The sequence below is a fragment of the Cupressus sempervirens genome, chromosome 1, assembly GCF_028749045.1.
Source record: "Cupressus sempervirens isolate cs-2001-9-10 chromosome 1, ASM2874904v1, whole genome shotgun sequence".
Taxonomy (NCBI): domain Eukaryota; kingdom Viridiplantae; phylum Streptophyta; class Pinopsida; order Cupressales; family Cupressaceae; genus Cupressus; species Cupressus sempervirens.
This window is the reverse complement of record NC_143118.1, coordinates 465,003,395-465,147,573: the sequence shown is the minus strand read 5'-3', so window position 1 is coordinate 465,147,573 and position 144,179 is coordinate 465,003,395. Positions and strand designations below refer to the sequence as shown.

The following is a 144,179-nucleotide window of genomic DNA, read 5'->3' as shown; positions in this document are numbered from 1 at the left end:
GCATGGAAAAATGATGTCACCTAATCATAGAGTGATGTTAGCCACCAGAGAACTACATCAGCAATGATGGTGGGGGCCATGTGGTGCACCACCGGTGGTAGTGGCAGGTGGGCATTGCTCAATGGTGGAGGCGGCGACCTAGCTGGGTGGCAGTGGCTAGGAGTGGGTTGCACTGCAGCTATGTGATCGATGTTGACTGAGTGTGAGTAGTGCTTTGGTGGCAGTGAGGTGGCAGCAGGGTGGCCAGTGGGTGGAATGGCCCAAAATTAAGTTTTTTTATTTTTTATTTTTTTCAAAAAATGTGTCTATATGACCTTCTAGGGGGCCAAAAAAAATTTCTAGAAGCTACAGTGACCAAAAATCAAAAAAAAGTTATGATTTTTTTTGGCCCAAAGTGAGCCAAAAAAACATCCTCCTCTTGATTGAAGGAAAAAACCTAAAAAAAACTAGGGTTTCTAACTCTGAATCACGGCTTCAAAAGTATTCAAACCAGGAAGCAGAAAGGATGCTCTGATACCATGTAGAAGTTGTGAAAACCAACTTCATAGATTGCCAAGAACACTTGCATATAAATAACCCGTGCTAAAGAGAAACCAGAAAAGGAAAAAGCAGAGCTTGGAAGATCTCAACAATGTGAGAGCGAAAAACTTTATTCCAAGATGAAAACAAAAAGTACAAAAGTTCAACCTTAAAGGTGAACAAAACCCTAAAGGGAAATAAATCTAGGTTATGAAATATAATTAGTATAAGATATTAATTATATGCACCTAAGAGATAGCTTAACTAGAGTAATAAATAACTTAATTAATTAAATCAACATGATCTAATTAATAAGTATAAAAAATAATTACTCTAACAATATTTAGAGAAACACATTTTCAATTTTCTCTACAACATATCTTTTTTCTAATAAAAAACCAATAGATCACTTACTTGGTCAAAAGTTTTCTTTATTTGGTCATCAATTACATCAATGATAGAGAAACACAAAGCAGTGATGGAATCATCTCTACTGATCTACTTATTCAAAATTTGTCTCAAGGTAGCTTCATTGTTATTTAATACTTTCCACACATCCACCAACCTTGAAAATTTTAAATGAAATAAGGGCCAATTAATTCCATCGACTAAAAATAGAATTGAATCCCTTACTTATTCTATTGTCATTTTGGATTCTCAACTCTACATGTAGTTCCCACAATTTTGTCTTTTCTCCTTCATCCATCTCCTCTGCAATAGTACCTCCTTGATGTTGAGGTGTATCAGGAATTTCCACTATAGGTCCAATGGGTGGTGGAGGAGGTGGGGAAGAAGCAATCAAAAGTTGGCTTGGTTCTTCTCCTATTTTTCTTTTGTTGTGTTGGTTTTGGAAGTTTGAGATGATCTTCTCCATCTCATTTATCTTTCTGCCCCTTACATCATATGCCTCAAGCACCTTTTCAAATTTTATATTAAGTTCAAGAAAAAAATTATTGTCCTTGGCAGCTACCTTCACCCCAAAATTGAACATTTATTTGTTCATTTGGGCCACATGTTCAGTGTCCACTTCTTCTACCCTGTAAACTATCAAGCTCCTAGTATTATCAACATCTGAGACCTCTTGAATTCTGCCCTTATCTCTCTTTTGTATTGACCACATCACGAAGTCCTTGTGGTCATTCCTAAAATTTCACCCCTTTATGGGATTTTTAAATCTCTTCCCTGGTTCTAAACATTTTTTCTTTGTCTTTCCTCACTGCATCAAAAATCATTACGTTAGCAATGTCCCATTCTAGCACTATCATTACTCCCAAGTCCTTCAACAATCATCTTCCTCCTAAAAAAGTTATCTAATTGAATTCTTGCATCTGATTGACCTTTACTTCCTCTTCTATGTTAGATTCTTGTCTATTAGGTAGCTCTATTTTTCACCTTTTTACACTTTGCCTCAAATAAATCAATGTTGCTTCTCCACAAAAATTGTATGAAAGTCCTAGATTTAACAAAACTATCATCATCCAAAATTTTCCTTGTTGTCTTCTCTACAATAGGGTCAATTTCCTTCCCCTTGAAGTCATTTATAGTAAGGGCTAGGAGTGACATTGGAGGCTCTTCAAGTGCTCCCTCCTCTACCTCTTATGCAATGATCAATATGTCACCTTGACCTCCTATTTGCTTCAATTGATCTCTTAGAGATTTTTCATTGTCAATGTGGATGGGAGTCTATGAAGGGGAGTACTCCTCAGCTTTAGATGAAGATCCTTTTTCAATTTTTTCTTTTTTAGCTATTGGTGCTAAGGGTGGGCTCTCTAAAAATTGCCTCTTATAAAAAGGAATAGGTTGTATATCTATATTCCTAGCCACAACATATATTTATTTTCTTTACAAAGTGTATTGTCCTAGGCTTATTATTACCCTATTTTATATCCTTTCCTCAATCTCTATTGCTTGGTTTTGGTATTCTTGTATCAATATCCCCTTCTTTGCATTAAGGGTTTGCATGAATCCAACAAAATTTGCCATAAGTTTATTTATCTTATCTCCCTAGTGTTTAATGTTAGCAAGGGGATCATATTTCTTATCTAAATCATTTATAAACTCTAAGAGCCTACTATCTACTTTCCACTTCTCCTTATTCACTTCCTATTCTTGTAAAGAAGATTCATTTCTTATAATATCTTCAGGAAAGTAAACAATATGTTCATAAGATTTAGCTTTGGTTCTATCTTTAAACATGTCAAAGAAGCCTTCAAGGTCAATAAAATGAGAATGAGACTAAGCTATTTGGTATTTATCATGAAAGTTACCTAGATGTCTCCATCCTCCCTTGGTGAACATAAAATTGTGGATGACCGTGAAATTTGGAAAAATTGTCCCGCTTGATATGCCCACCAACTCTCTTTCTTCAAGCCCTCCTACTTGCCATAAAAAATCAAGAATTCCTACCTTTAGAGGCACCTAATATGGGAGGACATGAGGTTTCCCCTATTATGCTCTAAAGATAATAGATACAGAGTAAGGGATAATATCCCCCTATTATGACTTACTTTCAAACCCTTGGTATGATCCTTGGGCCTGATCAATTATAATAAGGGATGGGATATTCTAGGGTTATCTCCAGTAAACAAGATCCTCATCTTCGAGGTGAAATATCTATCAAAATGTACAAAACTAGAATCTATGACATCTCGAGTCATATTAGTACTTCATAGCTAAACTGGTAGCTTCTCCCCATCCTTCTCTAGCTCTAGTTTTGTGTCTTTTGAAAAGACAGAAAGTCTCTTGTACAAACATATGTAGATTAATAAATAATACTAGCAAAAGGGCTTGTTTACCTTACCCATGTTGATGCCAATTAGTCCATTGTGTACCACCTTAGCCAAGTAAGATGCATAATAAAAAATAGAGCTCATCCAGTTTTCCAAAATATGAGCAATCATAAAGACAAGATATCCAAGGATGTGATCATGTTCATCCATACTAAAATTTTTACACTGATATATAAAGGTTTTGTGCCTTGGTATTGAAATATTTCTTTAGCAAAGGCTAGAGGGTATGAGATATGACTAGCAAAAGATGCCCTACCCTTACAAAATGCTCCTGCAGTGGCCCTCCCCAAAGGTATACCTTCGAGCATCATATTGTGCTTGTAGATCATCAAATTTAATCTTCTCATGCAAAGCATGGTTAGGGTTTAGCATGAAAATTTCCCTAATCACTTCTGTTGTCACCCTAAATAGGTTATTATTGGCCTAGTTCTTTACAGCTGTGAGTACAGGATTGTACCTCTTTGCTAACATTGTTAATAAATCATCATCAAAAAAGACACCAAGGACAACTAATTTTCCAACATCGAACTCCTATTCATTACTTAATGGGGTATCATGTTTTTTCTAAAAAAACCACTTTATGAACGATTCCAGTCCACCCATTTTTATCCCAGCATCTCTCAATCGATTTGCCTTGTCATAAAAACCTTCACCAATCAATAATCTAGGTTCTTAGGAACTAGCTCTTTTGCTTCAACTACTTCATTGGCGGTGAGAGGAAATTGCTCAAGGAAATCATCATGCACATTTCTATGTTGGTAATCTACCTTTCCGTAAAAATCTCTTCGCAAAGAAATTTTTATCAATTCAATAAAATTGAGACCGGAAATCTTTAGACAACAGAAGTTTTAGGCACTTACCCATAAGTTTCTCTTACTTCAACAAAATAATTTATTTGCAATAATTCATTGTATGGAAAGATCAAACTCTAAGCTCTAGTTTAATGTGCTTCAAATCTCTTTTGCTTTGTAATTGGTTATGTAATGAATCACATATTTTATACAGATTTCCTTCACCAATTTGCTATGATACATCATTAGTGCTCCAACAGTCAAATTGTGTATGTTACGCCATAAATTTGAAAACTAATCATTGATCTAGACATGATCTAACAATCTTGATTTTAACTTAACAATTGCATCACATTTTACCTAGTGGGACATGTGTCAAAACCTCTTATTCTCACTTTGGCTTAAACTTGAGCACTTTCATTATGCAAGAGTACGACCTCCATCGATCCTTTCACATCCTACGATCATGAAAGATCCTTGCTATCACCATATTTCTTTTAAGAACTAGGTCCATTGATAAACATGTCACCACCTCACATTCTTTCTTTGACTAAAAGCCTTGCATCTTCATTATGCAAGAAAATGGCGTCCATTGATCTTCACAGATGGTTAAGATTTCTACCCATGGTTGTATGCATAATATGTCCCACATGGACACGTGGTGAGTTCTCTCATTCTTTCTTTGGGTAAACTTCAAACATTTTGGTTTTCAAGATTGTGACAACCATCAATCATTTGAAGATTTGATTGTTGGGAGAAATCAATAACTTTGTTATGCTTAGTACAAGTGGTGAATCAAAACATGCCACCTAGAAACTTATGTTGACAACATCCTTTTGCAACTCATAACATAGGCTGGTCTAGCAAATTCCATGTGTTAACAAATTACATTCTCATTTTGGTTAAAAATTCTTCATGTTGGTTTTACGAGAATATGTCTATCGTTGATCTTGATATGAATCTATGGCTAGAAAGATGTTCATTCGCAAACTGCTTTTAAACATAATGTGGACCCATAGGGACACTTATCACTTTCTCACATTATTACACCTTTTAAACTACTCACATCTTGAATCTAGGAGGATGAGACATCTATTGATTTTCTATCTGATCAACGATTGGGAAAAGCATGTTTCATTCCTTGCTTTGAGGACCCATAGGGACATGTGGCAGTCTATCATTTTTTCACATTCCTTAAACATCGAACACTTTCACTTTGTAAGAATGTGACAACCCTCAATCATTACTTGAATCAACGATCAAGGAAGAAGATTTAATCTATCTTATGAACCAATATGGGCGTGACAACTAGCATATGTCAACAAAGCATGTTGCAGTAAGAAATTATGGCCCCACCATGACACATGTTTATATGTCGCATTCTTGCATTTCTTAAACATTGAGCACTTTGAATCTATAAGGATGTACCATATTTTGATCTAGAAGAAGATCAATGGTTGTTATAAAACAACTGACTTTTTCATTTCCTCGGGTCCCACAGGATAGGTGTTGTTCTATCACTTTCTCGCTTTAGTTAAAGGCTTTGCATCTAAAATCTATGAGAATGTAATGTCCATTGATCTTCAAGGATACCAACGACTATAATAAAAAATCACAAGAAAGGTTTTGAACAAGGAAAAAGCAAGACATGGGCTAACCACAACATGACCCTGGGTTAAAATTGAGTTACGAGCTATGGAAAAATGATAATTTGTGAAAGATCTTTGAAAATGATCGCAAAAAAAACCTTAGAATAAGAAATTTTAATAGGTATTAGGGATTTTCCAAATCTCTTGCCTCAATTTTGAAAGGCATGGCCACTAAAAAATTTCACACACCTAGGGTAAAACAGGACAATAGGGCACACCAGTTAGGTTTTTTTTAGGGCAAAGTTGATCAAGAGGAATACAAACCCTAGTTTCACATATAGGATACCTCGATTTTCATAATGAATTTAAAGGATTTCTATTAGGTGAAAATCCAGGTCAACAGACTCTTTGGTATGAAAATTATGTTCCACAATCTTAAACCATCACTTTCAACATCTTTGTACAAACCTACCAGTATATTTTCTCTTTTGTAATTGATTACAAATTTACTTGCATTTATTTGCAATAACCTATCAATTTTGGTAAGATTTGTACCTAGTTTTGTGAGTATTCTTCATTTCTTTTTTAGTACTTTAACTTTGTCCCATCTCATTGTGATTTTATCATGTAACTCCTTAGGAATTATTATTTTGAGTTGACATGGAAATTGTGAGAATTTATGTACTAAAAAAACTATTATGGCTTCTATAATCTTACTTTCTTCTTTAGTCCATTTTATGTGCTTGTACTTTGAAATGCACTTGATAGTCCCAAATTGTCTTATTACTTAATCTAAATCTTTGGTATTCCTTTCTCTTCTTGATCTTAATATTTGCATTGATGTTTTAGGTGAACATTCTTATTCCTTTATGTTCTTGTCCTTGATCCTTCTGTAGTTTGATTCCTTGTTCTTATTGATGCTTGAGTCGTTCTTGACCTTGTTTGTATTTTTCATTTATGTTTAGAAACTCTTTTCTATGTTTACATTTTTCTCTTTATCTTTTCATATGTTGATGGTGTATTAGTTGAATTTTTTCTTCTACTTCCATCTCCTTTGGAATTTTTTTCTTGACATGTTAATCTCTTATAGATTTCTTCATAAGTGTCATATCATTGAGTTTATTCATCTCTTGGCTCTACTAGAAAATTTTCTATAGGTGGTATCAATTCTTCTTCTGTGACTTCATAACAAAATGGTCATAACCAAGATGTTCTTAGCTTTACTACTTTCATTGTGCATGAATGTTTCCTAGATAGAAAGCATAAATCTTCCTTATACTTCAGTACATGAGGTGGAATATGATTCCTTCTGCTCATCTTCTCTTGAAATTCTTTAAAGTAAAACCACATCAAAGCATTTAATTCCTACCTAACCTTTCAATAAACCTATTAATCTAATGTATAATGGGTTCTCCAACTATCCAATTTATTGTACCAACTCTAGGAAACTAATTTTGTACATAAAATAATATACACACTAGTAATGCCCCATACCTTAGTCCTTGGTTCCTTGTTTTTCTCAAGTTCATCATTAGTTGGTCTCTCAACATTTCTATCAAATCAAACTTACTTCCTTCCATGATGGTTTCATATGCCACTTGTACAAATCCTCCTAGTAACTTGTCCAATTTATCTTCTTGATAAAACTTATACCCAATAATGATAGATACTAACTTTATTCCTCTATCTATAACATTGCCCATTGCAAAGCTATTATGATCTTCTCTGTATCTAATCAATCTATCAATTTTCAATTTGGGTCTAGATCCTTTACACATTTGTAGCCATTTTTCAATACTCCTCTAATGGTGCTACTAATATCCTTCATTATCTCTATTTTTTTGTAGCCTTCTATCCATAATTATTCTCCATTTACCCTGCTAAACATGATTTTGTGGTTCATTTCCCTTGAACAATTCCTCATACTATATACATGTCTCTTCATTATTAATTCAATTTTTTTTCTCTGGATAAATCCACTCACGCCCTTGTTCAACATAGATCTAGATATATATTTTGGCTTAAATGAACACAAGTTTTATTAAGTTTCCTCTTTGTTTAATCTATTCATTAACATGTTCCCTTTTCCATGATCTTCATTGATTGATTATAGATGCTAGCTCAAGATCTTGTTATAACTAGGGTTTACAACTTATAAACTAATAAATATGTGCTTCATGTAGTAATTCCTTCTCTTGACTTGATCTTTCTCAAATGTGATTACTTTATGATAGATGCCATTTATATAGAAAGAAAGTATCCAACAACTATTGTAAAAACTCCTTTAATGCAAGCTGATAGTAACTAAAATTAGACTAATTTTACAGTAATAAAGATTCATACCTATTTATAATTCTTAATTATCTAATCATGCTAGTATATGATTCAATTCTTACGTATTCTTTATATAATCTTGATAACATTATATGTCCTTAAGCATGTACTTACTTGCTTGGTTGATGGATAAAGTGTTGATGCAATCCAAAAAAGGTTCTTTAGTCATAGTTTTGTCTTCTTCATTTCTGACCAATGGTTTCATTTTTCCTTCTCTTACTTGTTCTTTGTCCATAATATTTTTCCCTTTTCCTTTCTAATCATTATTAGTGGAATAATGATACCTGCAACTATAGTTGGAGTATCTATACTTTGAACATATGTAATGTGGTAGTCCAAGTGATCTCCAAGATTGAATAATCTCTTACCTACATCTAGTAGTCAAGTATCCTAGTTTTCCACATTTGTAGCATTTCACAAGATCATTGCCTTCAATTTTATGATAGTAAATTATTTTATCTCTACAAACATCAACTTTGTGACCTTGTGACCATAGTGATTACACTTATATAAATATCCATTGAAACTCTTCTCAAAAGTCCCATTATTAGCTCTAGACCTGCACTCATGAGCTTTGTGACTGAATGTGTTGTAATTATAGTAGTGACCATTGAATGATATTATTCTTGCATTTGTCTCTGGTATGAATTTACAAAAAAAATATGTGTGACAATACATTCCACAATAGTGACAAATTGGACAGCATTGTATCTTATCCATTTCATCATCTTCAAACATTGGTTGTTTAGAATTTAATGAGTCACCTTTTACTTTTATGTTTTTGTTGATATATTCCAAATCGATGGTGTCCAATTGTTCCTTCTACTTTTTCAAGAGTTTATCAGATTCGAGCATACTCCTTTCAAACTTTCTAAGTCTCACATTTACTTCCTTCTCAATTTTCAAATTATTACTTAGGTCTTTAGTTTCCATCTTCAATCTCTAATTATCCATTTATAGATGTTGCCTTCTCTCACTGATTCTATCTAGTAGATCATTTCATGCCTAAATTTTATTCCATTCTCTTGCCATGACTAGATCTTTTCCACTAATTATCTCTACAACTTCTTGATTGACTCAATTATTTTTTTGTCATCTTTGATAGTTATCATTTTTTCTAGTATCTTAGTCATTCTAATGACTTGACCTTCATGTTCCTTCTTTGTTTGGTTCATCTTTTCCCATAATTCTTTTTTATTTTCTTGTGATTCACTATTCTTTTCTAGTAGTTCTTTTATTATAGCATCAAACTCCTTAGAGTTGATACTTCCTTCTGATAACCTATTCAAATAATCAAGACTCATTTGTAGCTTCTCATTTAGAGCCTATTTATTTGTTGGAATAGGAATAGGAAAATCGGAATAAGAAAAGCATTCTTTGTTTGGTACCCCAAATCGAAATAGGGAATAGGCATACATATTCCAATTTCGCCCCTAAAATGAGCATATGTCCATTCCAAAAAATAGTTTTTATTGGAATAGGCCATTCCTATTCCCAATTTGATTTTGATTTTAATTTTTTAATTAAAAAATATATATTATTATTATTATATTAATTTATTTATTTTTTAATTTTTTTTTAAATTTAACTTTTTTTTATTATATCTATTTGTTTCTAAAAATGAAATAAATTATATTTCTCATTAATTTCAATGAATAAAATGAAAATGAAAATAAATTAACCTCTTTACCATTATTGAAAACCAAAAATCAATAAATTAAAACAAAAAAAATTAACAGAAATATTTTTGAAAATACAAAACTTAACCTTATTCCTATTCCATTTTTGTACAACCAAACAATGGATTAACATATTCCCAATCGAATTCCAAGTGAACCAAACTGGATTAGAATTGCCCTTTTCTATTCCCATTCCCCATCTCCATTCTCATTCCATTTTTCTATTATAATTTTCAATTCCTATACCAGTGACCAAACTAGCCCTTAGTTCGTTCCTTTTTGTAAAAGATCCTCTTATCTTATCCCTTAATTATTTTTTTTTAAATTTACTGTGCTCCAATGTTTCTTCTAATTCCTTTTGGTATTTGTAGGTTACCATTGTCCCAAACTTACTCGAGTTATTGGACTTTCTTCTAAGCACCAAGAGCTTTGATACCAGTGCTTGGTAAGTTATATGCGATTTACTAAGAGGGGGGAAGGGAGAGGGTGAATCAGTACTAGAAAAAAAATTGATCTTAAACACTTTTCATAAATCAAAATGATAAATTGTTAAGCACGTTCATTGATAATTTCAATAGAGGCCAATATTATTACCGATAGACTTTGTATTGATGTTATTTACTACTATGTAAAGTAAATTAAAACATGCAACATACTTATAAAAACATAACACAATATCTTGGTCTCGCAAAAAAAACCCTTGCTTAAAGGGAAAAAATGTGGTGCAAATGATACCCACAACTCGTCATTGTTGTAATAAGGTGTCCTATTAAAAGCTTACAATAGTGTCATTTTCTAAATGACTACACCATGTTAAATTGTATAATACCCTATTAGGAGTATCAACAATCCTGTCAAAGGTTACTTTGTTAAGATATTTTATCCCATTAATACAATGTTCATCTATTAAAAGGATTTGCAATAAGATAAAAATAAGAAATTCTAACTCCTATCAAAGATTACCTTGTTAAAATATTTTGTTAGATAACAAAGGGGGGCTTCTCTAAAGGACTTACAAACATCACTAATCGGTGCTACCATATAGGTTTTCAAAGACTTGTTAGGTCCACCTGGTGAGAAGATTTTATCTACTACAATGGTAAGAAAGTGACAATCTAATGATCTGTTATGTTTAACACCACCTTGTTTTTTAGATATTTATTTTTCTTAGTTTCTACCTTCTTATCTCTTTCTAGCTAATTAATTCTCCTTCTCTTTTACTTTTCACATCCTCTTCTTAATCTTCCTTCCACTACGCTATTTGGTTCACCTTGTTCTTCTTTCTTCTTTTTCTCCTTCAATAGTTTGCACTTTCTTAGCATCTATCAACAATAATCAATAACAAAAAATGGTTCCAATCATCTACTTCAATAACTAACTTCTACCTTTCAAATTCTTCCATATTTAGTTGCTTAATTACAATCATAGATCCCATATTCATTCCATATAGTCATTTGATCAATACTAGTTCAACTCAAAATTTGTGCTCATTCTATAAGTATAAAATCTTCTCCATACAATCATCTTTTGATTATTCTAGTCGTTGATCTCATAAAAAAATTCCTTCTTATCTGTTATGTTTCTTAAGCACTGTCAATTTTCATCATCTATCAGCCTTAGATTAATATTTTCTTTTGTTCTTCACTTGGCGAATATTGGAACTTGGCTCAAGTAATACATTATTCGGTTAAAACTAGAATTACTCGGTTAACATTGAACTCTAACTCTAATTTTCCAAGTTCTCTTTGACAATTGTAATCATTTGATTAATATTGTGATCCTTCTTTCACAGACACTTTTGTTATGAACTTAATCACAACATAACATGATTGAAAAACAATAAAATCAACATTATACTATCATAGTCCAATTTTTTCAAGTACCCATTGAATACTAATACTTATCAACTCTTGCATCATCATGCTTTCTTCAAATCCTCTTCATCAATCAAATGATATGGTACTCTACTAAATTATCATAATTTCTAACCAGCTAAGGCTTGACATCAATGACAACATAACAATTGATATGATCCTACATGAGCATAAGATTTTATATTACAAATAAGATAATCAAGTGTATGCATTGCATTAGTATAATTTCAAAAAATAAATGACTATGTGACTAAAAGAGATAAAATTCTAGCAATGTTTTGTAATTTATAAGTATACATTACTAAAGAAATGACTAATTTATTGGTCACTAATAATTAGTCACCCAAACAAATGACTGGATGAATTATCAATTTTTTAAAATTATATAAATACATACTTTTATTTTTTTATAACTTTTATTATTCACCAATGGATTCTTTGTCCTATGAATACATCATTATTAATTAACTTCCTTGAATGTCTCTCAACTAATATTGAACTAGAAATGAACTCAAAATCACCCCAATATGTACTTAAACTCCTAAAAATATATGTATAAACTCTTGAAGAAAATAAAAACCCAACATGCACTCAAAAGAAATCTCTAATTTTATATATGCATATCAAAAAAAAAAATTATCAATTAAGTAATTTATAATCTTAACATATAACTATTATTAATAACATTAAAGTTATATAACAACTTATATCTTTATAAAATATAATATTTTGTTATTATCATTACATTTAATATACTTTAGTATTTAGTAAATAGTGACAATCACTATTTTTAAATATTTTGTTTTGATCGGTAATATTTTCTTTTGACTAGAACTATAAACCACTAAGGTCATAAATTTGGGAGTTCCTCATCCCTAAATCTGACACCCAAGCCCTATGAACAAAAAGACCAGTTAGGACTCTGAGCTCAAGGTGAACAACCAACACACTCCCAATGTGGGTCCAATACCAGGTTCACAAGCATTCCTAGCCCCAAAACGATCTTGAGAGTTGAACACCTTTATCTCCTTCTGCATCCACTTGAACGCTATTTGACATGAATGTCATTCAAAATGAACAATATAATCCCCATCTCCTAGTATGTGCACCAATCGATCAACTATAATATTGTCCTTATCTCCACAAGCATTACAATTGAGGTGGGCCCAACCAACATTAAACTTAGGTTTTGTAGGATTTAAAATATCAATATATAATGTTTAAATTATTAAACATAATTGATAATAGTAGGTAGAAGGTTATTGTGTTATTCATTCATTACTCAATTAATTTTTTTTATAATATTAAAATTTTGTATTATTATTAAGATATGATTATATTGTTATGATTAATTATGTTCAAAATATTAAAAAACATAATTTAATATTTTTACTAAAGTAAAAGAAAATTAAAATGTTAAATCAAGGTTTAAATGAAGGAATAAATAAACATGAGATAATTAAGGTCTTGAGAAAATTATATCAAGATAAAAAAATACAAAAATAAAGATAAATAAAATAAATATGAGCATTATATAAAGAAAGTATCTAATGTTAAATTGATTAAATATAATTGATGAATGTTATGATATGTTTTTATTAGAAAAATATTTAAAATTAAAAAATTAAATAAAAATGACAATATATTTGTATTAAGAAAAGTCTAAAATCTAAAATTAATGAAATTTACTTGATAAAAAATAAATACATTAGAATTTAAATTACAACACATAATCATTGCCTTTGTAGACAAATAAATGAGAAGGTATGTATAAGGCTCAAATTCATTCCCTCTATTCATCAAACCAAATGAGAGAATGATTCATTCATAAAATAAAACTTGCTAGCAATAAAATATTGCTATTGTAATGTATGGGCATTTTGCAACCATTTGAAAAAATAAAATTAGAGGGATAAAATCCCATCTTAAAGGCATAATATCGATCTAGTGACCTCAGATGCCAAATTCATGGAGGATTTTTCCTTGCCTCTCCAAGGTATAAACAACATCCATGGCTATGATGGTCTTCTTGCAAGTATGTTTTGTGTATGTGATGATATATCTAATAGCATTCTCGAGAAATATCTTCAAGACACATCTAGTCTCTTTGTAGATGAGGTCGTTGATATGCTCCATGCCTCCTTTCCTTGCATAGGTGGCAAATGTCAAGCTTCATGATTCCCTAGGTTTCATCTCACAACACCTTCCTATGCCTCTTTGTGCCTCCCTTACCCAAACCCTTCCATCCCTTTCCTCGATTAGACCTTTTTACCACTCTCTCTAATCTACTCAAGGAAATAACTTTCATAAAGATTATCATTTGTAAGGCATTGAAGTTTGTAGAAAATTTAATGATATTAGTCATAAATAAAAAGGAAAGGGCTTTGAATTTTTATTCTTCTCATTATATTTTTTTTACACTTGCTAAAGCCCTCAAAGTGTGCTGGGGTATAATTTCAACAATCAAGGCTTTATACAAACATGTTGACTTAGTATATTTGGAGAGATATGGATGATAAATGGTTGAAGTGGTCTCTCAGAAGTAGGTTGATGGAAGACTTCAGTGAAATGAAGGATAGATAGGTGTTTCATTTCCTTAATCATTTTTTCTTATCAAATCTTGAAAATACCTTTAAGTTTTGTTTGGGATAGCAGAGCATTGATAAAATGAAGCAAATGTTAAAACCCAACACATTTAGTTTCACTATGAAGAGTACTCGAGTCGACTAGCCTTTTAAGATTTGTATTATGCATATAAAGATAATGGTTTAGTACAAAACTTCTAGAAATTGGCAAAAAGATATTGTCCAACAAAACTTCCCAAAAAATATTAAGAAATTTGTACATTTTTTGAATTGTTTTTTTGTGCAAAGTAGCTCTCTTATCATTCAATTTTATTGTGAAACTTGCATTGATAAAGGTGATATAGTACATCTGTTAAAGATGGTCTTTAGAAAAGAGTAACACACTTCTTACACATATATATGAATGCACTCCAAGAAAAATGAATCCGAAAGAAACAACTCAAGCTCCCCCTTATTATTGGAATATTGGTGCTAGCAAAAGTTAGACCATAACCCCATTATACTATAGTACACATACAAAGCCCTTATAAAAATTATACATAGCACCTATTCATAGAGAATTGCAATTTTTGTTAGAAGAATCAAAATATGTAGTTATAAATGTCATAAATATAACAATCTTACAAAATATAGGACCACCCAATCCTCAAATTTGGATAGGTAAGCAATACCTATATTCTTAAAAGGACAACATGATTATAGTCTTTACCACAACAGTTGAAGGATCTTATGTAATAACTATGATATAATACTAATCAATTTTTATTCTAAGTCCCTTTAACAGAGAATACTTGTATTGTACCATCATAGGTGGGTTTGATGTAGCAAGGATATAATCAAAAGCTCGAATGCAATTGTTGTTGCATGTTTTACCATAATGCAGACACAATTTATTTGCAAATGAGTTCAAATGAATTGATTAGGAATTTTATAGGTATTGAGTGCACTTATTTAAGTATACGAGATGACTGTTAAATTGGTTTTGGTGATTAAATTGGTTTTGGCAATTTGGAAGGCTTCTGATTTGGATGTTCAGAGGGAAAAGAGAAACAATTACCTTGATCTTTTCCTTCTTTCACTTCTTCTGTTGTTAGAAAATTTTATGCTCATTTTGTCCATTCCTGGTTTCTTCTCAATCTTAGGCCATTATAATTCCTAATACTCCTCCTCACTAGCATTCTCAAACTCAGAAACTGGAAAAAACATTCCACCCCACTGTTAAAAAATACAACCCCAACTGAGGCATTGTACAAGAAATGATCATGACACCCATCAAGCTGATAATAGTCACGTTGGAATACTTGGATTTAATTAATAATAAAATGTGTGTTACCATTGATCCCACATTTCCCCCTACTCCTAGCATTACAAAAACTATGTCCAGTGACTTGTAATTATTTACACAAGCCACAAAACATTTATATTAGTTGTAGCAATAACACCACTAGATGTAGATATTTTAATCATCTTGATGATCCTTTCTTTGACAACATCACTAAGATCATCAATCTCTCTAGGGTCCAATCTTCTTGGAGGCATCTTCCAAGATCTTCGCAAACTCTCTATAATAATCAACCAGATCAAACATTCGTTCTGATACCACCTAAAGCAGCGCAAGGTAGGAGAATCCCCAAAGGAGATATCCTAGCCCCCAACAAATAACCACACAATGGAAACACAACATAAGTTACAAGATCTAATACCAATTACAACTCTTTATTTATAAAATAACAGTTTATGTGCAATGTGTCAAGCTGTAAGATCTTCCTGGTTACGATCAAATACAATAACAATTACAATAACAGTTTTGTAAGATCCCTTAAGATCCAACCCAAACACTAGCTAGTCCAGATCCACATTCTAGTAGAAACCTCCAAGGAATATTTAAATTTGTGCTTGCAAGCCCACCAAGCAATCTCCTTATTTCCTAAGCCTCAGCTACTAGTCCTTCTCAAAGTTTGCTCTTCTACCACATCCTCTTGTCCAAGTTGGATGAATAATGATTAAAGACTCCACAAGACCCCTTATGTATACCCAACTAAGCCACAAGTCAACCTAGCCCATTACAAATTAAAATAAACCCTTACATTAAATACATGTTGAGCCACAAGTAGGCCTCCAACATATATTAAATATCAAAAAAATAAATAAATAAATAAGGTTGGCTCGTACTACAGACAAATCGGGCATCACAAAGACCAAAATGAGTGTCAAAAAACCACATTGAGGGTCAACAGCTCCACCAAACATAATTGAGTTCCTTTTTTGACCAAGCATCAGTATGTGCCAAGTCCTCTAGAAGCAATTGAGCTGCTTCATTAACTGAGCTACTCAGTCAATACTGCAACCAAGCATAATCAAGCCCTGTAATATGAACCAAGCTCCAAGTTGAGCCATAGAATACACTAAGTGCCCCAAGCATCACTGAATGCCTTCATTAACTGAGTCACTCGGTTAACACAACGACCATGAACAACTCAATAACGATCGAGTACCACCTCTTCACTAACCAAGTCCTCCAACTCCAAAGCCAAAATATCCAACATGAAAGGTTTCTAGCCAACCAAGGATGCTCCCACATAATATAATGCATAGTGGAATTAGATATACTAAAATGAGTAGTGTGCAATTGGACATCCTAATTAAAGGTGCACAATTTATGTCACTACAATAGTAATCACATATTTTCAAACACCTTGAAATTAATAACCAAATTAAGTAGGAGCTTTGACATTAATAAAAATATTTAATATCTCCCTCTAACTCTTTGTATCTATATGCCCCCCCCACCCCTTCAACATCTATAGACATGTCTCTCTCTTTCTATACATCAATCTTATTCCCTCTCCCACTTTCTTAGACCTTGACATAAATATATTAGCTCTTCTTATTTCTTCTTCCCTTATTACAAAAAATGAGCTTGCTGGTATTGAATTCTAATTCAATGATTTCTTCAAATCCATGAAGTGGATGCATGGTTGATTTCTAGCTATCACTTCTTCATCAAGACCTTTTTCTTCATTTGGTAAATGACTCATGTATTGCATAAATATATACAATAATACCTAAGTTTCCCTAATTATTTTCTACAACTCTTGTACCTGTTGGACACTAAATTATAGTACTAATTTTAACGTTCACATAACTACAAAACAAACCAACCTATAGAACAATTATTTGTATATAATTTTGGGCTTTTGCACTTCAATCATTTTAGTATTAAAAAAATGTAACCAACCAATCTTATTAATATTCTTCTTGGGAAAGAAAATGTGTCAGTAGACAACTAATATAAATGAAAGATTTTAATAACGTCTAAAAGATCAAAGCATATTACATGACCCCCTAGAAAAAAAAAACACCCCAAATAGGGCGCTCAAACATTAGGCAATTTGTAACAACTTATTTAAATCTTCTCTTTGACAATAAATTTTGATCACTAAGTTGTTTATCTAGTCTAAGTTTCTTTAAAAATAGTACTAAATTGCTTGCTTTTAAAACCTCTTCACAACTGAAGCAAATGTCATATGCTAGTAAAAAAATGGCAAGCAAACATCGAAAAGCAAAAAATGAAAAATTTATCAAACATTTGAATAAGCACTTACCCTACTTCAAGAACAATTTTGAGTTTCATCATCATGGCAGATTGCAGGCAACCAAAACATTGAACTAGACCCAAAATAGGAAGCAGGGTTCAGGCTCCTATGGCAACGAAGAAGTTTCCACTTCAAATCACTTTGAGCCACTTGCAGATGAAGGAAAAAGTGACCTCAAAGCTTATCAAAAATTGGGAGGGGCATGTTTCAGGTAGAGCTAGATCTCTTACCAAAATACATTTGGTCGCAAGTCTGGATAAGCAAATATTTGTTTTTAACTCCACCAAGTATGCAAAATTTTGCCTAAATCCACCACTCCTAGGGCAAGACAGTTTTTCCAATCCCCTGGGTATAGACTTCAAACCGCAACCCCTATTTTCTCCACCTCAGTTCTCCCACTCCATTTACATTCCACCCCACTGTAGAGCTAGTGACCCTTTTCATTTGATTTCCTTGCCTTTGCACTCGCTCAACCCTACCATAGAAGGAGAGGAGGACATGGTCCTTATAATCAGTAGCCATGACAATGAGGAGCAATGGAAAGAATGTCAAGAAGTGGGACTTTTCGCCTACTAGAATGGCCCCATTGTTGACTTGTACAAACTGGTTGATTGGTTTGAGGACATCTGTGGCTCCCAGGTTTGTATTTCTAAGCACTCTGATAGAATTTTGTTTTTCCATTGCTATGATAAATTGATAAAAAAGGAATTTCTTAGGTTTTTAGAGTGCAAATTTAAAGGGCATGTTGTTCATTTTTTTAATTGGGTTCCAAATTGTGAGGAAGGTAATTTACAATTTAATATTTTGACATGGTTTATTGTTAATTCTTTGCCCCCAAAGCTTAATCATATAGGCATTTTAAAAAGGATTAGTAGGAAATTAGGTAACCTTATTGGGTTAGATATAGCATTTGAGACTTGAAATGATATTAGATTTCTAATTAACTGCCAAATGAATAGTAGCCATACCAAATTTCTTAAACTCATTACAAATAGATCTACATATGATTTGAAATTCCTTAAGTATGAGGGCAGAATAGTAGATATTATTAGAATGGATGATGAGAAAAGGCATTCATTGAACATGGATTCAAAAAGCTTCGACCTAAGCAAATCACTACCTCTTATCATAAGTAGGAGATAGAGGAACCATGATTGGCAGAGGAGTGAAGAATGCAGTAAGGATCAGAATATGGTTATGAAAAAAGAAAAAATGGAAAAGGTAACATAGGAAGGAGAATCCTCAAGGAAGCCCCAATCCTCATGCAATTAGGGACTCACAGTCAGGTTCAATTAATCAAGCAACCAGCGGCAAAGTTGTTGCTCATCAAGGAGAAGATCTTAGACTGGAGAATCCTGACAAGGAAGAAAAAGTTTCTAACCCAAACAACAAACCTCAACTACAGAGCATTATTATAGACAACAGGAAACAATAAAAAAAGGATAAAAAGCACATGAAAAAGAAGAAAAGGGATAGAGAAGGGCAATCATCAAAGGAGCAAATGGAAACCTTGGAAAAGGGAGAGGTAATTCCATCTGTCATATCTACAGTTCAAAAGACTTTTAAAGATAGCTCGTCTAATAAAGAATTAAAGGACTCATGCATGTATAAAGAGGACAATCTAGATCAGATCTCAGCAAAGGAGCAAGAAGAGAAACCTAATATTTTTTAGATGGAAATCTCAAAGAAAAGGAGAACTTCATGTTGTTCAATTCCTCATCAGAAAGGGTGGAGGAAATCAATATGGAAAAAGATACGGAAGTACAAGTATTCAGCCAGCCTAAGGCAACAGAATGCTTTATGGAATCTCTGGCAACAAAGAGCAAAATCTGGCAGACTCCTTCTACCACAATTAGCTCCCCATTCACTCCTAACAGTAATATATAGCATAGGGAAAGGAATATCACACTCGAAGAAAGGCTACTAGTTAGCTTATTGCATGAATTCTTAAACAAGGAAGACAATTTGGATCAAGGAATGGACAATGGGAGCTTACCAGATTCTGTAAAAATAAGCCTTGAACAACTATCTAATGAATTAATCCAAGTCTTCTGCTATGAAAATATAGATAAAGGTACACATATTCAAAAAGAAGATCTAATCAAGAAATTCCTCAAGCTAGGAAAGAAAAACTACACTTGTGAAGATCTTAGGAATGATATATTAAGGATTGAACAGGAAGACAATTCAGCTAGGCTTCCTTCGATGATGGATCCAAGCTCAGATAAGAGGCTAAATTTCATTAATAAGAAGAAATATGGATCAAAACTAGACCAACAAAATCTCAAGAGTCTTTTAGGAAAGGGCGAGAACGAAATTAACAAGAATCTGACAGAGAAGACAGTTTTGGTACAGATTGAGGAAGCTAGTCCTATCCAACTTGGATTACATATGAACCAAGAAGGTCTAAAATCTCCTATTTGCAGCAGATTCAAAGGTAAGCGAGGAAGAAGATCTCTCAAAGAACTCAGAGAAGCTAATGGGCAGAGCAGAGAGCACCAAAAGATTGACCAATTATTTAGCATTGGGAAGGGGAAGTGCCTTCTTGAGCAGGTATGAAGATCACAACTTGGAATGCCAGGGGACTTAATGCCTTTGGCAGAAAGAGGCTATTAAAACATAACCTCAAAACCTTTGATTCTGATGTTGTATTAATACAAGAAACTAAATTAAATAACGTAGAAATGGCTAAAATGAACAAAGCATTAGGGGTTTAGTTTTCTATTTTTCAATAATCTATGGGGGCCTCAGGGGGCTTAGGCTTACTATGGGAATCTAGAAAGGTTAGTATTAACATCTTAATTAGCAGTAGTAATTGGATTAGTGGCAATGTACAGAGTTTAAAATTTGATCTTAATTTCATTATTATTAACATATATGGACCAGTTAGCAACAGTGGGAAAAATTCAGTATGGGAGGACATAGGATCTTTTATGAATAATTTTAAGGACCGCTTGATTGTATTAGGAGGTGACTTTAACATAATTCTAAATTCTAATGAGAAAGTAGGAGGTAATCAAGTGTTGTCTCAAGCCTCCAAAGACTTTAAGAAATGGTGCATCTCGCATAACCTAATTGACACTCCTATTAGTAATGGGATATACACTTTGAATAACAGGAGAAAAGACTTTGCTTTTATTGCAAAAAAGCTTGATAGATTCCTAATAAAGGGAGATTTGGATATTGGGAATCAAAATTTTATGTTTTCTATCCTGTCGATTGCTAGGTTTGACTAGTTCTCAATTAGATTTGAATTCAGTGAGCCTCATAAGTTTGCTAGGAACCTATTCAAATGTGAGAAAATGTGGTTCTTAGATCCAAACTTTCTTAATAATATCAAAGAATGGTGGGTCCTGGATACTTGTGAGGGTTCAAAAATGTTTGTTTTTACCACTAAACTAAAAATACTTAAAGATCGTATCTTACGATGGAACAAGGATCATTTCAATAATATCTTTAAGGAAAAAATTGATATGGAAAAACAATTAAAAGACTTAAATGTTGTAGTAATCAGTAATGGTATGAATAACGAAAATTATAGACTTGAAAAGGAGTTGCTAGCTAGACAAGAAGACATTCTTTCAAAAGAGGAGATATTTTGGAAACAAAAATCTTAGGAACAATGGCTAGCTAAAGGGGACAGGAACACTAAATATTTTCATAATTCTACATTATATAATAGATCGAAGAACAAAATCACAATTGTTAAGAATCAGCAGGGAATCTTAACTAATAAACCTAGTGAAATAGCAGACACCTTTGTCAATCATTTTCAAAATATTTTAAACAATCACGAAGGATCAAATAAATTAGCACAAGACAATCTATTGAAAGTTATCCCTAAAATTATCTCTAATGAAGATAACAAAAGTTTAAACAAACCCATAACTCTGGAGGAAGTTAAAAAGGTTGTATTCGAAATGGACCTAGATAAGTCCCTAGGGCCTGATGGTTTTCAAACTTTTTTCTTCCAAAAATGTTGGGATATTATAGGGATTGATTTATGGAAAACCATTGAAGTGTCCAAGAACAAGGGCTCCCTTCTAGTTGAAATAAATCATTCCTTTATCACTCTTATCCCTAAAAAGTCAAACCCAGAAATGCCGAGAGATTATAGACCAATCGCATTATGCAATATTGTCTACAAGGTCTTTTCTGAAGTTTTAGCAAATAGACTAAAGACATAGTTCCAAAAATTATTTCTGAGGAGTAGATTGGTTTTATGCCAAGTAGGTCTATCCTAGATGGTATTATTACTATCTAAGAGACCATTCATTTTGCTTCTTCCAATAAAGAAGCATGCATGATTCATGAAACTGGACATACAAAAAGCATATGATTGGAGATTCCTGTGTAAGATTTTGGAAGCCTTTGGGTTTTCCCACCAATGGATTAATCTTATCTTCACATTTATCTCTACACCTAAGATATCCATTCTTATAAATGGATTTCCAAAAGGTTTTTTCGAAGTTTCCAAGGGTATTCTCCAAGGAGACCCCTTATCTCCTTCACTCTATGTTATCATGGCAGAAGCTTCTGGGAGAGCAGTGTCAGAAGCATACCATAAGAGAAGGATCTCAGGTGTCATTGTTACTAATAATCTACCTAACATCACACATCAGCAATTCATTGATGACACCATACTACCTGGAAAAAATTCAATCCAGGAGGCTCGTAAAATATTGTAAAATTGTATATAGTAGCATCTGGACAGAAAGTTAATGAATCAAAATCTGAAATCTTTTTTATCAACATAGATCTAGATCTGGAACAACAAATATGCAAGCTGATGGGTTATAAGAAAGGTGCTTTCCCTTGTAAATACCTTGAGATTGCCCTAAAAAAGGGTTCTAAATCAAGTAAAGTTTGGTATAATACAATGGATAAATTGGATAAAAAACTTAGTTGTTGGAAGGACAAATGGCTCATGAAGGCCGATAAATGCACTAAGATTCGTTCAGTTCTTTCTACCATTCCTACCTTCCCTCTTTCTTGTCTGCCGCTCTCTAATCAGTTCCTCCATAAGCTCAAATAAAAAATGAGGAACTTTTTATGGAGGGATAGTGAAGAGGACAAAAATCTCTCGCTCATTAAATGGAAGAGCATCTGTAAACCAAAGGAACTAGGAGGCTTAGGGATAAAAAATCTATAGTGCCAGAATGTTGCTCTCGGAGCTAAACTTATTTGGCATCTTTATTAGGATAGAGATCATAAATGGGCCAAGATTATTTATAAAAAATACCTTAAAGGGGAGGATCCCCTGTCTATATTTAGAGTTATTAATCCCCTTAAGGGGTTTGAGACTTGGAACTTCATGATTAAATGTTGTGAGCTGATATGTAAACATCTAACTTGGGATATTGGCAAGGGTGAGGAAACCCTTTTTTGAGAGGACTCTTGGGATGGAAAGTCCCCTTTAATACAAAGCAATATTTTAACAAACCTCATAAAAAAATCTTATCAACCTTTGGGGTAACAAAGTCTGGGATCACAAAATGCAAGTTCTTGTAGATGGATTCCCCAAATGGGCATGGAAACCTTTGGATGGTCTAGGCCCAGATGCTAAATTGTCACGTCTCACCCTAGAACATTTCCTTTTCTTGCTTATGTGGCCATGTTGACTTGGTCAAATGGGTTAAAGTTTATCAAATAAAAAATAATTGAAATGATTTAGTTGTTCTATAGATGTGCATGTGATATTCCTTTTTGATGATGATGTCATTGATATATGTTTACATGCCATGTGTATATCAGTGATTTAGTTAATGATTACTCTATATTGATGATGTAATTAAGTTGTGATGCATTGATTTTGACTGATACTGACTCTTTGTTATGGTTTCGAGTGTTTGAGTGGTTGAAAGGACCGTTATGATGAAAGTGTGGTTGAGGTAGAGAAGGCTAGCCTCATGAAAGGGGATGTGTTAGATGACCGTGCGACCACACACACGTCACTTAGGATTCATATGTTTGTTTATTTTTACGCTGCATTACTAATGTTAACCTTGAAATATTGGAATGAATTCAAAATGTGATATTTTTTAATGTGCAAATAGAAAGGAAAAATATTAACTTGCTGACGGAAGAGTTTTGTTTTATGATTAATTTGTATATATATTAGAAAAGCCCTAATTGTGGATAATGAATATAAGACCTTATAAGAGCATTCCTTATTATTATTTCTTAACAATTCTAATTATATATGTTATTGGAGCAAATTGTTTAAAAGGATGTCCTTTTAAAAAGATATTTTGGCAAAATTAAATAGGATATATATTATCCTTGCTGGCGTCATGAAAACACACAAGATATTTCCATTATTAGAGCCGAGTGTGGAAGTTAGGTTAGTTACATGTAATGCCCCGCCAAAGGAACCAAAAAATTAACCTAAAGTTTCACTAAGTCTGGTAGCATTTTTTTTTTTTTTTAACATGAAAGTAAAAACCATTTACAACTTATACATAATAACGGAAGCAATAGCAACGATTCCAGTAAAAGTAAACATAACATACATAATAGGTTACATTCTTCATGGATCCCTTAACGTTGAATCACATCTATTTAACTATTAATGATTCCATCTAATACTACATACATATTAAATAATAATGAAAAGTCCAATGTTCATACATTACATTTCAGATTGCCCAATCATCCACTGTACATGCCACAGGGTATGAAAAGCTTAAAAGAATATACATCCGTGTAAATAAACTACATCATCATACTAACTCTAATCTATGATGCAATAACATAAATGAAACCACACATCATACATGATACATCATCATAAAAGATATAAACATCATAATAGATAAGCATTTTTCACAAAAAAAATTAACTAAGTGCATGGTTCCTCCCAACCGTTAATAGCATCATTAGACCATCATGGATCCTAGCCATCCCTCCGTGCATAACATTCCAAAACACCGAAGAGATCATTGGTATTAACATAGTAGGAATGTCACACCTAAACATACTACATCATATGCAGAAAGTAATCTAACATGTAAAGTAAATCATAAGATAACATCATATGCAAATCACCAATGAAAGGATACATATCCATGAATAGAAAATAGATGCCAATGAGAGAATGCATTAGCCACGGTGTCTATGAATGAATCTCAATGATAAGAGTGGAAAAACACTAACACCCGACCTCATGGAACCTAAATGGTCCACTCCCACTATGCTGAGGAAATAATCTCAAGTCCCAAACAGGTTAACAATCACAAAGCACAAATACTCTCTAAGTCCAGGAATCCTAAAAGTATACTAACTCAAAGGTTTCAATCACAAACCGACATCTAGTCCCAAAGGCACACAATGACATGTAGGAAACTTACTCTATAAGTGGGCAAGTGTCATCGCATATATCATGTAGAAGTTACCCTGGTAGTTAGCTTAGGACTCTAGGGTCCCTACTAATCCTTATGCGGCCACTAGTATCCTCTCATATTGACAAGGTATACTATGGAATGCAAGATTGCAACCAAGCATTCTCTCTACTCCCATCCTAGTCTGTACTAGCACTCAAGGCATGGGCAAGAACAAAACAATTATCTTATTAGGTTCATTTAATCCCCATTTAGTGTAAATGTTTTCACTTATTAAAACAACTTACAATGAGTTACCTTGGCAACCACTTAGGGCCCTGACCCCCATTGCAAGCCACTTTCTAACACTGCAAGTAGATAACCTACCCTAAGCTCATGGAATCATAAATCAACAAAATCACCACAATCCTATACAAGCAACTGGAAGAATACCAAAAGATAATCCATAATAAGAACATCAAATATCCATAATAAAAGCACCAAATCTCCATGAGCAACTGAAAAGAATCCATAGATAATCATGACCACAATAGTTCTCTATTGGCAACTGAAGGTATCACTGATAATCAAAAGTATCCATCGGTTTTCAATAACCAAAATATATCTCAAAATCATACTGATCAAAGACTCCAAAATGGTTGAGTCAAAACATGTCATAACATGACATCATCAAGAAATAAATCAACATTTCAGTCCTATCATGGTGACTGGAAAGTAATCCAAGGATAATTGATCGATGACTCAAAAATGGTTAAGTCAAGTGTCTCAAATACATATAACTTAGCTTCACTCAAGAAGACTGATGAGCAATAACAATCAGTAAATACAAACATCTCATAGAGCATACCATCACATAACCATGGTTGGGTTTATAAAGATCGAATCAAATAACATCAACATGCCATCACAATCATAACCTCTGAGCCTCTGGTAACAACCTAAGACTGGTCAACAATCTAGTCAACCCAAACCCAAAACAAGAAGCATAGAGAAGACACAATGCAACACATGTTTTTGGTTTACTAAAATTACATTAGTTGAATTAAGTGTGGAAGTTTTCAGATTATGTTTGCAAGTATACTTCAAGTGTATAGGATTAATCATTTGACCTACAAGTCAACCCGTTTATTCCGTCGATAACGTTATCCTTCCATTAAAATTACATTTTAAGAATAACTTAAAGGTAAATATTTACTCATTAAATCATTTGACACTTAATAAAATCATTTGCTAAGATCAATGTTACTAATTGAATAACTCTTCCTTATCATTAATTCAACTTTTCAACATAAACAAAGGATCATTATTCATTTAAATATAAGAAAGCCAGTTACTAGTCTTCAAATAAGAAGATTATAACTTTATTAAAATGATCAATTTAATCAATCAATTAATATAGGTACCCAATCTATCACTTTTATCATTCTAATAATACTTAATTAAAATTTAATTTAAATATTACTAAAACTTAAGTCTCTTGATTAAATCATTACTAACAACCATTAAAATATCTAAAGTCTTTATTCAAGTCATTAGAGCAAAACTTATCAACTTCAATGTATATATTTCACAACTTTGCTAGAGGAATCGATATTAGCATATCAATTAAACTTTATTACATAACTTAATTATTAATTAAATCTAATTAACTCTAATTACATAACCATACCAACAACCCAAAGAATATCAGTTGATTAATAACTAACTATAATTTAAAAGTCAACTATAATCCAATTCTTCAATATTAATAATTCAATAATGACTTGTTATTATTTAATAGCAAGTTATATTGGAAATATTATTAATAATCTATAATGACCACATTTGTCACTCTTTCAATGAATACTAATATTTCCTTAACAAATTCATATTATTGATAATCATTTCTATTAAGACTCTATCACACAACTTAATTATTAATATCATAGTTATAATAACAACTCAATGAATATAAATTAAAAATCAACTATACTCCAAATCCAAAAATTAATATCTTTTAAAAAACTTCAATCATTAAATAATCTCCACTAGATTAACTCTAATCAGATTAATTGATAACTATTTAAACCATTTATACTATTATTTATTAATAGTTTGTTAGACCCAACAAACATTAATAAATAATAAACTCATCAAAACTATAGATAATCGATCTTAAAGAAACCTTACAAAACTTCATTGGTTAATATTTAACTAAATCTTAGCACAATTAAGGTGTATCAATAATCTATTTAATAATACAAAACGTATCATTAATAACATAATAACTCAAATCGTAGCAATGTTATAACAAAGACTCCTTGTCAGTTAAATCTTAATCCAATATCATTAAAGTCTCTTAATTTAAATCAACATAATATAAATTATCATCTCTTAATTATTTAATACATATATTAAATAATATTTAATATACATTAAATAATTAATATTAAAACTCAACCATTAGACTCAATTTTCTAATTGTTCTAATAATATTTTGTTTATATAAACATTATTTGCAAACGTTTCCCATTAAATTTAAATAGTAAATTTTGACATGAGAATTTACCAATTAATTTCATAAACATCTTTTCTTCATAATCCAAATCAATTAATTAAATCTATATAGTTAGACTATAATATTACAAAATAATTCATTATTATAAAGGATGATCCTTTAATTCAAATCATTTATCAAATTATGAAAATTATTAATTACTATTAACATATATGCATACTTACATATATACTCATAAATACATATATATATACGTACATACATAAATATATATATAATTATTAATATTAATGATAAATATTTTAAAATGTTTTAAAAAATTCAAAATGGAGAAATTCGATTTCATCACCACCGAATCGCATACAACATAACACACACATATATAAACACTGTCATCGGCACGTGGTACCCTTTGGTCGCAGGGCTTGTGGCGATAGTAGTAATGCGTACCCTCTGTCGTTGCAGTACTTGCGACATCAACGAGTACAGGGGTGTGGGTTTCGTCCCCCCCAAACTTATGCAATAGGAAATAAATTTTTTTATTATAACGTTTTAAAAACATTTGTCATCACTGCGATTCGATTTTTTTTCAAAAGTATATTTTCGCAGCGATTTTAACATGTGAATTATTATATATATATATATATATATGTAAAGATTTATTAAGTATAACATGTATATATATATATATGTGTGTGTGTGTGTGTGTGTGTGTGTGTGTGTGTGTGTGTGTGTGTGTGTGTGTGTGTGTGTGTGTGTGTGTGTGTGTATATGTATGTATATGTATATACATATATATACATATGTATATATCTGTATACATACATATATATGCATATATATATGTATACATATATGTACATATACATATACATGTACATGTATATGTATATGTATATGTATATATATATATATATATATATATATATATATATATATATATATATATATATATATATATATATATATATATATATATATATATATATATATATGTACATGTACATGTACATATATATACATGTACATGTATATATGTGTGTGTCTGCAGATCTGAATAAACATGTCTTTATCTACACAATTTTAAAGGCTTTCAATTTTAAGAAATTTCATAAAATATTTGCTCTTCAAATTTACTAAATAAATTTTCTAATGGATTTGGCTATCAATTTAAAAATCCTTTTTAAATCTATTTCTCAATTCGATTCTAATTCGTACCCAAATCGAATTTAGAACTAATTTCTTTTCTAAATTGAAGCTAACGCTTTTTATTATTTTCTTTGCATTCAAATAAAAATTAACATATATATCTAGATTCTAATTTCAAGATTGAAGATTCAATTACAGAGAATATTCAGACACATATAACAGACACGATGAAGACAGGAAGAGAAAGAGTGCAAATAGATTATGCGAAAATCACGAGTGCATCTGGACACTGATGCTAATTTGCCATCCCTCAAAAGTCCATAGAGAATCCCTTCCTTCTCCAACATTCACAATTCCTCCAAAATCCGAACCAACCGCCCCGCGTGACTAAGAGTGCTTGTAGAAGCATATGAGCATGTTGAAGCATAAGAGCTTCTCGAATGCATCTTCGCTTGTCCAAACATGCTAGGAGAGCCTCTATTTAAAGGCCTCTAAAATGCATCTAGAATGTGTCTGGAAGAACTAGGAAATAAGCATGACAACCAAGCACATAACTTCCATGATAAGAAGATAGACATGATGAGGTCTCTAGAAGGTTGTAGACACTATGTGCTCAAATAATATGCTAACTCCTAAGTGTAGACAACATGTGCATACTCAGAGTGCAAACTTCTGTGTTGTCTACATGACAACTCTTGAGAATTTGCAAACTCCTAAATATTAAAATAATGCACATTAATTAATTTAATATTCACCTTTACTCTTTTTAATTTAATTTATTAATTTTAAATCTCATGCACTAACTTTAATAACTCCACTTGTTTTATCTTAATATATTTATATTTTAATCACATGTACACATCATGCAATCTAGAATCTTTTAATAATTTTAATATCTTTTCCACTTTTAAATTCATTTTTGAAACTTAATTGCTAAAATATTTATTAACTTAAATAAATATTATCACATTCCAACTTTAAAATTATAACTTTTATCTTCAAATTTAATTATTTTATTTAATTAATTTCCTAATTAATTAAATTAAATTAATATTAAAATACCATATTAATTTTCCATTAAATTAATCCATTAATTAAATATTTTAATTAGGCTTAATTAATAGAAAATATACTAAAGACTAATAAAGTAAAATACGAAAAACCCATTACAGCAAAACACATACAAAATCAAACTAAAAGGGTTAATATCATGAATTACGTCATCTGACACATTTAGAGGGTACTCAACTCAGATACTTGTCCTAATTTCCAATTAGGACAAATGGCTTAACGGGTTGGGATTTGGACTCGAGAATTTATCTCCTCTCTCTTAACATTGAGATAATGTGATAGGATACACTCATCCTGGCAATTCAGGAAAGTTGATACCCGGTACCAGCAACCTGCATAAAACCCATGCATGTACATATACAATATATATATATATGCTAAGCTAAACAAACAATGGCAGGAAGTGGTGCATTGTGTAGATCCCAACTAGCAGGTGACTACGACTCCCTTCCTTAACCACATTAGAAACGCCATACAAAAGAAAACATCCACATCATACACATGCAAGTATGGGGTAAGTATCCATAAGAAAACACATGTGATAATAAACCATCTAACTAATCAATAACTGAAATCACTTGAATAATCATCATGCATACATGAAATGTAAAGTACCAAGTAATCTCATCACATATCAATTGAATCCATAACACAATATCTGATAGTCTTAAAATGATGCTGCTAACCATCAACATAAAGCTAGCCCTAAAAGAGTTTGACAATGATAATAGAAATGCCACCTAGGGGCAGGCACTACATTACATGCTTCGTTGGGCAAGAGTTGTTTTAAAATAGGGTTTTGGGGGAAACAGGGAACACACAACCGAGAAGATTAAAACAGTTACAACAAGAAGAAGGAAAAACGTCAATAGCAATTTGGAAGATTTCAGGGGTGACACTCAAGGAAGAAGGGTTGTTGGAGCAGACCCAACAATAGGAGTCTTCAAATCGCGGGTTCCTTCTAGTTATACATTTCCTTTGTCTACGTTTCACATTGTGTGTGTATATCTTGGAAATGAATTTCTTAGTGAGTGAAATTTACATAAATTGTATGCTCTATTTTCTAAGCCCTGTTGGAACCAATGGATATTGAAATGAAATATAATGACTTGACTAAAAATATTAGAAAATTTGCAACTTTTCCTAGGTTTGGGTATGGGTAAATGGTATTAAAAATGCCATGTGTTATCTTGGAACGATATTGTTGTACTCGATGTTACCTTTAAACATTAATGCTATCACTGTTATTGGTGTTGCCTCTAAACATTTTAGTTGTCCCCATTATTGATGTTGTTTTAAACGAACTACTGAGACTGTTATTTCTTATAAGGACATGGTTGTTACTTGTAAAAAAATGTTATTGCTTTAAACATTACAAACCCACAGCATACATGTCTTTCCACAACAAATGTTATTAAATGAATGTTATTGCTTTAAACGAATGTTATTGCTTTTTAACGGATGTTATGGTTGTTTGTACTATTACAGTTGTTATTTTTAATGTATTGATGTGACTATTATTACCATTCTTTAAAACATTGCTTCCTCAACAAACCAAAGAAAAGGGTTTTGCCATTACCTATGAAGACCCCACCTCTTACCCTTAATTGTAGGATATATAAAGCATATTCTGGATTATAGGCATTAAAAGGGTCTCTGTTCTAAGTTAAAATGACATTGATAAGGGTTTATGTTAAAATTCCAAGGAAGATTCAATGATGCTATTAGAGTAATTTGAACCCTAAATGATTAACGATGATCTTCTTGTCTAAAACTGAAGCAAAACCATTAGGTATAGTTGGGTTGTCTGTATGAAAATAGAAACATTTTAGGGATTTAAGCACAAATGGTACAGAACCCCTGCCTTATATCAATACAAAATCCTTTTTACTTCATCTTTATTCATTTAAGACATCGAACTTGGTTTGATGACCATATCAATATTAGACCATGGAACAATTAGATGCTGAATTTAAGTACATTTCCTAATCTTTAAAATGCATTGCTCTTTCTTGTGAAAATGTTTTACTTTAAACATATATTGTACATTGATTAGAAGATTATTCAACAACTGTTAGCTTTAGGCTGTGTACTCCTTATTTTCTTGGAGAAAGCCTTTTTACTTTACTATAACAGTAAATGAAACTTTTTAAGTTAACTCCAATCTTTTGAATGACTAGTTATTAGAGGAGGTCCAGTGTATATAGAAAAGACTACATGATGTAGTACCATTCTTCATTTTAGTATTTAAATGAATCTTTAAAAATTGTTGGAGGTTGTTATTATTAACATGTTTTCAGCAATGTTGTGGATTGATAATAGTTGTATAAGCTGTCCATCAACACTGTTGGGTTAGTTCGAGTGGGTATACGTTCATGTAAAAGGAAATCTTAGTCATGAAATATCTTTAAATCAACCTCTTGTTGAGAATCAACAACTCCTCCATGTTTTGGGTGTAATGTAGCAATTATTAGGATAATTGATGGATATCTTCACGTTTAGTTTCTCTATCTACCAATTTTGTAGAATGGTTACATGCTATTTTTGTTTCTTCTACAGGTAATTATGGATTTTAAAAGTGCTTGGCCAAGCCATTTTTGTTTCCAAATATTGCATATGTGTTCATGGTTATGCTTATTTTGTTTTATTGCATATGTGTAGATGTGTAGTTTATTTTTATTTCCCAGCTACATTCTATGTTTAGATTGCTAGGCACATGGTTGCAATGTAAAAATGTTACACGGTCGCACCAGATACATTCAATCCATCTTGTTCCAAGAAGTTGGGCTTCTCGTGCCAGGGTCAAGGAATTCTTCGTGTTAGGAAGGATCTCGAGGGAGTACTTTACTCCATGGTTGGTGAGGTTAAAGTGCCTGGGCCACACTTCTGTCTTAGGAAGCAAGTGGGAGACATCCTATAGCTTTGGAGATTGGATTCGAGGAAAAACACTATGGAAATGTCATCTCAGTTTGGTTGTTTTGCTCACTGCTTGGGATGTACTTAATCATGTCTTTGTTACTCAAGTTATAAATAACTGAAAAGCTAATGTTCCAATTGTAAATACATGTAAATGTTGTATGTAGGATCAACAAAATATAGTTTATATATAACTGATGTAATGTTGTAAGTTGGATCAACAATCTGTAATGATGTATGTCATGGATGTATGATCATTATATTAACGATGTATTCGCAAATTTTTTTTAATGAATAATTTAACCTTTCCACTTTGATGTTATTGGTTCTTTTTCACATTTTTTGATTGATGATGATGTGGCACAATTAGTCTAGAACTGGTTCTTACATATGGTATCAAAGCATGGTTTAATTCTAGGCCCTTGGGTTGTTATGCTAATTGCACCTATGTTTGACAGGTCTTTTGAATTATTACCATGGCCACGAGATCTAAACAGAAAGTTGGGTCCAACAGTAGTGCACGACCTAAGGAACCTAATGAGAGGTTGGATCAAATAATGGCATTGTTAACTCAACATGGGGCTTTGTTACAACAACAAAGTCAGTGATGGATAACCTAGAGCAAGGGGCTTGAGGTAGACAAGCAGAAGAAGAGGCACGAAAGTGTGATGAAGATCAATGCTCTGAAGCCCTAAGTAAGTAGGAAGAGGAGTTAAGGAAGAAACGTGAGGATGAGCAGTTGGTTGAAGCTCTTAGGAGGTCTGAGATAGAGCAAAAAGCGGAAGTTGACCGTTGAAGTGCTCTCCTCAATTCTGGCAGAATTTAGATAGTTGTTGATTTGAGCAAAGATCTCAAGAAGGTGATTCCACCCACATTCCATGGAAGAGCTTCTGGGGAAGATGCAGAGGCATGGATTACTAGCATGGAGAAGTACTTCCTAATGCAAAATTATTGTGGAAAATCTAGAGTAGTTTGGGTCACCTATCAGCTTATGGGTGAAGCAGCCACCTTGTGGGAAAATGTCATGGCTAAAAAGAAAGTCCAACATGGAGAGGTAACTTGGGAAGAATACTTGCAGCTGTTTCATAAATGATGGTTACCTCAGCTTTATTATGACAGGAAAGCAACATATTTTTATAAATTAGTGCAAGGGAACATGAATGTTACTCAATATCATAAGAGATTTTTCCATTTGGTAAAGTATGTTCCATAATATCAACATGATGAACTCTTTAGAACTTGAAAGTTTGTAATGGGCTTACGACTTGAAATCTATAGCAAGGTCGAGATGCAGGAGCCTAAGACCATGGACTTTGCATTATGTAAAGCCCTTAAGTAGGAGTAGAGGTTGAAGGATGCTTCACCATATAAATCCTCCAACCAGAACTATAAAAGGAAGTTTTAGGATAACAGGTCATATCAGGATAACAAAGGATATCAAGATGATAGAGAAAAAGGAAATGGAAAGAAGCAACAAATCATAAATATGAAAGACAAAGGACATGAGAATTTTGATAGGAATAAGGAAATTTGGAACAGTAATCAAAATCCCAGGAATGGTGGTGGTGGGAATGGAAACAATCGAAGAGATCACAACAAGAATGAAAATAGAAGAGCACCTAGGGCAGGTTGTTTTGTATGTGGAGGAAACCATTATGCTATTAAGTGTCCACAACAAGTTGATAAGAAGGACTTCCCTCCACAACACTGTATCCATGCTACAGTTGATCACTAATAAGTAGATTATTAGACCACTCCCATTTAGATGATTGGTACACTTTTCAGTTACCCCGTTTCTATCCTAATAGATATTGGTGCTACTGAATGTTTTGTAGATCCTAAGATATTAACCAAGATACCTATTAGGGCTAGTTTTATGGCTGAACCTTGGATTGTAGAGTATGGTAACAGGGTTGAATGTAGGGTAGAACAATGCTTATCTTGCAGTGAGTTGGAACTTCCTAGCTTTCGAACTGAGGTCAACTTGTATGTAGCGCCCTTGGGCTCATATGATGTCATCTTAGGTATTAATTGGTTAAGTGAGCATAAGGCATTGGTGGATTGTCAGGATAAGATGATTAGATGTCTTGATGACATAGGGTATTCAGTGACACTAAATGGTGTCAAACGACCTTTGGAGTTTAGGTAAATTTCAGCAATGCAGTTGAAGAAAGCCAAAAGGAAGGGGTGTATATTATACGTTTCTCATATTAAGAATCTGGATGACACTCCACCTCAAATAGAGGATGACCCTATTTTATAAGAATTCAAAGATGTGTTTCCAGATGATTTACTCGAACTACCCCCTAAAAGGGAGTTTGATTTCTCTATAGATATGGTACCAGGAGCAGAACCTCAATCAAAGGTTCGCTACCATATGACTTCTACAAAAATGTATGAGTTGAATGTTTAGTTATAGGAAATTTTGGATAAAGGGTTCATACGTCCTAATGTATCACCGTGGGGAGCTCCTGTAATTTTTGTCAAGAAAAAGGATGGTACCTTAAGGTTGTGCATTGATTATGGCATGTTGAATAAGGTGACCTTAAAGAATCAATACCCTCTACCCAGGATTGACGAAATTTTTGATCAAATGAAGGGGGCAACCATATTCTCCAAGATTGATTTACGATATGGGTATCACCAACTTTGAATTTAGGAGGAAGACATATCTAAGACAATATTATCACAAGATATGGCCATTACGAGTTTGCAGTCTTACCTTTTGGACTAACAAATGCACTAGCTACTTTCATGAACCTGATGACTAGTGTTTTCAAAGATTATCTTGACAAATTCATGGAGATGTTCATAGATGATATACTAATATACTCCAAGAATTTGGAAGAGCACGAAGAACATTTACGCATAGTGTTGCAGAGACTAAGAGACAAGAAACTTTATGGGAAACTCTCTAAGTGTTCCTTTTATCAAAAGGAGATCCATTATTTGGGACACATTTTGTTGGCCAAAGGCATCGTCGTGGACCCTGCAAAGATCAAAGCCATCCTTAAATGGCCAACTTTGCAGAATGTAAGTGAAGTTTGGAGTTTTATGGGTCTTGTCGGCTATTATAGGAAATTTGTTGAAGGATTTTCCTGCATAGCAGCATCGATTACATCTCTCCAGTGCAAGGGAAAAAGGTTTGTATGGATAGAAGCATGTCAGAAAGCTTTTCAGTTACTTAAGGAAAAACTCACTACAACTCCTATTTTGATTATTCTAGATCCAAATGGGCATTTTTTTGTCACCACAGATGCCTCTGGAGATGGACTTGGGGGTGTTCTGATGTAGGATACTAAAGTTGTTGCTTACGAATCCAGGAAACTTAAATCTCATGAAGTAAACTATGCTCCTCATTATTTAGAGTTGGCTGGATAGTACATGCCTTGCAGATGTGGCAGCATTACTTATTGGGGAAGCCATTTGAGCTTAGGACTAATCATATGGCGTTGAGGTATATTTTCACTCAACCAAATTTGAATGCCCGATAGAGATAGTGGCTCGAATTCCTTCGTGAATATGATTTGAACATCGAGTATATTAAGGGTAAAGAAAATAGAGTAGTAGATGCACTTAGCCATAGAAGACATATTGTTGTTATCTCTACATCTCGAACTTGCATGAGAGAGTATATTCTTCAATACCTTCTTGGAGATACCCATTATGAATGGGTAAAGTCAATTTTGGATATAGATGCTTCTGACACACAATTTGGTGACTATTCTTTGGATGAGGATGGTCTACTAGAATTTAAAAATAGGATTTATGTTCCCAATCATGAAGGATTGTGGAAAATTGTATTTGAGGAGATGCATAACACTCCATTTTCATGGCATCTAGGGGTAAATAAGATTATGGTTGATTTGAGACCTCTATACTTTTGGCCAGGACTCAAGCAGGATGTGACAAAATATGTAGCCCAATGTTTAGAATGCCAACGTGTCAAGGATAAGATGCCCACCCAGTAGGTCTTTTGTATCCCCCTGAGATTCTACAGTATAAATGGTAGGTTATCAGCATGGATTTTGTGCAAGATTTACCCATGACTTGACATAGGCATGATGTCATCTTAGTTGTAGTTGACAAGTTGAGTAAGGTTGCTCATTTTATTCCGAGTAGTCTGAAGGATGGATCTTCAGTGTTGGCAAAGAAGTTTGTTTAGGAGATTTTTCGACTGCATGGTATTCTAGAGACCATTATTTCTGACAGGGACACTCGAATGACTTCAAGGTTTTGGACAACCTTGAATGCTACTTTGGGTACACGTTTAAACTTTAGTACATCATACCACCTTAAGACTAATGGTCAAATAGGGTGGGTGAATTAGGTACTGGAAGATTTGTTACTCATGTATTGCATGGATCAATAGTACAAATGGGAGGAGTACCTTCCATTGGTGGAGTTTTCCTATAATAACTCCTATCATTCATCTCTGGGTATGGCCCCATTTGAGGCTCTCTATGGACGGAGATGTCAGACTCCTATCAGTTGGGATAGGGTTGAGAATAGGATTATTGTAGGTCCTGAGATGCTAAGAGAAATAGAAGAACAAATGACCCTAATCTGTAGTCGGTTGAAAAAGGCAGCAGAGTGACAAAAGAGTGATGCGGACAAGAAATGCACTTTCTACCAATTCCAAACTGGGGATAAAGTATTTTTGAGGGTTAGGCTGCAAAAGAGTTCAATCTCGTTCGGCAAGAGTTCAAAGCTTGCTCCAAGATTTGTTGGCCCGTTCGAGGTTTTAGAAGTCATTAACCCAATTGCATATCGGCTTGCTCTGCCACCTGCTTTAGCCCGCATTCATAATGTCTTTCACATGTCTTTGCTTAAACTCTATCATCCTACTATATCTCACATTCTTGATTGGCATCCATTACAAGTACAAGATCCAGGGGTGATGATAGTTCAGCCCACCTAAATCATTGAGCAGCCTACCCTTAGGGTACAAGATAGGGATATACTCCAGTGTAAGGTCCAATGGGACCAGTTCAGGGTGGCTAGTGCCACTTAGGAAGATGCTGAGGATTTACAAAAATCTTTTCCCCATCTTTTTGTATAGTTGTTTTATTTTAGATTAGATAACAGTTTTGGTTTGTGTGTATAAAATTTTGTTGTGAAAGACATCGGGACGATGTCTTTTCCTAGGGGGGAAGGATGTCATGTCTCACCCTAGAACCTTTCCTTTTCTTGCTTATGTGGCCATGTTGACTTGGTCAAATGGGTTAAAGTTTGTCAAAAAAAAAAAATTTGAAGTGATTTAGTTTTTCTATGGATGTGCATGCGATATTTCTTTTCGATGATGATGTCATTGATATATGTTTACATGTCATGTGTATATTGGTGATTTAGTTAATGATTACTATGTATTGGTGATGTAATTAAGTTGTGATGCATTGATTTTGACTGATACTGATTCTTTGTTATGGTTTCAAGTGTCTGAGTGGTTGTAGGGACCATTATGACAGAAGTGTGGTTGAGGTAAAGAAGGCTAACCTCATGGAAGGGGATGTGTCAGATGATCGTGCGACCACACACATGTCACTTAGGATTCATATGTTTGTTTATTTTTACGCTGCATTACTAATGTTAACCTTGAAATATTGGAATGAATTCAGAATGTGATATTTTGTAATGTGTAAATAGATAGGAAAAATATTAACTTGTTGACGGAAGAGTTTTATTTTATGATTAATTATAATTTTATATATATATATATTAGAAAAGCCCTAATTGTGGATAATGAATATAGGACCTTATAAGAGCATTCCTTATTATTATTTCTTAACAATTCTAATTATATATGTTATTGGAGCAAATTGTTTAAAATGATGTCCTTTTAAAAAGACATTTTGGCAAAATTAAATAGGATATATATTGTCCTTGCTAGCGTCATGAAAACACACGAGATATTTCCATTGTTAGAGTCGAGTGTGGAAGTTAGGTCAGTTACACGCTTCGTTGGAGAAGAGTTGTTTTAAAATAGGGTTTTGGGGGAAACAAGGAACACATAGCTGAGCAGATTAAAATAGTTACAACAAGAAGGAAAAATGTCAATAGCAGTTTGGGATCATAGTACGATTTCAGGGGCAACACTCAAGGAAGAAGGGTTGTTGGAGCAGACGTAGCAATAGGATTCTTTAGATGTTAGGTTCCTTCTGGTTATACGTTTCCTCTGTCTACATTTTGCATTGTGTGTGAATATCCTGAAAATGAATTGCTTAGTGAGTGAAATTTACATAAATTGTATGCTCTATTTTCTAAGCCGTGTTGGAACTAGTGGATATTGAAATGAAACATAATGACTGGACTAAAAATATTAGAAAATTTGCAACTTTGCTTAGGTTTGGGTATGGGTAAATGGTATTAAAAATGCCATGTGTTATCTTGGAACAATATTGTTGTACTTGATGTTACCTTTAAACATTAACGTTGTCACTGTTATTGGTGTTGCCTCTAAACATTTTAGTTGTCCCCATTATTGATGTTGCTTTAAACGAAGTGCTGAGACTGTTATTGCTTATAAGGACATGGTTGTTACCTGCAAACAAATGTTATTGCTTTAAACGTTACAAACCCATAGCATAAATATCTTTCCACAACAAATGTTATTAAATGAATGTTATTGCTTTAAACGAATGTTACTGCTTTTTAACGAATGTTATGGTTGTTTGTACAATTATAGTTGTTATTTTTAATGTATTGATGTGACTATTATTACCATTCTTTAAAATATTACTTCCTCAACAAACCAAAGAAAAGGGTTTTGCCATTATCTGTGAAGACCCCACCTCTTACCCTTAATTGTAGGATATATAAAACGTATTCTAGATTACAAGCATTAAAAGGGTCTCTGTTCTAACTTAAAATGACATTGATAAGGGTTTAGGTTAAAATTCCAAGGAAGATTCAGTGATGCTATTAGAGTAATTTGAACCCTAAATGATTAACGATGATCTTCTTGTCTAAAACTGAAGCAAGACCATTAGGTATAGTTGGGTTGTATGTATGAAAATAGAAACATTTTAGGGATTTAAGCACAAATGGTACAGAACCCCTGCCTTATATCAATACAAAATCCTTTTTACTTCATCTTTATTCGTTTAAGACATCGAACTTGGTTTGATGACCATATGAATATTAGAGTATGAAACAATTAGATGCTAAATTTAAGTACATTTCCTAATCTTTAAAATGCATTGCTCTTTCTTGTGAAAATGTTTTACTTTAAACATATATTGTACATTGATTAGAAGATCATTCAACAACTGTTAGCCATAGGTTGTGTACTCCTTATTTTCTTGGGGAAAGCCAAGTTAACTCCAATCTTCTGAATGACTAGTTATTAGAGCAGGTCCAGTGTATATAGCAAAGACTACATGCTGTAGTACCATTCTTCATTTTAGTATTTAAATGAATCTTTAAAAATTGTTAGAGGCTGTTATTATTAACATGTTTTCAGCAATGTTGTGGATTGATAACAGTTGTATAAGCTGTCCATCAACACTGTTGGGTTAGTTCGAGTGGGTATACGTTCATGTAAAAGGAAATCTTAGTAATGAAATATCTTTAAATCAACCTCTTGTTGAGAATCAGCAACTCCTCCATGTTTTGGGTGTAATGTAGCGATTATTGGGATCGATAGATGGATATCTTCATGTTTAGTTTCTCTATCTGCCAGTTCTGTAGAATGGTTACATGCTATTTTTGTTTCTTCTACAGGTAATTATGGATTTTAAAAGTGTTTGGCCAAGCCATTTTTATTTCAAAATATTGCATATGTGTTCATGGTTATGCTTATTTGGTTTTACTACATATGTGTAGATGTGTAGTTTATTTTTATTTCTTAGCTGCATTCTGTATTTAGACTACTAGGCACATGGTTGCAATGTAGAAATGTTACATTGTCACACCATGTACATCCGATCCATCTTGTTCTGGGAAGCTAGGCTTCTTGTGCCAGGGTCGGGGAATTCTTCGTGTTAGGAAGAATCTTGGGGGAGTACTTCACTTTGTGGTTGGCAAGGTTAAAGCGCCTAGGCCACACTTCCATCTTAGGAAGAAGGTGGGAGATGTCCTATAGCTTTGGAGACTGGATTCGAGGAAGAACACTATGGAAATGTCATCTTAGTTTGGTTGTTTTACTCACCGTTTGAGATGTACTTAATCATGTCATTATTACTCAAGTTATAAATAGTTGAAAAGTTGATGTTCCAATTGTAAATACATGTGAATGTTGTATGTACCATCAACAAAATATAATTTATATGTAACTGATGTAATGCTGTAAGTTGGATCAACAATTTGTAATGATGTATGTCATGGATGTATGATCATCATCTTAATGATGTATTCGCAAATTTTGTTAATGAATAATTTGACCTTTCCACTATGATGTTATTGGTTCTTTTTCGCATTTTCTGGTCGATGATGATGTGGCACAGTTAGTCTAGAACTGGTTCTTACATAAATCAATTCAAGATTTTGAAAATCTTCTTAAAGATAGGAAACCTAAACATTCAGATAGGAGTGATGCTTTAATTTGGATAGCATCAAATAATGGCATCTACAATGTGAAAGATGGTTACAAGGTTATTCTTGATTTAGAGGATCTGGAGAGGGTTGCTATTCCTCTTAAGCTTTGTTGGGATACGGCTTGTCTCCCTAAAATTGATTTCTTTCTATGGTTAGCCATCCAAAATAGGATTTTGACTATAGATAGGCTTTACATTTTAGGCATTCAAGGTCCTTCAAGATGTGTACTTTGTAAATAGGACTCTAAGGATGCGGATCACATTCTTTATAACTGTTCTTATTCTCAAAATTGTTGGGAATGGCTTAGGTACATGTTGTGTTGGTCCACTCTACTCCCCAAGTCTCTGTTGGACCTTCTTAGAAGTTGGTCCATGGCTTTGGTTAAGGGTGTGTACAACAAGCTCTGGAATATCTCTCCTTCTATCGTAATGTGGGAACTCTGGAAGGAAAGAAATCGACGTATTTTCTAAAATATTGAATTCAAATCCATAGAATTAATTACCAAAATAGAAGTTAGTATTGTAGAGACCACTAACACTTATATTAGGAACATTTAGCTGGAGGAAGGTTCCTATACGCATTGGGATGGGTTAATGAAGAAGCATTGGTTTAAATTGTTGAATCCTCCTCTGCTTTATAAGAAAAAGAGTAAAAAGGCTAGGATGAATTGCAAATGGGAACCCCTATCTTATGGTTGGTCCAAACTTAATTTTGATGGAGCAGCTTGGGGCAATCTTGGTATAGTTGGTATTGGATGCATCATCAACAATGAAGTTGGTTGTTGGTTAGAAAAAAAAGCTATGTCCATAAAACCTACTTCTAATAATTTGGTTGAATTAGAAGCTCTCCTCCATGGTCTACAATTATGTCTCAGGTTAAATCTTCCCAAAGTCATCATTGAAGGAGACTCTCAAATCATGTTAAAACGCCATCAAGAAATGTTCTACCTTGAACTAGGTTCTTAATTTGCAATTGGAAGAAGTGCTTGTCCTTTTGGATAAGTTTGAGGATTATAGGATTTTTCATATATATAGGGAAGGTAATCTAATCGTGGACCAACTAGCAAATTCAGGGGCAGATGGAGCAAACTCACTATTATTTAATGAAGGATTTACTTAGGCACCTAATTGTAGGTTGTCTTTAACTTTAATTCTTATTTTTTACTTTTGATTTACTTGTCACATTTAGTCTTTATATTTTATCTTTAGTTTAATCCCTTTTCATCTTTCAATATTAGTCTATCTATAGGTCAGCCGTGGCTTCCTATATTCGTATGATTTTTTTGTATTCTAGGCTTTTAATTGCTTGGGTTTTGTTTCTTTTATTCAAGGTCTCCCCCTTGATCTGTCATCATTGGAACGACGACCTTAGATTTATGGCCCTCTAATGTGTCATTCTTTATCATTTTGATCCTTGCCCCCGTGATTCAGTCATGACATCAAGGACTACTCTTGGCTTCGCTTCTATGTTAACATATTTAGCATTATTGTTTTTTGTCTCTAATTGTTTCTGAATCCTTCTTTGCTTGTGTCTCTTTCTCTATTCCTTGCATTCTAGCTTTCTCATTATGGATTCCAACATCTACTTGTTCCATACCTCTAAAAGCCGAATCATGGCGTTCTACAGCTCTGTCAAGCCCAAAAGGTGGAATCACATTTTATACCTTGTTGACGATATGATTCGCATTGCCATCAGTGGAGCCCTAGGGGAAGGAGTTTTTGACTATCAGTATACCTGGCGAACCAATAGTGACATTATTGGCTCATTCATCAATTGTCTAGTTAGGGCTAAAGTGGAACCAGACAACATTATCAAGATGTGTCATGATCTTTTCGTTCCAACTTGGCGCAAGGGCTTGGAACAAGCGGTGCATAGCATTGATGACAAATTCTAAATCTCGCTTCCTGAAAAGTACATGAAACTTCCAGTGGGCCATCTAGACCTGGAGACTGCGTATAGGCGTCCCTCTTTGATAATTCAGGAAGGGTTGACATTTTTTCATGAGTGGCCCAAAATGGAAGCTAGCCTCAACTTCCTTCTCCGCTAGTGTGGGATCATTGTTGACGAGAGTAGGGATTGGATCCTCAATTTCCTTCGTATCTTCAAAGCCTACATACAAAAGGGGGTGACCTTCAACAACATTGACGACCTTGATTTTCGTACTCTGAATGTGGAAAGAACTAGTAGAGCCAAGGTGGATGTCCAGTTCCCTCCCAACTACTTTGTGGAATCTCCTAATGATATCCCGAAGGTGATAATGGTTTTCTAGAAGAATAGACGAGGACCGGCTTAAGTTTGGGAATTTTAGCTCAGTTTAGGGATAGTTTTTTGAGTAATATAGCTATCAAGACTATGGTATGTAATTATCCTGGCTTTAGTGTTTATACAGCTTTTGTGTAGTAGATATATGTATGGGAACCGTTTCAACTGTGGAAACCCTAAGACTTAATATGTAGTAAATGTTTTAATACATTAATCTCTCTGTTCATGGTTTATCTATGCTCCGGTTTGGTTAATCCTTGTTTGATTATTAGGTTTTCATAATTTCTATTGGTTAATTAATGGTACTATAATCTAGGAAGGTTTTTTAAAAATCTCCCAAAGGACTATAACAAGATTTAGTCCTCGGGTGCTTTTAAGTCTTTTGTATAATTCTCTGTTCGCTATCCCTTTTTCTGGAAAGTTTCTTTGATATGGATGTTTCTAGATTTTATATGATTTGGAATGATTAAGTCGTCTAGCTATTTTGGGTTAAGCGCAATTGGACCTAAATTGAACATGAGATCTTTAATTTTGGATCTTTTGGGTTGATCACGGCTTCTCTGATGCTTAATGCCATTGGGCATTTTCTATTTTTAGTTCTTAGATTCAGTTTCCTTTATTTTCTTTCATGAATTGCTTCTAGGCTTCATAATATTTCATATTGAAGGTGTTGGGCTTCTCGAATATGTTGGAATAGATATGTAGAGTCCCGGTTTGCAACCAGGAATGGTTAGGTTTCAATGACGTTTGTTTTGTTCTGCATAGCTTCTTTGGATGTATTTCGTTCCTGGATTAAAATTGCGTGGGCATGGTTTTGTATTATGGCACTGAGATTTCAGGACCTCTGTAGGCTGCAATTTTTATTATCTTTAGTAGTTGTAGGATTTGTTTGCTTTATCTTTGCCCTTGGTTTGGCCTTCATTGATATTTTCTCATTGAATTTACTATTTTTAATTAGGAATATATAATGTTGTTGTTTAATTATGTAATGATCCTTTCGCTACATAATGGAATTTTAATGGTATTTTATTTATCATTAGATCATATTTATTTGCATTTCCCTCAAACCTACATAGGTTTGCAATATTTTTTTCATTTTTAATATCTGTATTTGCTAATATTAACCTATAAAACTATCAAGATTAGAATCATAATTATTTCAAACTAATTGGTTATATGTCATATGTTTTCTTTTTTGTATTCTAACCACTTTGAGTGTATAGTTTGTTGATGGTACTCTTCAGCTCAGGAAATTGGTAGTCAATTGACGGTTTTCTAATTCTTGGCCTAGCTCCTTATGGCAGAGACTTTAAAGCTTACTGAGACGATGTAATAATCAGGGGTATGCCCATTTTAAAAATGTAATAATATAAGACATTTGTCCCGAGCGAGACTAGAGGTTTTTCTCTCCGTTCTTTCCTACCAATGCCTGTTTGAACATAGAAAAGCTATTGTAATTTATCTTTTACTTAATAAAATTCATTCAAGGCCTTGGCCATTTACTGATAAAAAATAATTTAAAAATGTCATATGCTAGTCACTTTATGTCTCTACTACTCCCATATTCCAAAATAAACAGATTCTCTCTCCCTATTTTTATTGAGATATCATCTTTCTTCTCGTTTCACACCTAAAACATACAAATTTATCCTAAATTACATTTTGAACATTTTAACAAATTACATTAAAAGTATCTTATTGTATTTGTCGTTAGGCTATACTATTGCAATGTAGTTATTAAACTTTTCTATCTCAACCAATTAGATGCAAGTATTTTTCATTTTAATTTTAACTTTTAATTTTTGTAATATTTATTTATGAGATTTTTAATTTTTAAAAATTTGAAATTTATTTTATTTGAATTTCATTGACTTATAAATTTGGGTTTACTTGAATTTCATTGCCTTATATTTTATAATATAAAAATATTTTGTTATGTAAAACTATTATATCAATAATATGTTAAATGTAGCTAAATTTTTTAAATGTAGCACAACTTTACTAATACATGTTACTATGTAGCACTTGTTATATTGAAATACTTGTCTCAAATTCTTCAAATAAAACTTTTTTTCCAAATTTATTAGAATTATATACGGATGAGAAATTACACCTTTTGACTTTTTTTCAAATTTTGGAAAACACAATGAATTTTTCATTGTGAATTATTTCAATGATAAATACAACACAAAATCTTTAAAAAAATAACAGATTTGAAGATTTTTTTTTTAAAATTTTTTAATTTTAAATTTTCACTATCGAAATAGCCCGCAAATCTTCTCTCTCCTCTATGAACTATTCTGTGATTCCACTCCACCCCACCCTTTCTTTCGGACGATAACGCCAAAAGAACAAGATAGCCAAAACACTCTAACCATACATTGCTTCTCATTGGTCCCAGGTGAAATTTCTAGCTCTTTTGTTGCTGCAAATTATCATTTTTTACTATATTGACATATACTCTAATACAAAGCATTATTGGCTTTCTCTAATTATTTTTGAAACTGGCAATAGTTCAAACAACATTGAAGTCATTAGTCAATTAAAGTGCTCAAATAGAAACCAGTATGTCACTTATAATTGTCAGTTATGTTTCCTCATTTTTTATCAAATCTGGATCTGACACTCAAGAATAAGCCCATCTTTTCCAAAGTTGTCTTTCACATCTCTTCTATTGTGTGTCAAATGCAACAAAGTACAATGCTCGAACAAACACACATTTCCTTTGACTTCTTATATATTTACATTCCAAGAAATGTCATAGCATTTGGAGTTCAAACTAATTTCCTCTTCCTTTTCTTACAAGCCTCCAAAGGAAACTCAAGTTAGGACAACATCTCCAATTAAAGAACTATATATTACTTTCATGGATTCTAGGTGACATTTTCAATTTTTTTGCTGCTGCAAATAGTCATTCTTTTTCTTATGTCCTATGAAGAATTATAGTTTACTTGATATTGATACACACTCTAATATGCATGCATTATTGGCTTCCTCTCATTATTTTTCCAATTGGTTGCAATTTGGACAACATGGAAGTTGTTAGTTGAATAAAGTGCTCAAACAACAACAAGCGTGCCACTTATCACATGAATTTTCAGTCTTGTCCCATCTCATATTCTCTTAGTTATGGATGTGGCAAATAAGAAAAAGCCTAGCTAATTTGGAGTTGTTTGTGACAGCCCCTTTGCTCATGAATTTGAGGGCTACTTCTCTAACTCTCCTTTCACAATGGAGCTTATCAAATTTTCTGAATGTCTTGTATGTTTCTTAATTTCATGGTAAATGAATATGTTTATCCTTAACATTTTAGATTGTATCCCATGATATATTCTCATTCTTCATTGTGTAAAATTTTTCACACAAATAAATAAAACATTTATTCTCTTCAAATTATTATTTTTAAATTCAAGGAAAATTACAGACTTTATGGCATACTCTTTGGCTAATTCACATTTTCCCACTTCATCTTCATTCAAAGAACACTACACCAATCACTAGTAGCAGGAAATCTAACATCATGCATCTCTTGATAATATATATAATTTTCTAGTTCTTTTTTAGTGTGTTCAATCTATTTTTATAAAGAACTTAGGTTGAATTTAGATTTGTGATTTCTTTTTTGCTTATGTTGAGTTTTATCAATGTTTAAAATCATGTTTGTTAGTTTGTAATTAAAACAAGCTTAAGTTCCATCTAATTTTTTCAAACATTTGTATGATGAGCTACCAACCTTAAGTTTGAGATTTGAACGTGTGAAAACCTAGCAGTATATATCCATATAAGTCTAAGCTTAGCACCAGTGTTACTACTTATTGACTTAATATGTCTTGCCCCCTTCTTGTAGCTCATATTTGTAAAACCAGACTTTTAGTTTTCTTTATTTAAAAAGGTGCTAGCTCAATGGTAGAGCATCTACATTAAAAGTAGGGGGTGATGGTTCAAATCCATCATGCCTTAATATAAATTGATTAATAAAATTGTAGTTTATATTTAATAATATTATTTTATACAATCATCTCTCTAATCCTCTTAAGAAAGACAAAAAGTGAGATTGTCGATATATTAGTGAGATTAAAGATATTTTATTTTTGTAAAGACAAACTTATAATTGTTTAATACTATTCTTGCTTATTATCTCATAAAGACAATAATTTAAGATAATATACAACTTTATTTTTGTCTCGAATTAAGACAATTCACTTTAAAATCATCACAAATATTGCCTTAAAAGCCCCCTTCGTGTTGTAGTGAAGGTTGGCTAGCCGTTAGATTTTCTAGCTACTTTTCTCTTCCACATTTAATGTACAGCTGTCATTTAATAGACCACCATAGAATATGGGCTCCCCATTTTCATTTCTACCTCATTTTGGACTCATATCGAGAGACTTTTTATAAGTGATTTAATAGTTGCTATTTTTTCCCATGTCATCACTGGCATATAATTCAATGTTGATGTAAAACTGATTCGTGCCATTATGCTTGTGCTCAAAGTTTGCATTCATTATTATTTTTTTTTTTAAAAAAATTAATTAGAGTTGATTATATAATTTATTTAAATAATAGTGAGAATAATTTAGTTGAATATTTAATTTTATTTTTAAATAATAATTTAATATTAAAATTTTAATAATTGATTATTATAAATTTATGTATCAATAGTAAAATTAATTATGTGAAGATATACAGAATAATTATCTAGAAGAACTTAATTTAAAGATTTTTTAGAAGAACTTAATTTAAAGATTTGTTTAGTATACACATACAAAATTATAGATTATAGAAATGTTTATGTGTGTATAGAAAAAATATAGAAATTCTCTATTCATCTATTGAATTGATTATTTAGAGTATATATTGATTTAGAAAGATATTAGAAAAAATTATATCTATTTAGATTTTACTTTTAATCTTTGGAAGAAAAGGAAAACTTGATTGATTATTATAATGCTAACTCTAATTCTAATTAAATATTAATTATTACTTGTCTAATATATTGGATATTAAAATTTATGTTTAAATGTGTGTAGAAAAAATATAGAAATTTTCTATTTATCTATTAAATTGATTATTTAGAGTATACATTGATTTAGAAAGATATTAGAAAAACTATATCTATTTAGATTTTATTTTTAAGCTTTACAAGAAAAGGGAAAATTGATTGATTATTATAACCCTAACTCCAATTCTAATTAAATATTAACTATTACTTATCTAATATATTAGATATTAAAAATTATTTTTATTTATTGTGGAAATGCAATAATTAACCTTAAATCTTTAGTGTTAATCAAAACATAGCCTCTATTCTTTTTGTTTTTCTCATTTGATGTTCTAATTCCTCTTAGAAAATCTATATAGGATTTAAAAACTCTCATCATCCTTCCTATGGTCAATCACTTCATTCATTTTTCTTTTTAGTTCATTACATACACTTTTGATATAGTAATGACAAACTAAATAGATTTACTACACACAATCTCACATATTGAATATTTATTGTAGTAGTGTGTATTTTTTAATTTTTTAAAAATTTTTTCATTGTATAATTATATATAGTTTTATTCGAAACAAGGGATTCATGATGACATTTGAAACATAAAATGTAAATAAAAATATAGAAAAACATATGTATAAATTATAGAAGCTACTTAATTATGATCTATCCAAGAGCCCGATGGTATAATTAAATGATGAGTTCCCAATCAAAATGAAGTTTAAGTAAAGAAAAAAATCCTCAACGAAAATAAATTATAAAATATAAAAAATACTAGATATAATATTTTTAGATAGATACAATTATATATATATATATATATATATATATATATATAATTAACACACACATCATATATCAACTATAATGTAATCATAAAATAGTTCTTATACTAAAATTTGAAAATTTAAAACTTAAAAATTGTCATCAAAGCTTGAAAACTTTATGTAGATTTGAACGATACTAGAGCATTACATTAATTCATTGAAATGGATATACAAGATATAGAACTATATTATTCTAAGCAGTACGATTGTCATTGCTATAGCTGGTTGTGTCACTATGGTGTGCTGGCCTAAGCTCAGAGCTTGGAATTCGTGGAGTTTGAGGTTCCATCTGGCCTTCCAACATCTGCACCACTTGCCTCATGCTTGGCCTCGCTTCCTCGTCCTCCTGAATAGATAGCAATGCTACAACGCATGCTCTTCTTACTTCTTCCATGTTTGCCTCTTCCGCAACACCCTCCTCCACAATATTAATCATGTTCCCTTGGTAAATTTGAGTTCTAGCCCATGGCGGAAAGTAAAACTTACTTGAATCTTCTACATTGATGTCCAGATTTCGTCGCCCAGATATGATTTCCAAAAGAGTCATACCGAAACTGTAGACGTCAACCTTTGAAGTGATGGGAAGACCGGAGATCCACTCTGGAGCCAGGTATCCTCTCGTTCCCCTTGTAGTCGTCAGCACGCGGCTGACATCTCTACCCATCAGCTTCGCCAACCCAAAGTCAGCCAATTTTGGTGACATATCACCATCCAACAGTACATTTTCCGGTTTCACATCACAGTGAACAATGCAATCTCTGCATTCCTCATGGAGGTAAAGTAACCCTCTTGCGGTGCCTAGTGCGATCTGAAATCGGGTTTTCCATTTGAGTATTTCTCGTTTATTTTCTAATTTACCGGTGAACAAGAAAGAATTGAGCGAGCCGTTGGGCATGTAATCATAAATCAGCAACCTTTTCGATCCTTGTGCACAAAACCCTCGCAGCCTGACCAAATTAACATGTTGAATGTTTCCAAGGGAACTGATTTCTGCTCGGAATTGCTTCTCATCTTGTATTGAACCCTTCATTTTTTTAACGGCCACGACTGTACCGTCTGGTAGAGATCCTTTGAACACTGACCCAAATCCTCCACTCCCCAACTCAGACCTGAAATTCCTTGTTGCAGTTTTCAACTCCTTGTAAGTAAACATTCTCAGAAAAGGGTCCGATGAATCTGCACGCCTGTCCATTGACTGTAGCTGGTGCCTCCGGTAAATGAAACTTGAAGATATACCTATGACAACGCTGAGTGCACCGACGATCCCAAGCACTGGGCCCACAATACTTCTGGTCTTGCGTTTCTTTGGAAGTGGAAAGGCACCTACCCGAACGAAGACATTTGAATTACTATTTGATGGAGTAGAGCTGCGCATGCTTAGCAAATCTCCGGACCAGATTGTGCAGGGCCACGAAGGGGGATTGAAAGAAAACGCGGTGCACGAGCAGTTGCGGAGGCAAGCTTTCTCGCAATCTTTCTTTGTTGACATTGCAGGGTATGAGAAAGCGTGACTATCAGGCAATGTTACGCCAAGATGGATGAATCGGTCACTGCTGCAGTTTAACGGGCTCTTCCGAACACACCCACTGGACGCCCAATCTTGCGAAACCCAGGCGTGTTTGTCTGTGGGTTTGAAGCCTTCCGCGCAGCTGCAGGACTGGAGATTTCTGGAGTCGCAGGTTGAGTAGGCACCGCAGGCACCATAAACGTCGCATCCTTCGCCGGGTACAGACCAGACAATGCTCCAACCGTCCCTTATGAATAAATACTCTCGCCCTTGTCCAAACTTGGTCAGGACGAAACGTGCCAGGACTTCGAAATTAGGAACCAACATGTAAGTGAAATACAAACCAGAGCCGTCGCTTTGAACGCTGATATTGACCATACGCTTGTCTGCAGTTTCTGGAATTCCGCTGAAAATTGTGCCGTCCCAAATTCCGCTTGTCCAATACTGTTCGGAATTGTTCCACCTGAGCACAAATTGTTTGGCCCCTGACGGATCCCTCTGTAGGGAAAAGTGTCCAGGAGCAGGATCCGTTGAGCTCTTCCATGAGACTATCTTTTGATGTCCACCGAACCTCATCCCGGGCAACATGGTATCTGCAGGATTGTCGAAACTCTGCCAAACAATATTAAATTCATTGCCTGCACCCGTCAGCAGTACGAAATTACCAGAATCCAACAACACAGCCCGGGATGCCTTGTTTGTTGTGTTGACGGACCAAATAAATGCGCCACCTTGTGCATCGAACAGTACCAATCTACCATCTTTTGACAGCTTCAAAACGCCTGGCTGTTTCCTTGCAGGTCTCTCCCTGTTGGCCACCCAAACGTAAGTCTTCTCTGGAATTTGGGCGTACCAGATGCCAATATACCAGTTGCTTCCATTGGGGCTGAAGAATCCCAATTCAAATGTACCATTCTTTGAAATAATTGTCTGGTTTCCAGTCAGAGAGGCACCCAACGAAATATTATCTCCCGCACCACTAGTACTCTTGAGCTGAATAAGCAGGGCAACTGCAAAACGCAAGCATAAGCATATATTTCCCATCGATGAAGCCCCTCCACCATTAGGATCTTTCAAAGAGTTTCCAGGATGGACATTCACCGGAAAGGGAAGAGGCTGATTAGTATATCTAATGGTTCCCTAACAGTATTTAAGCCCCAAAAAAATTATTGCGTGTCAAAGGGTTCCCAGAGACGGTAAATTATGTTGCCGGTGATATTTTCTTCTTGTGTTGCGTGTCAAGGGGTTCGCAGACTCGGTGCGCAGTTGACCCTTGCGTAGGAAAAAAGGTTAATGTCGACTTCATTGTATCCATACTCCTATTCTATCCTAAGACATTATTACAATAGTTAATATCGGCTTGACAACAACGTATACCTTATTTGGTGAATTGATCAGATATTTTGAATTAGATAATATTATATTTTTTTGTTAGTATCTTAATGTGAAATGATTTCTTTATAGTGTCTAAATCCAAAACTAAAACATGATATATAAGGGAAGTTCAAAAAAATAAAATAAAACTGTGTTCCTCTTTATAAGAAACATGTTTCTTATAATTTTAATTTGCTTCACTTAGCAATGAGAAATTTTAAGTTTTTTCACTTTTTTAAAGTCATTTTTGTCTAAGTAACATATATTAGTGAAAGGTGCAAATTTTAATAAGATTATCATAAGGGTTCATTATTTCTTAAAGTTGGTAGTTCTAGAATTCTTTAATTTAATTCTTTTACATATTGTGTTTTAATAATACATTAAAAATTATATGTTTATCAAGTATGAATACATTAGGTTGGACTTTTGGGTGATTTAAATAAATTGAATTTGTTTTAATTTTTAATATTAAAAAAGTCTTAATAGTCTTTATATAAATTTTTTTTGTTGCTAATACATTTTTTATTAATTATAATGAAAATACCGAGCATCAATTTGGTTACAAGATCTCACATCTTTTACTCTTGCATCTATCCCAAGATATAATACATATCATAGAGTTTGATGTATAGTTACATCTCAAACAAAAAAATACATAATATAGAAAATCATTAAGCAAAAAAGGAAATCCCCTAAGCACTATGACATCTTGAACCAAGAAGCCCATGGCATGGGGTCAAATACTCATATGAGTCTCAACCCATCATGAATGGTCTAGTTTTATGGCCTGGACATCCAAATCTTTTATGGTAGAGTTGATGGGGGATGGAGAAATGCTTATATAACAATATTGGAGGTAATGCCAAAAGAAAAATATGCAATAGGAGCTACTTGAGGTGAGACAGTGTTCGAAGAAGCAACATCAAGAGTTTTCTTAATTTTCTTGATTTGTTCAATAAACCTATTCAAGGTATAGTCAAAATCCAACTCGATCTTGTCTTTGACTAAAAACATATGATACTCCTTTCTTGAAAGTGGAGGCTCATTCATTGAGACTTTGAGGAGCTTGAGACTTTGAGGAGCTTGTACTCCATGACCAATTAAATCACACGAAAACATGCACACAGATATTATGGTGAATGAGTCTTTGTAAAGACTCAATAAGAATCCTAGTTCTACCTATAAATATATCCTCATTCCTATGTTTCCAAATAAGCCAAACAATGAGATTAGAGAGAGTAGAACAAAAATAATATCCTGATTTATTGATTTCCTCTAAATATATAGAAATAGTGTGTAGAACATATGCATCACCTTCCAAAGTGATACCCAATAAATTCCAAATTTCTTTAGCAAAGGAGCATTCAAAAAATATATGGTGGACCGATTCAAGGATATGACAACAGGAGAAAATATTACCTATTCACATTGGGTTTAGAAAAAGGGAGTCTATGAAACAAGAGTTTCTAGATAAAACATAAGATTTTGGGCTCAAGCAAGTTCTGTCATATTCTAGAAAATATTTTGCTCCAACAATGCAACTCAAGGTTAAGACCTTCCATTTTATTGCGTCTTTAATAACATATTTTATTTAAACTATATATATATATATATATATATATATATATATATATATATATATATATATATATATATATATATATATATATATATATATATATATATATATATATATATATATATATATATATATATATATATATATATATATATATATATATATATATATATATATATGTATGTATGTATATTTATATTTTTTAAGTGCTATTTTTCTTAAATTTTAAGTTATACTAAGAAGAGGGTGAATTTTACCTCTTATTTAATCATCATTATATTAAAAACTACATGGCGAATTTGAATCAGATGATGAGCAAAAAATGGTGTGACAAAAAACAAGGGAATGGTTCTACAATTTCATAGGTACCCTTGAGGATTGTGGATGGTCAACAAAAGGTTGGATCTCATAACATTGGATTGTGAACTGCGAAAGGTAAATTAAATGAAGCACTTGGTGGAGACGAGGATGAAAATGGGGCCCAAGAGACTGGTGGTATTGAGGGTACCAAAGATGTATCACATAGTCCTCGATGTGATTCTCAAGAGAATAATCTTATTTAGGAGACATGTTAGGAATCTAAGAAACAATCTTTTCTTTTTGGGCTCAAACCCAATGCTATGCCATCCTTTCTGCTAATAACTTGCAAAGAAGATTTTCAAAAGGGGGAGTTCCAAAGCACTATTACAGATGATTTAGTTGATCACTCTATCTCTACAATGGAGCTTATGCTAGTTGGAAATTTTTTAGGGTCAAGGCCAAATATTGAAGTAGTGAGCACCATGGTTAAAGGAAAATGGAAAGTAAAAAGACAAGTAGTAATTGTGGCCCTTCCCCATGGCTTCCTCTAATTCAAATTCACCAACAAAGAAGATTTCTAGAGTAATCTCTATGTGGAGGCCCTTGGATGTTAAGGAAGAACTCCTTAGCCTTAAAAAATGGGAGCCCAATATAGATATTTATTATACTTTTTTCATTTTGGCTCTTTTTTCCTAGCCTACATTTTCATTTTTGGCATGAATATTCCCTTAAAGGATGGGATTTCTCATTTGGGAAATTTTTATCCATAGATCCTATCATGACATGTAAATGTTGACTTATTTTTTATAGGGTTTGTGTCAATGTCCACCAATTCTCCAACTTACGAGAGAAAATTTGGATGGTCTCTAAGATTAGTAAATGGGAGTAGGAAGTGGTCTATGAGGATCTCACTTTTTCCAATTTCATCTACAAGAAAATGGGTAACTAGGCAAAGAAATGCTCGAAGAAACCCAAGAAAGAAGTTGAAAAGGTTCTTGCATCCAAGAACCTAGAAGTTATAAAATTATAGATAAGAAAAGATCCATGAGAGGGAAACAAAGGAATGTAAGGAAATTCCAATGAGGATGAAGAGGTTAATTCCTATCAAGAAGGGAAGAAAGAATGTGAAAAGGTTGTATCATCCCCAAATGACCAGGATAATATTGAAAAGGAGCATAATGAGGAATATGTGCTTGTTGTTGATCAAACAAAAGGGAATTAAATAGATAAAAATGAGGTTGTAAATGGGGTCTTGGGTCAACATGCTCTCTGCCTAAAACATCTTAATGAGGAGAAAGAGTAGTGCCTAGAGATGGAGAAGGTTTCATTTGATAGTAAGGAAGTAGGGAAAGACCAAATCGAACTTTAGGAGGAGGGAGAAATTATTTGCTCCCCTCTTCCATCAAGAGTTGAAAAATCTTATGAAAGAAATGCTCCATCATTTAATGAAGGTCAGTCATTCCCTATTCTGGGAGAAAGGAACATTGACCTTTAGGTTGATGTTGAAGATGTAGAAATGGTTAAATCATCTTACCCTAAAGATATTATGTCTTTGATTAATAAGAAAGATTCAATTAAAAAGTACACCAGAAGAGTCATGAGGTTACGGGGCAAAGAAGCATAAAAAAATGTGGACAAGGATCTCAAACACACAACCTCTTCTGGAAACTCTACTTGGGGATCTTATAAAGTTGATGTAGGATCACAAAAAAATGTAGTTGGATGGAGACCTACAAGGCAAGCTAGAGAAATGGAGAGTCTCTAGAGCATAGAAGATGGGAAAAGAACCACCATCCAAGAATTCACTCCAATGAAATAAAGATTTTTTCCTAGAATATAAGGGGTTTAAATAACCCTCACAAGCAATATGTCCTTCAGAACATAGTTAGAGATCACAAACTAGATATGGTAGTTTTGTAAGAAACCAAAATGTCAAAGGAGCTTAAAAGATTAAATTGTACAAGAATGGTGGGGTGATTCGCAATAATGTTGATGGTGCCTTAGGCAGAAATTTCATTTTTTAGAATAATAGTATCATTTCATGTAAGCCTTTACTCTTTGAAAGAAATATATTAACCTTGTGTATCATAATATTTGGGTAACTTTTAATGGGTGATATCAAATATTTATGCTCCTAATAACAAAGTTTCTAGATGAAAATTTTTGGGAGGACATCTCATGTCAATGATCTTCTTTCATGAAGGAAAACTAGATGGTTCTTGGAGATTTAATATACTTCTAAATGATGGAGAAAAATTTGGGGGCACCTTTAACTCACAAGGGGATATCTCTAACTGAATTTTTTTGTTTTGGTGGTATTTTGAAACTAGGAGATAAATTGAAAAGAAACTCAAAGATTTCCAAGAGAGCATACATAATGACCCTCTCTTTGAGCAATTTTATGATCAGGAAAGTGAATTCTTAGTGAAATATCATGATATCATAGAAAAAGGAGGAAATTTTTTGGAGGCATAGATCTAGATTGATTTGGCTCATGAAAGGAAATAAGAATACTAAATATTTCCACACTACAAGTCTCAAGTGCAGGGCTTTTAATCGCATTTCTCACCTTAATAAAACCTGAGGTGGGATATTTGATGAAAAAGGGATATCTTTTGAGATGCAAAGAAATTTTGCCACTCTTGTCACAATGGATAAAATTCTTAGTCCTAGTAATCAAGATTTGACTGCTACTCCCTCATCAAAAGAAATTGAGGAGGTGGTAATGGATTTTGAAGGAGATAAATCTCCAAGACCAAATAATTTCCCAATGTTTTTTTTCAAGAAGATGTAGCATATTATGAGACAATCTGACTCTAATGTACAATGAAGGAATTTTTTAAAACCCACACACTATTGAAAGAAATAAACATAGCATGCATTTTTGTAATCCTCAAGAGTATCATTGCTAATAAAGTAAATCAATTTAGACCTATTACCTATGTAATTCTTTTTATAAGATTATTTCTAAAGTGCTTATTATTTTTGGATTCTAAAAATTCTCCCAGATATTATATCCATACAACAAAATTTGTTTTTCCTTGGTTAGAATTTTCTAGATTAGACTATAATGGTTGTCCATGAAAACATCCACTCTCTACTAAAGTCTAAGAAATGGGGTTTCCTTATGAATCTCAATTTGTTTATGGCTTGTGGTGAGGTTGACCGGGATTTTCTCATTAAATTTCCCAAGGATTTTGGTTTTGATGGAAGAAGCACTCAACTTATTCACCAGTTTATCTCCATTCTTTACATGGCCATTTTGCTTAATGGGGCTTCAAATAAATTTTTGAGATAAGCTTGTTGGTTGGAAAGGAAATTTACTTAGTTAGGCTAGGAAAGTAACTCTTCTAAAGAGTAGTCTTCAGAACCTTCCTACTTATGCTCTTAGTCTCTTAAAGATCCCTAGTAACTATGTAGACCAAATTGAAAGAATTTAGAATAATTTTATTTGGTTGGGGCTGGAAGAGCAAGAATGGATGCCTCTTATTGTTTGGGAGAATGTTTGCAAACCTCAAAGGAAGGGGGTATGAGCTTAAGCTCAATAAAAAGTCTGAACAAATTCCTTCTTCCTAAATAGATATGGAGAGCCTTTTATAAGGAGGAGTGCAACCTTATCCTTAAATGGAAGTATTTCTTTGCCTTCCCTTTGATGGAAGATTTCTTAAATTCTCCTAACATTGATGGTCATTCTTATATCTATAGGTCTATTCAAGATTGTAAGACTATTTCCATTAGAGGTGCTAGATGGAAACTAAGAAATGAAAGGAAAATTAGATTTTGGGAAGACTACTAGTTAATGAATGTTTTGATTTCTAGAAAGATGGAGGATATGAGAATAATTATTCAATGCAAAATAACCTATGGGAAGAAGGCTGTTGATATTTGGGGTAATGGAAATTGGGTCAATATAAAAAATATCCATGCAGGCCTTCATTTTATTTAGAATTCTCTGAACTCTTAGATAATTGATGAGAAAGAGCACAAGGTAATATGGGTAAATAACTCAAATGGTATCTATTTTGTTGCTCTGGGTTTCTTCTCAATCGTCCTCAATGAGGAAACTCCTTTCTAGGCTTCTTGTTGGATAAAAGGTGTAACTACTAAAGATGGCATAATCTACTAGATAATGGTCCACAAGAAAATTCTTACTTTGGATAACCTCTATAAAATATATATTTCTTCATAGAAATCATCACTAAATTGTCTTTCATTTAATTTTTGATGTAACTGTGCTTGGGAAGTCTGGAATTATTGTCTTGCAGGATGGAACATAAATTGGCTTCTCCTAGGAAGTGTGGAAGACTTTCTAATACAATGGATGTGCCCAACAAAGAATGAAAATATGTGGATTGTGTGGAAAATCATCCCCCTCATACAGATTCTAGAAAAATTAGAAGAAGATAAATGGTTGGGTGTTCAGAGAGAAGGAGGCTCCTGCTTGGGTAACTACAAATAAAGCTATGACATGAATAAGGGAGAATGTTATACAAAAAATGAAAACCACAATGATAAGCCTAGAAGGATTTGATCCTAAAACTTATCTTCTTACATATTTCAATACTAAAAGTAAAAATTTCATTGAGAGAGATAATGTGTTTTCGTTAAGTCCCCCTAAAGGTTGGTTTAAAGCTGATTTTGATGGGGTAGCAAAAGGCAACCTAGGTGAAGTGGTTTGTGTGGCAATCTTAAGGGATCCAAGTGGTAATTATATTAGATGCGATGGAATTCCCAATTGGAATCCAAGCTAGTTACTTGGAGAAAGGCTATGGGGCCCTTGAAATAGTTATTCTTACAAAAAAGGCTAAGTGTACTTCCCTCTAGCTTGAAGGAGACTCAAAAAAACAAAATAGATATATTAAATTATAAAAAATAGATGACATGGACAATTGAAAACACTATAAGAGGAGTGTGTAGAAAATTAAAATCTTTTGAGAGGGTCACCATCACCCATGTGTATAGGGAAGAAAATTAAAGTGTTGATTATGTTTCTAATATAAGGGTATTAGCTGATAAGATAGTTTGATGACATGATGATCTAGTGAAAGATCCAGTTATAAAGGAAAGAATTGATGAGCCTATAAATTTTCATATTTATATCCATTTATCATAGTAATGTATCCTATGGTTGTAATATATTTCCAAGCCATTTCCATAAATTAACTTGATTTATAAAGCATTAACTATAATAAATGATTCATTGACTAGCATTTGTATGTGTAAATACTTAATACTAAATTGTGATGATTTATTATGATAAATGGCTATTATTGAATAATAATTACTTGAGATGATTAACAATTTTTTTTTGGTGAGATATTTGATTCATTCATGTAGCTGGGAAGAAGGAGAAGCAAGTTGACACTTGTAACCATTCAATAGTTGCATGAAATGAAGAAAATGTAAAAAAGGCTATTTAAGTAAAATGGGCATATCTCACTCAATGCTTGATAAAATTAAGAATGACTAATAGGTTTGGAAAGATGACAACAAGGTGCACAAAAACTTTTCAAAGTTTGAGTTAGTTCAGAATAGTTAATGAGTAGTATAGATCAGAATTTGACTGAGTAAAAGGCGGGACATTTGAAGGTAGTAGAAAAATGACTACCATTGAAATGATCATATCTTCAACGTTTCTTAATGAAATTCAAATTTTCAAAATGACCCAAAAATTTTAAAAGGAGGATCATAACTTGGTAAAACAATTTGATCTAACTCAGAATAATAAAAGAGAATCATGTGTTTGAAGTGGACTATGGAAAAGGTGGAACATAAAATCAACAAACTTCGTCAAACTACTTCTATTTATTGCAAATCAAGTTACAACTTTGAAAGAGTTTGGATAAGATTTGTTTTGTATTTATGAAATTAAGGCTTGGATTACAATGAACTTTCAAGGTAGTGTGGAGCATAAATGAATTTAAAATGAAGTAGGAGAACACACTAAATCAAGTTCCAAATAGAATAAAAAATTGTTTGATAAACTAATTATTACACTACAGGTATGAGAATGGCACTTAGTGACAAGAGACGCGATGCGTCATAGTTCCTGCCTAACACATAATGGTTGTAGAGGTGTAGATGAGTGAGAACAAGGTTAAATAGTTCTAAATTAACATTGTGAATGCATTAATTTTTGCCTAAAAATGCACTTGTGATATGATAGAATGACTCATATTTTGTTATTAAGTTCTTGTGTCATATTATTATATATTTGGGTATTTAAGCTCAAGAATAAGAGGCCAAAGTACCCAATATGGCACTAACTACCTAATATCATACTACGATCAATACATATGCTTTAGACAAATTTGCACCTTCTACATTGACAACTTAAAATATGTGCAATGAGGAAAGTTATCCATACCAATATCTGAACTATAGAACTTGAAGAAGTGATGAAGCATTTGGAGTATCACATTATATGTTTAAGCATATTATGCATGCTACTAGAGAACCATAAGTAGTTGGAAAAACTCCCTCAATGATTAATACATATAAATTTGATGTTGATGAATAAATATGATGTAATAAATAAGAAATAGAATATAACTATTTAATTTTAATACATAGTTTATAAAAACTTAATAATAATTTACATATCTTTTAGAATTGAATTATTTCATTTTTGTGATTATTTCCTTTAGTATTTTTTTTGATGTAAAATATAATTATTAATTTAATATTAAAATATATATTTAAGTTTTAAATATATTTAAACTAAATGATAAATTGTTTAAATATAAAATATTAATAATAATAAATGATATAATTTACAAATTGTAACACTTATCAATTATACATATTACAAACACTATTATAAAATATAATTAAAAAATAATATTGCTTAATTTATTTTTAAAAAGTAAAATAATAGTAATAATTTAATTACATTTATTAATAAAAAATCAAAGTTTAAAAAAAATTAGAAATTCAAATACAAAAATATAACATATTGAAATTATATTGTTAGTGAGAATTAATATTGATTAGACATATTGTGTGAGGTGGAAGATAAAATGATTGAAAAATAAATCTTATCAACAAATGTGAAGATAAAATTGTAATTAATGCGTTCATTAATGCAAGATGAAGTTAGAAAATATTTGTATTTTTGTGAAGGAAAATTAATTTTATCCTCCACCAAAAATAGTATGGACCAATAGAATGGATGAAAAATATGATTTATAAAATAATGAAAAATTAAAAAATGATATAAACATTTGAAATTTCATATAATGTTTTAAATTTTTTGATTTGATTGGCCAGTGTTAATGACCTGAATGCATAAATATTCTATGGCAGGAACTAACATTCCTGCCTATGGCAGGAACTAACAAATGTGCCCTATTCTTCATGCACAATTTACCTGCCGCGAGATTCATGATGTAACATTTGAGGTCTCGACGGGTAGAAATGTTAGATATAAATAATCGCATTTTCGTGTAAATTCATTTACTTTACCAGCTCGGCGATGTCCGCAATTATGAAAAGGAGTCTAAAACCAAATACATTGATCGACAATGTCACAGATGATTCCAGAGGTCTTATGATAACTACATATTTTTGTGAGTACTGGAGTTATCTCTGAACTTATGATTACCGGATTTCCCCATTTTTAAGGAATTGGTTGGCGATAGTTCCTGTACGTTTTTTAATCATTATATGAAGCTATGGTGAAATTGAGGCATATCTCTCTTGAAGAGGTTAAGAGACACGACACAGAGAGGAGTTGCTGGTTCATAATTGCCGATCAGGTAAATGTCCTTCTACTCTTGAATATTACTTATGGAGTTACTGGATTTATTTGGGCCGGGATCGTTTTGAATCTTATAATTTCTGAGCTATAAAATGTACGCTGTTCGAATGAGGTTATAAAAAAGTTGTTAGCGGATTGGTTGACTAAAATCTGGTATCCGATATCTTATTATATTTAAGATTAGTTTAATTTAACTACAAGTCTTTGTTGGCCCTGAAAAACCTTAGCATCGACATTTTTAAGTCTATGTAAAATTGTAAATCTACTCGGGAATCAAATCCAACGAGGCCTACATTCAATGGATTTTTTCCAGGCAGACGCCAACGTGAATTTCAAACGGTCCTTATTAGGATCCCCTAAGTCATTGTTCACTGGGTCTTGCAATGCTTGAGAAATTTGTTAAAAATCAATATTAAATAGTTTATCTCTGCATAGGCTAATGTAGACTGCGTTTAAACCACACCGCAAGTAAGCTTCCATTAATTCCTTTTCATTTTATTCGTGCGCTACACCGATCTTTCATTTTCCTTGTATTTTCTATTTACAAATAAAATTGTTAAGGTTTTTATGGGGGTCTCTCACCCGTATAATCATGGATGAAGAAAGCCAAATAAGGGTTTCACATATGGCTAGACGATAAGTGAGAGTGTCGGAATGCTACTGGCATTTCCTTGATTGCTGATGAAATTTTAGAATCCTTATTAAGCTTATCAACTGTGAAAATGATCTATGAACTGAGTGAGATACTCCCAAACAGCTCATCAACAATTGATATTTCAATGTTACTTCTCACAAACTCCTCCTTGTCGTGCTTATCAATGTGTTATAACAACATACACTTAATTAAACATGACTTGCAAATGAGATAAACATCATACCAACAATAGAATGAATGGCATCTTAAAAAAAACGGATGATAATGACAGTACACAAGGGTTTCACCTGGAGAAACTCCAGTGTGCGGAAAAAACTCTAGCAAGGGATAGCTAAAAGCTGACTATATCCACTACAAAATCAGTTCAGTATATTGTAGTATGACTTATACACATCAAATTAAGCACCATGCAACAGCAATGAGCTTGTACAACCTACATGAAGTCTGCCATCCTAAAACCGTTGTTTTTTGACATTAACTAGCAACCATGAAGCTCCCAGGAGGAAAACTTAAGTGTCTTGAAGGTCTTGCAATGCTTGACAATTTAAAAAAAATCAATTTTAAATAGTTTCTCTGCACTTGCTAATGTTGATTGCGTCCAAATCGCATAATTAGTAAGCTTCCACTAATTCCTTTTCACTTTATTTGTGTACTACAATAATCCTTACATTTTCCTTGTTATTTTCTATTCATAAATAAAATAGTTAAGGTTTTAATTGGGGGCCCTCATCCGTATAAAATGGATGAAGAAAGCCAAATAAGCATTAGGTAAAAAACAAACATTACTTGATTTATGGGAGGGTATGACATATGGCTAGAGAATAAGTGAGTACCAAAATGCTGCTGACACTGACTTGATTGCTGATAACATTTTAGAATCCTTCTTAAGCTTAATAACTTTGAAAATGATTTAGGAACTGAGTGAGATACTCCCAAACAGCTCATCAACAATTGATATTTCAATGTTGCTTCTCACAAACTCCTTGCTGTGATTATTACTATGTTATAACTACATACAATTAAGTAAACATGTCTTACAAATCAGATAAACATCATACCAACAATAAAATGAATGGCAACTTAAAAAAGAATGCATGATAATGAGAGTACACAAGGGTTTCACCTGGAGAAACTCCAGCGTGTGGAAAAAAACTCTAGCAAGGGAGAACTAAAAGCTTACTATATATCTACTACGAATCAGTTTAGTGCATTTTAGTACAAGTTGCACACATCAATGAAGTCTGCCGTCCTCAAACCGTTGTTCTTTGATATTAACTAGCAACCATGAAGTTTACAAGAGGAAAACTTGAGTGTCAGCCTTTGACTCACACCCAAAACTGCTTAATATGGACCTCCATGCCCCCCTGTCTGGCCTCAAACCCTTCAGATTTGAGCTTTTGTTTGGCTTGTAGTGAAATTGCCAATACTGCTTGGACATGCATTATGATGGACCTAGGGTTATAAATCCTTTCTTAACTAGTTTAGAATGGATAGCAGCAGGGTAAATATATATTGTTTACATATAAACTCCAGTGACATAAACAATTTTCAATTTGCACACTTCAGAATTGGAAATTCAGCCACTTTTTACACGTTTATTACAATTTCCAGCCTGATTAGCTTAACTCAGTGAAACTATCTTTAATGAACCTGGGACAAGGCCAGTTTGGTTTGTAGGAAGTCGCAGTTGACTGAAACGCAGACCAGTAGTGATCTGGTTGAATAACTGGCTTTCAAACCCTCTTGTTTATGTGATATGGACTAAAGGTTGACATGCAAGAGGAAATTGAGCCTTCAAATTTGGGAAATGTCTTTCAGCCAATGTTCACCCTTAGTTTGAGGCATGAAACCATCAAAGTCACTAGCCAGCTGGTAACTTTATGCAGGGATGTGGTCTGAATCACCTCTCTGGAGTGATCTAGGCTTGTTAGTAAGTCTGATTTCTCTTCTAGAATTGGAGAGCATCTGACTGTCTTTATTTGTTCTTTGGTGACTATCCAGGTATGGTAAATTCTTCCCTATCCTGGTTACTTAGGTCGCTGCAGTAGATAGTTGCCCAGATGATACTTAAATCCTCTCCTATGCTAAGTCCTGCAGTGATCATTTGTTTTTAGGCAAAGTGGGCCAGGCGACATATATTAGTAGGTGAGAGTGGAACTTAAGACCTCCTATGTGGAGGTCACCTGCTAGACCATGGGTGGGCTCTCTTCCTGCAGTGATCATTACCCACGTGATGCTCAGCAGATCAGATTTGAATGGCCAGTTTGCCTAGATAAACTGGTGATCTCCTGAGTCTGTAGCATGATAGGTTTATTGCAGTTTCAATGTAGGTCATCTTGTGCATGGGCCTTGGATCTGGGCTTCGAGCTGCCTTAGAAAGATCCGCTGGGCACCCTAATGTTTTCAGTGACTTGTGATGATAGGGATGTACCTGCTGTAGCTTGGTTTCATCCACTCAAGATGTTGGTAGTTGCTTTTAATTAGCCTAGAAGTCAAAAATATTTGGAATTGGCACTCTACAAGTGGACTAATGTGTATATCAGTCTTGAAGCACTAATAAAGGTCTTATTAACAAGGTAGGGGTTTCATCATAGCCTCAGGGTGCTCGAAACAGTGGGTTTCATCACTGTTTGGAGCCATAAGATTCAATGTAACAGAAAAATAACAATCCTCAAAGCATCCCTCAAAATAGTGACTGGGATAAGTTTTATAGTTCATTGTAGAATGGGATCCATGGCTTGAAATTGGGCACCAAAACTCAAAAGTTGAAATTCACTTATTTATTATTTTATTAGTATATTTAGGTGACATTAATAAACACCCTTATTTATGATTTCAGTGGGGGCTGGCCATAAGAGAGGGACATGACATGGGTGAAGTTTCTGGGGTTATTGACAAGTTTGCTGTTTTTTTTTTGACAAGTTTGCCACCAGTGGATAGTTACGAATTTGAGAAAACAGGAAAATAACTTAAATGAGAAACTTGCATGTGTCACATTTCTTCCCTGGGATGCTTCAGGTCATCCTAAGTCTGAATATGACCTGTATACAAGCTGCACACACTTTAAAACTGATGAAATGTGTTATCCTTTGTGAAGATGTTCTTTGTATTTCTTTTAAGGTCAACAGGTATCCGTTGTCTGATCTGACCCGATGAAGATGCTTCTGGTCATCAAAAGCTGGACTTGTTAGTGAAGAATTTTCTTCTTGACATAAGCATTAGGATATCATTTGCCCTGGATGAAAGTTGCACATTTTTGCAACCCTCTACGTGTCTGCCTCTCTTTTAGAGAAGCACACCATTTTCTAGCTCTTCCAAAGGACAGAACAAAATCTTCAGCTAAAGGTAGCACTGATTCTTCCTCTTCATCCAACATGGAGGGCTTAAAAAATGTAGGTCTGCATTAAACAGTGAATAGATATTCATGTATGATGGCAAGACAAGTTGAAAGTATTCTTATTGACTTGCTTCAGCGTAAAAGAGGGCCCGTACCTCATTGATTTCATCTTCTGTATGGTTTTTGGAATCTATATTTCTCATGTACAATCAAATATTTTCACCCTTTCGAACTTGTGCTCAAGTGTCTCATCGCTGTTTGTGCAATAATATTGATGTGTATGGTCAAAGCAACAGCAAAGATCAAAATAATAAAACCAAAGAAATATTTTCAGGTCAATATTTATCAATGCCTAGCCAAAGGAGTCTGTAAATTATTAATGAGGATTGACAGTGGTATGGTGGGTTGGTCAGGGGCATGATATCCCTGTCTATAGACAGCAAAAATTTTGCAACTTGTATGGAAAGAAAGGGGAAGAAATTCCATGGGAAAAAGAAGCATGATATCCCTGTCTATAGACAGCGAAAATTTTGCAACTTGTATGGAAAGAAAGGGGAAGAAATTCCATGGGAAAAAGGAGTGGAGCCTAATATCTAGCGATTGGGCATTTGCCTGAGGAAATTTTGGAGAATGGTGGTTAACCCACGCTGAACCCAAGACCTGGCAGATAAAAGGAAGCCATCTAAAGACACCATATTCTGATCAGAAGAGAGTTTTATGTGATAGTTGGGATGTGTTCTGGATGGGAGGGGAGTATGAATTGCATCACAATTCCACTAACAACAATCTCCTTGGAAGTTTCTCAAGTCTTCTCAACAAATCCATTTTCTTCCAAAAGCTTGCAGTGATGACATTATATGGGACGAGATCTCCTCAAGGCATCCTGTAAAAACAGTTCACATGTCTTGCTTGTGTGACCACATTTTGCATAATAGCCTACCTGATCATTTTCACTGAAAATTGTTTTGACAAAATCCGTTTTAATTATGGGACAGTGAATGTTCACACCCAGTTCTGAAAGCTTTAATTTTATCACAGGCAAGAAGGATGTTGGCAAGAGGTGCAGAGAGAGAGATCTCTTTCCACAAATATGGGAGAAGCCAGTTAGTGAGATAAAACAGAAAGAAAACTGTGAACAAGGAGAGAATGGCATGAGGGAGAGAGATTGTGTGAGGGAGGGCAAAGAGGCATCAGTTTATGGTTGCAGGTAGTTTTTAAGAAAGAACTCAAGGGAGAAACCAAAGTTTGTGAAGGGAAGGGAATCCATGGCAACAGAAGGCAAATTTTAGTGAGTGCGCTATCAAACTCTTCAACACCATTTTTATAGCTAAGTATACTTCTCCTTTGACTCTAGTATTAGTTCATATTAATTCCTGTACCACCATGGCCCATAAAATGAAGTTTCACTTGGTAATAAGAGCTATTACATTGTACATTACCAAATTACCCTTCCAAATAAATCCCCCACCTCCACGAATTTGTGAAATTCTTGTGGAATATCTCCATAAAGGAGATCCTTTTTCAATTTTGATTTTTTTCCCTCCCTACTCACTGAACTTCGATTTCTGAATAAAAATAATGAAAAAATCATCCTTTAGAAACTTCTTCACAAACTTGAAAAATTCCATCAAAAACTTGAGAAAAAGTCACCAAAAGATTAAATAATAGGGTTTTAATGCTTACCTTAGACACTTAAATCTCTATTGTGGAAGCTATTTTCACTCCACAATCAATCTCCTTCAAATACAATCACCTCCCTTCAGAATGCCAAAATGGAAAAAGAGTATGGCAAGAGCAAAATAAGAGGTAAAATGATATGTTTTTGTTTTGAAAGGCTTCAGAAAGAGCTGTTTTGCAGTTTAAGAGTAAAAAAGGTTAAAAAGAACACGTGTTCTATATGTTTAGAGGTGGGCCTGTGTGTGTGCTCAGGTGCGGGTTAGGTGTGTGCCTAACCTTGTGAGTGCACTCTGAAGTGTGGGGATGTGTACCTTGATGCACCCACAGGGTTGGGCGTGCACCTTGTCCGCGCCTGCAGATGCATCTACACCAGGTGCAGGCTGGCAAGGTGTGAACCCTGCAACATAATATTTTCCATGTACTCTTATTCACCTAATTATTTAATACAAAGATGCACCAATATTATATTCTAATTTTGTTTTCTCAGTCTTGCTAAACATCTCTATAAATTATCCAAACTTCTATTTACTGCTTTTTTTGTCCATCTATTGTGTGTGATATGTTGAGTTAAATTACAAATCTGACTTCATGTTTCATCTTTTTCTACAATATGTTCCAAAATATCCAACAAACTCGATTTATTTTCCTCCTCCCATATGCTAGTAGGAATGATGTTTTCTTTTTACTTTTATTCACCAAATTTTTTAATACAAAGCTTGCACCAATAACTTTTTTTAATCTGTTTTCTCTATCTTGCTAAACATCTCCATAAACTAGCAATGAACCTTAGTGTGCAATAGGTATGCTGTAATTATTTGCAGTACATCAGTTTAACTTTTTTATGAAGACAATCTTTGATGTTATTTTTTAAGAAAAAATATCGATTGTTACATATTCATAAATGATAGATTTATTCAAATGGTTTGTCTATTTTATTATTAAATAATCTTATTGCATGTGATTGGTAGAAAAGAGTAGTAAGCCACAGTTACATATACATAGAGGTAGTTTTGTATCTGCAAAGATAATTTCATAAACATTGCATAGAATGAGATTCTACAAGTGATATATCAATGTTCGAAAGGAATATGGGAGTCTTGCAACTTAAAATGGATGATGAGATGAATTGCAATACAAAATTGGTTTGGCTCTAGCTCTCAATGATATTGAACATTCAAACATATCTTTTCCTTTTAGTACTTTAAAATCTATTTCCCCCCTACAAGCCTGATATTTGACTCTCTCAGACTTTTATCCACAGGGTTATTTGGTAATGGTCTAATTGTATATTTGTTTCCATCTTTGGTGATAAAATAGATATTATTCTCTCCATCATGTTAGGATTTTTTGTCATACTACCAAGGTCTCCAAAGAAGTAGATGGAAAGCATTCATTAGTACAACATTACAGGGGTTTCTATCTTTACATTATCCTATTTGAAAATCATCCCAAGCTCGTTCTTCTACCAAAGTTTGTTGTCCTTTGGTGAGAGAAGAGACTTCGTACTGGAAAGGGTTAGTTGTTTATCTTAATTTTAACTATTCCACAATTTTAAGATATACTAGATTATTAGTAGCTTTTGGGTCTACAAGATGTTTGCATAACCTTTCTCTAGCCTTGCAAGTAGTCCTAAACAACAAATAGTCCTAAACAATTCTTAGAGGGGGTCCTTGAGTGGTAGGAACCTTGAGAAACTCATCATATTATCTTATTATTTTGGGTTTGGAGATCTTGATGGGGAGTGAACACTTTGATAAACTTCCTCTTGGACCAATTGTGTTCTCCTTTCTCCTTGTGTGTTTGAACCAGACTCCTAAGGGCATCTATGGGTCAAGTATCCTTCTTGATTATAGTTGTAACACCTACCAGCGAACAGACCAAAGTTTCTTCCTCCAAATCTCCCTTTGCCATTTGGTGTTCCTCTTTTGAAGTAACCTCTAAAACTTGTATCTTTGTATTGTCCACCTTGGCCTGATTCACTTTGTGCCCTTGGTGTTTGACTCCTTCCACTAGGACCACCTTGACCTCTGTAGTTTGTTCCACCCTTTCATCTATTATGTTTATCTTTTTTCATCTTCAATTTCTCTTCTATCCTTAATGTCAACTATAAGCATTTATGTACCGTATCTAAAGCCAGGAGACATAGTTCAACTTTGATAGTATATTTTAAGCCATTAAGATATCTTGTAACCTTTTCCTTTTCTCCTTCATTCTATTCCATGAAGAAATTAGATTCTTCCCCTATTTTTCACTTTCATATTATATCTAATTCCACCAAGTAAGGTATGATCCTTTTATCTCTCAATCTGCAATCATCACTGTCTAGTTCTCAGGGATCTCTTCATATTCAAAGTGGTTGTTTATGGATTCAATCCAATCCATTGCTTCATCTACATTCATCTCTTCACTAAATCAATGAGGTATCTCTTCTCTTTAGGTATCTCCTCTACCTTCCTTGGGCTTATTCCTCATTCTTTTTTATGTGTCCTCTTTTCTCTTCTTAAATCCTTTCAAATTTCCAACTTCTTCATGGACAACATCTTATTTTTTTCCTTTATCTCTTTGAACCTTATTGCCACATCGAGACTCATCCCCTTTGGAGGCATATTAAGAGCCTCTTTTTCATTCTCTCCTCTCAACATTTCCCGCCAATTACCTTTATCCAATGACCAAGTACTACTCTTATACATCTATCATGCAGGGCTAATTGGGAAATAATGATTTCCTAGTCCACTACCCACAAGTGACCAAATACTTATTTAAAAACCAACCACTTCACCCCTCATATTCTCAATCAATATTTGACAAACATTGGATTAACACCTTCATAATATACCTCACTTGTTTATACAACTTCTCACATTGAATCACACCATTTTAGCTCTAAGGCTTGCACTTTGCTTAAGCCTTCAAAATAAGACATGTTATGATTTCATTTTCAAAAGGAGTGCATACACGCATGTATTTTATTAGATAACATGGGGAACCAACATGTGAGAGTTGAAATTCCCCCTTTTGACTTGAAAGGATTTATATGGACCATTTTTTATGCAGATGAGTAGTTTTGCTAGCCCCTTGGAAACACCTTTTTGCCTATAACTTATAAAACTTACAAACAATTTCACCAAGTGGTTGGTCTTTAAAATACTCTTTTGGGAGACTCAACAAATACTCACACTACAAGTTCCCAGGTCCCCTTATCGGCTTGGTCAATAACATATATTGCTAATAGACCTAATAGGCCTAATTGGACTCATTTTGCAAAAAATTGTACATAATTTCAAGTTGTTTTCCCTAAACTGGTAGTAGGAGTATTTCTTTTACAACCTGGAACCACCAAAACCACTTGTTCTTTTTCCCTATCCACCCTCATATTCTCTCTACACACACTTTTGTTTAATTTAAGAAGTGAGTCACATCGAGGTACCTAGCTAGGTCTGGCTTTTTCTCATCATTGCATCATTTGTCCTGTCTTAAACCTTTTCAATCTTATAATACATTCTCTCTTCTTTCTTTCCACCAGAGACTATAAATTCCAAATGTGGAAAGTCAAGAAAACAACATATTTTTAACCAAACCCTAGGTATGCAAGGGTTTCAGACAAGTTTATACAAAAATAATAATATCTTCCACCAAACTTGATGAATTCATACCAAAAAAATGTAGAGTAAAGCCAATTCACTATTCTAAACATGAACCAAATATTTGACCATCCACCAATCCGTACACTTCATGTAGAACAGGTAAATTACAATATGAATTTTTTAAAGGATAAATAGGAGCTTTTTGTATTCAATTCTTCAAAATCTTCTCTCTCCATGAATTCAACCCAAAGGGACTCAAATAGTCTTCATCAAACTTCCCTAACTTAATTTTGAACTTACACGATCGTTGGTAGGAAGTTTATCATTTATTGGAAAAGTTCTTTGATGGTGTCAAAATGTTGTGAAGCAATTTTTTGACAACATTTGCATTTTGCGACAAATTTTACAATTCACCGTCCTAAGTCTTCAAATGCTTCATTAATTAGTCATACATGACCAAGAACACTCCTAAGGACCTAACCAACATTTGAAAAACATCTATTGACCCTTTGACCAAGGTTGACCTCTTTGGTTTCTGCATGCCTAACATGTTAATGGATTTAAAAATGGGTACAAATTATTACAATCAGACACAAATTGGACCATAGAACCTTATGAAACTTAATTATATCAGGTATACTCATAGCGTACCATGAGCCTTCAAGTTGCTTCATATTTGGCATTGGGGTACCTTGCATCAATCTTCATCTCTCCCCTTCTATTTTGAGACATATCTTCATTTTGTTATCTATTCATCTCTCTCTATCTCTACTTCTCTCTCTCACTTCCTAGACATATATATTTATATCTCTTTGTTGCACTATCCATAATTCCCACTTTTTATGGTAATCTCTTTTTTCTCTATCTATCCCTATGTCCTCTCTATGTCATCACTTTCTCTCCATCTCAATCTCTATATCATCCTTCCCCTATATTACATGCCCTAACATACTCAATCCTACAAAAAAATGCATGAGACTATTGGTAATGGCACCTTATTATCTTCCTAATTGAGAGGTCTTTCTATACGTTCCATCGATTGAACTCATGTACCACATGAATGTGTGCAAAGAAAGATGACAGTTTATGTTATTTAATTTGCAACATCTATTCGGCATACCCATTGGAAACTAAGGTGCAAATTGCTAGTTATTCATTTTTAGAATAAAATTATGATTCTTTGTGAAGTGAAGGATGAAAGAATCTATTATATCAAAATTGGGTAGGTCAAATATTATGTTCATCCTTAAGTTTAAATTTTAATATTTAAATTGTAAGTTTATTTTTACATCTATATATTCATCAAGATGAAACCAAATCAATCCTAAAATTTTATATAATTAACTTAAAAAATAAAACAATGTGTTTAAGATATGAAATAATGCACAAATAAAATAAATAAATAAAGTTTCAATTTACATTTATTATATGTATGATAGTATATTTAAAACATTTGAACAATGGACGTACTAAATTAAACACATATAATATAATATAAGTATAAATAAAATTTTATAGACCAAATGTTATTTATCTACTAGCATGCATTCCCTGTATAAGTTTTGTTGTTTTTCTACAGGAGGTAATATCACCAGAATAATCAAGCAACTGTGCCCAGACACAAAGTATCTGGAAGTGATTGTGATAGGCACCATGGCCCAGTACATTCCTACCCTTGATTTCTACAGCGGTGGACTGTCAGAAACTGAGAAATTAGTGAATTAGAAACATGGGAAATCAGACAATCTGGATAGCTTGCATTGTCATGCATCTCCTCAGACAAACAACTGACCATAGCGATTATGGCAACAATTTCTCCCTTATCTAATTATGAACGGGTAAGATTGGCCCAATGGCAGTCACTGGCTTTTCCATTGGCTGTAACTGTTAGATTGTAAAATTAGCTTGGCAACTTTCAAATAGGGAATGCCTACGACGTAATTATCCAAACTTATCTTTACTGCTTTTGTGTCCATCTATTTGTGTGTGATAATGTTGAGTTCTTTACAGATTTGACTTCATCTTTCATCTTTGTCTACAATATCGTACAAAAATATCCAACAAATTCACTATATTTGTCTGAAACTATATTGCTTGGCAACCCATGCAGTCTTACTACCTTGAAAAATAAATTAGCTATATATTAGAAACATGAAATTTCCTCAGTCCATGATAATTCTTGTTAGCTTTTGGATATAACTATGATAGCAATTTATCATCAGTGTTTCAGAGCATGCACCTTGATCCATTATCAGGATGAGAGATCTATCAAGCTCTCTCATCTTGATGATGGATCATGCCAACTTTCTCATCCTGACAATGGATCATGCCAACTCTCTCATCTTGATGATGGATCATGGAGCATAATCCAAAACATTGATGATAAGAATGGCAAATACAGTTATAGCAGGAGCTGTCAAGACTTATATTCTATATCATTTGCCTTCTTACATGCAATGGAATGTGCTATCTTAGGGAATTTGTCAACTACCACAAATATACAATCTTGATTTTTTGTATTGTCATCCTAACAGAAAATCCATTCCCATGTTTTCTTCACTACTATTAGTGTTTTGTGTAAGCCAACATTCTAACTACGTCCCTTTACAACTTGCCAAATTTTACTTCCTTCCACATTTCATTACATTGCTATACAATTGGTCAGAACTACTTTTCACTTATCAATGCTATTGTCTTATGATTGTATATCCTAAAATGCCTTGCTAATCCATCCCTATGTTTTTCTTTTATCAAATCTTCTCTCATTGAACTTGTTGGAATATAAGTTGACTTCCTTTGGAAAAATACCATCTTTGCTTCTCAGAGTCACACCAGGTTTGTGGAACCTCGCAGTGGTTACACTTGGCAGCTCCACCCTATCTTCGACGGTTCTTCGAGGCAGTCCAAGACTCGTACTTGGCTTTGCCTCAGGCCTTATCCTTTTGTTCTTGGTTACTTCTCACCTACAGGATGTACTAGGTTCTTCTTGCTGGCTGTTTTGTCTCTTTTCTTTTTTCTTTTTTCTTTTGTTCTTTCTGCGGACACCGTTTGGTGTTCCTGCTGCTGGCTGAGGCCCTGTTGTACTCTTAGCAGTCCCTTAGATCCATTTGTGGTCTCTTGTTGGACATTAAAATGTATCTTTATCTTATCTTTATTTTATCGTTTGTCTGTCCTTGGTAGGTTTTGTATGTCTTCCATGCTTCTATCAAATAACAATCAACTTCATACAAATGTTTTAATTCATTAAATCCCAGTACTTCCAATCTCTTCTCTATCATCAAATTCTATCTCCTATGCAATGCATTTGCAATGCTGTTTGATTTTCCCTTTGCATCAACACATAATTCTAACTATCTCACATCCCTTTTTCAACTTACCATGGCTATCTAAGTATTACAATGCTTGGCAATCTGTATATAGCACATATTCTTTTGACAACTACTATTGTCTCCTTTTATTCATCGCTTGAATGATGGCATAAAATTCTATCATATATTGAATATCTCTATCTTGTATTAGTCAATTTCTCACCAAAAAATGCAACTTGTCTACCTTCTTGACTTGGTATTGTTCTTATTACACTTTCACTTGCATCAAATCCGTTACAAGATTCAAGAATTGATAGATTAACGGATTTCCAGATGATTGATTGATTAACAGAGGAACAAATGTGTTCCTTATAAAGAATTACAAGGACGTTTCTAAAAGAAACAACGTAAACTGAAGACGAAATTAGAAACAAAACTGAAGACAGGATAGGAAACATTCCTATTTGGATTGAAGACAAAAGAGACAGGGTAGGAAACATTCCTATCTAGACTAAAAGACGGACTACAGACAAGTAGTTGACCATTGTAGAAAGTATTTAACTAAGGAGATAATATCTTAATAAAGATATTAAAGATATTATCTTAATACCCTCCCTTAGTGGTCAACGTACGGATGTCAGAACATTCTAGGATAACTGAGACCCTCCCTGGGTCTACAGAATGTTGAAACCAAGACGCTTTGCTAGAAGAGTGCTATGACTCAAAACAGATTGCAATTACAAAACTTTGTTTTTGTGGAAAAAACGGTAAAACCAAAAATCTCACGCAACCTTGCGTATTACAGACAACATGAAATGATTTTTAAGGAGAAAATCAACAAACCTAGAAAAACAGAAACATATTTAGAAGGCGAAAAATGTAGCTTCGCCTTGATCAGGAAGCTGGACAATTTGTGCTATTGGTTGGGAAGCATTTTGCCTTGCTTGGGCAGCCAAACATTTCCGACACTCAAACTTCATATGGCCAAACTTGTGATAGTAATTACACTACACATTTTGCTTCGTAGAGCCATCCAAGGATTGAGCAGAAGGTTGATGCTGGAAAGGTTGAGAAGACTGATGGTTGCCGATGTTCTGTTGAAAGGATTTTGCAGCAAATGCCTGCTCTGAGGAGGTTGTAGAAGCACTGTTGCCAAACTGTTGTTTCCAACGATCCTATTGCAGAAGTTTGGTGCATAATTCTAGAAACTTTAGATCAACATTAGTTGATGTAATGTTGAGTGTTTCTATGAAGTGCTCATAGGACGATGGTAGACTTTTCAGAGTGATGACTACCATATCCTCTTCCTCCATTTCAATAGCTTTGAGCTGAGTGCGAATGTCCTTAATCTTTGTCAGATGCTCTTGCAAGGACATACATTCATCCATCATAATGGAGAACAACTGATTCTTCAGAAAGAATGCCCGACTCTTGTCAGATGTTTCATGCAGCTCCTTCAGATATTTCCAGATTTCTGCAGCTGACTTGCCAAAAAGAATCTGCAGTAGTTGATCATCAATAATAGAGAGCTTAAAAAGCATAACAACCTTCTGATTGTGATAATCAAACTTATCTTGTACTGCTTGGTTGGAGGTCGGACGAGTATTTGTGCCTAGAACAAGCTCATCCAAACGACGATACTTGAAAATGGTTAACATGCGCTGCTTCCAGTGGTTATAATTGCAGCCATTGAATCGTAGCCTCCCAACATTAGATTAGTCAAAGATGGCATTTCAAAGAATTTAGGTACAAACTTCAAGGCTGAAATTCAACAGGCATAGATTTTAAGTCAAATTCCTAGCTGACCCAGAAAAATTTGGCAGGTACCTAGAGGAACTGATACAAAACCCAGAAAAAATCTGAAGTCAGATTTCAAATCCATAGGCTCAAAAATCAAGGCACGAAAAACAAGGCACCCACAAAAATCTGATGAAGACCCATTTGAGATTGTAACATTAGGATTTCTTATAACTACTTTTAACTTTTAACTAACTGAATTGTTTTCATTTCATTCCCAATCAGATTTCATAATCAGCTGAAAATAAGTCTAGTCTAAATTGTTGAGATTAAATTTAAACTAAAAACTGAAATTATACCTAATCAACTTACTGATATTCGGACTTAATCTAATTACTGAAATTGATCCTAATCTAAATGTTGAAATTTAATTCTAGGCTAAACATTGGAATGGAAGGATGCATTTAACATGTTACAAAAACTAACAACTATCTATTCCAAAGAAAAATCTTTCAGTTAAAAAAAATACGAACTCTTAAGATAAGAAACATACTGATTTACTTGAGAGATTTTTTTCCAATAATTGTTCAAGCTTGACTTTGGTGAGAGGAGAAGCATTATCATTGGCTTAACCTCCCAACCGCGGACCTTTTACTTATCCCCATGTATTCTAATTTAATAGAACGACCCTCCCTACCCTGAGGTCGAGCATGGGACGTTCATTGATCCAGCCATCGGAATATTCAAGTGGGTTGAGGTCCCAACAACTATTCGAATGAATAATTGAAGCATTAGGACAACAACACGATCCATTTGTTGTGGCAAGTCTGCCTATTATCGCCTTGGCCAAGGATTTCAGAAGTGGGTTTAGAAACCCGATCTCCACCACTCAGCTTGACAACTAATTTTCAAAGTAAGATTGCATGAGCTAAATGTATTTAATTTGTTTATGCAATTTTTAAGTTACTGATTTCCTTCTTGTTTTCAATTGATAACAAGTTCATTAACTCCTTATCACCATTTTTTGGGCCATCGGCCGGTGACTCACTGGTACATGAACCTACATTTGTTATTGTAAGAAATGCACCTACATCACCTTTTCTGGCATTGGCCAAAAGATTTTCTTAATGATCTTTTACAGTTATCTGTTATTGACTCACTTTTTCAGAGTTTAAAAGATGCTCTTTATCAAACTTTAATCACAAGGAACAGGCATACGTTTTAATTCATTCAAACAGTTGGATATTATTGACCTTTGACTTACACAGCAGAGAATTTAATCTTTATGCTATTTACATAGATAGATATCACAAGCCTTAAGGACTAAGACTATTCAAGTAATACAGAGAGGAATTCGACTTGCTATAATTGTAATAAGAAAGACATAACAAAAGAGATATCAGCTTTTGATGCCGACTAAGCTTAGACATGGTAATAGAAAAGAGATTATAATAAATCACAACTATTTCCTTACGTGACACAACTATGAAGATGGTTGCTCTTTCTGTAATCAAAACTTCCTTTCTAGACTTCCGTGGCTTCCAAGATGTAATGTTACTATCACAAAGGATACATAGGTTCTGCCGTCTACTTAGAAACTCAAGAGGTAACGTTGGGAGTTTGTATGGAGTCGGGTTCAGATGTTAAAGGTTCTGAAACTAAACAGAATGATAGACGTGAGCAAGGCAATGAGTGGTTAATTGTAGAATGGATGTGAGTCGGCTAACCAAGGTTGCCCGATAGACGACAAGGCCAGTATATTTATCTTTTTGAACTTGGCCTTACGGCTTCCTCCGTTACAAGATCATTTTTGACTTATGAATTTGAAAAGAAAGAATAGGAAAAAGAAAACGAAAAGAGGAGGAAAGATGAAGGGTCAATTTTAATAATATTATTTTATGTTATTTTATTGTCTTTGTTAGGTTTATAAATATGTACCCATAAGGTGGCTATGTTTGAATAGAAAAATTTAATGTAAAGGTGCCATTTTATGTTTATATATTTATAATCTTAATTAAGAGAGTAAAATAATATCAAATGATATTATTATTTGATAAATTTATTTAAGGTAATAATTTTTTGTTTATATTTATTATTTAATTAATTTTTAGCTTTAGTTCTAGCTCATGCGGATTCACCAAGAAAATTTGTTGTTACGCCCTAATAAACTTGCCAAGGTGGTTTTAGGTCAAACCTATCATTTCTGATGACTGAATCTTATGACCATCCCATTCGGATGATCTCATTTCGTAATGCTTCCCCTCTTTCTTCGATCCTCCTCCTGCAACCTTTAAGAACAACAATCTTGCCAAAACATCATTTCATGTTTCATAATTTGTTATATAATATCGTTAGGAAAATTCATCATAAATACTAATTGATTCATAAGAAAATAAATTGTCTTCATTTTCACATAATTAAAACGGCTAACTTTAACTGACTCAAGTTCACATGATCGATGCAACAGCTAAAGATAACTACTTCAATTTCACATGAACAAGAATAAGTAAAACAACAGCTATAACTTTAACTGACTCAATTTCACATGATTGATGCAACGGCTAAAGATAGCTGCTTCAATTTCATATGAACAAGAATAAGTAAAACAACGGCTATAACTACCATGATAAAACAATGACTAATTTCAACTAAACACGAGAAATTATTTTGGTTCAACGGCTATATTAGCTTAAAAAAAAATTTGAGGCAAAAATTGGGATGTAACAGAGATCTCGAAAAACCCACCAAGAACATGTGATTGGAAAATTTTTTCGAACCAAAAAAGTTAGGGTTTTGAGAAAAAAACCAGGTCGACGACCATGGAGGTCAAAAACAGTAGAAAAATGGTGGTAGCAAGTAGAAGAACTATCTTTTTTTTTTCAGAATGGGGGCATTTGACTGAGACGGTAGTTGGGAAGAAGATTTGATACTAAAACATGTGGATTTTGTTCCTTAAAATCCCAAGTTTTCTGGTCGCACGATTTCTCGAAATGATCTCGGAAAAAAACATGTTAGATAATGATTTGAACCAAAACCATGGATTCCACATGTTTTGGTAGGAAGATACAAGCCCTAGCAATTGCAATGTGAGCCTCCAAATCGCGCGGGTGCAAGCTGAAGACGTGTAAATGAAGATTGTAAAAAAAACAACAGTCAAAATATCTAAAAAAACATGAGTAGAAAAAATGACCAGAGCAAAAAAAATTCGCACTTTTCAGATGTTATGAGGATGCAAGTTGCCGAAAAACAACCTCCAAATCTGCGATTTTCAGCACGTTTCTTTTTAAAAAAACCCCTAAAAAAAATGAACACAAATTCTTCACAAAAAATGGAAAACCCTAGTCGGGTGTTTGAGAAATCGGACAAATAATTCTGAAAAGTTTGAACCAAATAATTTCAAAAAGAAATTATAGAATTTTCAAAAAGATTTGAAGTATTAGCTCTGATACCATGTTACAAGATTCAAGGATTGGCAGATTAATGAATTTTCGGATGATTGATTGATTAGCAGAGGAACAAATGTGTTCCTTATAAAGAATTACAACGAAAAACAATGTAGACTGAAGACGAAATTACAAACAAAACTGAAGACAAGACAGGAAACATTCCTATCTGGACTGAAGACAAAAGAGATAGGATAGGAAACATTCCTATCTAGACTGAAAGATAGACTACAGACAAGTAGTTGACCATTATAGAAAGTATTTAACTAAGGAGATAATATCTTAATAAAGATATTAAAGATATTATCTTAATAAAATCAACCTTAAAGAATTTGACATTGCAAGATTTGGCAATGAAGGTAGCCACCCAAGATCTAGAGGTAATGAAAAGGACAATAGTGAGAGAGTTTAAACATGAAAAGAACAAACTGTATTCTCACTAAGACTGCATTAGAAACAACTAAATTGGAATAAATATTACATAGGAGACCCCCTAGTTATGTAGCCAAGGTGAGTACAAAGAAGTGAAGGAGACAATGACAAGGGTTGTTCTCTTATTACATGATAATTAATAAACAACTTGTCACCCACCCAAGGTGGAAATCACATGTCCACCAGAGGTGGATCATCCTTCAATGAGTAATAAAGTATGTGCAACAAAGGCGGATAGGGATAAAGTGATAAGACCACAAAAGCTGGATCACCCACTTAAGGTGGAAAAGTCCATTCACATTAAGTGAAAATGATAAGTCCACATAAAGTGGGAATGCTCCAACTACTCCTGTGCAATTCCCTAAATAAAGTGTAATTAGTACCTAGATGATAAATATCTAAAGTAAAATACCTTAACTACACTAAAGCCCACCCATAAATGCAACTTAGGGAGAATGTACAAAATCTAACAATGCAAAATGGGTCCTGAATACTAGGCCATGTTAGGTACCCATGTACAATGCAAATGCTATCTTTCTCAAATTGAAAAAAGGAGTAAACCACGTGGGTGAAAACTCCCAAAAGAGAAATGAAAACACACAATGTGCTCAATAATGAATGAGAGAAGAAGAGAGGCTATGAAGTCCCCCCTCAATGTTAAATCTCTAGCAAAGATGGTCCAAGATGACGACCAATGGTCTTCCATAGCAAGAAAATAGAGCTAAGTTTGCATGAAGAATTTCAAAGTGTGACAAAACCAAGGGACTAATAGTGATGATGAATCACCCACTACATTATGATAAAGTTTAGGCATGGTGACACCTACTTGAGCATCAATTGGATTCTTGATAATGGCAGATTGGTACATTCTAAGTCTCCTCTAGAGCCATGCTTTGCCAACGGTGAACTACTACATTCTTAGTCTCCTTTGTAGCCATGCATGAAGTCTCACAAGATACATCCTAATCCACTAAGTACAAAAAGATTATATTAAAAAGGTCATCAATGACAAAGTACAAAGTGGTATGACACTTTATATTGGTGCATGTACAACATAGCTCATGCAAGAGAAAACAACATGATATGACAATGCAGATTTGGAAATTGATAATGATGCCTCCAAAGGATGTCTGCAAATGATCAGTTATGATACCTTTTGATTGGACTATTGTGCCAAGAAAATATAGGAGCTACTGACCCCTCGAGCTACTAGTTGGAGAATGAATGACTGAAACACAAGTATTGGGTGGAGAAAAAAATTCTTTCTCAAATATGCTTATTTATTTGAAGTTTGTTTATTGCTTAGTTATCAAGTTTGTTTTTTAAAAACTCATAAGAAAGTTTTTAAAAACATTTATTATTATAAAACTACATTAAATAATAAAGATTATTTTCTTTTCTTTTTCTTTGTCTATCTTGGACTTTCCATTTAAGTGATTACAATTGCCACAATTAGGCTATAAGAGACTTAGATCAGCATTGCAAAAGACTAAGCTAAGTTCTATGCTCTACTTTTGCAAATTTAACCCAAAATGTGAATGTACAATTTTTTATCAGTCACTATAAATTGATAGCACCATTGTAAAATACAGAAAGGGTCCTGCTTTCAAAAAAATTGCACCTAAAAAGGAGCTTGCATGAACTCGAACAAGGCCTTGGAAGTTGCGAAAACAAGATTATGCTATTTTAAAAAAATTCAGTCACAAATTATAAACTACCTACCTCATTATGTAGATCACAAAATTCTAACCTAAATCATAAAACAATGCTTGAAAGGAGGAGTCTAGATGATCGAGATCACTGTTTGAAAATCATTTGCGTAATTATAATGCTTGAATCACCCTTGCACCTCCAAACTTCAAATAACTATAGATATGTCCTCTGGTGTCCAATTTGGATGAAACAAATTTGATCTTAAAGTTTATGGACTGTCTCATCATGATGCCAACCTCTAATTTGCACCAACAAGCTCCAGTTTTTCCCTGCAATAGAAAGACACAAATAGTACCCCTCTAAAATCCACCTAAAAATGCATGCAAATCTCTTAAATGGACCATCTAATTGCACTCTATGAGCTTTGGTACCATGTAAGATTTGGTTATGAAGGTAGCCACTCAACATCTAGAGGCAATAGAAAGCACAATAGCAAGAGAGATTGAATATGACAAGTTTAAATCATATTCTCACCAAGAATGTAATAGAATCAACTGTATTGGAATGAATACTACATAGGAGACTCCTTGGTTATATAGCCAAGGTGAGTAAAAAGGAATGAATGAGATAGTTACAAGTGTCTTTGTCTCATTACATGATAATAAAGAGAACTTATCACGTACCCAAGCTGGAATTACATGTCCACCAGAGTTGCATCATGCTCCAGTGAGTAATAAAGTATGTACAACATGTGCAACAACGATGGAGGGTGATAAAGTGGTAAGACCACAAAAGGTGGATGACCCAAAAGCCTATCCACTATAAGTGGATATGATAATGATGAGTCCACATAAAATGGAAATGCTCTAACTACTATGCAATTCCCTAAGTAGGCCTATTCAAAGTGTAATTAGTACCTAGGTGAGAAATAACCAAGGTAAAATACCCTAATTACACCAATAGTCACAATATGGTAATGCTAGTATTGGTTATTCTATGACTTTCTTCTTTAGCAACTCAATGCTTCTATTTTCTTTTGATGGCCATTTAAAATGTTTCTTGCTTCCTCTCATAATCTTGGTTTTCAGTGCACATATGCCACCAAAAATTCTAATAAATTTCATATAGAAACTAGTTATCTCATTAGAAGATCTTACCTCTCCAACATTTACTAGTGCAGGTCTCTCAAAAAACTGCTCTAACTTTCTCTCGATCTATCTTCAAACCTTGTATTTAAATTACAAATCCTAAGCATACCAATTCCAAGTTCATGAAACTATATTTCTTCACGTTTATCAAAACCTTTTTCTCTCTCTCAAGCTTTGCAGTATTAATCTGATATGCTCTAGATGCTCTTTATTAGTCTTACTGAAAATCAAAATACTATTCAAGAAAATAATCATAAACCTACCAAAATACTACTTTGTTACTTCATTCATCAATCTTACAAATGTTCTAGGTGCATTCGTTAGGGCATAACTGACCACTCATACACTGCACCCTCCATTTTGCAAATTTCCATTCATGTCCTTTGATTGCAATCTGATGATAACTGCTTTTCAAATAAATCTTAGTTATGCACTTTATGCCACTCAAACAATCCATTATATCATTCCTCCTTGGCAATGATAAACTATACTTAGATTGTGATCTTATTTATTGTTTTCGTATCCATACATTCTCTATTCATTTACTTTGGTTGTAGCATTGCAGGTATTGCATGTGGATTTAAACTTTCTTTGATTAAATCTTTCATTGGTAATTTTCATACTTGTTGGTTTAGTTCTTCATTTTTTGTTGGCAGGTTTTACATGTCTTATTTGGAAAACTCACTCTTGGAACTAGGTTCATATAGTGAGATGCTCTTTATTGGTGGTAATCCATTTGGCTTTTTGTCCAATGGGATCATACTCTATCAACAACTTTGATATTTCTAGTTGTGCATCTTCTTCATTTGTTTTGTATATTTTAAGAATTAATATATAACACATATTTTTATGTCTTGAGTTGTCTAAGAATGAACAACTCAAGCCTCTTTTACTTTTGATATTCACTTAAATTCTTTCTTCTGTCTTCTCATAGTCCTAGTTATTGGCGTGGGAATGAAGTTAAAATTTCTAATGAACTTTTTATAAAACCATTTGACCCAACAAGATCTTACCTTTGAACATTTTCTTTTGTAAGCCAATTAAAAGGTGCTCTTTCTTTGGATCCATCTTCTAACCTTTTGTTGAGATTACAAATCTTAAGTATATCAACTTTGACTTTGTGAAACTACATTTCTTCATATTTATGAAAAAAATTTCTTCTGTCAATCTTTGCAAATACTAATGATATGTTATAATTGCCTTTTGTCAATCTTAGTGAGAATTAAAATATTATCCAAATAAAAAATCTCAAACTTAGCCAAATATTGCTTCAATATTTATTCATCAATATCATAAATGTCTTCGGTCGATTGGTCAACTTAAAGGGCTAGCCAACCATTCACAAAGTCCTTCCTTTGTCTTGAGTGTAGTCTTACATTCATCTTGTAGTGCCTCTCCCATTTGACTTCTACATGACATCCCGATGGATGTAGCTTCGACTTTATGTATGCTTTTGTGTAGTTGGACGAGATATCTGGTCATGCCTTGATTTGGGCCTTGGATGCATATTGTTGCTACTTTGTTATTGGCTGAGTTGATCTTGCAATTTGGTCACTGTTCGCATGTTATGATGTTATACTGCATTATGAGATGCACCTTGTAAAGTTTATTCTTGTGCTTATTTTGAGATTATTGTTGTGGTCTTGATCGATATCCATCTTGTTTGGCTTATGATGTGATTTGATGGTTTCATTGAGGTATGTGTCAGTGGTTACCTGATTATGATCATTTATCATGTTTAGATATTATGAGGATCAAGGATCATTATGTTCGTTTCATGATGATGTTACTCCATGATTATCTGTGTGATTTGATGTAGTGGTTCCATTGAGTGATGAATTTGTTTACGACACATTATTTTAGTAACTGTTGGCTATTTTCATCCCCATTCAGCCCATCATAGATAACTGATTTGAGAAAACTTCAATGTGTTGGATTCTTTGTAGTGGGTTAACATGTCAGAAGTTGCAATTAACATTTTTGCCCTCTTTTACGAAGTGACCTGGTGTGTTCTTCTACTGAGTGGCTCAGTTTTCTACTATGGGGTTCTAGGTGAAGTGTTCCCGTTCTTTGACCGAGTAGGTTGGTAGTGGTGGAAGGTTAACTTTCATGTTCACCCATTTTGCTATTTCACAGGGGTCATTTTTGGGTGCTTGCAAAATGGCGAAATATTTGTTATTTTTTCCATCGTTCATTGGGAATGTGCCAACTGCCAGATTTTAAAGATTCTTCATCAATGGTTGTGTTTTAGTCATTCATTGGGTTTGCAACATCTGGGCCATCCATTTCAAATGGAAGGATCTTCATCGGCGTTCCACCACTTTTGGGGGCAAATCAAATCTTTTCCACGCAGGTCAACCCTACAGGTGTACACGGGTGGGTTAACACTGAGTGTTATCCCTTCTTGCATTTTTTGACAGCAGCATGATTTGACTTCTTGCGGATATGACACATTATAAAGAGTATCTATTTAATACAAAATGACTTCTTGAGCCTTGTAATAACAATATTAATGTCTCTCCATGCTCATTTAATGTTTTTTGCAAAGGAATAATTGTCCTTTCAGTTATTGGATGCATTCTGTTGGTCCTTTCTGTCACTTCCATAGATCAAGTTGCAATGGAAATCAGATTGTTATCTGATTTTTCATTTATTTTTTTCTCTGTAAGCTCAACTCCATTGTGGTTGGAGTTTAAGCTCAATGTGAGATCTGAGTTATGCCTAATCTATAAAGCCAAGTTTGTAAATATTTTCTAGGTTCTTCTTTTGGGTTCTTTTGCAAAAATCTTTGCTCTGCAACTGTAACTTTGTCTTTCCATATGTTGTCCTGCATTTTGTCACCACAAAATCTAGGTAATAGTATAGAAATTTTTCAACTTAGTTTCCTGGCAAACATTGATCAACCAATCAACCCCAATTTGCATAATGAATCCTTTTATTGAAGGCTTTCTTCAAGTCCTTTTCATATTTCATTTTATTAAGCTTATGCTTGATTTATGAAGCCTTCAATGTCCTTTTTCGTGTTTTCAATTGTGTGTTTAATTGCTTTTGGTCTTTTTGTTTTGTTCAATCTCTTGCTTTTGGTTTTCCCTTCAATTTGGTATATAATAGGGCTTAATCGGACTTGGTAGTCAAAAGATATGAAAAGGGCCCAAAAGGTGGATTCTCCAGATGCAATTGGATATTTAAAATATCATGTTATATTGTGATATTTCTATCAGGATTTAACTATGTGATTTTGAGTCAAACTCATTGATCCATGTCTCATGAGTAGTGATTCGACACGAATCCATCTCTCATGAGAATAAATGGAACACTTAGCACTCATTGGATCTAGGTGATGCTCACAAGGGTGAAGCACCGGGACTTCCTGGGAGGTCACCCATCCCAATACTACTCCAGCCTGAGCGTGCTTAACTACAAAGTTGCCTCCATGGTTAAACCCAAAGCTTGCAACCCCATTTGCAAAACCTTCACCAAGTGTTGTGCCTTATGAACCATTCATTAGAAAGCCCCTTAAGCTCATCAATTGATAAGTAGGAGATAATTTCCATAGCAAGTGAAATTTTGATATTGCTATCAAAATTTAATTTGTAATTTTGAGTCACTCATTGACCCATGTTTCATGAGTAGTGATTCAACATGAATCCAACTCTCATGAGAATAAATGGAACACTTAGCACTCATTGGATCTAGGTAATGTTCACAGGTGTGAAGCATTGGGACTTCCCGGGAGGTCACCCATCCTAGTACTACTCCAGCTTGTGATTTTGAGTCAAACTCATTGACCCATGTTTCATGAGTAGTGATTCAACATGAATCCATCTCTCATGAGAATAAATGGAACGCTTAGCACTCATTGGATCTAGGTGATGCTCACAGGGGTGAAGCACCGGGACTTCCTGGGAGGTCACCCATCCCAGTACTACTCCAGCCTGAGCGCACTTATCTCCTACTTATCAATTGATGAGCTTAAGGGGTTTTCTAATGAATGGTTCATAAGGCACAACACCTGGTGGAGGTTTTGCAAACGGGGTTGCAAGCTTGGTTTAACCATGGAGAAAACTCTGTAGTTAAACGCGCTCAGGCTGGAGTAGTCCTGGGATGGGTGACCTCCTGAGAAGTCTCGGTGCTTCACCTCTATGAGCATCAACTAGATCCAATGAGTGCTAAGTGTTCCATTTATTCTCATGAGAGATGGATTCATGTTGAATCACTACTCATGAAACATGGGTCAATGAGTTTGACTCAAAATCATACAGTCAAATCTTGGTAGCAATATCACAATTTGACTTGCTGTGGAAATTATCTCCTACTTATCATGTTATATTTTAAAGTTGACATTCACTTTTTGAAAAATATAACAAATTCACTATATGTAATGTTTTAAAGTTACTTTATCACGTAAGTGACTATAGAGCACTTTATGTTATATTTCTATGTTGAGTTGCTTTTTAATTTTTCACTTAAGTAATTTTATTAACTATAAAGTCTAATATATTTTTGAGTTACTTTATTTTTTATTTCAAAACATCTAAATTAAATATTGCTTTTTGATGAATACTTGCACATGATATATTTATTAAAGAGTGTAAATGTTATTTTGACCCAATTAAGTGATATTTTCTCAAAAATCAATTTAATATGTGCTTAATTGATCACTTAATTTGTGCAAATTCAACTTACAATTGATGCAAGAGCATCCTGGGTTTCTTTGTAATCCTACACATTAGTTCATTCTGCCTTGTTCCAATCGGGACGACTTTGCACACATTTAATTTTGGTATAGTTAATTATATTTGATGAGGGCCGACTTGTGGTTTCTCTATGTTCTAGAATTATCCGTAAGCCATTTTGACAAGTATAAGTAGGGTGTTTAGGTTTAGGGTTAGGGCAGATTTTTGGGGAGAGTTCAAAAGAAACGAGATGTGGATTTAAAAAGCTGATCTGGAGATTTGGAAGTTGTACATTTGTAATTGGCCGTAACTCAGAAGGCCTTACAGCTGGGCATGTATGCTGAATATTTGATGAATCAATAAATATATCCTTGCTCTCTCTCTCCTTGGTGTTGTTCCTCATGTTTGCTTCTGTTGTGTTAACTCTTGCAGGGTGGTTTGGATAGCTGGGTGTGCCTTTGGCCCTAGTTATTCATCCCTTGCCTGCATCAACAACCCATTTACATGTTTACATGCAAAGGGCCTCCAAGATGCAATTTGCACAAGAAAGACATTTTTAAACACTTAAAGCAAGTTTTTAAAACATGTAATAGACCTCCAAGAGTTTGATATGCATGAACATGGTCTACATGTTAAGTGTCACATGTAAATGCATTTGGAGTCCACGATTTTGCTTTCCAAGGCCAAAATTGTCAAATACATACTACATAATGCATATTTTTAAAATATGTAATGGAGGATGGAGAGTGAGATCTGCATTCTTATTCATATTACATGTTTTTAAATATGCAATGGAGCCTAGAGAGTGCGATTTGCATTGTTTGTTATATGTGTGCATTTTAAAACATGCAATAACACATGGAGAATGCGATTTCCCTTCTTTCCCAAGAATGCATCCATTTTAAAACATGTAAAGGCTCTCGTACAGTGTGATTTGCACTAAAACATGTAAAAATGCAAATGCATATTTAAAATCCGATTTTAACATGTAAATGCATATTTGAAATATGTAATGGACTTCTACAAGTCCATTTACGTGTAAATGCACTTCCAACCAATCAAATTTACATGTAGTGTGTCTTGGAGGATTCAATTTTGCACTTAAAACTCATGTAATCACCCTTCATAGACCTCGTTTTTGCACTCCAAAGCCAAAAATGTGTAGACACATGGCATGTATTATATTTTTTAAATATGTAATGAGGCCTTGAGAGTGCGATTTGCACTTCCAGCCATCATATGAATACATTTTAAACATGTAAATGCATTCATAAACCCCAATTTTGCATCCCAACACATGAAAATGCATTTGAGGAACACGTTTTTGCATTGCCAAGCCAAAAACAACTCAAATACATCCATTTTTTGACCACGTTTTTGTTAAAAATGCCCAGAAAATCAGATTTTTAATCCAAGTTTTTCCTTTGGAGGGCTACGCTTTTGCATTTTCATGGATGAATATGCATTTGGGATACTAGTTTTTGCATTCTTAAGTCAAAAAACGGCCCATGTAATTGCATTTGTGAGCCATGTTTTTGCAAACACGACCTAGATATTTTGCATGAAAAGGGCACGTTTTTGTTATAAACGCACAAAAAATGGCATTTCCAGCCCATATATTTGGATCTAAAGGAGGCATTTTTGAATTTTAATGCATACAAATCCATTCGAAATCCACATTTTTGACCTTTTTATGCAAAAACGACCCATACTCATGCATCTAGAGAGCACGTTTTTGGGTTTTTTACCCAAAAACGTCCAAATACTTGGTGATTTAAAAAAAGGTTTTGTATTTGAGGGAATGAGATCACGTTTTTGGGCATTTGCATACAAAAATGACTCATGCATTGATCATTCAAAGCCTTTATACACAAGCATTGAAAAGGTGAAGGAGTTGTTTGGAAATTCGAAATTGGAGGAAAGACATTCATTCCAACCTCTCAATCTTCCACATTTGGCTCTTTGAGCTCCAAGTAAGTGGAAGTTTTCAAACCTTTGCTATTTTGTTGCATATATTGGCTTATCATTGTACACTTGTTCAAAGACATCCCATGTATTTTGCAAATTTACTTTAAATAAGATGAAAACTTCAATTTTCAAATGCTTGGATTTTCCCCAAACTCCAAAAAACGAAATTGCATGTAGAAGAACATTTTGAAGTTTGTCAAAGTTTGAGTCAAAGCAAGAGATATGTTTTAGCTTTGCTTGTTACTTTCCAATGTATGCAATTGCATCCATTTTCATGTACATGTAATTCAATCCTTCGAACTCATTTACATGTAATTACATGCAGAGAACCTGATTTTGGTAAAAGGTCACACTTTAAAACACCAATGTCGCCATTTGCACTCATCCATATACATCTCAACTTGCATTCTTGGCCATACCCACAAAAGTCCATCTTTGCCCACATACAATTCACCCTTGAGAGTTCGAATTTGGCCCTTTTTGCCCAAATACATATTCTTTTCAGTTCATTTCCAGCCATCATATGTGTTTCATAAGTATCTAATTCATACATCAAAGACTCATCCCTCATGGATTTGTCATCATAACTCAAACCCCAAAGTTTTCATGGATCCATTCTCATTGGAAGATGTTCTCATCTTCATGTTGTGGTGCACTCTTCAAGATACTTCAAAGAATAGTGACATCCTATTTAGAAGACGTGCTTTGATTTTTAGGAAGTAGTAATTCATTTGGTTTCCGTTTTCCTAATGGTTGTCCGAGAATTAGAGTTCGTGTGGGAATGTGCAAGTACTTTGCTTCAAAAAAAGAGAGTTAAAAGTTGCTGATGGAAAGTTGTTTCAAGTTTACATCCGGACATCATCAAGAAGGTTTTCAAAAATTTCAGACACTCTAGAATGTGCCAATCTACATAGGAGAATTTACGACAAACTCGAATGAGGAAAAGCTTGATCAAAACAAGATTTTAAATGACAACTAAAAACTCATCAAAGAGAATCCAGTGGTGCAGAACACATGAATCCCCGATCCCACGATCAATCACAAATTACAAGGCTTTTGCTGAAGTCTACAAGATTGATTCATTCAGAATCAACAATTTCAACATTTTCTTTAAGTTTTTTCAAGCTTTGTAGATACAGAAGATGGATTGCATGTAATCCAATCGCACGTAACTCAAACCCACGTAATGCAATCACATGTAATCCAATTACATTTAGACATGTAATCCAATAATTCTTCTTTCCTAGTTAGACCGGGTCAAAGTTGTTTGAGTTGCTCTCACTTTTTCCTCCTTTTTCTCACTTGTTCTTATATAAGGAGTGCCCCTTCACTGTAAAAATCATCTTTTTTTGTATGCAAGAAAGCTCTACCAAACTTGTGCAAGCATAACTTTGATTGTGTAGTACCAATTTGGGAGAGAAGTGAATACAAGAAACAATGGATTCGAAGCTTTGACTGTAATTTGTGCCTATTGTCTTTGATTCATGTTATTATTGTATGTTTAATCATAGATCATGGTGAGTTAAGAAACAATTGGAGCCGAAGCTTTGACTGGGAGTGGTTATTGTAATACATAGACTAGAAGCTTTGACTGTAGCTTGTATTGCCGTCTCAATTCACAAAAATAGTTAGAATTCCTTATTTCTCGAAGTCTTTGTGCCCAGTGGTAGAGATTATTCTCATAGAACAGATAAAAACATGACCTAGAGCCAAATTGGTACACTTTCAATCAGCCTTTGAGTTGGTGTTGGTTTATCAGTATCACCATTTCCAACTATTAGATAGAAGTGTAGTTAGAGATTTCATTTTGCCTATTACTCGCTCCGCAAATAAGTGGATTCTTTCCTGAAAGTTAAGAGGAAAGAATATTGGTAATACCCTTTCAAAATCTCTTAACTTCTTGCTTACCTTTGATCCAAGGAATGGTGAGAAAGGGGAGCCTTCCCTTTAAGTTAGGAGAGACTCTGTTTCATATGCTGTGGCTGGTATACCTATTTTGCGATTGCATTTTAACAAACTGTCACTTGCAAAATATCCACCCAACACTATACATCAATAAAATCTTTGTTTTTATCTTTTCCCCCATTTAGTTATTTGTGCATTTTTTTGCCTGCTGCTAAATGTTTCTTTTATGTTCTTTAAGTTCATATTGTTGTGTTAATCTGGTCTACAGATGTTGCATTGTGAATCTTGTTTCCTTGTAACACCCCATAGGCTTTGACCTACATTTGAATCCTTAGAGGATAGATTAGAGTGAGATCTATATAAGTTTTAGTGCTTATTAGTGTTATGTGCATCTACAAGTAGGGAAGAATCAAAAATCTATTTTGGTGCATCAACGTATTTACTTTCAGCATTTTTGATTCTGTAATCCTTCCCCCCTTTCCTTCTAAGTTTTAGTTTGGGTGCAGCCTGATAGTGAGGAAGTTGACCTTCTCCAGAGATTCAATCTTTGATTTCAAGTCCCATACTTTGAAATTGTTTCCATGTTACACAAGGTTGCTTGAGGATAATGTGTTAGGGTAGACTTTTGTGTTAATAGTTTTTGGCACGCATGGTGGGACTACATTCAAGCTTACAAAGAAGTCTATTGGTTTGTTGGTGTTAGTTAAAGGACTTCAACTTCTATGTTGAGAAGATAGTGCCACTCTTAGCATTTCAGCCTTCAATAGGCTCGCATCCAAGCACTTGGCGACTCTATCTCTATATCTTGGTTTTCAAACCAGATTTGTTTTGATTCATGTCATTCATGCCTAGAATTCAAACAAGGGCATCTTCTAGAGGCAATTTCAGTTTACCCAACTCTTACTTTTTGGTTCTAGAAGAAGAAATAGGCTTTCTTTATCACCAGAAAGAGATATACAAATAAATTCTCCATCTCCTAGATCTCTTTCTACTCCTCCAATTGATATATCATAGCCTAGGACACCATCTTTTCATTTGAATAGATCATTATTTCATATGGCCATCCCTAGAAATCAAGTTCTTGCCACATTTAATGGTGGCAGCCCTCTTATATTGGCCCAAAGACATGATATACCTATAGCTGCACTTAAAAAGTATACCAGACTTCACTGGTGAAACCTCCATTTCTCCCATAGAGCATATTCATGAAATTTCAAACGTATGTAGTATTCATGCTATCACAGAGGATGATGTTGCTATTAGACTTTTAGCTTCGTCATTAAAAGGAAAGACTTTGCAATGGTACAGAGGATTACCGCACAGCTTCATCCATAACTAGGATGAGTTAGATGAAAGACTATGCAAACATTTTGAAGATAAAAGTGACAATTTTTCACTTTTGGAGCAGTTGACTACAATTAAAAAAGCACCCCATGATTGCATGACAGACTTCAACTATAGATTTCAGAAAACACGGGATAGAATTCCTGCTGCAGTAAAGCTTCTTCCTGGTAATGCTTTCATGCATTATATCAGAGCTTTTGATAGTGAGATTGCAACTACATTATAGACACTCGGAGAAGATACTCTACGGTCTACCAGCTGCATATGATTTTGCTATAAGAGCAGAAAATACTTTGAGTCAAGGTGGAAAATTATCTCCAAGACTTCTAACGCCCCTCTTCCCTGACATGCCTAGACATCAGCCTGTTGTGGCTCCTGTTCCATTTGTGTCTACAGGTCAGCCTCTTGTTGCTACTCCACAAGCCTCTACATCTTCCAATGAGTTAGAGGAACTAAAAATTATGATGAAAACTTTGGTGCAACAGATGCTTAATTCCAATCTCAGATTGGAAAATATAGATAGGAAGTTTCAAGATCAAAACTTGGAGATGCAAGGCATTAAGCAGAATATTGGTCAACACAGTTTGTATATGCAGGCCCTTGGGAATGAGGTGACAACAATTAAAGGACAACAAGGTCAAAGCATTAGACACCCTAAATCTTATAATCAGGATTTACAACCAAATGGGACACCACGTCAAGTGCAAAATTCATGGAGCAAGAATAAATCTTTTGTCTACACCATGCAGCCTCAAATCAAACCAAGGCACTTGTTCACCAAAATAACTATGCTCAAGAGAAACAAGGGTACATGCCTGGTTATCAATCCAATGATCAGGGTTCGTTTTCTCATGCTTTGACTGTGCAAGGGGAACCAACAACTTCAGTACAACACAAATCAGTCCAATGTTGGACATCAGGCTCAAATGCATGGAAGTGATTCTTGTGCTATTTTTGGTAAGGAGGTTTTTGTGACAGAAATCAAGAAATGGTGTTGCAGCCATACATGCAATGACCCCAAGGACAGTAAGCAAGGTAGCTGATTCATTTCGAAATCAGAATAAAGAATGCAATTGCAAGAGGCTAGAGTAGTCTAGGGCTGCTCCTATATCAATTAAAAGTGGGTCATCAGATTCAGCCATCCCTACACAACCCAACAAGGAGGAAAACCAAAGTAAGAAAATAAAACCACTTCCTTTCTATATCTCTTTAGTCATAGGAGATAAAATAGTTCATAATTGCATGATACACTCTGGTGCTAGAACCTTAGTCATGCCTAAGAGAGTTGCTGAGCAGCTGGGTATAAAATATGAGCCTATGACCAAAGGGGTTACTCAATTAGATGACACTTCTTGCAAACAATAGGGGTATTGAAAGATTTGAAATTGTCCCTGCATGCATGTCCTGGCTATATTTTCTTGCAAGATATATTTGTCTTAGACCTCCCTGAACACTTTGCCATTTGCTTATCTAGAGATCTCACTTCTAAAATATGTGGTGGGTACATTGCTGCTGATTGGTCCTGCATGTATTTTAGAACTAGATATGGCACAAAGACCACCATAGAAGCAGAGTCATTTTACACTAATCATGTAGAGCCTTACATGATTTGTCCTGAAAACATGAATTGTACTCTCTTTGACGAGGAGGAAGACTACATGGATCCATTCAGGTATATGGATGAAGCTGAGCTAAGAATCTATGTTATACATGAGCAAGATGTTATCATTCCAAATCTGATCCAAGGTGTGAAAGAGCAGAAGGGGCAGCAGATTATGTTGGTTCATGAAAAGGAGCATGAGATGGTAGCTGATTTATTCAATGAATTCCCTAGTTTTACTGCTGATACTGAAGAGGTTCTACTTGGGTCGGCATTAGCTGAGGTTTTTGAGCAGCAAGAACAGGTGGATCAGCTAGGAGTGTTGTTCTCTCAGGGGGTTGGTGATGATATTTTGGTCTTCAAGGACATAAAGGATGACTTAATTTGTCAAATTGAGCAAAATGATTAAATAGGAGGGTCCCCTTTTACAACAAGTCCAGGTGGAATGTTGTATTGCAACCAGTCGAGTAATGAAGGGAGGATGGTGCTTGGACATGTCAAGCATTCCAAGATAAGGAAAAAATGAAGCTATTTCAAAAAGTTAGTTAATGGCTTTGTGTGATTTTTGTATTGTAAATGTTTGTATATAGTAGGTTAGATGTTTTTTCAGCTTTTGAAGAAGTGCGCGTGCATAGATGTTCCCTCTTGGAGCTGTCCGAAGCTTTTTTTTTTTTTGTGCTGGTTGCAGATTTTTGTGAAGTTACAGGTGGGCTAACACATCATTCTCTTTTGGTGATCCCATGCCCAATGGATTGCTTAAGGCCATTGACCTTATGCTTAGCAGGCAAACATCCCGTTGAGTTGCCAAAAATGATGTCTATTTAAGCCCCCATTCAGCCCATCATTCCGATTTGAGAAAACTTCAATGAGCTGGATTCTTTGCAGTGGGTTAACATGTCAAAGGTTGCAGTTAACATTTTTGCCCTCTCTCACCAAGTGGCTCAGTGTGTTCTTCTACCAAGTGGTTCCGTTTTCAGCTATGGGGTTTTCGGTGAAGTGTTCTCGTTGTTCTTCGACTGAGTAGCTTGGTAGTGGTAGAAGGTTAACCTTCATGTTAACCCATTTTGTTGTTTCGTAAGGGTCAGTTTTGGCTGCCAGTAAAATAGCGAAATATTTTTCTATTTCTTCCACTGTTCATTGGGAAATGTGCCAACCGCCATCTTTTAAAGATTCTTCATCAACGATTGTGTTTTAATCATTCATTGGGATATTTTGCAACACTTGGGCCATCCATTCGAAATGGAAGAAGCTTCATTGATAGTCCACCACTTTTGGGGGCAAATCAATTCTTTTCCATGTGGGTCAACCCTACAAGTATACGTGAGTGTGTTAACATTGCGTGTTAACCCTTTTTACATTTTTTGACATTTACGCGATTTGACTTCTTGTGGCCATGACAAATTATAAGGACTATTTATTTAATATAGAATGACTTCTTGAGCCTTGTAATAATGACATTGATGCCTCTCCATGCTCATTTAATGTTTGTTGCAAAGGAATGATTGACCTTTCAGCTACCGGATGCATTCGTTTGGCCCTTTTTGTCACTTCCATGGATCATGTTGCAATGGAAGTCAGATTTTTATCTGATTCTTCATTTATTTTTTACTTTGTAACCTCAATTCCATTGCAGTTGAAGTTTAAGCTCATTGTGAGATCTGTGTTATGCTTGATCTATAAAGGCAAGTTTGTAAATTTTTTTTGGGTTCTTCTTTTGGGTTCTTTTGCATAAATCTTTGCTCTGCAACTGTAACTTTGTCTTGCCACACATCAATAAAATCTTTGTTTTTATCTTTTTTCCCATTTAGTTATATGTGCATATTTCTTACTTGTTGCTAAATCTTTCTTTTATGTTCTTTAAGTTCATATGTTGTGTTAATTGGTCTATGGATGCTGCATTGTGAATCTTGTTTCCTTGTAACACCCCATTGGCTTTGATCTGCATATGAATCCTTAGAGGATGGATTAGAGTGAGATTTGTATAAGTTTGAGTGTTTATTGGTGTTATGTGTATCGACAAGCAAGGAAGAATCAAAAATCTATTTTTGTGCATCACCGTATTTACTTTCAACATTTTTGATTCTGTAATCCTTCTCCCTTTTCCTTCTAAGTTTTAGTTTAGGTGTACGTTGATAGTGAGGAAGTAGGTCTTCTCCGGAGATTCAATCTTTGATTTCAAGTCCCACAATTTGAGATTGTTTTTTGAGATTGTTTACATGTTACACAAGGTTTGCTCGAGGATAATACGTTGCACAAGGGTGCAAACTTTTGTGTCAAGAATAACCAATATATCTGTCAATTTAAACGCTGGATTATGCTGTTATTACTATTTGGATCATATCTGCATGATGATGTCTTACGATAATGCCTAGGATATTTTGCATTTGAGAACATCTGGTTAATATGTTAGGATGATTATCATGGATTCCTGTTATATTGTGCCTTTTATGCAGTTGGGTATTTTATGGAGATTTTGCTTGACATATGATCATATTGTTAGAAATGATTATCTAGTGTTTTATATTTAAATGAAATGTTTAATGTCAGTGCACTGTTAATTTGAATGTTCACTGCTACATTCACAATTATGCTTGATGTGTTTGTATGAAGTGAGATGAAGTCGTAGTTACTCATTCATGAGAGCTGCATTGTAACATCCCGATTTCTCGGGTCTTAATAAACAAATAACATACTCAAAGAAATACAATTATCACTTCATCTTCACAGGAAGTCAGTTAAATCAGTTTCATTTATATGAAGGGATTGATGGTTAAAATTAGTTAAACAAAATTTCTTAATGAAGAGCTGAAAACACCATCAAATGAAATTACTACAGAAATTGAAATCCGCATACCATGGAAACTGAGGTCGAAATCAAAACTAGGGAGGCTTCTGCAACCACTCGGGTTAGTCCACAAATACCTTTTATAACAATATCACAAAACGACTTCTATCCAATATTGTTAAATAAAAAACAAATGACAATTATCATGAAATACCACTATATAAAATTAGGGCATCACTTACCACTGTAATCATTAGGGCATCGCTTACCATTAAAATCTTTTAGGGCTTCCGATACCTCTGATTCAAATAGGGCTTTCGATACCACGAATTCAATTAGGGCTTTTGATACCACTGATTCAAATAGGGCTTTCGATACCATGGATTTAAATAGGGCTCTTGATAACACTGTATCATTAAGGTTCCAGTCATCACTTAATCAATTTCAGATTCCTTTCCTTCCGATTACTTAATTGTGACAGTAACTCAAGATTAGAAAATATACTTATATTTGATATTCATATAAATGAAAAACAATCCATAAATCTATCTCTTGCATCTAGGTGTAATGATGAAATGACTCAGAGAATCTTGCCTTCTTGCATATTAATCATAAAAGTGAGAATACCTGTTTTCAATAAACAATTGAATGTATGACTTATCTTTGTTTGTCGAATGTCTGTCAACTTGGGGAGAGGTGAAACATTGTTAGGGGCTTAACCACCCAACCTCGGACCAAATCTTATCCCCACACGATCTCTAATGAGAAAGGCCCTCCCTACTCGTAATAGACAGGGGACATCTTGCCAACCACTGGGCTTCCTGGTATTTTAACATGCAACTTTGGAGCAGGTGATCACAATAACCGGAATATGCATGAGCTATTAATTACTCATTACTTAGATATTCATATCTGCTTTCGTTCTTGGTTCTTTGCAGGTTAATTCCACCTCTTCACCATTCATGGCATATTTGCCGGTGAATCCTAGGTGCTCGAAAGATTATATCCATTCTATTTAATTTATACCTATTCACCCTTCATAGCTTCTTTGCGGGTGAATTCCTCGGTGCTTGAGCTTTATGATCTTATTTATATCTCTGGTGATATCACATGCATAAATATTGATTCATGTATTTTAATTAAGTTTCCATCATTGAATTCATAAATGAAATAATATTAAGGATACTCAAAGAAGATCTCAAAGTATTATGGGGAAGGTTTCAACAAAAAATATTAGCTGTATGTGATTCTGACTATGGTCAAATAAAAGAGAAAAAGCATGCATCAATATTATGCTTTCTATTCAGTCTACTATTATACTGTATGACAACAACTCTATATTTATGGATAAACGATCCAAGCAAGACATTGTTTTCTTAGAATTTCAAATAGCAAGAAGTATGGAGAGCGGACTGTATATGGTTTAAAACTTGGTAAAGAAAACACAACCTGCAAGATGAATTGGTATCCTCCACCCGTGGCCAAAACCCTTGATCACACGCTATCGATTCATTTCCTTCGAGTTCAATCGATGATAGAGCTTGGCAGATTAATGTGAGCAATCAGGAATATAAGTTGTGAGTTCGGATGTATCTTGACTCCCGCAAATCTAAGGCTTGATTCTAGCTTCAAACCGATAGCAATGATAAATAGCAAGGTGAATAAATTTGCGTTACCGCAAGGTTTTGGGGTGCAAAAAGAAATGTGACCCATAGCAAGGTGTTTCTTCCTCCCGCGGCCAGAATAAAAGAACTCCCACGACTTTCCTTGCTCAACACTTGTCGACGATGAAGAAGGAAAAAGGATTCAGTTTGAAAATGACAAGTTATGAAATTCTAAAGTTATTCTGAGATTAACTTGGCTGGCAAAGCTTCCGCCAATGTAAGGTAGAGGTAAATTACAATAAGAAAAAGAGAGTTGTCTCAAATACGATCAATGGTTTTATATTAAATGGCTGGCCTTGGCTCTATGGTTACCTTCGGTTATCAAGATGGCCATTCAAATGCATCACAATACAAAATATATGAGAAAGAAATAAAGAGGGAAAAGAATAAGGAGTTGAAGAGAAGTTGGAAAGATTAAGACAATTTGAATTGCCAAATATAAAATCAATTAATCATGCCAAGTTTTAATCGGTTAAAAGCAAGAAATAAAATGGAAAGAATAGAGTCGGAAGATTATAGTTCGAATAATATAATTCAAACGTTATTATATTTTGAACATTATTATAATCTTATATGTACTTGAAAACACTTATTTAAATTATTAAATTATAAAAGTGCCAAAATCATTATTATATTAGATGCATGTATATAAATATTTATTAAAATAATATGATGAAAGATAAATTAAAATCCTTTGAGATACATTTTATATTTTAACCCAATTATTTTAATTAAATTAATTATATAAATAATTCATGCGGTTCCACAAATGTATCCTGTTTCAATTCGCTAGATCCTCTACCCATTTGCCCAGTGATGGTGATGCTCCTACCTAATTCTTTTCTGACAATGCTTCCACCCCCTTCGACATGTTTCCTGCAAGGAAATTCTCCGCAGTTAAATTATATTATCATAATGAGTTATTTAATCATAATTTATCATATTGGTTAACCATCTTCTCAATTCCATGAATTCGTGATTAACGATCAACTAGCATGTTATCTTCACTTGAAATCATCTATCTTACCATTTCACCAGATTGTAACAAATTAAATTGCCAACTGATTTCATGTGAACCTCAATGACTATATTTCAAATTAGGTCAAAATTTGGGATTAGTTGAGTGCTAAAAAACAATATTCTCCCACGACCTTGAATAAATTTCATTATGCGGATGGAGTTTTATGAGCAATCAAGTATTTGTAGTATGAGAATGTGGGGTTTTAGAAAGATTCTACTACCCAATTTTCCCCGTGTGCTAAAAAATGATACTTTATTTTAGAATGTGATGTTGGATGCCTAACAGAAAATTTGTTCTAATTTCGCCAATTTATTTGATGCTTGATTTTTGGGCTTTTTTGTTGGTGCATCGTTTCATGTGCTATCTAGAACCTGTCAATCACCATGTTTGAAACTTTGATATGCTCCAATTATTGAAGTTGGTAGTTCCTACTATAATTAGTAGGATTGTGAAATTGGAATGGTCATAGGTCATTCCGTGTATTTTTCTATCATGAAGCGAGTGTGCCCTTTCAATGTTAAAATGTTAATTTTCATATCTTGTTGGATTTTGCTGGAATTAGGGATTTTGATTTGTTTTGTGTATTGTGAGCTTTCCTTGTGTTCCCGCAAGATGTTTGATGGGTTCCATTGGAATGTGAGCTCTTGGCACAGTGGCCAATAGAGCATTTGGATTTTGTACCCTTTTATTGCTTTTGGGCATTTTAGAGCCTTCCTTGTGTTCAAACGAGATGTGTGGTGGATTTTCTTGAATCATGTGCTCTCATCAAGTAGCCAATTGACCTATTTGGTATTTGTGCCATTGATTCTTTTTTTACTCGGTTCTTACCTTGAGTGTTTTATGAGTCAAGACAACCTTTGCTTTTTTCTTTTGTATGACACCTTCCTTGTTTGAAAGAAGCTTGCATGTGACATATGAATGTAGGTGTTGAGACCGCATCCAAACATCTAGTTATGCTATGCTCCTATGGCGACGTCTAAATGCCCTGTACTCTTGGTTTGAGACCAATTGAGTTTACCTTGTTTTTAATGGATTTTGACTTGATAACCTTTTCTTGCCTTCTTGTAGATGCTTATGCTATTTATTGTCCTTGGTGTAGAACAGGAGGACGATGCATCTCATGTTTCGTCCTCGGTGTAGACTAATTGGATAGTTCTTGGGTCACACCCTTGTGTATGCTAAGTGGATAATGTCCCTATTTCTGTCTCTGGTGTAGACCAAGTAGACAAAGAGCTTTGTTTGTCCCTAGTGTAGACCAAGTTGACAAGCTTCCTATTTGGTTTCCGTCTCATGATGTTGAGCTGCAAGACTAGGTATGTTTACTAGGCATTGGAGTAGCTCCTTATTTAGATCCTAGTCCATAAGTGGTTGTAATAGAAGCATCAAGGAATTCCATAAAAAAATGGAAACATAATAGAATGAATTGGGTATAAACACTAGGAAAGAGTAATTAGAAACTATTATATCCCCAGATGTCATTAGTGACCTATGCGAGTGGTAGGTTGTAATTGATCTCCAGATGTCAGAGATTGATCCTTGTGGGTAGTGGAATCCATTGAATCCTGGATGTCATGAGTGACCCGAGCGAGTGGTAGATGGTATTTTAGCCCAGGATGTTAGTATTGACCTGTGCAAGTAGAGATACTCTTATGGTTGGTACTTGTGTGTTTAGGGTTATTAGCAATGAGTATCACCTTGATGTGTTGTGTTATGTGATACATTGGTCCATATATTGAGTGTCCTCTATGTATCTTTGTATTCCACATCGATGAGTATTACATTGGATCATTGCATCATTATATGAGACTCTGCATCTTCTTGGTGTGTCTATGTTGGCCACACCTTGCTTTTATGTATTCCTTGTGTTTGTGGCCGGGTTAATATCTCCACAAGTACAGTGGGGTGGCCTACGGGTTCCACATGGTAGGATGGTGTTGCATTTAACCATTGCTAGGGATCGGTGTATAAGAGACAAGCTTCCTCCAGATGTAAAGATGTTGTTTATTGAGTGCTCCACGGTATCTTCACCTTTTGCTCATGGGGGGTCATTTAAATTCATGCTTTGTGATTTATGCTAGTAGAGTAGCTTCTCCTTGTTCCTTTCTTTCGAGAACTCGCGTGATTTTTGCCTCGATATGTATTTATCCAATACTCTATGATGTGGAGAGGACTTGTATTTAGACATACATTGGTTTCAAGACTCCTACCCGCTATTAGAACCCAAATTGACCTTCAAACTTGGCCTCTAGTTTTACTTAGCAGTATGTTTCATATGCCCCATTGTGTGTCACATTTGCCTAATAGGACGTTCCATTTGCCCCATAAAGTGTCACATATGCCTTATAGAATGTTGCATTTACTCCCGTTTGGTTGCATTTATTCCTGTTTAGTCACATTTACTTTGTCGCATCCAAAACAATGAGTACTTCCTAAGGGTTGTTAAAAAAGATAATTGCAGATTTGGGTACCTTTTTTTCCTTGGGATACCTTCCATGTCTTCACAGTTCAATTTCAGAACTAGGTGGATATGTAAAATGCAACACTAAGTATAAGTGACATATCCTTCTTTTCTTATACTTCATGTATGTAATACTTTTAGCATGTTTGAGAGTGGTTTCAACTTCATGGGAGTTAAGACAAAGATTCTAGATTTTGAGGCTTTTTATGAAATTTCAGATTTATCCAATTTTAGGAATCAACATGTTTTCCTCAGGATGATTCTTATGTGAAATATCCCAAATGCACATTTACCTGATTTTTAACTCAAGACAATTCTTCGAACATAAACATATGAAGTTGCATTACAAACCGACATTATAAACCAATAGATACTCATAAAATACCTTAAAATATGTTATTGCATTATACATCAACAATACAATAACTAGCATTCAAAAAGTCCAATCTTAAACATAGTTTTATAGTCAGATTGGAATACTAAGAAAAGAACCTATAAGCGCACACAAGACACTTGATAAGACACCTCCATAGACAATGGGTTTGTGTCCACTGTCTATTGGCAAGAGGGTTTACGTCCTCACGCTGGATGAAAGCTGAAGTTTTCCAGATAACTCTCGCAAGAGAGAAACTGAAATCTGAATCATAAATCAAGCCTAACCCCCCAAAAAAAAGAGTCTCCCTTCTTTTAAGCATCAAGCTGTGACTCTTTAGTTTCCACTTATTTGTCTTTTTGTCCTCTTCTTCTTTTGTCACCTTATAACCCCCCCCATTTATAAATTTGCTTTAAACTTTCATAAGCCAAATTTAATATTATATGAAATTAACTTGTCCCTAAAGGGGACATTACAGTCCTCCCTCCTTGAGATTGCTTGTCCTCAAGCAATCATGAGTCCATAAGCCAATACGGGGCCCCATATCCATCTGCAAGGTGCTCCATAGCTCGTACTAGTAACTACATAATCAAGATATGCCAAATTCCGGAACCAACAATAATGATGCAACTAGTCTACCAATCTGATCCTTGGGTCCCAAAAAACCTACGTGATGTCCCTAATATCACCCACTAACTCCTGTAATCCTTGTACCTCTGAAGGGGATAATATTTGCCAAATACCTCATAAACTATAGTACACTGCTGGAAATTGTGGAGCAATCCAATTGTGGGTGTCGCAAGAGTAAACATATCAAAAGAGAGTGACTCAAAAAACCATCCTGTCTCGCCTCCCTTAGTTGTGCAAGGACATACATCACACCAACTATCCAAATTTTGCACACAAGAGGAATCCATCAAAATTTAATACATAACCGAGAAGATCATCAAATTCCTATTGCACAACTCTGACTTCATATTCACCATGCTAGGATTGGTGAAGCCCATCAGTGAAACCCAACCAAGCTATATTGCTAACCCTGTTATTTCTTGGGTTTGAAAGAAAGCAACTTGCACATTCATTATCCATAAGGAGATACAAACCAACGAAGGTATCTGCAACTTCATAACTATAGATGACCTCTGTGAGACCCCTATGAATGCGCTGTCTCTGCAAGTAATCCATTTGGTAGCAACCATCATCATAATCACCCTGTAAACCTATATCCGCATGACACCCCTGTGAGATAGAATTAAGCAACCCATACGGATATGTATCACTACAGTGAAAAATTCGCTGGGGCCCGTGTAAGTAATCTCCTATCACCACTTGATTCAAATACTTGCATCCTCTAATACCATCTTTCGAAGTTGGCAAACCTTCACCCTAGAATGGATTATACAATCTTTGAGTCAACCCGCACCTATGTCTCATCAAATCCTCTCTGTGTGGATCAAATGAAAAGTGATGAGCACTCCCTACTACATAGTCACACTGCATAACTTCAACCTCCGTCACTGACATCACATAGTACAATCTTCCCATTGGAAGTGCATGAATCTTGGTCAACCTGATCAACCCTCATGACATCATCATTGAAAGCCTCCTCAATGGTCATATCTGAATATTGGGTTGAATTAGAGCATGCCAAAACTAATTTCTGATTTTTTGCTTCATGAAATGCCACCAAAGTAGCCTCAAGGGTTTTCTTGGCATTCATGAGCTCATATGTACATACATCAACTTTTGCTTCCTTCTTCCTCAATGCTTTTGAATAAATCTGTGCAAGGTCAAAGAGGTGATCACGAATTAAAAGAAGATGTAGGTAATCTGATTTCATGGTCTTCAGCCCTTCCTTTATTATTAATAGCTGTGGATATTCCTCTTTAACTCCCCTTTGTTTCCCCTCCATCTGTTCCTTCGAAAGGTGTTATTCAAATATCTCATAAATGTCATCAAAGTGTGCTAAGGCTGCAATAATATCATGTTCAGTTAACTCTCATTTGACTCTTTGAATGAGGTGAACTTGTAGGTGTATGAGATAAGTCGAATGCATAAGAGGTAGGAGAAGGTGTTTCATCATACATATCTGTATCATATGTAGAGATCCGTAGATCCGAATCAAAGTCAGCATCAATGCTCACAAAAGATGTTGGGTCCTTATCATTGGGTGATTGTACAATCTTTTTCAAAGTGTTATCAACATGCCCATCAAGAATACTAGTGTAGGCAGCCCCGCAAGAAACCCCTACCTCCATACTACCAATCGAGAGACTTGTGTTGTAATTAACATCTCCATGATCATGAGAAGGTCACGAATCATTGGTAGTTGATTGCCCTTCTTTTTCAAGATCAGCTATCAGGTGATTTTGGTCTGCTGAAAACCCCTCATACAAAATTTTGCCCTTGTCTTTTGCAAGGAGGTCTTGGGCCGATTCAAAAATCTTCTTTTTTGCCACACCAGTCTTGTTTGGAAGCTTTGAATGGAAATCCATGAAATCAATGAAGGGTAATTCTTTCTGGACCTGTGGAGGAAATTTGTTATACTCTTCAAAAATGTCAAGGATATTTGCCTTTATATTGATTTGGAAATTTTGTGCCAGTTGTCGCTGTAGTTTAACCATATCTTTCTTAACTTTTCCCAAGTCATGTGTTTTCTCTATTTGCAATACCCAAGTTAAGGTTTGGCTGCAATTTTCTTTCTCAAACAAAAGCGAACTGTCAAGGAGACTGATATGATGTGTTTTTTTTTGAATTCAAACCATTTTTCAAGATCTTGCTTGCAACTCTTCATATGTAATGACATGCAGTCCCTGATTTATTAAGCAACCGATTTACCAAACAGAATCAACTTATTTGTTTCAACATTGTAACATAGCACAAGCCCTACTCAACATTGATATACCAGTCAAAGATTCAACTACCCCAATGAACGATAGTCACTAGATCAAAACTTGATGTTTCCTAACCTATTTTAGAATGACTAAAGGGATTTTCCAGCCTGCAAAGAATGGCTCTCAACCACAACTTTTGATGCAATATTACTCCAGGTCCTTGTCCTATCCAAAGACCTTCCCAATTTTCAAGACTAACAATAACTTGAATCTTCTTTGGTACTATCCGGGTAATTGCATCACACAGATTTTTTTTTCTCAGCCAATCTTGAACCTGTTTTGTTGCTTGACAGCGATAACGTTTGCTTCTACACAAATCTTTTATTTGTCATATGAAACACAGGCTAGCTTTCAGACTCATAATCAAACAACCTTATGTCTAACTCGTGCACTCATAAAAAACAGGCAATAACTCATTCAACCCTGCACATGTTCAGAAATGGATGTTTGAGGTACCCTAGTTTGGCTCTTTCTCGGAAATTGTCCACTAATATTGCTCTAGATGCACAACTGAAGATGCTCGTAAAGCTTGTTGATTTTTATTCCAATCTTTGTTGCTAGGTGGACGATTGCTATTGAAACATTTTCCAGACTGTTGTAACTGACGAGGGTACTCTCATACGTGATTGATGCATTAAAGAAATAAATGCAAATGAGTGGTTACAAATTATTCCACCATCTTCTGCATCAATTGATCAGTACCCTCGGTAACTGTTCCATATGAACTCCCTAGAAGTATGGCCCGCTATAAGTAATTGATCAGTACCCTCGGTAACTGTTCCAGATGAACTTCCTAGAAGTATGGCCATTCATCACTCCTATGTCCGTCTGCTGGGAATAACACTCGCGGTAAGCACAATGCAACATAAGTTCTTCTCAATAGGAGTTTCAACACACAACCTTTGAAGTGGGTATCGTGACTAAGGAGACTCAAGCCAATATTTGATATTTGTGCGAAGAGACCCACAGATGTTTCTATGCGGATGTGTTACAACACATGATTGCCAATACACCCTCTAAACCTCCTATACATTACGCTTCTTTCTTTGATATTGTCTCCCACACATTTGATGAAGTGCTCCTTGTCTGTTAGTGTTGATGACTGCCCAAATCACTGCAATGATTCCAGAATCCTTTTGTGAACTTTTACTCTGGCAGGTAATGCTCGTCCATTGCATAAATCCAAACCATAATTCCGTTATTATTTCTGGCAGTGACTGTGACTTCCAGAAGCGTTATGCTTCCATAAGTGCCCGACACAATGTAAAATATATTCCAAATATTTGCATGGAATAGTCATTCTTCAATGGCAATTGTAGAATTTGTGTAATACATATTTGTGCAACTTAAGATTTTCCCAACATGATCATTCCCTCCCAATTATGATTCTGACATTAAATAATTTGTCGCAGGGGTGTTACTTAACTTTCTTCTAATTTAAAAAAAATGGTCGATTCCCTCTTATCCTGACAACGAGGTTCATTTGACCATACTTATTATGGTGAAGACTGAGGATATAAAGATGGACGCCGATCCTATTGATTGGTAGAGACCTAGCCACCACTCTGCCATTAAATGTTTCTCACCGTAATTCCCCTGCTCGAAAACTTTGTTCACAACAGTGGGAAGTGTAAATCATCATCCCACAATAATCTTTAGAAATTTAAGGATGTTATATTGTAGTCAGAAGTATGGAGAGGAGCATTGTAATATCCTTGTAAGCCGCTAATCAGTTGGCTATTGGAGACCGTTCGTACATAGACGACTCAACCCTTAACATGGAGTCTAAACAAAATTGATCCATGGCTTTTAAACTTATCTGGCTTTTTGGCAAGGAGAAGTACACGTTGATTCCAACCTAGTCCAGAGGCTATCGTGAACTAATTGCAACTGACAAAAAATCTTGGCCACAATGTATGGTTCTGTTGATATTAATGTGTTGTAGGATGTTAAAACCTCGACCAACCTTCATTGCAAAATATGAGACTTGACTCTCGATGAATAATTTCAGGTGCTTAATAGATAATAATGTCTGCATAGGCTTATCGAAGCCAAATAACAAGTCGCCATGCAATACAGACAAACTAGGTTACACTAATATTGCCGAGATGATAAATTTATTCACTGCAAATACTTTCTACAGTCTTGATCTCTATCTACGCACAGGGGTGAATTTGCCACAACTGCAATAGACATCTTTATTAGAAGTCTTTCAAAGGTTCATGCTACCCAATCTTTGATTGACGTACACAACTAATCCCTCGCCATTACAAGGAAAGTGTCGTTCACAACCGTCACCATTCTTAGATTAGATCCAACCATAGCAGCAAGTCTCCTATGTCTGTGCAATCTGATCTCTTGAAAGAAAAACTCCTCCATTCACAAACAATTATGCTTTCTAGATAAGAAATACGACTTAGAACGAGAGGAAGTAATCGCTTGTATATTTAGATGCTTCTATAGATGTGAGTCATTTGGTCTTGTGATTTTGAATGGTCTTTCTAGCTTTCTTGGTTCTGAGATCTTTACTTGCTGGCATCATTGTGGGGGTGCTAGTGTTGTTGACTATGCTCTTGCCTCTCCCTCCTTCATCTCCTTCATTCACAGCTTCACCATCTTGCGCCTCCCTCTTGCTAACCATGCTCTCCTTAGTATTCACATTCGTGTTTCTCCGCATTCTTCACCTTGCCTTCTTTCACCTCATCTCATCTCCTCCGTTGCCCGACCGCCGCTCTTTTTTGTTTCATTGACAGTGATAGTGAGTTGTTTTCCTTCCATCTTTCTAGACTTCTTAGTCCCGTTTGTTTTGCTGATTCTTGTGAGGCCTCCTCCCTGCTCGAGTTGCTTACTTTGGCTATTTGGAAGTCCGATATCCTTTCCATACCTCACCGTCTGTCTTTCTCCCTTTATCGTAATCGTCGTAACATTTGTCCTATGAACCAATGGTTTGATGATGACTGTAAAGCCTTTCATCGCACTTTGCGTGTCGCTTTTGAGACTCACTCCCCCGACCTCGCTCACCTTCGGTTTTCTTATCTTTGTCTTCTTCATTGCAAGAAATGTTCCTTCACTGCCTCCCAGTGTAAATCCCTTTGCTCCATGTCGATCCGTAATCTCCAGCTATTCTGGCGCACCCTTTTTCCTCATTGTACTCCTCCCTCTTCCACTTTTGACTTTCGCTCCCTAACCTCTTACACCACGACTCTTTATGATATTCTTGGGCAGCCTTCTATTCATCCCATTCCACCTCCCTTCTCCCACTTGTTCACCCCTTCTCACATTTAGGAGGCCATTAGATCTATGAGATGCAGTAGAGTGGCGGATGAGGAGGGGTTCCAGGCCGAACTCTTCAAGTTTGGTGCTTCCATTCTGGGCCCCTATCTCTCTATTCTCTTCAATAAGGTGATTTGTATTGGGTTTCTGGTTTCTTGGTCCAGGCACCTGATTTACCCAATTCATAAGGCTGGCTTTGTTTCTGACCTTGGGAATTATAGAACCATTATGATCGGACACACATTTGCCAAACTGTATGCCACAACCTCAATGCTATATTATCTAGAGAACCTCAGGCTGGTTTCCAAGATGATTATCAGACCATGGATCATATTTTCACTTTACGAGCTATTATTGAAGAGGCTAGACACAGATCGGAGAAAGTTTACTATTGCTTTGTTGATTTTCGCAAGGCTTTTGACTCTATTCCCAAGATGGCTTTATTTCAAAGGCTTCGAGATATTGGGATTTCTGAGATGTTACTTACTGCTATCATGAGATTATACGAGACTGTGGTGGGTAGATTCAAGACTCCTGATGGTTTCTCAGCTCCAATCTATAGCACCATTGATGTTAAGTAGGGATGTCCTCTCTCCCCAACTTTGTTCAGTTTGTACAATGATGGGCTTGTAATGTCCCCATTTTTGGCCCGTCTGTGCAGTTGATTGAGCTAGCTCATCATAGCAACCCTCGTGAGCTGACAGGTTGTTTTGGGGGTCTGAGTTGATCACATACTATTTTTAGTAAGTCTATTATGGGCTGTTGCTATTTTTACTAGTGCAGTGGATGGCTTGGCAGTTGGTTGTCATCTGTGGTTGATTAGGTTAATAATTACATGAGCTCTTAGTTATTTATTCAATGAGTTGCATTATTATAATAATGTTTATATTATTATAATAATGACTTAAAGAGATATTTCTAAAAAGCAAGTTGGAAAGCTTCTAGTGTTGAGTTCTTTTGGGAAACTTCCACGTTTACTGAAGTGGAATTTTATGGAAACTTTTGCAAATGAAAAGCTTATAAATGAGAGCTCTTTTCATTGGGAAAAAATGCGGTTGAATATATATTTGATTTTGTGCCTTTGTGACTTTTCTTGAGCTTTGAATTGCGAGCCCTTGCTAATGTATAAGAGTTTCTGATGTTTGAAGTCACTGCTGATGTATAGTTGTTTTACTGGCCAAGACTCCTATCTATCATTTTCTGTGTCTAGGAGATTGGCGTTGTAATTCTAAGATTCATCATTGATAGTTGTGCTGAGGTAAACAATTGTTGGAATTCTCCAACTGTGATCACTGTGGCTACGGAGATTATTTCTGGAGGGAATCGATTGTAATGTATACAATTTGGCAGTCGATTTAATAATTGTTTAAAGGTATTGGAAGCTGTCGTTCTTCATTATTGGGCTGCATCTGAGATATCAACTAGACGCCAAGTTGTGAGATGAAAGTAGTTGGACTAGCAAATCAGGCTGGGTAGAAACAAATGCAATTCCAACTCTCCACATGGACTTACGTCTTTTTGGAACCACCTATGATTTGTAATACACTTGGACGTCATGCTCAGTTGGTCGTAGCCCACAATTAGGAGCAGTCCGGGATTAAGATTAGACTGCCTTGCATTGGAAGTTTGTGGGATGGCTGAGTGCTATTTGGGGCACTTTTGCTAGCGGTGCATCATAGCAATGCTGGTGATGTGCATCAGTTATAGCTTGTACATTGTCATAGTCTTGGCACATTGACAATCCAAATTGAGATTCGACCAAGTTTAGTAAATGAAATCAGGTTCTTAATACTTTCAAATTGTGTGGTTATGAAACCCATTATGCATTGTATTCGTCTTTTCGAATTGGGCAAACTTTGAGCAATAAATTCTCTATGCTTTATTTCTGTGTTGCTATCATATATATTCCAAAAAAATATACAAAAATTTAGAAAATTAATAAACACAGAATATCAAGATTGTTCTCATTTACAATAGTTAGTTCCAGTTGGCTAAGGGTTTTTACAAAGCTTGAGGATTTCCTTTTAAAATCTTCGCTTCTGGGAGATGGTTGCTACTTACACCAGGTCTTGATCTCCATTCTTCTTTTTGCAGATGATGTGATTCTTCTTGCTTTTTCTCTTGAGAGTTTACAGAGACTCCTAGATGGTTTGGCTTCTTTTTGTGTTTAGAGACAGCTTACAGTTAACCTGAGTAAGATTCGTGTTATGATCTTTAATTGCCTAAAGACCTCTCATCTTCACTTCTATTTTCAAGGATAGGAGATTGAGATTACTTCATCTTACATCTATCTTGGAGTGAAGTTTTCCAAGCCCCGCTACAGTTTGAGGCTGGCTATTCAGTCTAGAGTTAGTAAGCGTATGGGTTCTCTTGCTATGCTTGAGAAACAATGTTTCAGACACCATTTTTAGGACATCTCATCCAAGCTATCCCTCTTGGATTCCCTTGTTCGACCAACTGTTCTTTATGGTTTTGTGGTTTGGGGGTCTTCTCTTCTTGGTTTTGATTGGGCCTCGATTGAGAGGGTTTAGACTTTGCTCCTTCGGCGCATCATCAGATGTTACGGGTTCACTCATAGTATTATTTTTGCCGAGTTTGGTGTTCATCCTTTTAGTCTTGTGGCCATTTTTTATTTGATTTGGTTCCTTCATCGCCTTTGTGGTTTTGCGGATTTTGTTGGTGAATGTGATAGATACTCCTATCTGGCTTATTGCTCTTCTGTTGCTATTGCGAGTTTTGATACTAGCTCTCGGGCTCGTTGCTGGTATGCTCAGGCATCTTCTTTGCTTAGCTCGATTAGTATTGATATTGATCGTCTTCCTCCTTATCAGTTCTCATTGAATGCTCCTGCTTATCTCCTCCCATCTTGGCAGGAGTTGAATGAGCATGTCAGACTTGATATTTATAGACAGTACAGTACCGCTACCTGGACCAACCCTCATGGTGGTTTATGCCCAAGGATGACTATCTATGCAGAACATTTTCTAGAGATTAGGGATGGGATCATTGTTTGTCCTAGTTATCTTTCTTGATGGTGGTGTCATGCCCTGCGTATCTCTCTGGGGTCTTTTAGAGTTGGTTCTCATCTTCTTTGTCCTCAGATAGATCATCATATCGACAGAGAGGAACATATTTGTAAGTTGTGTACATTTGATGAGATTGAGACGGAGACTCACTTTATCTTCCGATGCCCTATCTATTATGAGATCAGAGGGAGATTTCATTGTTTGTTCTGCGACTGTTGTTCTCTCTTAGCCTTCTTCCATTATTGTGACCAACGATGTCTTGCTCTTTATCTTAAGAAGGTTACTTTGCTCCGTGCTAGTATATTACAGTCTCTACTTCCTCACTAGCATGCCTCTAATTAGCTCTTTATTGCCTTTTTCACACCCTTATTTCCTTTACGTGGTGTGAAAAGGTCGTCTAGTTCTTCTAGCTCTAATGGCCATTCTAGATCTGTTAGGCCCCGCAGTGGTTATCTACGTCAGTGACATTCTTCCACAAGTTCATTGAGACAGTCCAGGGCTCCTACCTACTCACAGTCTTATCCTTCTGTGACTGCTTTCTTTTTGCCAAGGAAAGACTCCTAGTCTTCGTCTCGGCCTCTCTCTCTCTCTCTCTCTCTCTCTCTCTCTCTCTCTCTCTCTTGTTTCTTGTTTCGCTTTTCTTAGATACTGTTTGGTGTTTTTGTTGTTGTTAGCCTCTTGGTTATAGCTCTCAGTCCTATAGACCCTTTGTGGTCTTTTGTTGGAAATTAATAATATTATCTTATCTTGTTTCCTGAAACTTTCTCTCTAATACAAGCCCTATTCTAAAACTATCTTTGATAGAAATTTTAGAATTTCGTAACTGCATACACTCTTTGTATATCTGCAACTAAATTCTGATCAAAATTCTGGCTATACTCAACAGGATAGCAGGTTCGAGGCTCTGATACCACTAAAATATCCCAAATGGACATTTACCTGATTTTCAACTAGACAATTCTTACAACATAAGCATATGAAGTTGCATTACAAACCAGCATTATAAACCAACAAATTCTCATAAAATACTTTGAAATATGTTATTGCATTATACATCAACAATACAATAAGTAGTGTTCAAAAAGTCCAATCTTAAACACAATTTTATAGTCAAATTGGACTACTAAGAAAATAACCTGTAAGTGCACGCGAGACACTTGATGTGGCATCTCCACAGATAATGGGTTTGTGTCTATTGTCTATCGGCACGAGGGTTTACGTCCTCACGTTGGTTGAAAGATGGAGCTTTCCGAATAATTCTTGCAAGAGAGAAACTGAAATCTGAATCATAAATCAAGCCTAACCCAAAAAACATGAGTCTCCCTTCTTTTAAGCATCAAGCTGTGACTCTTCAGTCTTGACTTCTTTGTCTTTTCGTCCTCTTCTTCTTTTGTCATCTTATAAACCCCCCTTTATAATATTAAATGGACCCATTTTATAAATTTGCTTTAAATTTCATAAGCCAAATTTAATATCATATGAAATTAACTTTACAATTCCTATTGTCCCTAAAGGGGACATTACATTATGTGGCAACTTGGTTGTGCCTTTTCCTTCTTGCAGAGTCTTTCTCTTATGCACAATCTTTTGAGAATCATTGCTTGTCTTATTATTTATGATTGTGGATAATTGGCAATGAACATGTATGCGTAACCATGTTAGGAACATGTACTTTGGGTTTAAAATGAACCTTAGATGTAGTCCGAGGATGGTCAGTCTCCTCTTAGTATAGCCATGGGTTCTTACCGGCTTAGCCTCTTGTGATTCATGGATGTTGTCCGAATCCTTGTGGGGCAACCTCATGAATGTGTGTACTCCCTTCTGATATGATATTGAGTTGTCTTGGAACCTTTGGAAGTGTTAGTTTAATTTTCTGTTTGTGTATGACTGTGTGACGATCGTGATGTATTCTCTTGCATGGTGTATCATGCATACATTAATGGTTATGTGATTCACATTGATTGCATGATGTTTGTTCCATGTTTCAAATTCTTTTTTGTTATGTGCATATTTAATCCCTTTGTTTTAGGTGTTCCTTTGTGGGGCATTACACATCTCATTTATTGATTTTAATATGGTGACAATGACATTTCAAATCAGCCTTGGTTAAAGGCTTGTGCCACTCAAACAATCCAATATATCATCCATTCCTGGCAACAAGAATCTATACTTGATTGTTATTTTAGTACATTCAAGTCTATAGACGTTCTCTGTGGGCACTCCTAGCCCAACGGCGATCTTGAAAGTTGACTATTGGTCTCTCCATCTCCATTGGCGAGTGGCCTCAATACCATAATCTCCATCATGAGTATGCCATATGCATGCACCTATCCACCACCATGCACGGCAACCAAGGTGGGCCCAACCAAAATTAACACTGTTTTGGGGCAAGCGTGGATTTGAACCTTGGTGGCACCAGTAACAGTACAACCAAGTCACCACTACACCACAAGGTGATCCCCAAGTACTTGCAAACTAGATTACCAAGAGAATAACTCATCCAATTATTTGCCAACAAGTTTTTTGTAAAATTGGTTGCCATTTTTCTTGTAAAACTTACAAATCAATGGAAAAGATCACAATTTCTGGTTAATAACGCATCCAGTTCTCACTTGCAGTCAAAATTTCACACTGATTTATTTCCTGCTTAGAAACCTGATTACAATGAGAGGGTGACAAGGAATCGGGATGTGACTCTTGGGAATGCTATCTTAGACAACATTATCACACATACCACAATTTTCCAAAAATCTGTTTAAATAAGGCAATTTCTACAAATGACATAGCTAGTGGAAGTAGCATTGTTACCCATTTATTAGTTAAACGTGGTTTTTGGTCTATGATATGTATTAAACTCTAGTTTTGATTTATATATGGTGGAAATCTGCAATGTGCTCTACAAATTCAGCAATTTACCAATATGTGTGCTTTTGAAGAATAGTTTAAAAACTTTAGCTGTTTTAAAATGTTTGATAAAAGTGTCAAGTTATTGCCTAGTTTTCCCCCAATTCTTAAAGTTTTGGGGCTTGTCAACTGATATCCAAGTGGGAGTTTTTCAATTATGATATACACTGCCTTATTCAACAAACTTGCTGATGACTGATGCTCCTAGCTTGTAGTTACCCATCCAGCATATTGTCTGATAAAATTTCGTTATGCTCTATCAGTAATTTTGAAATTTCTAGTTGGTGCTTTTCCTTCATTTGCATTGATTTGTATTATAGGAATCGGCACAAAACACATTTTCTTGTTCAGGCCATCTAAGAACTTCCATACACTTAACATGTTCTGGTGTCATCACAAATTGGTTTTCCTTTTGTTTTGAAGGTACCAAAGAATGTTTCTTGTCAACATTCATCATAGTGTAAGTGTTCTTTCTCCTAATGTTTCTTGTCAACTTTCTTCATTAAGTGTTCTTTCTTCCATCATGTACATTTGTCCCTTCATACTACCATTGCTACCCAACATCTAATGATGAATCCATTGGCATCATATGTCAGAAAAATCCATCATGATATGCCCTTATCCTAAATTTCACCAAGCATTGTTCACTCATTGACACTGTATCTCTTTCTTTAATAATGAAAATTTGCAAAGATTAGGGCATTCCCTCTTCAATTTTAGCTTGTTCATCATTTGCTATGATACTAGATTTTTTGTTGTCGATCATTGTCAATATAAATTTGCAACACTTGCTTCAACTTATGGAATATTTTGAACAAGTTCTTTCTTTGCATTGGTTCGTCTTCCTCCATGCCTTTTGCCTTCAGAAATACTCTCATCACGATAAGTGATCCACCTCTTATAGATAAATCTATTTGATTTTTTCATGTGTTGGGCTCTTCATCAGTGTATGTGGTTGGTACTCCTCTGACTTAGGGAACCCTCAAATGCTTTGTGACCTTTTACTCCACATCTAAAACAGCTTGCTTTGAAATGTTTTCCACCTCTTGTGGAATATCTTCCTTCGCCTTTTCAGTATACATTCAATCATTGCAGTATGAAGTACTATCATTGTGATAAAAATTACTGCTTTCTCCTCCATTTTATGGTGTATCACTGTTATAATGTTTTGTACTGCCACTCCGTCTTACTTTTGCATCATTATAAGATCATTATTTACTATACTGAGATTTTGCTCTTGGAAATCACCACCTCCATCTTGGTCAGTTTTGTTTGTTTTCAAATATTTTGTTCTGTTTCTCTTCTATTGCAAGTTGATATGCTGCTTCTATTATTTGCGATCTCACTATGCTTAATTCTTCCTAAATTGTCTTATAGAATTCTTAGTATATATCTTCATTATTTTCTGTTTTGTCTCAAATTTTGCAAACCTTTTAACAATTCCAACTTATAATTGTCAAGTATGAATTGACTTTTTTACTTCTGTCAACAGCCTACTCCAATTTTTTATCTTCTCTAACATGAACATGTCCTTTTAATTTAGGCATAGAAAATCTTTCTCTGTTAGAATCTACAATTTCCTAATATTCAAAATATTTTCTAGGCAATCGGTTCCTCAAGAATGAAAGTAATATAATAGCTAGCAAAAATAACTCTGCTTTCTACAAGTTTGGAGATGGCTTTCAACATTTTTACTTGATTCTTCTTCTTCTTCTTGATCTTCTACATCTTATTTGGTAGTTGTTACATTATTCAATCTCTTTATCATTGCTTTCATCGTTTCTAGGGTTTTGAACACTCATCTTCTTTTCCTTCTTCAACATCAACAAAACTTTGTCCTCTTCGTGTAGGCATCTTACCCTTGGTTTTGATGTAAACTGCCTCAAGGTTAACAGTTTGTCCATAATCACTCTTGTAAATTGCCTCACATACCCTGCTTTGTTTACAAGCTTCTTGTTGGCTGCCTTGGTTCATCAATCTATTTATAGGTAGAAACCCTTGATCCTGAGGATTCAAAGCAATGCTTTCATATCAATTGATGCAGTCATGGCTGAACGTTCCAATTAAGGATATCCTACTGTACAAAACAAATGCAGAATATAGGCTGTGAAATTCAGTGTAACAATAGATGATAGAATTGATCTGTATTGATTCATGAGTTGGAAATACATTAGGGTTTTCTGCAATAGGCTCAAAAAATGAGGGCTTCACCTTGGATATATACATGTCAATATGCGTGTATTACAAAATATTCGAATGACATTGCCATGCAAAAATTTTGGTTTTGCCATTGAAGAATTTAACCCACTTGTAATTCTCATCCTTGACTTGTTAATTGATTTTAAATGATCATGTGTGATGCTTATTTAGCGAGCCTTTAGTCCTAGTAATCACTTGTGTTGGCTGCAAGGTGGTGTAAAACTTGATGCCACAAGAAATATGTATTTTAGTTGTGTGTGGTTAGAAGACTTATAGAATGAATTGGTGAAAAATATGCATTGGATCTTGATGTGGTTCATACCATTATTTTCCTTAGGATCAATGAGTTTGTTTCCTCAAAGCTTGTACAATTGCCATATGGTTGAAACATTGGTTTGCAATATGCTTGTTAATGAATTTGGGAGTTTAATATGCTTTTGCAATAAAAACCACAAGTTGTAGTGATCAATTGATGACTAGAACATTGTAGTATGTAATAAAGTAATGTTGTGTTTAGAACTAGTTAAGCTTTGTCAGGGTTGGGTAGTTAGGAAGCGAGGGAATGCGTTTGTTGGTTTTCCCAACCAACCCACCATGATATAAGAACTTTGGATTATGGATAATGTACTCATGTTTTTGGTAATCAATAAAGCAATAATATTTTCTTGGCATTTGGTATTTTGGTAATGAATGTTCTGTTGGTAATATTGAATCCATGTTATTTTACTCTGTATATTGTGCATTGATATCCATTCTACAGTTTGGCGTTGTTGCCTAAATCCAAACCTGGGGGTCGTCGAGTAGGAAGGATGGAATAATGGGAAGACCCTTCCTACCATGGATACAAGTAAAAAAAGTGACGAAGAAAAGAAGGAAATAACAAGAGAAGATTAGGTGACACAAGATCTGGTGGTGCCCTGGGAGGTTTTAGTTGAACCAGTATGTGCAAAGGGAAGCCTGAGAGGGCGGTTCCAAAGAGCATGGTATGGGATGAGCTTTTAGTACCACCAACATTGTATGATCTACTTGGACAAATCCCTCGACTATTGGCAAGAAATTTGGTATGCATGGAAGAAGAAAGAGCAGAAATGGAAAGAGAACGAAGAAGACAACAAGTGCTCCAACAATTTGCCGAGAGGACAAGGGAACTTGAGGAGCATGACAATCTAAGGAAGATAACTAGACACTAAAACAATTCATGCCCCTGCTTCCAAAATAATATCTCTAGTGAGTGGCAGAAGAAGAGACCTAGGAGGAAGCCGCCCTGCGAAATCTCTGCCTCTACCAACAGAGGAAAGACGTTGCAACTTGAGGGGATTGATGAACCACTCCCTGAGTACAAACCAAATCGAAGAAAGGTTGATTGAAAACACAATAGAAGGTATAGTCAACTTGGCTATTTCGGAAGTATCGCGAAGGAAGGTAGGGTGGTAGGATCCTGAAACCCTTGCACGAAGAGAGCATCGGTAGGAGCAAAGCTTAACTAGTTCTAAACACAACATTACTTTATTACGTACTACAAACATTATTGTGAACTTGAAAGAAAATAAACAAATGTGAAATAATATGTTTTTTGATGATATAATACTACTATTTTCACCCTAGATGTTCCTGCATCTACCTTGATTCGAAGAGCAGGAGTAAAAAGAGTTGAGATTTCTAAGCAACCATCTCTAACAATAACTCTGAGATTGTCTACAAACAGTGCAAAATTTCCTGCAAACAAAGCCAGCTCTGCATGCATCTTGGACAACTAATTCTTTGCCTTCTTAAGAGCTACAATGCCCTCTTTAATTTGGAAGCAAATAGCCACCTCCCCCAAATCCTGACCACCTTCATTTGAGCACTCAGCCACTAGAACCGCCTCTAAAGAGTGAATGATTCCTTTCAGAATGCAGAATTTCATTAGGAACATGATCACCCTGTTTAAGATTCAAGGAACAAAATCGTCAGGCATGTATGCCCCAAAGTCAGTTAGTCCTTCCCTGCCCAGAATTTTGTAAACAAAATTCACCAAATTTGAGATTCAAAATTTTTTCGGCATCAATTGTTGATGCCTCCACTATAGGACATTTGGGTCCACTGATACTCCTCTTCATTGCCCAGTCTCAGAAAGCTAAAGCACTTCACCCGCATGCACAAGAAATGAAACAACAAAGATAGTGTGGAAAATCCAAGATTCTAGACTTAGTTTAAACACTAATGCTTTTGCACCAATTAATGACTCGCTAGTGTATCAGCATGAGTCCTACCTGCAGGAGTTGGTCAGTGCTCCTTCAAATTGCAGCTCATAATAATTAGCACAAAAGTTAAGAGGGGATAGTCAAGTATTATAATGTGGGTGAGTGGAAAGTAGGATGTGGAGAAGTAGTCCTAATAGGCTTTTTGATTTGTAATAAATCTTTGATTACACAAATCCTTGATCATTATTATGTTTTGCTTGTAATGGAAGTTCAGATAATCTGCTGTTCATAAGTGTGTCCACAATACGATCAAGCTTCAAAACAATGCTTATATGTTGGGATTAAGTTGTCTCAATCTTAGTCCTAATGAGAATGATTTACTTAATTATGTGATGCATGTGGATTATATCCCAAGTTGATAACTTATATTTTGCCATTTCACTTTGTGGGTCATCTTGATGAGGTTGCGCCCTATTTGGTGGGTGATGACTATGAAAAAGTTCTTTCCTAGGAAATTGGCACCAACCTTTGAGAATCTATATTTTACTTGGCAAGTGTCATATGTTGCTATGGTGGGACTATGACAGCTAGTCCGTTGTAAGAGTCAGAAATAGTTATTTTTAGCAGCTGACATTTATCACTGAGTTCATATTTGACAAATCACTACATGCAAAGGGAAGGCCTAATCTTGGATTTTGCAGGCGCTATGTCGAAGGTGCCTTGCATATGAAAAATTGTCTATTGATGAAGATGCAGTTGTTGGCTTTCAAAACTATGGGTGTCCACTCTTCATGTGTGAGCTCTATGAATACTTGGTGCCTTTGAATATTTTGTATAACTATGGGTGTCCACTCTTCATGTGTGAGCTCTATGGATACTTGGTGCCTTAGAATATTTTGTATGACAGGGTGATGTTTTTTTTGAGTGTTATGTTGATGGAATTGCTCCAGAATACTTTGTTGTTTCTACTCCTACAATGAGTTGGCTTTGTGCACTATATTGCAACTCTTGTTGCTGGTAATACATTTGAGTTCTGTGTTTTGGAGTGGGGGTTTTTTCTTGGAAGGGTTTTCCCATGTAAATCTAGTGTTATGGTTTAGATTATTTATTCTGTAATTTAAGTTTGAAATGCATCTAAACTGCAACTCTTTAATGGTTTATGAGTTTTTGCATTCATTCTCCTGATTTGATTAGCGTTGGAGCATTTGCACCTTGACTTCCTTTCATTATAATTATTCTTGTTGAAACCATCACTGATAAGAAGAATCTCTGGCAAGAATCTTCTCAATCTCCAATCTTTCAAACATTTGTTCTGGCAACCTTGATGATAATGTGGGATTCTCCTTATACTTCTAAAGAGTTGCAACTTAGAGAACTAGCCATCACAAGCCCTTTCAGAAGTGCCACTGCTTTAGCTTTGTTATTCATCTTTGATCCAAACAAAAAGAACCACTTAAAATGAATGAGCCATCATAAGACCTCACCACAAAATCCACTCCTGTAGGCCCTGGATCATGATTAACTGCACTATCAAAATTTCATTTGGAAAACCCCTCTGTGGACAGCTTCCACAAACTAGCTTTCTGATTTAAAATTTTTCTGCTCATCCCATTAAATGACTATTTTTGATATTTTTTCTACTTACATCTAACATAGATATGTGGGTTCCATATAAAATTGATGGTTATGTTTTAAACTTGTAAGTCAAAGGAGGCCCAACCCTAAAAAAAAAATGTTGTGTTTCTGGTGATGGTTTTTTGCTGCTTTTGTTTTGTCGCTGCTGTCCTTTTTGCTACTTTCTGTTCTGCAGCTTTCTTATCGTAGTGGTCCTTTTTATGAATATTTATTATTTTTTTATAATCTGTTATACTATGTGATTTCAAGTCCTTGTAAAATCCATTCTTCCTTAATCAAAAACACAAAAAAGTGCAAGCAAATGTCAATCTTAAAACCTGGTTGAGTGAAATTGACAAACAATGAGGTATTATAGCATGGAGGTCTTTGGGTTCAGCTTCTCCTTACCCTTCTTGAAAAAATGATTGAGGGATTTTTTTAGAAGGTTTAAAAAATGTAAATTGTTGAATTAAGAAACAAACACAAGTTGACCTTCAGTCCCATTAATGCATTGCAGTTATTAGTGGAGAATAAAATAAATTCTATTTTCCAAGTTGAAAATAAGATTTGATAGTTATAGCTAATGGCTATATTTTAAAACTGGGACGTGAGGGAGATGAGCTACTTAAAAAAATACAAGTACCTAGAACATGAAAAATATATTGGACGTCATTTGAAACCATGGGTGGAGATTTTGTGAAGAATTTAGTCTGTTAGGGAGCAGTTTCTCCAATAATACCAGACAATTGGAATAAGAGGTACATCATATCTGACATCTCCACCGTTTTACAGGTCTACGATGTCTCAGACTATATGCATGAGCACCCTGGTGGCTATGAAGTTCTCTTGAAGGCTTCAGGTGAGAAAGTCCTTCATTTTCAGAGACCAAATTCAACTAGGAATTATATTGTTAATCCAGATATTACAAGTGAGGCTGATGGATTTTGTGACTGTACACTGGATGTCTAGGAGGTGATGCTACACAGAGTTTTGAGAATGTTGGTCACAGCAACAATGCTAGAGCTCTCCTAAAACCCTATTGTGTTGGATATATAAAACAAATACCTGAGAATGAAAAAGTAGAGTATTTGGAGGATGATCAGAGAAGTTCACGAAATTTTGAAAGGATTATGATATACTTTGTCCTCTTATTTTTGATGAATTTTGTTGTGAATATTAGATGGACCCCTGGTGCCATAGTGCTGATAGCTGCAGCTCTGGTGAATGAATACTTCTAATACTTGAGCCTTGTTCCTATATTTGGTATTCATTAATTTTATACAGGTTTTAAGTTGGACGCTTTCCATATAACTGCACTGAATGTGTGTTCATTAAATCATCCGACTTTTTGCCTTTCATCTTTTGTTTTCTGGGCATACAAAGCTCAAAGAGTTACATGCTTGACCAGTTACCAACACCTTATCAAATATGTACTGTTGTGAGTATTGAGAAATTTCAAGAATCTTCAGAATGATTTCCATACATTTGTTTTTAATTGCAAATGTCAGTGAATGAAAAGACATGTTTGAACACTTGAACAGATTAGAAAGGTAGTAATACCTCAAGAAACAATAAGAAATCTAGCATGAATCTTGCTAAAGTTAAAACATACACCATCAGATGAGAATCACAACGTAAGAAAATAAATATCAAGGATGAATTCTATAGTCAACTTCTTCGGTTTTTAGATTCATGCATTTTACCACTTCTACCATTGCTAAAAATTTTGACTGAGCTTCTTGTTGACAGGTCACAAATGTATGGGTTATAAATAAATTCAGCCTAGTATTAAAGGTGTCTTGTCCCTCTTATTACATAACTCTCAGTCATCTGCTATTGAGCAGCCTTAAACAACTATTGTCTTGGATAAAAAGATTGCTGTTTCTTCTGTTTTCTTACTTGATATGATTCGGTTTACCTGTAATGCCTACCCTTGCTTGACTCTTCTGTTGTAGTGCTGGATTCTTTTAGGTCAGTTTTCTGATTATGTTTTGTGATTAGTGGTGTTGGATTACCGGAATTGATAAATTGTATTTCATAGTCAGTTGATATATATGTTGAGTTACTTTAGTGCTAGTTATTTCAGTTATTTCATGATTGTTTGATAATAATATATATGTTCATGTATTGACTTTCAGTTATTGAATGATGTTAGTTAAATGAATGATTTTGATGCGGTTTCCATGGACACTTGCCCTATACTTGCATGTGTATGGTGTGCATGTATGTTTTCTTTATATTTGTCGTTTCTGATGTGGTTGAGGAAGGGAGTCATAGTCCTCTGCTGGTCAGGATCTACATGATGAACCACTTCTTGCTATTTCCTATTTAGTTTAGAATATTGTGTTTGTACATGCGTGGATTTTATGTAGATTGTAGGTATCGGGTATCGACTTTCCTGGATTGCTAGGATGAGTGTACCCTATCACAGTATTTCAATGGTATAAGTGGGGAGATAACTCTTTTGAGTCCAAATCCTAACCTAAGCCAATTGTTTTAGTAAATAGGATAAGTATTTGAGTTAATTTCACCTTTCCGAATTCGTCAAGTGACGTGAATTTGTGATTTTGACCTTAGAGTTTGACTTTGTTTTTTGACTACCAGTTGAGTTGTTGTATTTGGTTTTGTCGGTCTGTTGTGATTTTGTGTTATAATTAAGTCAAATTAAAAAATAATTTAACAATTTAATTTAATGAAAATTTTATAAAGAAAATTCAATATTTAATTATATTTAATTAATTGAGAAATTAATCTAATAAAAGAATTAAATTTAAAGATTTAATCTAAGTTCTAATTTAGGCGTATTTATATTTATTTAATTTAATAATAATTATTTAGGAGTTTTATTTTAATAATAAACACTAAATAATATTATTAGTTGAAATAATAAATATATTATTAAAACGTCTCGTAATTAACTAGAGAGAAATATAATTTAATAAAGTTTATTTTAATTAAATTGTATAAAGCGTATGTATGAAATTAAAATATAATAAATTAATTAAAAAGAGAAAACTAATTAATTTAATAAAGATATTTTAATAAAATATTAAAAAGTGTGCATGAAAACGTAAAAGATAATTAAATAATAAAAGATAATGATCGGAGCCCAAAATTCAGGGGAGAACTTTAAATCAACAATCTAGAGTTCATTTTTCAAAAATTGGATAAAGAAGTTTTTTCAAAGAGCTGAATTTTGGAGGAGCGATTTCAGAAAAAGAAGGTTTTCATAAAGAAAGGGAAACACTTGCATGCTTTGTGTTGTCGGATTAGCATAAGATCTAGGTAGGATCTTGTAGTTTAATTGTACAGTAGTTCTGTTCTTCTCATTCCATGCCTGTTGTGTTTATGTTTTTAGAATGTTATTTGGATTGAAATCCTTGTATGCAAATTTATTGTTCTTTGATTGAAAAATACTTGTATATGAATTGGAAATTTAAAAAACCCTTGTGTGTTTTATCGTTCTTCATTTCTTGAAAATATTGGTAAATGAATTTAGTTTTGAAACCCTTGTTCAATGGATTTGAAGGGTTGTTTTGGATTGTTAAATCGGGTTGCGGTTTTGAAATAATAACCAAGGTTGTTTTATTGATTTCGGTTATTTAGTCCAGATTTCTCTACTAGATTTAAGTTGGAAATTTTATATATAAATATATATATATATATATATATATATATATATATATATATATATATATATATATATATATATATATATATATATATATATATATATATATATATATATATATATATATATATATATATAATGCATCGGGGGACTATTGTTTTGGTTTTAATAAAAATATGTGATATAAAATAAATATAATAATAAATTTTAATATGGACCAAGGCACCACTTCCCTGCTGCTTGGTTGCGAAGGCAGCCAAAGCTGTCGTGGGTAGCCGAAGTTGCCACAACAGCCAAGGCTGCCTTGGCAGCTAATGCTGCCACTGTAGCAACCTACGAGCCCTCTTTAGGAGAGCCGGTGGGCTTAAAACTTTTTTTTTTAAATATATATATTTTAAATTTAATTTAGTTTTATTAATATTTTAATTAATATTAATTTTATTAAATGTTATTATCATTAATAATTTAATTTTTAATAATATTTAATTAAAGTTTTAACTCAATTATTATTAAAATAAATTAGTATTGCAAGTTGTGAATGGTTAATAGGTAAACTTGGGTTTTAAAACGATTTTGGCAATTAGAGAAATGAAAATTGAAACCTGGATTGAGATCGAAAAACATTATGAACTGATATACTTGATAACAAAATTGAAAACTTGAAAAGCTATAAGTGAAAATGAAACTGGAGTGCACTCTTTTTATGACATGTTTTTACTGTTAGGTGTCGGGTTGACTTAGCTTTGACCAATTAGGTTGTATTACCAGAGGCTCGAGAGTTTTGTTTTGTGATGTCATGATGATGTTTTGATAATGATCTTTTATACTCAATCATGGTAATGTGTCTTGTATGCTCTATGAGGTGTTATGATCTATTGATTGTTATTGCTTTCCAGTCACTTGTATAGGATCGAGGTAATTGTATGATTTATTTTTGGTGATGTCATGTTGTGACATGGAATTGGTTTGGGTGTACTTGATTTTGGGATCAATCCTATTAGGATGATTGTATTGGTGGAATTCGTGATTTTCAGTATTTGTCAGTTGCTTGTTTAAGAATTGATGTATGGTATGTGGTCTTTTGTGATTTTTTTTGCTTTATAGAGCTTAGGGTAGGTTATCTGTATGTCATATTGGGAAGTTCTTGCAATGGAGGCCGTCTTGTATGCTCTATGAAATGTTATGATCTATTGATTGTTATTGCTTTCTAGTCGCTTGTATAGGACCGAGGTAATTGTATGATTTATTTTTGGTGAGGTCATGTTGTGACATGGAATTGGTTTGGGTGTACTTGATTTTGGGATCAATCCTATTAGGATTATTGTATTGGTGGAATTCGTGATTTTCAGTATTTTTCAGTTGCTTGTTTAAGAATTGATGTATGGTATGTGGTCTTTTGTGATTTTTTTGCTTTATAGAGCTTAGGGTAGGTTATCTGTATGTCATATTGGGAGGTGCTTGCAATGGAGGCTGAAGCCCTAAAGAGGTTGATGGGTAACCCATTGTAGGTTATTTAATAAGTGATAACATTTCATTAAATGGATTTAAAATGAATTAATAAGAGTCAATTTTTTCGTCGCCCATGGCTCTAGTGCTAGTACAGGCTAGGATGGGAGTAGAGAGGGCACTTGGTTGCGACCATGCCTCGTTAGTATGCCTTGTTAGTACGAAAGCATACTAGTGCCGCATAGAGTCACTTGGGGGCCGAAGGATTAAAAGACTAGCTAGGTAAGCTTAGAGTTGGTTTGTGTGATACTTGCCCACATGCATAATAGATTACCTACTTGTTTGTGTTGCCTCTGGGATTAGTTGATACTTGTGTCTTGATGCCCTTTGAGATAGTTTTCTTTTAGGTGATTCTTTGAACCTAGACGTTGGTTTTGACTTTTGAGTTTGTTATCTTGTTTGGGACTTGAGTTTATCTCCTCAACATGGTGGGAGTGGGCCTTTTTGGGTTCCATGAGGTCGGGTGGTAATGCTTTTTTTTATACCATTGAGATTCGACTGTCAGATGCCACTACCAAATGTGTTTGTGTAGATGTTCCTTTCTATCTATTCTTGTATTTCTATGATGGATGGTTATACTTAGAGAATTGTACTTGATTTCATAGATCTTACAAGATGATGTAATTTATTTTTTGATGTATATTATTTTAGTCTCTCATAGCCTATGATTTGTATAGTGGATGATTGTGCGTTATGATTATTGCCAAGTGGCGTTAGAGATGATTGTATATTATTTAAAAGGATTCATACTTGTATATTATTATTTAATGTGGATTTATTTTATATTGGTCTTAGTGTTAATTAAAAATTAAATGTAATTCATTGCCATGGGACCTGTAAGAGTTGTAACCTGTTTATGTGTTGTTGATGTATGAGTGTGTTAATTGCTTCCACTATATTATATATGTTGTTGTTAAGTTATTTAAAAAAAAAAATGTTTGACAAATTTAGTGAAACTTTAGGTTAATTTCTTTTGGGTCACATGGCGAGGAGTTACATTGCTAGGTCTCCCAACTAAAACAAAGAATAAAGCAAAGGGCCAAAATACATCCAGTAACCCAATGAAATGAAAGACTTTTTTTCATTGCTTAGAAACCAATTTAACAACATATGGAAAGTACCTCTGCGAGAACCCCTGCTTTGGCCTCAGAGCGTGCCGCGATGGATTGTGTTCTTGTGGGGGGGGGAGGGGGTAGTGGTGTTCGTCCTCCTCCCGTTTTAGCTTTGTTTTCGCCCAGTACCTCTATGGGAACCCTTGCTTTGGCCTCCCCCACTTGCATTGCTACTGTGGCCGGTGCTGCTACTGCGGGTTCCCCTCCTGTGATTAGTGTTGTTGGTTCGCGAGGTAGGGTTTCCTATGCTGATGTGGTTGCCTTTAAGGCTGGTCTGCATGGCGCTGTTCCTCCTGCGAGTCTCTCTTTAGGGCCTTCTCGTCCCCGAGAGGCCTCTTCAGTGAGTGTATCTAGCCCAGCAAGGGTTGTTTTAGATCAAGATATTGCTGATGAAAATTTTAATACGGCAGAGGAGTTCTTGGCTGTAGCTGCTATTTTTCGATTAAGAGGTTTTTGGTCGTCTCTTTCTGCTCTCCATGCTTGGATCTCCAAGCATTGGGAACCAATCTTAGACAATGGTGTTTAGATCTTCTCGAATGCTAAAGGATTCTTCATTGTCAAGTTTGCATTTGCTGAAGACAGGAAGACTATTCTGTGTGATAGTTTCTCATGGCAAGATCATTTCCCACTCATGGCCAAACCGTGGCATCTGGATTTTGACCCACTCACAGAGTCCTTCAACAAGGTCCATTTGGGTCTATCTTCTAAATCTCCCTATGCACCTCTGGCTTGACTCTGTTTTGGAATCAGTGGGGAACACTATTGGAAATTTTTTGTATGTAGATTCAACTACTTTTGATGTTCTCCATTCGACGTGTGTACGTATTCTTGTTGAGTTGGATGTCTCAAAGGGCCTGCCAGAGACAATCAGCTTGGCCTCTTCGAGGGGCTCCTGGACCCAAATTCTAGATTATGAAGGTATCCCCTTCCATTGTAGGATTTGTCATATGACAAGTCACATGGCTGCTCGTTGCTCTATTGCAAAGCCCAAGCTAAGGCGTCCTCCTACTTGGTGGCTTGGGGCCTCCTTCGAGCATTATACAGTGCATAAGTCTTTGGATGAGTCCCCAGATCGTGAGGATGGCTCTCCCCCTCTGGCTGGCTCTCCCCTAACTGAAGCTTCTTTGAGGCCTTTGGTCGTTGTGGATGTCCGACCTCAGTGTCTGGACCCTATCCCTCCTCCTGTATCTGCTTCAGCTGCTCTTCCTAGTCCTGGTGGGGACCTGTCTTCTTCGATTTCTCCTAGGGAGTTTGATCTGTTGGCATTTTCTGCTTTTCCCGGCCTCCTCTCTTCTTCTGGGGCTTGGCTTGGTGATGTAGCTAGGGTGGAGGATGGATGGATTGCTATAAAACGAAAGAAATCTAAGCCCTCTATTCCTCCACTAGATTTGATTCTCATGTCAGGCAAGGGAGGCTCTAAATCAAAGGGAAAATCGTGAGCTCCCTCATTTTGCCTGGCTTTTGGAGGTGGAGCCCACTGTTGGGTTCCCTGGCTCCTATTCAGATGTTTTAATTTTGTTGGTGACAGACTTTTCTGCCACCATGGTTACCTCTCTTCTTGGGGGGTAATCTGTTCCTTCTTAGTTTGGTGTAGCTTTGTCACAATGTTTATTGAAAATCTTAAGCTTTGTACAGGGTTTTAGGCACCCTTCAAAACTTGTTTTCCTTAATCAAAAACAACATATGGAAAGTTTATGCTTCTTGTTATATAAGAAAAATGAATTTTAATGAAAAATCCATCTAATTATATAAGTAAGAGCTCACATGAATTGAATTTACTCAACTCTAGGAAGACCAAAAGATAAATTTCAAAATTTAACTTGAAACCACAGATGCATGGCCTACTAGCTAGAAGTAGCGAGGAGGTTGGCCTTTTTCTCAGTGTGTCACCTTGTTGAGATACCACAATGATATTTGCTTTGGCCTGGACAAGAACACATGCTACTCATCGTTTTGTTCTTGTTTATGGCCCCTTGGCTAACAGGTTTCTCTTGTTTGGTCACCTTATGCCTGGTTTGAATAGCCAAAGAATCATCTCTAGCTCCTTTTCAACTCATACGTTTGCTTCAGTTCTTCCTTGGATGTGAGCCCTATTCTAGAGTACAACCCATTCTATAGTCACATTCTCTTACCTTAAAATGTCCAAAGGTCTCCCAGAATTCTTTTGGTTCTACTTTTTTCTAAAATGCTTTTTTCCCAACCATTTGTAACAATTTAATAAATTACAACAATTACGTTACTTTTCATATAAACCCGGATGAAAGACATCTATAAAAACTACTTTACATATTCAGTTGAAAGAGCTTAACGACTATAATCAGTTAACTGAATTTTAATTAAGCAAAAGAAATAACTTAAATTAATTGTTTGCAACTTTAACATCGATCTAAACATATCTTCAGCTAAAAATGGATGTATAGAAAGTAAACTGCCCAAAGAAAGAAGATAACATGAATGCATATCCTTCTGCATTGTGCAAGTCTTGGCATTTGGTAGAGAAGAGAAGCCTTGTTAGGGGCTTAACCTCCCAATTGTAGACTCTTAGGTATCCCCATACAATCTCAATTGAGAAAGACCCTCCCTACTCAAGATTAGGCATGGGACACCCTTGTTTTGCCACTAAGCATCCTAGTGTAGTAGTCACCTAGGCTACATAGTCTTTCTCATCAACTCATCTCCCAACATCTAGCAACTTTGACCTCTAGTGATCATCATAACAAACATGCCACTAAACCTACCCCGACGACGGATTTACATGGACACTATGTGCTCGATCACCCACCACTCGACCCTAGCGAGGGATTTACATGGACATTATGCCCGATCACTCACTGCTCAACATGATAACAAGATTATACCATTTTGGTCACCATGAGCTTAGTTTGTTCATGTTCTTATACTCATTTTATGCCTAGTATAGTACTGATTATCCCTCCTTTCCTTATAGGTTTTATTCACAAAATCGTTTATTTTTAGCCTACACCCTTCATCTAGACCTTACTGGTCATCCCACATGAATCTTGGTGTGGCTGTCCACTAAACTCTGGCTTATAATAGACGCACAAAGAAAAGTTCCTTGATATTTTGATATGCTTTATCTTTATCTCAATGAGGATGCCCTCCTTATCTTAGATGACTTATAGGTGATACCTTTGTATAAGGTTAGCACTGAACTGTATTCTTCCTCTTTAATTTAACTTTTGAAAGTAAAACTCATTTGTGTACAACAATAAAATAAAATAAAATAAAATACTTTTACTTAAGGAATGAACTTGCAGACATATCATTCTGTTCTAGATTCTTGTCTAACTAACTCTGATTCACGATATTGTCAATTTCTTATTCTACATACTTAATATAAGAATCAATAAACATAACTGAAGAACATAAATGTGTAGAAGAAGGCACAACCTAGTCTACTAGTAGTTGTGATCACTTTCAATTTTTGGAAATGCCTGTACAACTTCTTGGTTGTAGTATACAACCCTAGGGAGAGCAATCACAGAGTGAAATAATGGTGATATGAATGGAAAATGTTGGTAGGCATATCAACAAAAGGATTGTAAACCTAATTATGAACCATGAGAAAAGTGAATGCAATACTTGAAATGATTAAGGACTATTTGTATGCCATACTCAAATGGGCTCAACAACAGTATGAATGTAATTCTCAATATGACAATATGAATAAAATCTCAGAGATGACGATATGGAAATACAAATAGCAATTGATACTCAAAAACACAAATGCATTGAATGTTGTTGTTAAGAATGAAATCACAAATATATATTTTGGCTCGTTGCTCATATGCATGCTCGATTATGAGCAAGAAGAAGAAATGTGGTTAAAGATGAGTGATGTTCAAGAGCCTCTAAAAGATCGATAACATGTGGCTATTAAAAAAAAAGAAAAAGAAAATAAAATAGGCCATCCGAAATAAAGATGTCAATGACATGAAATAATATTATTAAAACATAGCCAGAAGTTGGAAATAATAACTTTACTCTCAATGTGTTAAGGATACTATCCTATATCTATCTATACTTGTCTATGATGTACATATGTATATATATGTGCATGATATTCTAAGCATGCGTATCTTGTGTATACATTCATGTATGTCTTATTTGAATTTATGCACACACACACACACATGTATATACATGTACAAGTACATGTAGGTACCATGGTATCGTTATATTAAGGCATGTTAGTTATCACATGAAGCTTTGAGTTCATTCCAATATATATTGACAATTTTGTTCCATTATAATTATTTTATAATCTTCAATGCATAGACCAATTTAGCTCATGATAATCACTTGGTATCCCCTTGCTTGCCTAGTCTGGTTTTTCCCTTGACCAAGGTGGTTTAGGACTCACCTGTTAGTTCAATGGTAGGTGTTTCCTTCATACCCTTTCCTCTTCTAGCAATGCTTCCCCCTTTCGTCGTGCTCCTACAAAAGAAATTTACCATGGTAATAACATATTTCTCATCATTTAATAAAATCAAAATTACTATAACAAGTATTTATATTACCTATCCATTTCCAATTTATATAACATCATAATGACTAACCTCTATTCTAAGTTCCCATGAATTTATAAGGAACAACCAACACTTCCATTCATATGAAACCATAACGGTTAACTAATGTAACCAATCAACTCACTTCACATGAAGTCTCAATGGCTAAAAAGAATATTTTATAATGAAACAAAAATAGGGATCTTGTGTTTCATCGTCCTCAATGAACTTTGCAATTTAAAACGTTTAAAAGAATATTCAAAATATGAGGTTTATATTAGTATGAAATCATCACAGTTCAACTTGAATTCACAATTTATTTATTTCAATCCATAGTTCAAGTTCTTGGAAAGATATGTGGAAATTTCTTGAAGATTTCATCATAATCTTTCCAAGTGGCATTCTCTTCAGTATATTGGTTCCATTGGACCTTGCACTGAGTGATATCTCGATTTTGCAAGCGGAGTTTACACACCTTGAGTATTTTGAGTGGTTCTATTTCCTTCACCCTTGGATCTTGCACCTACAAGAGATTCCTAACATGTTAACGACTGTTTATATACTTCTTAAGATAAGAAACATGAAACACATTATGCATTTTGGCAAGGGCTATAGGTAGGGAAATTTCGTAGGCTATAAGATTTATGACTTTCAACACCTTAGAGGGTCCCACATATCTCGAGGTTAATTGAAATTCCTACTAAACTTGATAGTACTTTTCTATGGTTTAACTTTTAGGAGAACATTTTCTGCAACTGAAAAGTTTCTAGGATTCCTCCTTACATATGCATAACTCTTTTGTTGGTCATTTGCCTCCTTCATACTGACAGATTTGAACTACCCATTGTTCCATTTCTAGAAGCATTTGAGGCCCAACAATAATTCGGTCCTGAATCCTATTCCAACTTACACAAGTTCTACATTACGCCCATAAAGAGCTTCAAAAGGTGCCATCTTAATAGCAGACTAGTATGAGTTGTTATAAGAAAATTCAACCATGGGAAGGTACACTTCCCAATGATATTGCTGATTCATGCAATATATTCTCAAGAGATTTTATAATACATTATTTACTCTTTCTATTTGGCCATCTATTTCTAGATGATAAGTTGAACTAATATTCAATTTCTTTCCCAAGGCTGAAAAGGAGGTTTACCAAAACCTAGATGTTATCCTAGCATCTCTGTCTCATATGATCTTTTCTAAATCTCCGCGAAGTCTGAAAATCTCTCTCATAAACTTATGGGCAATTTCTAGTGCCCTGTCTATTAAGTTTCCTAGAATAAAATGTGCTATATTTGTTAGTCAATTCACTACTACAATGACAAAATTATGTCTATTTTGGCTCATAGGTAACCCTTGGATGAAATCCATAGTGATTATTTGCCATTTCCATTCTGGAACTTCATTTGGGTGTAACAATGCTGCTAGGTATTGTTGTTCAGCCTTGACCCTTTGACATTCAAAGTAACTTGATACATACTCAACTCTTTCCTTCTCCATGCCCTTCCAAAAATACAATGGTTTCATATGGGTCAACATTTTAATTACTCCAGGGTGTCCTAAATAAGGAGCAACATTAACTTCTCCCAAAATCATTTTCTGAATCCTCGAGTCTTCAGGTTTGTACATCCTACCGTTATATCTTAAAATTCCATCTCTTTTCAATAGATATCCTTTATAATTAATATCTTGAGGATCCTTTTGGAGTGCTCATTGTACTTTGTCATAAAATCCATCTTTCGGTAGACATTGAAGTACTTTCTCTCTAAGCCCAGTATTTATTGCTACCATAGCCAAAATATGTCTGCGCTTACTCAAGGTATCATCTATTCAATTTTCTTTGCCCTTGGTATAATTGATCTCAAAATCACTATTTTCTAAGGACTCTAACCACCTTCTTTGACAAGTGTTGAGATTGGGTTGAGTGAATATGCACTTCAATCCATGATGGTCTTATCTGAGCTCAAATGATTTCCTAATAAAAAAATGTCTCCATATTTGTAAAGCATTGATGATAGCCACTAAGTCATGTGGTGCATAATTCTGCTTATAACTCTTTGATTTCTTAGATTCATATGCAATGACCTGATCTTCTTACATCAAAAGACCCACTAGTCCTTCTCTTGACACATCTGCAATGACCACAAAGTGACCCTCAGTGTTTGCCACTCTAAGTATTGGTGTGGTAGTTAGCTTCTCCTTTAAGTGCTCAAAATACTTTTTGACATTTTTTGGACTAGATAATTTTTTTCCTTTCCTTTGCAGTGTAGTGATGGGATATGCTATCTGAGATAAGACTCTAAAAAATTTCCTATAAAACCTTGCTAAACCCATGAAGCTTCTGACCTTTGACACATTCCTCGGTATCAACCACCCTTTGATTTCCTTGATCTTGGTGGGATCTAGTGCTATTCCTTTAGTTGAAATAATATGCCCTAGATATTGGATTTCCTTTTGATAAAAAGAACACTTAGATAACTTCCCATACAACTTATGTTCACACAATCTCTACAAAATTATCTCGAGATGCTTCCGATGCTCCTCATTCTCGGAGTAGATGAGAATATCATTGATAAAAACCAACACAAACTTCTCTAATAAATCATGGAATATGCTATTCATGAGATTCATGAAAGTTATAAGGGCATTAGTCAATCTGAATGATAGAACTGCGAACTCATAGTATCCATATTGGGTTCTAAAAGCAGTCTTATGGATGTCTTCCTCCTTAATTCAAAGTTGATAGTAGCTTGATCTGAGATCAATTTTTGAAAACAACATTGCCCCTCTCATTTGATCGAATAGATCATCGATCTTGGGAAGTGGATACCTATTCTTGATGGTGATCTTGTTAAGCATTCTAGTCCATGCATAGCCTCATTGTTCCATCCTTTTTTTGACAAACAATACTGGGGCTCCCTAAGGTGAAAAAATAGGTCAGATGAGTTTCTTATCCAATAATTCTTCTAACTGCACTCATAATCCCATTAGTTTGGCAGTGGTCATCTTGTATGGCACTCTTGATGTAGGTTCCACTCTAGGTACTAAGTTTATGATAAAATCAAATACTCTAGAAGGGGGTAAGCTAGATAGTTCTTCTAGAAATACATCCTGAAAATTCTTAAGATAAGGGCACTTTCTTCAAAGGATTCCTTAATTCTTTTTCTAATCTCCCTATTTAAAATAATGTAATCATCATGGTATGTGGTTTCCAGTGGTTTCCTAAGGGCTTCTATTTTTTATGAAAAAATATTTTACACCCCTTTCTTCTACACCTCTTAAGTTACATACCTAAAATCTAACAAGGTATTACTTCATGCATGATTCCTTGAATATTCATAGGAATTCCCCAATCGTCTAAGCATTGCACTGTCTTTCCATGACAATCTACATTTTCCTTGTGCTCACTAAGCTAAAGGACCCTAGAGGTGCTACCTACATACTTGGAGCCTTTTGAATGTTTTGCATATTCAATAGTCCAAGGATTTTCCATAAATCCATTTTTTTTGGGAATCTACTCAATAATTTAGGGGATATAAAACATTTTGTTGCTCTAATATCAATTAATATATAGTGTTAGAATGATTTAGAATAACTGAGGTGAATCAGTTATCCTTAGTTCCAAGTGTTCCAATCAAACTTTTAACCACTTTCAACAACTTGGGTTTATTCATTTGTCCACTCAGTCTCTATAACAATTATCAATAATGTCAATTTGTAGTTCACTGTCCCAATAGTAACTACTTGCAAAATGTGAAGCAATAAGAAACCAAATACATCAAATAGCATTCACACATGTATGTATATGGGTTGTTGATAATTTTTTCACGATGCCTCTCGCTACCATTTCTCCCACTACCGCTTCTTTCTCTGATGACGATGACCTTGCTGGGTTTGAATCCATGCCTTCTCCCACCCATTCTCTGGCGATCAATGGGGTAGGGTTTTGTCCTTTGGCCATGGTGGTGGGTGGCCTTTCTACTGCATCTAGGGGTGTGGCTTCTACTCCCATGGCTCATGTTGGGGAGGCTCTTAGTTCCCCTGATGCTCTACCTCAAGGTGTTGTGGGAAGATCTGCCATCTCTTATGTTGATGTGGCTACTTATGAGGCAGGTATTGGAGGTCAAGTTGCGTGTTTGGGGCTCTGAGGTACTGTGCCTGTTGCTGTAACCTGATTAGGATTGTTCTAGAGTTTGATATAGTTGAGGAGATTTTAACATATGTGGAGGACTTCTCTTCTACAACTGTTATTTTTCATTTTTGGGGATTTTGGCCCTCTCTGTCAGATTTGCATGCTTGGATATCCAAATATTGGGAGCCTATCATTTCAGATTTAGTTTAGATTTACCCTATGGGAAGGGGTTTTTTATTGTGAAATTTGCTACCACTGGAGATAGGAATGCCATCCTGCTTGGTTTCTCTTGAGAGGAGAGGTTCCCCTTGATGGTTAAACCTTGGTATAAGGATTTTGACACATCGTCTAAATCTTTTAATAAGATTCCTCTATGGGTTAGGTTGTCGAATCTTCCCCTCCACTTATGGTTGGATTATATCTTGGAGTCTATGGGGGAGGCCCTTAGGGAAATTTTTTTAGTTGATACCGTGTCTTCTAATGTGTATCGGATGACATATGCTTGCATTCTAGTGGAGATTGGTGTCTCCAAGGGGCTCCTTGAAATGATTAAGTTGGCCTCTCCAAAAGGCTCTTGGATTCAACTTCTTGGTTATGAGGGTATTCCATTTAGATGCAGGAAATGCCATAAGACTGACCACCTCGCTGTGTGATGCTCCTCTGAAAAGGTTATATAGAAGAAGTCACCTTCTTGGTGGAAAATTTCCTTTGTTGGGGATAGGTTGGTAGGCTCTTCTTGATATTCTTTGGTGGCAAATTCTATTGTTGTCTCTGATGGTTCAAATGTTGCCCCTATAATGGTGACCAATATAGTTGTCCCTCCTTTGGATGTTGTAAGATTTGATCCAATTGTTGCCCCTCTTGCAACTTTGTCTTAGGATGGTGTTGTTGTCCCTTCTATTGTTGTGGTCCAAAAATTGTGTAGTGGTGGTGTTTCTTCTCTTGCCATGAGGGTGTTGAGGGTTGGTTGTGGTGTTGATGAACTTGCATGGTAGAAGGCTTCTGGGAAGGTGGAGGATGGATGAACAACAGTAAAAGGAAAAAAAGTCATGCCCTCCCATCCATCTTTTGATATTTCTTTACCTTCTCAGAAGATGGGACCAAAATGTAAATCTTAAGGCTTAGTTTTCACAACATGCTGCTCCACTATTCTTTTTGAGGCTATCCCTTTTTGTTTGGATCTCTTGGCCTTTTTGGCCTATTGTTCTTTGTAGTTTTACATGGTTTAGGACTAATAGTCCATTTCTTTTGTAACCATGGGGTTTCAAGCACCCTTTTAAAACTTATTTTGGTGGTAGAAGGGTACTGTGTTATCTGTGAGGCCACCTTGGTCACCTAGTTTTGGTTGGCGACCTGTTTCACCCTTGGGATGTTGTATTTTTTGTTCGAGCTTTATTGAAAATATTTTGATTTGTAAAGGGTTTCAGGCACCCTTCAAAATGTATGTTTCTTAATAAAAAACATTCACACAAGTATGGCACCATGATTTATTGTGGAAACCCAATTTTTTGAGAAAAATCACAAATAAAATGCTACCAAAATTTCACTCTTCTAAAGTGAGCTTAGTTAAGAGCCAACCTTGTTAAAGATTATAATACACACTGTTAGGTGTGACCCTATTAAAGGATTTACAAATGATTTTTTTAGATTAATGCAAAAACAAGTTTTGAGGGGACCGGAAACCCCTAACAAGAAAAAAAGATATATGAGAAGGATCACCAAGTTTTACAAGGACATGAAACTTGAAGTTCACAAAAAAGCATCAAAAAACCAGGTTTTATAGGGACCTAAAACCAGAAAAATTTTAAACATAGTGTAAACCCAGGTTTTATAAAGACCTAGAATGTAGAGTTAAAATAATAAAAAGATAGAAACAACAAAAAATAGGAAACCAGAACAAACAACCCGACTAGGGACTAGACACTTGCAAACTAGACCAACAACTAAATTAGCTCTTTAATGAAAGATCTCTTCGACAATAGGTGCAAGAACCTCTAAGCCACCTTCTTTGTACTCTATCTTGTTCTTTAGCTTAGACCACTTGAAATCTTATCCACAACTATATCAGGAGACATGATCTCCTCATTACTCTTTTTCCCTAAACTGGTAGCCGCTCCACATAAGGTGGAAGTCACCATCTCCATTTTTTTCCCATCAACTTTAACTAGTTGCCAAAGTTCCATTTCATACTCTTTAAATTTCTCAGGTATGTTCCCAACTTGATTTTCTAGCTGGTTTCTCTTAATGTTTTCTCGATCCAGTTCTTTTTGCATGTCACCCATTATTTTCTTTAGCACAGTTATTTCGTTATAGAGCTAGGAGTCAACTTGGAGGGAAGCATCCTCTTTTAACTTGGCTTTGCGAAGGAAAAAAAACTTCATTGGATTAGTTTCATCTCTAGTCTCTTCACTAGACTTTTTCCCAGAATCATTGGTAATTTCCTAGGTTCCCTTGAGATGGAGATGATTCTCAGAATTTAAACCCTTTTTTTCCATTATCTCCTTCTGACTCTCCTTATTCAGACATTGATCTTTAATGACAAGGGCTTTCCCTTTATCATTATTCTTTGTTTCTATGTCCATCATACTCTTATCATCATTTTTTATGGATGTAGGCTGACCACTTTGGTTCCCATCATTCTGACCCAAGGCTTCAGAAATAGTTTTTGACTCCACATTCCTTTCTTTACTACTTTCCTACTCATGCTTAACCATAGAAATATCTCTGCTTCTAGAGTACCCATCCAGATTAGAGCTAAAATCTCTTTTTTCTATATTATTTTCTTCATTTCCAATTTTCTTAGTTTCTATAGCTTCATCAATATTTTCCTTCTTTTTCTCCCTCTTAATCTCCTTCTTAGAGGCCTTGCTATCACTAAAACCCTCCTTACTTTTAACCTTAATTTTCTTAGCACTCATCTTTTGATGAGGCTCACAACTAGGTGATTTATGCTTCTACATAATACGAGAGGGTTTTACTACATTATTTTTACAGTAATTTTCAATTAATAAAATAAGCTCCTCATGGAGCACAGGTCTAGATTCCTTCTTCCTATGGGCCTGAAGACTGAAGCAAAGAGAAATTCAAATAAAAAGGGAAAGACATCCCATCTTTATACCATAAATGGTTTAAAAATACAAAATGTAATTTATGTACCCTTTTAGATCTTCCGTCTAGAATGAAGTATTCACAAATGTAGGATAAGACATCTTTCCATATAGCCTTGAGTTGGTCTAGGTCATAGAAGTCCCCAATCTTCACAAGCCTTTTCTCCTCCTCATCATTTTTCAAAAATTTCTTGAACGATGCATTCAAAATGTTTGTTTCCTTTCTGAATTTTAGTTCCCCCATAGGAAGACTGGTGATCTCTGTAATGAATTCCTCCATCAAATTCACTGTAACTCCATGCATAGTAACCCTTTTTTCAATCCAATTCCTGAAGAAATACTCAATGATATGAGGCTTGTAGCCATGTAACTTCTTGATATACTTTGTCACTTTTCCCTTGGAGAGTATATCCCACACCACAACTTTCACCTTCCACTCCTTGCAGGTTGTCAACTCTTGTTTCCTTGGATCTCCACCCAATGCATAGCTTATTTTGTAATTTTTTTGAGAAATAATAACATCAACTGAGAATAAGGTATGTTTAATATCAAGAAAATGCTTAACCCTTAAAACATGCTAAGTACTTTTCATGATGACACAATGGTACCTCCTTGAGATATGTAAACAATCTGCAATAAAACCATTACTTATCATAATAAATTGCTCAATCTTATGTAATATTTCCTTCAATAGCATTAGTCATATCATTATTGATAATTGCCATCAGCTCACTCTAATTGTTGAGGTAATCATGCCAAGTCATCTTCGCCTCCCTATTAACTACTTTATTTTCTATCTAGTTAGCAACTTTATTGCCTTCATGAAAAATATGAGTAATAATAACTTTGTCAAATTTTTTAATAAGATCTTAAAATTTCCATAATGCTACCATCAATACTCCTTGTGGTCGTGCTCTTGTTATTCAACATATTGACAATATTAAGAGAATCCCCTTCCAGCCATAAATTCCTATATCTAGATTCCACCGCAAACTTAACAGTAAACAAAGCCACAATAGCCTCCGCTTTATGAATAGTAGGATGACCAATAGGAATAACAACAACATCCACCATTCTACTAAAATGGTCTCTCAAAACTCCACCCTAGCCCGCTCTTCTAGGATTCCCTTTTGTTGATCCATCAAAGTTAGCTTTCAACCAACCCAAAGGAGGAGATCTCTATTTCACATCTTGTCTTTGGTCATCTTTTTTAGTATTAGTTCCTATACCATTCATAGGATTTCTAATTTGGACTTCATCACTATTTTTGTTCTGAGATGTAAAATTCTCTTTAACGGTTCTGATGATATTTTGATCCACAACCCACTCAAGAGTTTCTTTATTTCTAAAAATTCTATGGTTTCTTTCTTTCCAAATACCCCAATGAAGATGGGGAAGAGAGCGATCTTCTAGAGAAAACCAATTTCAGCTCCTTGAATGGGACAAATCCAAGTCCGAAAGCTTTCATGAATATTATTAGGCTGAACCCACCAAGTATTCCAATATTGAAGGAGGGATCCCCAAACATTCTGGCTATATGTACAATTCAAAAAAAGGTGATTCCTATCTTTCAAATCTATCTTACATCTATTCACCAAATAAATACCTCTTTTTTGCAAATTATCCAAAGTCCAAATTTTATTTTGAAGCAAAGTCGAGAAGAAGATATTAATTTTAGGCATGAGACCCTTAATCCAAGCTCTAGCCCACAAGGGGGAGTTGGCCTTATCCTTAGTTCTAAACACAAAAGAGACCTTGAAACATCCACTAGATTCAATCCCCCAAACCATTAAATCCTCCTGATTAAGATAAAGGCTACAAGTATTAAGGGAAATTTGGATGTTGGAAAAACCTCGATTAATCTCAACAATGTTAATCCAACCATTATTAGAATTCTTCATATATTCCCCATAAACCTATTTACATCTTTCTATTGAAATCATATCCACAATATCATCTACCAAAGGGTGATCCAAGAGCCACTCATCTTCCCAGAATCTGACTTTACATCCATTACCAACTTTCCACTTATAACCTTTATTCAAAATATGTTTGGCACCTTGGACAAGACCCTAGATCGCTAAAGAACTAGGGATAACTGGGTAGGATAAAAAACCAAAAATAGAGGGAGCATTATAAAGATACTTATATTTCCATATTGAGCTCCATTCCTTATCATCATGATACACTTTGCACCCTTGTTTGGCCAACAAAGCTATATTCATACTTCTGATAGATCTAATATCGAAACCTCCTTCCATCTTAGGTTTAAAGGCCTTTTCCTAGGTTATCAGAGCCAATCTCTTTTTTTCCTTAGTTCCAGGCCATAAAATGTTCCTTTGGACTTTATCAATTGCATTCACAAATTTAGCTAGAATCCTAAAAAGATTCAGAGCATAAGTTGGAAGGCTTTGTAGACAAGCTTTGAGAAGAATTACTTTACCTGCTTGACTCAACATGTTACCTTTCCATCCAACTAATTTCTTATTGAATTTCTTAACTAGATCCTTTCAAAAGGTTTCAGAAGGAATAAGCCCTAGAGGAAGGCCTAGATAAGTACTCTGTAAGGAACCCATAGAGCACCCAAGAATATTACCATTTTTCCTTTGTCTAAGAGCAAGAGTGTTGATAAAAAAGAGAGAGCTCTTATCCCAATTTATCAACTGCCCACAAAAAATTGAGTAGAGATTCAAAGCCTTTTTAAGACTTCTAGCCTCGCTTACATAAACTTTCCCTAAGAAAATAGTTTCATCCTTAAATTGTTCATGAGAACAAATAAGAGGACAAGATATAGGTCTTAGACCTTGAATTTCCCCTCTCAAAACCATCTTCCTAATATACCTACCTAGACTATCAACCATAATAGTAAAGAGAATAGGAGAAATAGGATCACCTTCCCTCAGACCCCTAGAAGGAATAAAAATTTTAGAAGAACTCCCATTGACTAAAACAACTAGAGAAGAGGTAGAGACAAGCCAAAAAATTAGTGTGTTAACAAGATCATTAAAGACAAAAGAAAGTAATACCTTTTGAAGAAAACTCCATTCAACTCTTTCATAAGCTTTAGCAATGTCCACTTTCATAATAAAACCTTGATTGTTGGATAGAGATAAGGAATGGATGTTTTCATGGACTAAAATATTGAGCTCAAAATTTGCCTTCTAGGAATGAAACCATTCTATTTCTTAGAGATAAGGTTACAAAGGATGCCCGATAACCTCAAAGTAAGAACTTTTGAGATGATTTTGTAAATTGAATTACAAAGATTTATAGGCCTAAACTGTTTAGGGGAATCAAATCCATACTTCTTTGGTATAAGACAAAGAAAAGTAAAATTAATCTCCAACATTGTTTTAGCTCCAAATAATTCTTTAACTACATCAGAAACATCTTTACCTATTGTAGATGCTAAAAAATGGTTCACATCTATGGTTTCATCACATTTTCGTACTAACTTGTCCCATTTCCTCATTTCACTAAGTATGATCTTTTGGCCAACATGATTATATCTCAACAATGTTCTTCATCAATCGTATCCATTTTTCACATTAATTGGAGATCATTTCTAAATCATGTCCGATCAACACAAAACAATTTCAACATCATCAAAATTATATCAAATCAACCTGGGATCACCCCAAATCTACATAAATTCACCTGGTATTAACCATGATCAACCTGAAAAATGTTAGATACCTTAAATCAACTATCATTTGTTCAATCTTAGGCATTGTTGTGGCTTTTAGTGCCTCAGAAACCTATTGATCTATCAAAAATATCAATCCGACCTTAGTATTGTCATTCTTGTCATTCGATCATTGACATTTTTGAGTCCCTCAGTGTCAGATCATGACATTATCAACCATTTTAATAACATTGACACTGTCCATCAATGTTATTATGATCAATCATATCAGTCAATCTCGATCCTACAACATTTACAATATTAGTTAAATGTTACACATCCTTAATTCATGTCATGTGTCCTTGGCATGTTATCAATTTTAATCAATTAATCAATTTGACCATGGCTTTGTTCTACCCATCATCATCCTAGTCGATCTGCATAATCATCATATTTCATCAAAGGATACAATCACATTTATTAATCAAATTGGCCAATCATTTGCTAATTTTCTTTATAGGATTCAATAACCCATGATTTAATCCTATATTATTTCAATCATTTTCATCTCGTATTTTCTAATCATTCTTCCTAATTAATATCCTCAATTAATTGATTTTATTAATTAATTGATTCATCATTCACAAACTATGGAAATTCTCAATTTCCTAAGTCCCAAATTCCAAATTCCAAATTTCCATTTGTGGGGAATAATAAATTTTTAATTTAAATATTCCGCATAATGTTGACACAATCTTGACATCATCATGACACATGGGCATCTCATATCATGGATTCTCCATTTAGACTTGGCTAAGATATATCATAATCCATATATTCTTATTCCTTATGCATGTCTATTTGGCTTCCATTTTCATATATTCTTGGTTTTAAGCGGCTTTGAGGTGTCATATGACGCATCATAGATCCTATTCCATTTATAGCCATGTTTGACTTCTATGCATCATACAATCCTACATTTAGCATCTGGTGGTATATGTGTCATGGATTCTCAAAGGAATCTCTTGCCAAGTTGCATATCCAAGGTGATAAGTCCAATGCTCTCCTCTTGTGTGATGACTATAAATTGAGCATTCTTCTTCTCATTTTCAGTTCTAACACCTAAGTCCATAATCATCTAGCTTCAAAATCACTTCTTATAGTATTCTCAATGCCATTATCCCATTATAGACTTTACTTTTCAATTGTGTGCATTATAGGCAATGGGAGCTGTTGGAATATCTTATTGGAAAGAATGCTTCTAAGAGGGAGGGGGGGTGAATCTGAAGTACTAGCTTTCTAATAGTTTCAAATCCTCAATAACATATCTTTGAAATGAACATGCATGCATATAAACGTTAAGCAATCATGAGAAACAGATATGCATCACCACATAACACTTGAGATTTTGGTAACCCAAAAACCCCCCAAAAATAAGAAGGTAAAACTGGGGTGGGGATGATACCCACAAAATCACTGCAGTAATAATGTTTGACCACTTTTGATGGTCTGCCCTATTAAAGGCCTACCCTGTCAAAGGCTTTACACTGTATCAATAGTGACCTGGTTAAAGGATTTACAAACACTTTACATGAAGTGTTACCCTGTCAAAGGATTTAGTCACCTAGTTAAAGGATCTAAAAAATAGCGGCTAAGCTAACCTACCACCATAGGGTTTTCTTTCTAATACAATTGGTGGAGAGTATTAGGTATAATAGACCTGATAGCTTACAATCCTTCGATTGCTAAATACAGGCACTTGATCTGCTTTCTGTGATCTTGATCCTTTATGATCTTATATTCTT

The 144,179-nt window shown here is 34.6% G+C and overlaps 1 protein-coding gene and 1 pseudogene across 2 annotated transcripts; one reads left to right on the top strand and one right to left on the bottom strand.

Annotated features, from left to right (window-relative positions):
• Positions 1 to 49,464: 49,464 nt before the first annotated feature.
• Positions 49,465 to 52,202, bottom strand: LOC149578310 (G-type lectin S-receptor-like serine/threonine-protein kinase At2g19130 pseudogene; annotated as a pseudogene). The gene has a single exon (XR_016364277.1). The product of XR_016364277.1 is annotated as a G-type lectin S-receptor-like serine/threonine-protein kinase At2g19130 pseudogene (transcript).
• A 9,202-nt stretch (positions 52,203 to 61,404) lies between these two features.
• On the top strand, positions 61,405 to 122,211 carry LOC149578309 (cytochrome b5-like). The gene is made up of 4 exons (XM_089828215.1): positions 61,405 to 61,677; positions 61,781 to 61,866; positions 121,522 to 121,588; positions 121,699 to 122,211. The coding sequence occupies exons 1-4, from the start codon at positions 61,584 to 61,586 to the stop codon at positions 121,965 to 121,967; spliced, it is 516 nt and encodes a 171-aa protein (XP_089684341.1). The 5' UTR covers positions 61,405 to 61,583; the 3' UTR covers positions 121,968 to 122,211.
• The last annotated feature ends 21,968 nt before the right edge of the window (positions 122,212 to 144,179 follow it).

Bases quoted from the DNA above. Each gene is read 5' to 3' on its own strand.
- LOC149578309 (XM_089828215.1), top strand. From the start codon at position 61,584: ATGTCCGCAATTATGAAAAGGAGTCTAAAACCAAATACATTGATCGAC. The intron at 61,678-61,780 runs GTGAGTACTGGA...CATTATATGAAG, and splicing joins TATGATAACTACATATTTTT to CTATGGTGAAATTGAGGCAT. The intron at 121,589-121,698 runs GTGAGAAAGTCC...CTGGATGTCTAG, and splicing joins AGTTCTCTTGAAGGCTTCAG to GAGGTGATGCTACACAGAGT.